The 121,742-nt window shown below is 37.5% G+C and overlaps 5 protein-coding genes across 12 annotated transcripts; 2 read left to right on the top strand and 3 right to left on the bottom strand.

The window, feature by feature from the left end:
- Nucleotides 1-38,152: 38,152 nt before the first annotated feature.
- LOC128858017 (uncharacterized) lies at nt 38,153-39,229 on the bottom strand. The gene is made up of 2 exons (XM_054093934.1): nt 38,760-39,229; nt 38,153-38,689 (listed from the first exon to the last, which is right to left on the bottom strand). Exons 1-2 carry the CDS (start codon nt 39,097-39,099, stop codon nt 38,436-38,438), a joined length of 594 nt encoding a protein of 197 aa, XP_053949909.1. The 5' UTR covers nt 39,100-39,229; the 3' UTR covers nt 38,153-38,435.
- A 4,146-nt stretch (nt 39,230-43,375) lies between these two features.
- On the top strand, nt 43,376-111,581 carry LOC128871800 (protein unc-79 homolog). Of its 8 annotated transcripts, none has more exons than XM_054113875.1 (33): nt 43,379-43,668; nt 43,947-44,055; nt 60,842-60,957; nt 61,032-61,197; nt 61,294-61,464; nt 64,084-64,170; nt 64,252-64,437; nt 64,515-65,207; nt 65,262-65,350; nt 65,406-65,958; nt 66,050-66,321; nt 66,385-66,486; nt 73,212-73,356; nt 74,414-74,470; nt 79,002-79,081; nt 80,207-80,269; nt 88,457-88,565; nt 91,290-91,507; nt 92,318-92,466; nt 92,624-93,357; nt 93,415-94,293; nt 98,529-98,796; nt 98,877-99,513; nt 99,574-99,669; nt 99,745-101,034; nt 101,105-101,283; nt 103,229-103,383; nt 103,455-104,167; nt 104,671-104,849; nt 104,920-105,463; nt 110,861-110,875; nt 111,218-111,337; nt 111,408-111,581. In XM_054113875.1, the coding sequence occupies exons 2-33, from the start codon at nt 44,001-44,003 to the stop codon at nt 111,579-111,581; spliced, it is 9,294 nt and encodes a 3,097-aa protein (XP_053969850.1). In that variant the 5' UTR covers nt 43,379-43,668; nt 43,947-44,000. The 8 variants fall into 8 exon arrangements, with proteins under 8 accessions (XP_053969855.1, XP_053969850.1, XP_053969858.1 ...); XM_054113876.1 differs by having other exon boundaries at nt 43,398-43,668; nt 93,415-93,492; XM_054113880.1 differs by lacking the exon at nt 110,861-110,875 and having other exon boundaries at nt 43,376-43,668.
- Nucleotides 111,335-113,354, bottom strand: LOC128871801 (uncharacterized). Its single transcript, XM_054113884.1, has 3 exons — nt 113,099-113,354; nt 112,209-113,043; nt 111,335-112,150 (listed from the first exon to the last, which is right to left on the bottom strand). Exons 1-3 carry the CDS (start codon nt 113,245-113,247, stop codon nt 111,914-111,916), a joined length of 1,221 nt encoding a protein of 406 aa, XP_053969859.1. The 5' UTR covers nt 113,248-113,354; the 3' UTR covers nt 111,335-111,913.
- A 1,782-nt stretch (nt 113,355-115,136) lies between these two features.
- On the top strand, nt 115,137-117,869 carry LOC128871798 (probable glutamine--tRNA ligase). Its single transcript, XM_054113873.1, has 2 exons — nt 115,137-116,618; nt 116,682-117,869. Exons 1-2 carry the CDS (start codon nt 115,294-115,296, stop codon nt 117,712-117,714), a joined length of 2,358 nt encoding a protein of 785 aa, XP_053969848.1. The 5' UTR covers nt 115,137-115,293; the 3' UTR covers nt 117,715-117,869.
- LOC128871799 (peptidyl-prolyl cis-trans isomerase NIMA-interacting 4) lies at nt 117,801-118,456 on the bottom strand. The gene is made up of 2 exons (XM_054113874.1): nt 118,244-118,456; nt 117,801-118,186 (listed from the first exon to the last, which is right to left on the bottom strand). The coding sequence occupies exons 1-2, from the start codon at nt 118,332-118,334 to the stop codon at nt 117,876-117,878; spliced, it is 402 nt and encodes a 133-aa protein (XP_053969849.1). The 5' UTR covers nt 118,335-118,456; the 3' UTR covers nt 117,801-117,875.
- Between the last annotated feature and the right edge of the window lie 3,286 nt (nt 118,457-121,742).

Genomic DNA, 121,742 nt, shown 5'->3' with positions numbered 1-121,742 from the left:
ACACGACAGCGAGTCACCCTACCTGAAACCTCGTTTGCTAACAAACGGCTCGTAGAGGTCGTTCCCAATTCTGACAGCGCTGCTGGTGTTGAGCAACGTCATCTTGCTCCCGTATTAGTTTTGTGGAGATACCAAATTCAGACATCGCGGCATACAAGTAACTCCTTTCCGTACTGTCGAATGCATCTTTGAAATCGGTGAAAAGATGGTGTGCGTCGATTCTCCTTTCATGGGTCTTTTCCAAGATTTAGCGTATTGTGAATATTTGGTCGTTGGTAGACTTTCCAGGTCTAAAGCTACACTGATAAGGCCCTATCAGTTGGTTGGTGGGCTTCAGCCTTTAACACAATACGCTCGCTAGAACCTTATATGCGATATTTTGAAGACTAATCCCACGGTAATTGGCACAGATTGCAGGATCGCCCTTCTTATGAATTGGGCAAAGCACACTGATGCGTGCACCTTTTCAGCTTCTCGCCGCCGTGTTTAAATAGTTTAGCCGGCAGTCCGTCGGCGCCCACGGCTTTGTTGTTCTTCACATTCTCTGTGACATGCGTAGCTATCACTGTTTAACAGGTTCGAGAAGTGTTCCCCCCATAGATAAAGATTGCTCTGGAGGTCAGTCACCAGTTCCCCGTCTTGGTTCTGACGGGAGCATGAAGGCCACTGCAGGTTAGATAATAATATTTTCCAATATTTTTAATAAGAAAATAAAATACTATCTTCTCATCTTCGTATATTGTGCAAAAAAATTATTAAGTCAATTTTACAATAATAAGATGACACAAACAATACCTTAAGAACCCGTATTATTATGTTAACCACTGATTTTGCATTTTTGGAACATGGAACTCCCTGAAAATGTCACTTTTCTAATAGTATAAGACATTGAACGATCTTATTTGAGAGCCACGCACACGGCATAAGTAATCCTATTCACTGTATGATAAGTAATAATTATCATTATAAAAATAAGGGTAATAATAATAATAATAATATAGCGCAAAAGATCGATTGGATATGGACTTAAATTTGAATTATTCTAGTCTCTCACTGGGTAGAACCAACCATCCAGCAGTGTGTAAAACGGTTCCTATAAATATAAAAGTCTCGGGCAAGCGTCGGCACAGTCGAGACGACGCGGGAATCAAGAGCCCGACAATGATGATGACAATAGACCGGAAACCCGACAAGTCCTAGATGTTTTGACTGGACAACCAGCAACCACGAAAGCAGGAAAACCCAGACAGTGCACAGCATGGAACAAAGATATGAACAAAACTGTTTTGCATGCCTACTATAAATCAACAAAAATAGAAACAATAAAGACGAGATTTCGCACAGACTTTCTTAAATATACCCACAATTTGAATAAAAAATAACAACGCAAAGATTAGCCGACCAAAAAAGAGCAATAGTTACAACTAATTTTTTAACTAGTATAGAAACTGAAAATATAAAAGAACAAGTTGCAGAAGGAAAGGCATAAACATTGAAATTTTACCACCTCATTCACATAATGTATCAACAATAGAAGACATCCACACTTGCATATACATATGTATATATCTGCAATAACCACAAAAATAATCAATGACCAGCAACACCTACCACAAAGCAAACAATTACACTCTCTGCGCAAACCAAAATGGCAAATCCGGATTGAGAACAAAATAAATAACTTCAGAAAAAATTTGGAGAGGTTGACACAATAAAAGAAAGGTAATAGATCCAGAAATATCATAAAACATTTAGAAATCTTAAAACAAAAACACAAGACACCAATAGAAGAGATTTTCGACACCTAAAAACAGAAAATCAAAGTATATGCTGCTAGTCTTACAAGATACAAAGAGTGAAATCAAAGAAAGATAGACAATAAGCTATTCATATGTAAGGAAAAAATTTTCTATAAGCAGCTAAATAAAACAAATGCAGCTGATATAAGCCACCAACGAGGGAACAAATCACTCTTTATTGGAAGGAAAAGTGGTCAACACCAACTCAGCATGACAACACAGCACATTGGACACATGAGGAAGAAAAGAGACAACAAGATTTACAACAACAAAATGACATAGAAGTATCAACAGAACAACTAACCGAAATAATTAACACACAATAGGAAATGTTCCTGAGTAGAGAATAATCAGAATTTTTGGTATAAAAAGTTACCCACTGCACATCAACACATAGCCAGAGTAATAAACTAAATAATTAAGCAACCTCAAAAACTACCTCCTTTCCTTACTAGAGGAAAAACATACATAAACCAAAAAACGCAGGAACAACCAATCCGTCGAACTACAGACCCATACCCTATACAAAATAATGGCTTCTACAATTATATTAGTAACAAAATAAATACACATCTTTCACGCTATAATATTTTAACGAATTGATAGAAGGTAGAGGACATATAATAAAACAAACCACTACCCAAATGCGGAATCTACATATCTGCCACATAGATTATAAAAAGGCTTTCTGTTCAGTGCGCCATAGCTGGCTTCTGAAGGTGTTACAATTATATAAAATACACGAAAAATGTATACACTTTTTAACAACTACCATGTTTGAATGGAAAACGAGCATAGTCTTAACCACACTATTGAATACAGTAATAACAGAATAAATACCTATACGAAAAGGCATATTTCAGGGAAACTGTTTGAGAACCCTATGGTTATGTCTTAGCCTCAACAGATATAAGAATGCAATGCGGAATAAGTAAAGAACATCACGTGGAGAGAGGAAGATGGGTAGAAGCACAAACAGAAGAAATGGTAATCAAATCATGGACAATTTACAAGAAAACGAAACCTATAAATATTTCGGTTTCCGACAAAGCATCAAACTATACCACACAACTATTAGAATACAACTTGCAACACAATATGAAAAACACCTCTAACAATTCCTTAAAACACATTTGAATTCCAAAAATCTTACCAAAGCCATAAATACATATGCCATACCCATATTATCATACTCTCAACAACATAGAAATATCAACTAGAAAACAGATATATAGAAAGCTACATCCTAAATCATGCATACAACGAATTGCAATCTCAAGAACAGAAAGAGGAAGAGGCGTTATAGACATTCACAAACTGCAAAACAATCAAATAAATAATCTCAAACAATTTTTCCAAAACCAAACCTCTAATCTAATAGATCAATAGCAGACAGAAACTATCTTCAAATTTAGCGCACGAAAAGTCCGTAATCGTTTATCTTAATATTTTCAACAATATTTTCAAGAATAAATGGGTCAATGATGCCACAACTTCAAGTTGCTAATCTTTCTAGATGAGTAGGCCTTCCGACTATTATGTGCGAGTTTTCCGATCCTAATGTAAGGTAATTTTTTCTTTGCTAACATAGCCACCGACCTGAAAATGCGTCTCGTCACAATCTATTTTTAACAACGCACGGTTTCAGTTACCCAAAACTCACTTATGAAGTACGTTTTTTGAAGTTTTAAAACCTTGTTCAAGCGATTAGCAACTCTCACATATGATTCTTCTGAAAGTAAGTATTTTGAGCAGGGAAAATGAAAAATAACATATGATTCGAAAAGTCCCTGTGATTGGACCACCCTGTGTATTTATCGCTATCAGAAAAACAACAAAAAAGCGAGGAAACCTTTGATGCATATTGACAGCGGAAGAAATGTTTTTCGTGTAGTGGCATTTTCTACTCGAATTTTGTTAGAGGAGCAGACCGGGAATGCAGATTCTTGTCTTTATTTTAGTACTTAGAATATGTGGCTGATTTTTTTAGGGAGAACAAAGGATAGAGTCCTTGATATCTGCAACTATATCTCTTATTGGCCTATATAAGTATTACGAGATATTTGGCCAAGATTCCGGCCAAACGGTTTCCGAGCTTCTCCTATCATAGGAGCTTCATACTCGTACACACAACACCACTCGGCTGTAATAGCCTCCAATTTATCTGTTTTGGTGTCAATTTAAGAACTCATTCCGTCAAGCCTATTACGAGATATAAATAACTCTCATTATCTGTGAATTTGCTTCCAATCAGCCCAAATTAAATTGTATGATTCCGACCAGGACGAGGATGTACGGATGCCCTGTTGCACATCGACTACCATGTGGCAAAGTCCTTATCAACCACATCTCTATATTGTCACTAGACTTTGAAAAAGCTTTCGATAGGATAGGAGCACATGTTATTCTAGAGAAACTTCGACAATGGCAGGTTGGACCAAAAATTTTTAAATTCGTCAAATCTTTTCCTACAAACCGAAAAATCCGAGTCAAGGTAAATGGCATTCATTCCAATCTACATCCATTAACGAACGGTATCCCCCAAGGGTCACCACTCTCGGTCTTACTTTTTCGATCGCATTTAACGAAATCAGCAACATAATTCTAAAACATAAACTTGTAGACCACTGTGCTTACGCCGACGACGTTTTCTTACTATGCAAAGCGAAAGATGTTTCCGAATCCAATCAAATCCTTGAAGATGTTTTGAAAGAAATTGAGGACTGGACCATAACTTCAGGGGCAAAAATTTCGCTCGAAAAAACGAAAAGGCTACGCATATGCAAAAAAACCAAATGCGATTATCACACCCACTCAATAAATCTAAACCAACAACCAATCGAAAACGTCCAAGAACTCCGTATATTAGGACTCATATTCACAAAAAACTACTCTTGGAAGAAACATCTCCTAAAACTAAAGAAAGACCTGCAGCCCAGAATCAATTTACTATCTTACCTATCACACAAAGGGTATGTTCACATAAACACACTTATACACATCACTAAAGCAATAATCATAAGCAAAATTGACTACGGTCTTTTCTTATATGGCTCCGCATCCAAAACTACGCTTAATATCATAAAACCCATATACAACAAAGCTATCAGAAGCAGCCTATTTGCCTTCCGCACGACCCCAATAAGAATCCTCCATATTGAATCTGGCTTGCCTACACTTGAAGAACGAATCCAAGAAATCAACTCTAAGCTTATTCCAAAAACACTTTTCCTAAATACATCAATTATAAAAGATGACGTAAAAAACTGCTACCATCCAAAAGAAGTTACAACGTTACGCCTGCACTACTCAAAATCATTAATGTTTCCCGCGGATATAACTTAGAAACAAAACCGCAAACACTCTCCTATTATAATCCTCCTTGGAAATTAAGCACTCACACATGTGATACCACACTTCATACACATAAAAAAGACAACACAACCAATCCAATATATAAGCAGCTTTTTCTCGGAAAAGTCAATACCCACAAAAATAACGGCTGGTCAATAGTCTTTACTGACGGATCTAGAACGGAAGACAATGTTGCATTCAGCGTAACATCCGAAGATGGCATATTTTTAAGTTTAAAAACCATGTTCCCTTACTCTTCTATATTCTCCGCAGAAGCAGCGGCAATACACGAAGCTATGGTGTTATCTATCCAGAAAAAGACGAAAACCATAATATGCTCCGACAGTTTGTCAGTCATTCAAGCGGCTAGTAATCCCACTTGCAACAAATGGGAAACTGTTAATCAAATAAGGGATTTGCTAATGAAAAACAGTAAATTACTAAAACTACTGTGGGTCCCAGGACACACAGGTATCGAGGGAAACACATATGCCGATAATGCAGCGAAATTCGCTTGCAATGCCCCAATTATAACCAGCCCAAAAACAGAAAGACTCGATATAAAACGACATATAAATACATGCATAATACACAAACAGCGGCAATCATTAAAAAACTACAAGCACGAACACTATTCCAATATTAATAAGAATGGAAACCCTCCACTCTACCCAACAAATATACACGGATTTAAATCCCGAATTTTCTCCCGCCTTCGCCATATATTAAAAAAAGAAAACCACCCTATCTGAACAACTTGCAACACAAACCAAACATTGGACCACATCCTCAACAAATGTCCAAATCACGCCAACGCAAGAAAAGAAATACTAAACTCAGAACAAATAAGCGACATCCTCGCCATTCCCAGTCATTCAAATATCGAAAAAATAAGCAAATTCATTAAAACTATCGAAATGACAATATAACAAATAATCCAGACACCCTTGGACGACACAGAGCTGATGGCCTCTGCAGCCAATGCTCAAACATACTTTTAGTACTGGTATTCATACCAGTCACTAAATAATAATAATAATAATAATAAATTGTATGAAAATGTACACAGGTATATAAATTCCGGTTCAAATTACTTAGTTTTTTCTTTCTATACTCTTTTCTATTATCTCCCTCGTTTGCATTAAACTAACTAACTTTTCAATATTCTAAGCTGTCTATTTCGAAACTTTCTCCTTTCGTCTCTGCTAGACCTTATCTACAATTACGTCATAGCACTTCAATCTGCACAATCTTGAATTTAATCAATCTTGCTTGGGGAGAAGGGATTTGTAAACAGGTTGGAAATCAATTATAAGATGAGACCTATTCCGGATATCTGCCTAAGTTGGTATGGATTTTATTGTCAACCAAATGTCAATATTTACACTAAAAAATATCAACGCTTGTCATCATTGGAGATCGCAGATTGCTATCTGATAATATTAGCTGGAAAAACATAAATAGGGTAATTAAGTTCAACAACACTATCGTAGCTGATGACACTTAAGTGCCGCAAGCCAGAAATACCCGACAAAAAGCTAAAGCAAGCTAGCCTAAGAAAAGGAAAGGAGCGGGCAGACGACAAGCAACGATCACTCCAAATGGGCATTGAAAAAGAAAAGGTTGAATAAAAGAAGCTGCAACAATTACTGGCGGCATGCAGATTGCGAGTTGATAAAGACGCAGCCAAGCAAATAAGTTGAAACTGATGCGGCGCAGCGCCAATAAATATGATCGATTTATTTTTGCCGACTGTCAGTTTAAATTGGCTGAAAGAAAATTAATTTAAAAGATGAGCCAACAAAAGGCTACAGCCAAAATTATAAGAAAGCAAAATAAAGTCATAAAAATGAAATGAATTATAAAGAAAAACTGCGTACCACATTGATTTTTGTTGCATCGTAAAATTAATGAAGCAACTCATTAATCATGCAACTTAATGCTTTTACATGCAACATAGTTAAGAGGCTGATTTACCTTTACTTGCGTTTGCCTGTAGTGCTTGGCCGTGGCAATAAGTCAATCTCGATTGTTGGATAGTCGGATAGTTTGCAAAGTGCGTTGCAACGCGTCAGTATTTATTAGCGTTATAAGTTGCATGCCACACGACAACAGCAATAACAACAGCAACTAGCTTATCTACTAGCATGCATGCGTGTATAGCAGCGCATCCAATGTTGCAGAAGGATGGTGCAAGTATGTAGGCACAGCATTGGCTTGGCAGCAGGTTAACTATTTTTGGTTACAATCCTTGCATTTAACTATTAAATTTTTGCTTCTCTTCTTTTCCTTTTTTGGCCACAGCAACATTTTCTAGGAATTTTACTGTGCCTGCTGTTAACCTTTTGACCAACACTTGTAGCTGCCGTTCACTTCTTCCAGTTGTTGCGACAGCGCGTAAATTCCTCAACAACGCTCCCAGTCAAGCAACATAGTGCAGACTTTTACGCAGTTTTCCTTTTTGTTTTAGTCGTTGACATATGAAAAAACATAAGTGACAACACTTTTCACGATCGCAATGCTCGCAAGTCTAAGAATTTCAGTGATGAATCTCAGAGTGTCGAAAAATAAGAGTGGCAACAAAATTGTTTTCCCTGTATTGCAAAGGGAAACGAAAATAAATGAAAGGAATAAAATCATATGAAATAAAGTGAAATGGAGTGACATGAAATGAAATGAACTGAACGAAAATTGAACAAAATGGAACTAAGTGGAATCATATCACCGTAGAATATTTTCGGAACATTCTACGAAATTAATGAAACTAGAAGAGAAGAGTAGCCACCAGAGTCATTAAACTGCGAATACTGAAATTCTATGCACATCAGTTTAGCACCGCTATAGGTTTTTACCTTATGCCTTAAACGGCATTTTAACCACGTCTATTTTTCATCTCTTTTGGAAGTCGGCTAAAATCAATTCGATTCAAAAAATAATGGGGACTTTAGACCCATCGCAATACTACCTTTTTTGTCCAAGGTGCTTGCGTGCATAATTCATGCAAAATAAATTATTATCTGAGTCGAAATATGCTGGTCAATTCGCAATTATCATTCTAAAGCTTTCGACATGTTAATCACGAACTTCTAGCCTTGAAACTTAGCAACTTGTTTAACTTCTCAACGGCAGCATTATATCTAACTATGATACTTACCCGGTGGCATCGTATCTAACTACCTACGCGCAACTAAAGATGTTCCCCAAGACTGATTTCTCGGTCCTATATTGTTTGTGTTATACAGTAGGTGACTTTAATATTCGGTTTCTTGTTTTAAAGACCTAAATTTGAATTATTCTTAAGGGGTCCCGGTGGTCTAGAGCTCGGAAATTTAAGGTATTTTCAAACATTTTACTTAACTTCTTTTACAAACAAAAATTAAAAAAATTTTTAAATTGTAATAATTTTAAAAATGGCACCTTCTAAAAAATTGCACCTGGACGGTGTTGTTCATTTTGGTTCTTCCATTTATCTGAAACACAAAAACCAAAAAGAATTATTAAGCAATATGAATGTAGCTATGTCCCGTATAAGAATAAAAAATATGACAAAATGGCGCAGTTTTGAATTTGACACTCTTAAAATCGGGTTCTGTTTCAGTTTTTTAATAAAAAAAAATACGAAATAATTGAAATAATAATATAATTCTAGTACGGGCGATAGCCATTAGCCATATTAAAATTTCAGACGTTTCGGTTTAATAGTTTTTTTTTTTTTTGACCGCACCAGGCCGAAAAAAGTCGGTTCGAGATAAATGATGTTCAAGTTTGAGGTACAGGAGCGCGGGGACCGCTCTCTACCTAGTTAATGGGGTGTAGATAATATTGGGAATTTCCGCTTGAAAATTTCACAGTACATTCTTAAGATACTATACTTTCAAAATTTTGAAAACAAATAAATAAAATTTGGAAAAAAATTACATTTTCACTGAATAGGAGTTTGACATATTTATTTCAATTCAATATATTCATCATCATAAATTCCTAGAGCTCCAGTGATAAGTATAAGCAGCCACACGCCTGAAAACCTTTAGTAACAAATTTCATTTGTTTCTAAAAATTATTGGCAATTTAATTTATTTCTGTTGGTGCAAGAGAAAGATAAATACCGACAACTTGTTCTTCCTGTGCAATTGTGCTTTATCTGCTCATACTTAGTATGAAAGTCACCAACAAAAGCTTGCAATTATCCACTTCCTCAGTTGCCTTTCTCCGCCTTTAACACCATTATCTTGCCATGCCTAGCTTCCAAAATTTCATCGGTTGAGGCAACAACGCATTATGTGGTATTCGTTGCGTTCTTGGTTAAATAATTATGTATACGTGCGACGCTGCGCTATCATGGTACAAAATCCCCAAGTTCTTTTCCCACAAATCTCTTCTTTTTTTTTTGGTGAATTGCTTCACGCTTATGTACATCTCATAACGCCCAATGCATAACTTCTGGCAAAATTTTGTGATGTACAATACCGTTGTAATCCATAAAAACCATAGGTATCGGTTTCTGTTTTGACTGAAAACGACGTGGTTTTTTTGGTCTTTGTTTATTCGGAGCTCTCCACTCATTCGCCTGATGTCTGGATAGCGTGTCGCATTCATAAACCCACGTCTCGTATCCAGTAATGCGTTTTATGAATGTTGGGCCGCATTTCGTCTTGGAAATTATGTCTTTGGCTATACTCGATATCAACGCGTCCCTGCCAGATCTTCGATAGCTGATTTTCGATTATTAATCAACTTTTCTTTTTCTTTATTGATGTTTCCATCTCGATGTCGACTGCCTGCCACTACATTCGTCATCCTCGATGGACTCAACCTCTCTTTTGAAACGGCTGTTTGGTTTTGAGTATCATTACCGAAGCAGTTTCCTAACATTTCTGTGATTTTCACACCATTAAATCTATTTTTAACACAAAATTTAATACAAACTCGTCGTTCCAAATTCAAATCCATTTTTAAAACTATAAGAAATCGAAAACACAGGCAGTGGTAGATTGACTTAAGACGGTGCAACTTTTACAAATGTCATGCAATGTCGATACAACTTTGGTAAGAATATTAATCATGGGCGTAGCAACCTAACAAAAAAAACACAAATCAGAAAAACAAAGTGCTTCACAGCTATTATCCAGTGAGTTATATCCAAAAGCTTAATTTTTGTTGCATGGTGCTATATATATAAAGGGTTTCTCAATAAGGGCGGGTAGATGTTGAAATGGAATAAAATGGCGTTTGCTGTGTGGCACGTAGCGCCGTCCTGCTGGAACCACATGTCGTCTAGGTCCAAATAGTTCAATATGGGCCATACGAAATTAGAAGGGCCACCATGTCTACCGAAAAATGGGCGCAATGCGCGCAACGTTTGCGTTAATGAACACTAATTTTGATAATAAAGTTTTATCATTTGAACGTGCTGTTCAATCGTGTAACTTGCCATGATGATTTGGCATAAACAACTGAATAATAAACAAAAGATTTGACAGATGTCACCAAAACAAAATGGCTGCCACAGGGCGCCAAAATCGACCCGCGCCAATTGAAATACCCTATATGTATAATATATATATCTTATATATAAACAAGCGATTTACACTAATGTACCTTTGTTTTACTTATTACTAGCAAATTAAATTATCGCTATTAAATATAATAAAGGGTTATCAGATTGGAGCCACTTTTTCCAGACCACACGAATTTCGTTTCCACGTCGTAGTTTTTATTAAAAAAAAACTAAATTCCTTCTAATGTAAGTGTTAGTAAATCATTTTTTTCAGTACTCATTGACATTTCATCACCGAAAGACTTACGCCTCAACAATGATTACAAATCGCACAATTGTATTACGAAAATCGAGACTATGCGAAAAGTGTTCATCGCGCACTCAGGCCAACTTATGATGAGGCCCATTTTTGGGTTAACGGCTACGTCAGTAAGCAAAATTGCAGGCTTTGGGGTAAAGAGCAACCCGAAGCCATTCAAAAACAGCCATTACATCCATTGAAAACAACCGTTTGGTGCGGCCTATGGGCTGGAGAAATCATCGGCGCATATATCTTCAAAGACGAGGCTGGCGCCAATGTAACAGTGAATGGCGAACGCTATCACGCCATAAGGGGTTAGGGGTAGTCAGAATTTTCAAAAAATAGGACTTTTTTTTGTATTTTCATAAAGTAAAAAATAGTTGTTTAATATATTAAAAAAATTTATATATTATATATCCGACATATACTTTTCGAATTATTCAACAATTAACAAAGGGTGCTCCGGAGCGTTCACAAAACTTTAAATGCGTTTTTCTCAAAACTATATTTTTTGAACTGGTTATCAATGTAACTTGAAAACCGCTCGGTATATTTCAATAAAATGTATACTGCTTTGATAAACATAAAAACCTCGTACCTGATCAAAGTATTTTTTTTTTCGAAAACTTCGACTTTTTTAACAATTAATTGTCGGTTTTTTTCTCGAAAATCTGGAAAATATTTCCCGAGACCGCCATATTGTTAATTTTGAAAAAAAAAAAAACTTCGATCAGGCACAAGATTATCTATTAATAAACCCATTTCTCTTGCCCGATTGATTTTAGATGAATATTCAAGGACTTGTGATGATCCCCACAAGGGACTTCTGGAGAAACGGGCTTCCCACAAATAGCGATAACTTTTACAACTTCTTTTTTTTTGGAAATTTTACTAAAGTCAAGTCGAAATATGATGTATTAATGCTATGTTTTTATTTTTATAAAATAAAGCGTCAATTGATTTTGCAACAGCAAACCAAAATTATTGAAAATCAAAATTTTTTCGGGTCTCTGAATACCCCTAACCCCATAATTTACCACTATTTGTTGCCGAAAATTGAATCTCGTGGTCTCCACAACATTTGGTTCCAACGAAACGGTGCTACTTATCATAGAGCCCGTGAAACAATAAATTTACTGCGTCGTCGATTCGGTGAGCAATTTATCTTATCTCGAACTAGTGGATTGACCATCAAGAACGTGAGATATCACACCTTTTATTTATGGGGATATGTAAAGTATAAATGCTTTGTGGATAAAAGCCAGCTAAAACATAGTTACTGTTTTTACAGACCACTTGGATCTAATATGAGCTTAAATTACTGCAGATAATTATAAAATTATTAAAAAAGGAATTTTGGAATTTATAAAATTCATTCTTTGAAACCGAACACCCAAGCGGAATAGAACTCGAGATCTCATTGAAACATCTTAAAGCGCGGACAATAGGAGCATTGCGCGCATAAATCGTGTTAAAAAATTTAAGATGAAATGGGTAAGTATTGTGCAGAGATCTAGTAGGAATATGAAAGTGAATGCTACGTAATAGGGATGGACAATCAATTTCTCCTTTAATTACACTAAAAACAAAGGACAGTGAAAGTATAGACTTTTTACTCTCTAGAGGCTTTAAGTTAATTAAAATCAAACAGGAATTATAGGAAGGGACAGGATTTGAGAATTTTAAACTGAGAGCATATTTAAGGGACATATTCTGTACACGTTCGATTATCTCAACCTGCAACTGGCAAGGCCTCCAGATAAATGTTGCATATTCTAATCTAGAGCTAACAAGGGAAGCAAAAAGTAATTTGTGAGTGTAGAGGTCCGAGATCATCGAGTTATTACGAAGTATAAAACCTAAGATTGAGTAAGAAGTGAAAGCAATAAAGTTAATGTGACTGTTAAATGAAAAATGGGAGTCAAAGATCACCCCTAGATCTTTGAATTCATTATGAGATTGAAGTAAAGTATTATCAATGCTATAAGTTGACTGAAAAACATTTTGAATTTTGGTGAAAGTGACATTAAAACATTTCTTAATATTTAGAAAGATGTCAGTTACTGCACCAGGGAACGAGCGCATTAATTTCCGTTTGCAACCTAGAAACTTCCTCATTTTTTCTAATTGCAGAAAATACTTTCAAATCATCAGGATACAGAAGAAATTTGGCAAATGAAAAGCAGGTACTAATATCATTAATAAATAGAACGAAGAGGAGAGGAGCCTTATGGCACACCTAAAGATGCAATGGAAGGTTCCGAACATTCACACTCAATCATTATCACACATCGTCTATCGGATAAATAAGATTTCAACTATGAAAGAAAACAGAATGAAAACTAAGCGAGGCTAACTTACGTAATAGAATTGTATGAGAAATTATTAATTGTGAGAAATTAGAAAAGTCCGTGTGAACGCAATAGACTTGATATCCTTCAGCAAAAGACCTACCCGAGATAAATCCATGCTGATTGGGCGAGATTAAGCTTTTAGTTACAAAGTATATCTTTTCTTTTACAACTCCTTCGAAAAGTTTAGATACAATACGAGCATAAAGCTTAGAGATCGGCCTATAGTTGCACACATAATTCTTTTTGCCACTTTTGAAAATAGGCGTGATAGTTGTGATCTTCCAATCGTAGATAAAAATTCCAAAAGATAGAGATTTATTAAAAACTAGTTTGTGAGGAATGACAATAGCCGAGCGGTTTTTGAGAAAAATTATGAACAGCCCACTCTTATCAATCTGCGAAGAAGGTTTTAAGCCCAAAATCCTATTCTCAATGTCCAGAGAAACAAGATGTAAATAGCCAAAATTGAAATATGTTGTCCGTATGCGATTTGTAGAGATCATAATTACTATTAGGAAAGTTATTTACGAGATACCGACCGAAGTCCTCCAGCGAGTCATTCAAAATTGGTGTTTATGGATGGCTGAATTTCGCTGCACTTGCGGCCAACATTTGAAAGGGATTATCTTTAAAAAATAAATGTCATGAACAGTTCTGCACAAAAATAATAAAGATTGCCCAATGAATTTGAATTTGTGTCGTCTTATTTCAATTTAAAATTCGATACCTCAATTAGAAGTCTTCTCCATACTCTAAACTGTGCCTGGGAGAAATATAGAAAATGACCTATAAGATAAGATATAGAAAATGACCTATAAGATTTGCAAAAAATTGGAAAAAATCGGCGTGATTCTTTGACGACTTTAAACTTACTCTTCGTTGTAATAAAGTTTTTTATTTAAGATTTTGATAAACAATTTACAATTGTAGGGACATTTTTTGAGAATTTGTTAAATTTTTGCGATTTTTTTTAATAGAAAGTGGTTTAATTGTGTGAGCACAAGTGTATGTCTGCAATTGAGCATTACTAAGAAAATAACGGCACATATCGTCAATCAATTAAAGACAATAAAACAACCAAATTAACAACTCCTAAAAATGTGGTTACACAAAATGGTAGGAAAAAACTATAAACTGAAAAAAAAATTACATGGTACATCACTTTGGTGAGGCCTTTGGAGAAAAATGAAGAATTGCCAGCCATGTTTTCGGTTAATGTACATAGTAAGTGCGAGTACAAGTGAAAAGAAAAATAAGTAAAAAAATTCTACCGACTAATGGATAAAAAACAGATGAAAAAACTAACACTACAACAAAAATGTAAGTAGGAACAGCGAATACTACTATCTAACAACAACACGCATTAAGTATGAACAATAAAAAAAAAACAACAGCATCAACGCCCAAACGTGCTAGCTAACGAGGTGAAGAGACGAAGAGCAGCTTTGGAGTATATATTAAAATAAATGGAAGAAGTAATAAAATTGCAAATAAACGAAATGTTTAACATCAATCTTCCTGCTGGCACAGCACAAGCCATAAAAAATGCGAATGTGATTGTGAATGGAAAAAGCTACAGATATGGCTTTGAATTGTAGAAAAGGGAATGTGCAACAAGTGCTTTCGCGCATGCGTCAAAAGATTCTAAGTAAAGGATACGGCTGGTTAAAACTTAAGATGCATTCTATTGACACAGCAAAAAATGTAAAATATATATTTTATATTTCCTTCTTGAGCACAGTTTAACCTGTTTTTGTGCGATCCTTTGGAACCTCTGTTAAATTTCATCGTTTTTGTAATAGCAAATTTCAATGTCGATTGCTTACCAAATATCTTTATCTAATAAATTATCGGCCTTCAAAGTGTTTAAATATTTTATAGCCTTCGACAAAGTGATATTAATTTTATAGGCAGGTTGAAAATATATTACTTTTTTCTTCTGATATGGTTTTCTTTGATTTTAACTTAATTTTGCGCGTTTTTTTATATTCTAATGTTTTTTATTTAACTTGAACACATCGCTCTTTCGTATTTTATGAGTAGAATTTTCCTGTTGAAATCGTGTTTAAAATAAATAACTAAAATTTTTTAAATTTCAATGTTTTTGCTTAATGCAATTGTATATCTCCTAAGTGAGACTTTTTTATGAAAAACTATCGTCGGCAGCTATGTTTGAAATTTTTGAATTTTTTTTTCGGTCCCTATCTACCGCACAAAAACAGACTTGCACTAAGTTTACAGGGTTCTTCCGGGACTCGTCACATAAACATTTTTGATTTAGTCACAAAAAATTAGTTGTCACTTTTCGTTAAATTTTTTCTTAAAGAATTTCGAGGCCGCTAAACTAAAATATTTCAACATTCTGTTTTTTTTCATGGGGATGTCTGCACGCGTACACCTAAAAACAGTCCTTATAGACGACTAGACGAACGTAATGAAAAAATAAAAGAAAAAAACATTTAATTTATTTATATTATCATCCCGGACACGATCATTCCTAAGAGCCAATTTGCCACCACTTCTTTACACACATTGCCCAGAATGTTGTTTTTCCAAAGGTTTTCTGCCTCGCTTCTAGAGTTAATTCGTACTTGTAAGGCGGGGGCCAATATCTTTACAAATTATTTGAGGCATTGTGGACTGAGAGATTCTGAGTTCCTATGAACTGAGTAAACATTCTTAAACAAATGTTGCTCAATCGAGAACTTTTTCATGTCAAAAATACAAACCTTGGAGCGTAGTTTGACACGAGCAGATCATAGTAACATTTGAGAATCTTCAAAACTAGTAGAGTTACTTCTGTAACGGCAATTTCCTTATATTTTGCTATATGAGTATTAGGCCGGGTCAATTTATGGGGAGGCAAAAAAATCGCCCATTGCTCTGTGAAAATCATATTCTAGGGATCAAAATAAGAAATTTTGCCGAAGGAACCATACCTCTAAAACGAATTCTGATGTCCCACAATTTGGGTCGAACTTTTAGTGTCTTTTGTGGGGAGGCAAAAAAATCGCCCTTTGCTCTATGAAAATCATATTCTAGGGACCAAAATAAGAAACTTTTTAGTTTCTTTTCTCATGTAAAGGCCAAAAATGGTGATATTTTGAAATGATTGTATGGGGAACCCCCCAGGGGAGTTCCAGGGGGTGTGCCACTGGCATGGGTGGATCGGCCGTCCAAAGTTAGTGGGGGTCGGTCATACATTTGGAATCGATTGGAGCACTCTAAATGGGTCAAAGTGGGATTTTTCGTTCGACCCAAATTGGGGGACATCAGAATTCGTTTTAGAGGTATGGTTCCTTCGGCAAAGTTTCTTATTTTGATCCCTAGAATGCGATTTTCACAGAGCAATGAGCGATTTTTAAATCGACCCGCCCTAATGAGTATATACTCGTAGAGGTCTACAATGAATTACTTGTATGTAGATATCTCACCTTGTTCAAACCACTGAAAGCTCAGAAGCTTGTCCTTTACAAACCATATTGAGTAATTTCTTGTTTTGGCCTCATTTTATATCAATGCAGACTTTGCAAAATGCTATCTTGAGCAAAAGTAACAACTGTTTTCGATTAACTCTATAAACTTCGCGTTCAATAAAATGCTTTAGCAAGTCTATCAAGTATTTTCTAAATAGAGCAAAGCTCATCGCGCGTGACTATAAGTAGAAATATTCGAGATAAATCTGCTGGACTTCTAGATATATACAAGAAGAATTAGTGTCCCATAGTACTCATTGTTACCAAAGTGTAAATATCCAGCAATTATTGTCTCGAAAACTTCAGGACAGTTAATAGTCAAACTTATAGTATCCAAGCAACACAATAACTACAAGCCGCCAAGTGTGAGCCTGCCATTAAAAAGTTTCGCTTCAATAAATATGTGCCTTTCAAAAACAACGTAAAACTGAAAGGCTCTCGATTTTGTAAAAACATTTAAGGCGAGTACAGAAAGTAACAGAGAATCTTGACGGTATCAAAGTTGTGTGCCCTAAGACCTATTGGTTCCTACAATCCACCTCTGCTTCGCACTCATGCTCGACGTCATTTGTGTAAAGGTACGCTATACTACCTCTTAAAATAATATTTAATAATAAGATATTTGCAAAAGTGCACTTGATATATCCATTAATGATGCTCCTTGATGTTGACCTACGGATGGGTGGACCCACAGTTTTATGCCGTTTTCGAAAATCAGATGGTTTTCTTCATGGCAAATAAACTCAGAGATATTTCATTCCTGGATAAGAAAAGACAGTTGTTAAAACACGCCGTTTGTTCTTTAATTCACGCAGCTGGCATCCATACCAAGAACCACTGTCAATTTGCCACGAAAGCAACCCTTACCTTTCATTTGAAACCAACTCAACAATCTCTCGTTTTTAGTCTCTTAATGTCGAAAATGCGCTCATTTCTTATAATATTCTTAAAGAGTTAGTAACAAATCAATAACTTGAATTATTTATTAGAGGGAATCCCGCTTGATTAAGAGGTTTATCAAGAGTACAGGTCTAATGTAATGGGAATCAGGAAATACTTCCATATTTCAGAAAGTAAGTCATCGAAAATGTGTATTACCTTTTTATATTTCTTGCTCAAAAAATATTCAGAGAAGGGGAACTTTGAATGAATGAATCGACGAAATGAAAGGATACTCAATTATTATTATTATTGGGACATATGCATGACATCGTGCTCACAATTGGAGGCTTCTAATACTTTGAGCACTACTTCGGGTTTTTAGTTCTATATCACCAATGAAGTCACACAACCTTGACGAGGTGTCTTGCGAGGCCTACACATTCGCAGAGAATGTGCTCCGCTTAATCGTCCAGGCGCTTATTTCTAGCAATCCTAGGTTCCTGAAATGATAACGAAATCTGCAATGTCCAGTATAGTGGGAAATATGAGTTCGTAAGTCTCCTTTATCCAGGTTATGGAGTCTACCTGATACTTTTCTGGTTAACTGGTTAACCTCTCTCTGTCCTGGACTTAATAGAATAGTGATACATCCGTTTTCTACTAAATATTTTTCTTTAGTAGGAGTATGCAAAATCTGGCTTGAGATCGAAATGCAAAATACTGAGCTTAACAATGAAACCAATTTAAATGGAGTGCTCACCAGCGCAACATAACCAAAGCGTACATCTTTATTTGACTAAACCCACCTAATCTTAGTAAACAAACAAAACCGATACGTTGTCATGGAATCAACAAATAACTATTAGGAAACTCAAAAAATAGGTTATTTCAACATCTAATGTTTAGAGTAAATATGTATGATGATTAATGGAATGGACCTAATCCTTAAGTTCATATGACTGAACCAATATTACTGGAATCTGCTATACCGCAAGACACGTTTACACTGCTCCTTTAACTTAAGTATATTTGCTGCATTGAATATTTCTTATACGAATATTTCTATTGCAAATACCAAAATACGGCAATTGCTTAAACATTTTATGCGCATGCTAGAATAATGCATTGTTTATTAAATGTTGACAAACAAACGGAGGGACGTGTGACATAATAAGGCGCCTGAAGGTAATACTCGTACAATAACCACAGCCGCAAACAATCACTTCAAAGTGCCTGGGAACTAAGAACGCAGAGCGGTCCCTGAAAATATGCATCACAGAAGCAACAGAGCAACGTATTCTGTGAGTACACCAACAAGTCGCGAGGGCAGAGCGGAACTGTAATAATGTACATAGCACGTATCTGTACTATGGCGCAGAAGGACAGTTTTTAGCATAAAATCGATGTAACCTTCGGAAAATAACTTTAGTGGGGAAATTAAAAATATTAGAGCACTTCTATAAATTTTTTTCAAAATTAGACTACTGTTCCGATTCTTCCGGAATTGGGAAAAGAAGGCAATGTTGGTAACTTCCAATCACTTGTCCCGATGACATTGTGGGAAGGGAGAAGTCCTTGTTTTCTCCCCTGCGTTGTTGGCTGACTTTATAACGATACACCCCGCGTCGTCGCTCTTGGTGCAGGTGACATCGGAAAAACCTATTTTCCTATATCTTTTGCCAATCCTGCGTCGGGCACAGAAATTTGAAACCCTCATGTACGCGGTTCTGGTGGAAGACTTGTTGGCTCCAGGGTCAGACCCGCCAGCTCGCTGATCGACCATCAGTGTTTCTTCTGGCTGATAAATTTGTGCCTTTATAAAATCGGTCTACTGATGCAAAACCGCCTCGAGGACAACGGATTGGTTAAGCTAGTGCTAGATCAGCAAAATAAATCATCTACGTGGTATGGCTGACTGGAAATAGAGATATAGAGTAGTGATATGTTGTAGCCCAGGAAAGAAACTCCCCAGCAGAAGATCAATGTGTGCATATTGACGCTCGGAGCTTCTTCACTGCGTTGAGTGAAGTAATTGATTTTATTTTTTAAGGTAACGGAGCTAGGTAAACTGAGACCCAGCAGTAGCATTTCAGCGAACCCTTTGGTTATTGAAGTGTTTCCTCCCTGGCCGATACAAATTGTAAACCAAGACCACATTTTCGAAGGCTTTTTAGTGTACTTAATCCGAAGATGAACACTGTATAGGACCATAACATCAGATTGTCGAGATATTCCTTCTTAAAAGGGCAAAAAATATTTTTTTTGAGTGAATTTACCGTCTTAAGCGAACTCGTCGATATACGGAAACTGAGTAGAGAAAGAGAAAAATATAATTTTCTGAGGCCAGATTCAGATTGAACACGTCAAAAACCTTGGGAGAAGCGTAGTCGGGTTTTTTGATCTGAAGGTCTATCAAATTTTGTTGGTCTGTGTTTTTATTTTGCCTATTTCCGCAAAAACCTAAATCTTATTTTTCTGATACAAACAAGAAATATCTCCTTTTGGTCCATAGTACTTTGCAGGTTACTTTGTTATGTTATTGTAAGGTATTGTGCAAAGTTGTTGTGTTCCCTTGTAAATCCTTTCGCAACTTAAAAAGTCAATAGAGCGTTGATAAATACCTTTTCACCAACAGATATTTCAAATAAATCATTGCCACAAAAGAGCCGAAGTATGAGAGAGAAATCGCACAGTGAGTTGAAGGTGAATGAGGGAATGCCGAGAATATGCAAGCATGACGCTTATAGGTATAACCACTACCTACACAAAAGCGAAAGAGGGCGGAGAGCTTTTGAACGAGTCAAATAAATCCGAGATGAGGTAAATCAAGAGGTGAGAAATGTTTGTGACGGCCACAAAATGCATAAACAATACGAGAACAAAATATGAACAAGTGCAAACATGAGACTAGCAGCACACAACAAAAGATTAAAACCACACAAAAATTGTGATAAAGAGAGCGAAAAAAATATGGAAATATTGACAACAAAGACGAAAGTAGCCATACTCCATGGAAGAGCTTGAACGGGGGCGTAAATGGCAGCATTTGTTAGTGGTGTTGTTATTGTTGTTTTACGTATTTTCATTGTACTTTATTACTAGCAGAATTGTGCCACCCAGCCATTCAATGCAAAAGTGTGAATTTAAACGCTTCGCACGCAGCAATTTGCAGCAATTGCCAAGTAATTGTTAACAAACAAACAGCGTCGGTAACAGCAACAACAAAAACAACAATAATAACTAGCAAACCAACAACAAGTGCAACCACAAAGCTGTGGTATGGCAACAACAAAAACAGCAACAGTAAACATGACAATGGCAGTGACAATAACCGGAAGTGCAGCGGGCCAGAGCTGATGGGGTAACGTAGCAGCGGCGTCAAATTGGCAGACGGACGTGCACATTGCCACCGGATTTGAGAGATTTAAATACACAAACATAAATAAGTGTATATGTGAATGTATTTGTTTTCTTATATAGCTGTAGGGAAAAACTTGTTAGAAAATGTTTACTTCAAAGCTAGTGCGGACTAGTCTGGTATTGGCTAGATATTGACTGGTAGAAAAGATGACAGCATGGCAATTCTGACTCTAAGTTACTTGGAGTGTCACATCCCTCATATCTGTAAGGTTGTTACTAGCCACTGTTTAATGGGGACGCATGCCAGTAAATTGTATGGATTTTCCTTCACCAACTTACACCACAATTCCCTCATATCATTGTTTTAGACTGCTTTAGAGTTTGTACTGTGCCTCTCTTTACTCCACTAATTCTTTAATTGTTTGACAAATCTGAGTTCTACGAACATCTATGAACTTCTTAGTACTATCAATAAGGGTAAATGTATTCCTAGACATGGATGATGGCAGCATTTTTAACCTAAGCTTACACAAGGCAAAAAGCAAACTCAAAAGAAGAACGAAACAATTGAATCCATGTGACCATGAGCGAAAGCCAAACAGAAGCAGAGAAAATCATATACAGTGCACTCGCGATAACTCGAACTAATTAAAACAGGCGCTGTTCGATTTATCGAATTTGTTCGACTTATCAATTGAGTGTGCTATGTTAAAAAAACAGTCATCGATATCGATTTTTCGATCGATTGTTGAAAATGGAAGCCAGTAGAAAATTTCTGTAGTATAGTTTCGTTATACGAATTACATTTTGGTCCATTGGCTGGATCAATGGTGTCACATTCGGCGGCATAAACATAGTTAAAATTAAACCATCCTCGGACTTTAATTCGATTTCGTTGGGATGTGATGGGGCATTATCAATTAGAAGAAGAGCCTTCTCAGGTAGTCCCCATCTTTCAAATTTTTTCTTACCTAAATATTAAAGTCATTTAACTTGGTTAAAAAAATTGTTTTAATGAATCTGGATTTTACCTGCGGCACGAACGAATTATGAAACCAGTCTTTGAAAATCGCCGAAGTCATCCAGGCTGATTTGGAATTTTTGTACTCCACCGGACAGTTAAAATTTTTGAAAACACGAGGATTTCTTGCTTTGTCAATAACGAGAAGTTTAAGCTTATGGTTGCCGGTAGCGTTAGTGCAAGCCATAAACTGCCTTATCTTTCTTTTTTATAAGACTTATGGTGGACTTGGCTACCCCATATTCCTTCGCTAGAGAAGTAACACTACGTCCACGTTTAATTTTGTTAAGGACTTCAGCCCTCTCTTTTAATGTTAAACACTTCAACCTTTTACGATCCATTACTCACGTGCACTGATATACTACAAATAACAAATTTAAAGCAATTTGGTCAATGCAAGATGTTGTTCCCAGAAAACTAACGGGATATTAACGCCGAAATATTCATATGGACAATACACTAGTATACATATAATTTATATACATATACTATTACATATGTATCTATGTACAAAATGTACATGTTTGAAAAGAATGTGTGTACAAATAAATTTGTTTTTTTGTTCGAGTTATAGCGCTTTTTTATTGTTCGAGTTACAAAGAAGTCAATAAGGGAAAAAATGTGTTCGAGTTAGCACGTCGTTCGACTTAGCGGCTATTCGAGTTACCGCGAGTGCACTGTATCTTATATATGTGAGGAGAAGCTCGGCCAAAAACCCGAAAAGGATATATATGCATATAATTGCGGGAGGGTCCAGCCGGAACATACAATCCTGGACAGTTTTCAAAAAAATATGAGCGTTTTCTATACTCCTAGTGACTGCAAATTCTTGTGTTGTATCAGCACCATCGTTCTTGAATTAGCAGATATAAAACAGCTATACCTGAAGATCTGTTGTCCACTCCTTTACCTTAAGCACTGCAAAGTCCGCCCACCTAAAAAAAGAACACTAATTATTCCAAATTCATCGGAAATGCAACAGCTTGGAACCAGTAGTTTTCTCTGCAGGGTTGCAACAGCATAGCTGCCGGATTGGTAAATGTTGAAGGGTATTAGCGTAAATTGCTGACAATGTAATGTAACAACAACAACAGTAACTACATACATTACAAACAACCCGGTGCAAGAACAATGGCATAGCAACAAATGTCAGTGAGCAAATGTGTGACATTGGCAACTACTCGTAACAAACACATACCCATTGTTGACGGTATTAGTGTTGCATTGGCCTCTTTGTAGCAAAGCTCTCTTTAGTCGCTTACGCGTTGGCAACCGCAAAATGCCCCTTTGGCAAAGAACTTCAAACGAAGTAGCAACATTGAATTTGTCGACAAAGTCGCATATACAGCAGCAACAGCAGCACCAGACCTTAAATGACTTTAATGTTCCCAATTGTAAGACAACAACAGCGACAAAGCGATGTTAATGGTACTGCTGAGTAACTGGTCACAGCATATTAAGTACGGATAATGTTGCCAATCAGTGGTTTGTGGTGTTGCATAAAAAACCTTTGATGCGGAAAAGACAATACATGTAATAAGGTAAAAGTAAAAATTAGTACATATGTACATTTTTTGAGAAAAGAAATTTTTAATTTAAAGTGGACGATATATTGGGAAACTACATGCCGCGCATTGCCTGCAAGAGTGTCAAATGGAAAAAAAATTAAAAATTGTAGATAAGTATGCAGAAATGACCACAGGCTCTTATTTTATGTATGCGAAAAAAGCATCGCAATGTCAGTTAGTAGTATCTCATTAGATGAATATATTTCCTTACTTTTACTTTGGGAGGCATAAGAAATTTAAAACTTGAGTTTTCGACATTTTGGTTTTTTTAGATTGACATTTTTGGAGCAAATGAGCGAAACGTAGATGTGCATATTTTTCTTCAGAAGCTCGTCTCAAATAAGCATAACTCTTTTACTTCTATGGTTGCTGATTGTAAACCCCCTTTTGGGGGAAACGCAAACTATCGAATAATGACTAGCGAGTTTTTCTATTAATTACATATTTTTCAAAAATCGCTCATGAGTGTTTGCTTCCAATTAAAGATTTTATACGCAACGAATAACTCGTGTATGTATGACTTCATAAGAATTATCAGAAACGAAGTGACAGATACCTTAGCCAGGAAAAGAGCGGTTTCCCCATTAATAGAACCAGAAATATTTGGAGAAAGGGTTACTTCACCCATACTCATTCCCTCATTTTCATTCAAGAAATAGAGGAATGACAAAGTAAATCATAGAGGGACAGTCTACCGGGTTAATCCCAATCAAAGTCAATGATAACGATGCCGATTTAAAGATTGTATTGAAGTAAATGAGAAGAATTTTAGAATTCTAACAATGCATTGTATATAGATTGAATTATCATCTTACAAGGCTGCATGACTACCATTCGGAAGTGCCCGGGATCGAATCCCTGGGCAAGAAACACCGAAAAGAAACACTGTAGGTCCCTCCATATGTGGAACAACATCAAGACCCAATAAAGGGTCAAATACCCAATAAAGTATGAAAGCAGCAATTATATGTATAAGTTTGTAAGTTTGTTTGCGGCCGCCGTAGCCGAATGGGTTGGTCCGTGATTACCATTCGGAATTCACAGAGAGGTCGTTGGTTCGAATCTCGGTGAAAGCAAAATTTATAAAAACATTTTTCTAATAGCGGTCGCCCCTCGGCAGGCAATGGCAATCCTCCGAGTGTATTTCTGCCATGAAAAAGCTTCTCATAAAAATATTTGCCGTTCGGAGTCGGCTTGAAACTGTAGGTCCCTCCATTTGTGGAACAACATCAAGACGCACACCACAAATAGGAGGAGGAGCTCGGCCAAACACCTAACAGAAGTGTACGCGCCAATTATTTATTTATTTTTTTTTTTTTACATAAGTTTGTAAAATAGGTATATGTAACCTGGAAATATAATCCAGTGGATATGTACGGTGGAAAATGAAACCGCCAAACCAGTGCTGTCATCGTTTCCACCACTGATGCATAAGCGGCACAAACACCGGAGCGCCACTTATTTTATTATTGGAGGAAATAAAACTGATACTCCAGTCATTATAGTTAGTTCACCTCGGAATTCGAGATAACCAGCTGTAAGTCTGTAAATACTTGTAAATATATTGACACCCTAATAGTTGCGTGCACCCTACCATATGTAGGTTTTGAGACACCTTTTAGGGTGTCAACATACAAATATTTCAGACTTACAGCTGGGTGTCCCGAATTGCGAGATTTTTACCTAATTTAAGCATAAATGACTGGACTATGTATAAACAAGAACAAAAAGAAATTAGTTATTTTCAATTTCATATATGTATAATATTTTTTTCGGGTAAATGAGAAATTTCATAAAATAGTTTAAAGGCATAAATTTTGGAAAGTCAAGAAGCAGGTTAGGTTAGATTAATTGGCTGCTCAAGCGAGGGCCTACTTGGACAAAGAATCAAATTCGTCTATTGTGATGCCATACAGAGGAAAACAAGACATAGGATAAAAAACAAACCGGGGGAGAAGAGATGAAGACCAAACAGCAACTAATTACATTTCGTTAATCATTTCAAGCTACTGATGAGATTCCCCAGGTTTGTAATGTTAAATCTGTTATATTCGCAGGTGTAGCAAAAAAGTGGGAGATACAAGGGGAAGACCAAAATAAACAAGACTGAGCTAAAATAGAAATGACAGGAGCTTTGTTCTGATAACTTCGAGTTTATTTATTCAAAATAGTCTCCTCTGGCTTCGATACACTGTTTTACGCGATCTGAAAACTTTTCCAAAGAGTGTTCCAGGTCATTGACCGGAATGTCCCTCAGGATGTGGATACAAGGCTTTTGGATGACCTCTACGTACACAAAATGTTTTGCTTTCATGGCCAAATACAATTTTCCGAATAGGTAGAAGTCACAGGGAGCCATATCAGGTGAATACGGTGAGTGATTGATGGTTAAGATGCGATTTCTAGTCAAAAAATCAGTCACAAGAGTAGATCGATGAGAAGGTGAATTATCATGCAATAAGCGCCAGCTTCCTCCTTCGCAGAATACAGGGCGAATTCGATGAATGCGATGCAACAAATGCTGCAAAGCGCCAAGATAGAAAATTTAATTGACGGTTTGGCTCGTTGGCACGAACTGCTTGCGGACAATTCCCTTGGAATCCTAAAAGCAAATGAGCATCGACTTGATTTTTGACTTCTCCAAACGCGATTTTTTGGGTGGTGGCTGTCTGCGGCCTTCAGTTCGGCACTTTGACGCTTAGTTTCAGGTTCATGCTGGAAACACCACGTTTCGTCACCAGTTGTTGTAAAAGAAGTTCTCGTCTTTTCTCGCCCCTTTAACGAGGTCTCTTCAATGTTGAATTCTGAACAAATTTTGGTCCTCAGTTAACTTGTGCGGAAAGAAATGTGCACAGACATTTTGTGAGCCCAAATGATCAGTTAAAATGCGATAAATCGATGTTTTGGAGATATTCAACTCCAATTTCATAAGTTTCAACGATGATTTCGGTTTCATTTTGATAAATATACGAACAATTTCGATGGAGTTTTCGGTGATTACTGATTTTGGGCTGCCCGTATGTTCATTGTCATTTATGTCCTCACAACCATCTTTGAAACGTGTAAACCACTCAAACTCTGACACGAGATAGGCAATAATCGCTATAAGCTTTTTTCATCAATTCAAATGTTTCGGCAAACGTTTTACCGATTTTAAAGCAAAATTTGATATTAGCTCTTTGTTCGAGAGCAGACAACTTATAACAACTTCAGCTGAAAGGGCTTGAATCAATCCTAAGTCTCAGCTCATGGACAATGCCTAGTAAAAACACTCACCAAATTCGAGAGCTCCCGCTTTGTTAGCCTCAGAATTTCCCTCAAGCGCCCCCCATCTACCCGTGGCCAGAAGAGTCTCGCGACACGTTTGCGCACTAATCCAGTGTTCGCTAAGTATACGTGAGGCCCATCTTTCGAAGAGCAGACCACAGGCTCTCAAGGGAACCCCAATCCTCTAATTTCGTCATCTGTCATTCAATACGCATGATTTGAAACATTTGCATTGGACACAAATGTCATAGTTGGATCATTCGAAATCCGTTGCCACGGTTGTGATTGGCACTACTCGTGCTTCAGAGACATAATTATTACGAGCATAAGGGAAGATAATAAAGTCACTTCAGATTTATTATAGTATGACCAAGTAAATAAACAAACAACGAGGCAGGCCACTTTGTCAATAAAGACACAAAATCGTGCGAAATCACCTTGCATGAATTCGCCTTGAATATGGCATACATTTTTTCAGTCATCGATAACTTTTATAAATATAAATTGAAATTATAAATAGAATAATAGATTGAAATTGAAATTATATATTAATTCCAATAAAGAAAAAAATCTTTTCTTGATATTATAAATCTCAGTTCTAACAACAGAGTGCAACAAAATGAAAAATATCATATTTTGGAGATATTAGTGATGTTGCATTGACTGCTGAGGATATGTCGAAAGATATTCAGGAACAGCTAGAAAAAGATGGACTTGATATTTCGTGGTGCCAGGGCTCAAGGTTATGACAATGCAGCATCAATGCCAGGTATTCACGGAGGTGTGCAAAGGAAAATCCGAGAAGTCAATCCAAAAGCGCTATTCAGTCCTTGTTCGAATCATTCTATGAATCTTTGAAGAGAAATTATATTCTTTTTTTTCGGCATCTACGAAGAGATGGGAGTTGCTTAATGAGAAAACAGAAAAAAATTAAAACGTTTATCTGATATCCGCTGGAGCGCACATTACGAGTCAGTAAAAGTAGTCAAAGAAAACGTTGAGGTAATAGTCAATGTTCAAATGGAGGGACCTACTGTTTCAAGCCGACTCCGAACGGCAGATATTTTTATGAGGAGCTTTTTCATTGCAGAAATAGACTCGGAGGTTTGCCATTGACTGCCGAGTGGCGACCGCTATTAGAAAAATGTTTTTCTTAATTTTGGTGTTTCACCGAGATTCGAACCGACGTTCTCTCTGTGAATTCCGAATCGTAGTCACACACCAACCCATTCGGCTACGGCGGCCGCCAAAAATTTTTCAAAAATATTTACAGTCCCCAAAAATTACTCTGGATATGGGACTTATCAAAATAAAAGCCCTGGATATTTAGTGACGGAACGAAGCGCAATTGTAGAAAATTCTGTCATTTTTGGCACTAAAAAATGCAATGATATGTATATTAACATCGAGAGACGAGGAAGAAGGAAGATAAAAAAAACTATGTCGGGTGAACTATCTCGTGATGCTGAATTATCAATTCAAGATGAAATACGGCGGTCAATGTTTAAATGCATAGACCGATTTATACCGGAATTGTCGCAACGATGCAAGGCTATCAAACAAATAAACTATATTTTCGAAATAATTGAAACAAAGTTCGTGATGGAAGCTTCAGATGAGGCTTTGGCTGTAGCACTGGGTAATCTGGTAGAAATTTACAATGAATTTGACAAAGAGCAGGTTTTACAAAAAATAAAGACACCGCAGGCACATCCATGCTACCGATACGAGTACGGACGTTGCATCTAGATGGACAGCCCAAGAAGTCCTATAATTCATAATTACATGGGATTTTACTGAATCCTTGCCCTGCATATCGCTCATACTTCAGTATTTCTTAACCATTTGCATTTCAAATGCATCATGCGAGCGAAGTTTTTCTAAATGTCTGTCTGTGCTTTCAAAAGAAATTGATTTCACTGCAGTTATTGAAGAGTTCAGTAAAATGAATAAACAAAAACATAAAATTTAATATAAGGAACTCAGGTTCATGTTACCTACTTAATATTATATAGACATATGTCTTATGCCTTCATTTTCACTTTTAAACATACTTGCATATCATAAAATATATTGTATGTAAATAAATATATTATTTCTTAATTCTATTGCATGTTTTTTGAAAAATTTTACTTACTTATTTTATTATTCCAACTGTTTATTAAAGTCTAATTCAAACACGAACGTCAATTATACAATAAGATCAGAATTAAATAAACATAATTATGTAAAAATACTTAAGCAGACATATTTGAAATTAATCAAAATCTAGTGCAAAAAGAAAGAAGGACCTCATTCAATTATGCCGCCCTGGGCCTCTGGCTACGTTAGTCCGCCACTGCACTTGCGTAAACCTATCTTTGGTTAAATAAAATAGCTTTCTTCAACCGAAAATTATTTCGTGAAGGTAACCTGAATTTAATTATATTGCCTCCATGCATATAGTTTAGTATAATGGACTATGAATAAGTTCGTGCGGTTTTTTTTCGAAATTTGAAATTTTATTGACGTAAAATGGTTACAAATTTAATATTCAAAATATTGTCCATCGCTTACTACTACTTTTTCCCATCTTTCTGGCAATTCACGGATTCCCTTTGTGAAAAATTCGGTCGGTTTTGCCGCAATCCACGAATCGATCCATTTTTTGACTTCATCGTAATTACGGAAGTGCTGGTCAGCCAGGCCATGTTGCATCGATCGGAAGAGATAGTAATCGGATGGCGCAAGGTCTGGACTATACGGCGGGTGGGGTAGGACATCCCATTTGAGCGTTTCTAAGTATGTTTTGACCACTTGTGCAACATGTGGCCGAGCATTGTCATGTTGCAAAATAACTTTGTCGTGTCTATCGGCGTATTGCGGCCGTTTTTCTCGCAGTGCTCGGCTCAAACGCATCAATTGTCGTCGGTAGACATCCCCCGTAATCGTTTCATTCGGTTTCAGTAGCTCATAATACACAACACCCAGCTGGTCCCACCAGATACACAGCATAACCTTCAGGCCATGAATATTCTGCGCCGACGTCGATGTTGAAGCATGGCCAGGGTATCCATACGTTGCCCGACGTTTTGGATTGTCGTAATGGACCCACTTTTCATCGCCAGTCACAATTCGATGCAAAAAACCCTTTCTTTTGTGCCGTTGAAGCAGTTGTTCGCATGCCATAAAACGGCGTTCAACGTCTCTTGGCTTCAATTCATACGGCACCCAATGGCCTACCTTTCGGATCATTCCCATGGCTTTTAAACGTTTGGAAATGGTTGATTGATCAACTCCCAAAGTTTTTGCAACCTCTTCTTGCGTTTGAGCCGGATCTTGATCGAGCAATTCCTCCAATTCGGTATCCATGAACTTTGGCGGCGCACCCTCGCGTTCTTCGTCTTCCAAGCCAAAATCACCACTTTTAAAGCGTGCAAACCACTTCTGGCACGTTCGCTCAGATAGAGCATGCTCACCATAAACTTCCACCAAGATACGATGACTTTCGGCTGCTTTTTTCTTCATATTAAAATAATGAAGAAGAATTCCCCGCAAAAACACATTATTTGGCACGAAATTCGACATTTTCAAGTGTGGTAAAAATATTGTTGTTTACGCTTCAAATAAAAAACTTATACTGACGTTTGTGCCTTACGACAGTAGCTCTCCAATGAATGTTTGGAAATGTGGATCGATGGAATAATAATCAAGTTACGCCATCTGTTGTAAAACCGCACGAACTTATAAATATACCTATATTTAGAATAGTATTAGTAGAAATTATCTAAAATAGCAAATCGAACTTAATTTACTCTTGGATTATTTTCGAGAGTATAGTGCTAGTATAGTATAGTATGAGGGGTGGAATTACCCCTAATTTTATATACATACATAAATCATATATTGTACTTACTTGTACATACTTACCATCATAAAGTATGCCTTTGGATTTATTTTTAATTCTTTCCAGATTAACGCTTAAATTTCCCATTCATGAAATACTCGATAAAATACAACTTTTGCTAATTGCACTGAGTTCCTTTGTTAAACCGTTTATTCATTAAGTTTCATTGTAAGCTTCACACAATCAATTTGAATTTTCCTTGGAAAGTTTGCTAAAATATCAATTAACCCTTAGCTAACTACATATATGAAAGTTTCTATTTGTACAGTGGTAGAAATGCTTCAACTGACATCAGTTAATTAATAACGAATTACTCTTCCAAAAATTTAAGGCCGATTAAAAAAAAATTCGAACTAACATAAAAAAACGGCGCGATACGGGTCTTCTAATTTCGCCTCTATTTTCACCCGCCACTCTCAGAATGGACCTAATTTTTGCTAACCTGAATTTGTTCCACAGTGTATTTCGAAAAACTATCCAACCGTTCCAAATCACTTTAATTAACTCATTTTATTTATTTTAGCTTTCAAAAAACAATTTTTTGTGTTTCCAAAACGATATCTAATAGGTTTTTATTTATTTTAATTGTTGAAAAAAATTTTAATTTTTTTTAATTTTCGATGATAAAATTTTCAAACATTTTTATGAAGACCTTTTAAACTTAAGCTCTTCTATCATCTGAGGTGATTTTTTGGAAAAAATATTTAAAAAAAAAACTAATTTTATTCATAACCATTGGAGAATATTTCAAGTTGATCCAGCTCACGTAAAACTTAATATTTTTCCGAAATATTTTGGCGGAGGTCTTAAAATATAATAAATTTTATAATTGTAACTCGTAGCCGCAGCGGTCATATGCCGGATATCTTATTCAGAAAATAAAAGCCATGAAATTACCTACCAGATTATAATAAAAAAATCATTCCAACAATATTTCTGTTTTGTATTATCATTTTAAGTTCTCAAGCTATTAGAAGAATACTTTTGAACGTGTAAAAAGTTTCATAGGTCCAATTCTTATAGAAATATTATTTTCAATCTTCTACAGCAGAATTTCGCTAGAATAATTTTTGTGAAACCCATATCCCATCTACTGCGGACATTGAACAGAGGATATTGAAAACCAGGTCGTCTTTCGCCACACTTAAAAGCAAATGGTACTCGAAGCAGTTGACAACTAGAACAAAGCTGAGGATTTTAACTCAAATTTAAAGACTGTGTTATGTAAAACGTGGTCTGTAGCGATCTCAACCGCAAATATTAACTCATTCTTTTATAAATCGCAGCCTTAGATAGGTGATAAGTAGATATCGAATGACAAGCTCCTTGCTCGAAGTGGTCAAAGACCACTTGAAATTGAGGTTTCCGAACGAAAATGGAAATGGATTGATCACACAATTCGTTAACCTGCTACGGACGTCAGCAGAATGTTGTTGGACTGGAATCCCGAAATGGGGAAATAATACAATAATAATATCTCATCTATGATCCAAAAGCCCGTAACCTCTTTTTTAGATAGAGCAAAAGCGCATTTCTAAAATATTTCTCTTACTATTAACCAAAGTCAATTTAGGGTTAAGATAACACGAGAGCAACTCTATTTTTCATAAAAATAAAGCAAATACAAGTTTTTTCTCGCTAACTGTTCCTATGCATTGTTTTAGTAGCCCATTGGTGGGTCACTTGGTTAGTCCGTCTTACCGCCGCCCTCTTGCAAATCCTATTATTATGTTTTGCTTTTATTCGGATTGTTGTCCATTGTTCCACAGTAACTAGAACTTGTTAAATATTTCATTCATTTATTGTATTACTTTTACAAGTGCATAGTGTACTTTTTGCTTGTTGGCTCTAACAATGGCAATAGCCATTACAACAACAAATAGCGAATTGTTTGGCACAACAACTGCTTTCGATTGTGATGATAAATTGGAGCAACCTAAAGTAAGTAGCCACCAAAAGCGGTAGTGGGTCAACCTAAACGGACCCGAAAGCACTGACTTCCTCCCAGTTACCTTGCCGCTGGCTGGATATGCTATTCGCGGAGATTTTGGCATGCATATTGCTAATAATTTCATCCCAGGGTTTTTTCTCCGACATACTAGTTTTTTCATGTCTTTTGGAGAATATTTTTAATACACTTTTGTTTGGATATTTTCACATTTCTTCGCATTTTGTATATAAATATTTTGAAGTCGGTATGTTTCTACCGAAATATATTTGTATCTGTGTCTGACTGCATTTATAAATGTATAAGTAGTTGCAGGATTTAGAGTAGATTGCAGAATTTGTACCTAACCTATTGGTTGGTTTTACAGCTCGTGAGGCCTGTTACCGCTCACCAGTGTGGTGCGGCAACTACTTTTTATCGAAATCCTGAGCCTTCTAGCATGGGGGCTTTTTTTTATGAGCCTTTCACCCAATGGTGGAGCGTAACGCAAACTTGATAAGAATAATGAAAAACAAAACTGCGCAGATTGTAGTAGGAAAAAGAGCGTGACTTTGCCGTGATGTAATTGTATAAGAGGTGTATGAGAAAAATAAGAAGATAGGGGCAAAATAACGAACTTGTGTAATGAAATAAATGAATACATAGATTGGTTAGGTTAATGCAATCATAAAGGAGAAAAAGAGAGGATAGAAAGAAAGAGCTGTTTGTAAAACAAAGCTCTACCAAGCTCAACAGTTGATTCTGTCAAAGTCACTGAGAGCCTAATAGCGCTACCATAATGTGCGCAGCCCACGCTATTCTCTCAACCATGATTTTTACCTATATTACTCACATAAATAACAAAAATGGAAATTGCATCAGGAGAATATACGTTTTGTGTCCAATATTGCGGCCAAAAAGCGAGGATGCATGTGACTGTCCTTTTGATGTTGCCGACGAACAAAACCTCATTCAAACCCTATTCAAGCTTTAGGTTGCACAAAAATGGTGAAAGCATTACAGGGTCTTTAAAGTTAGAGTTTTTCTTTTTTTTCCTTTTGCGACAGCTGCCATAGTTCACGTCGATATTTTAACAGATGTAGAGGAGAAAATCTACAATTTACTAAAAAATTATTTTCGCTGGAGACCGTTACAACACATGAGCTGAAAAGCTCCGGGCCTAACGTAGAAAACACCTTTTTCATTCAAGATCAGTTTTATTCATCAACGTAGTTTCCATCAAGAACAACGCAATCATTCCAGCGCCGTTCTAACATTTCAATACCACTTGCTGGGAGTCAAATCTGGCGAATACGGTGGATGTGGGAGCAATTCGAAGTTCAATTCATGTAGTTTTCGCATTATTTTGCGACGATGCGTTGTATTGATGAAATAAAACAGCGAACAAACGCGACACCAACTTTGAACAGAGCTTTCTCATAGTCAAATGCTCGTGCAATTTTTGTTCTTTTGATATCTTTACGATGTCAGCTAACTCACGCAACTTCACCTCAAAACGAGCTTGCGAATTTTTGATGTTTTATGGTGTTACCGACTCATTTGGACGTCCACTGCGTTGTGCATCATCGGTGTCTCTATGGCCACGTTTGAAGTCTGTTGTTGTTTTTGAAAGAGTCACCATAACACTTTTCAAGCCATTGCTTCACTTTGACGGTATTTTTTCCTATCAAGAAGCAGTACAAAATTAAAACATGAAACTCTTTCTGATCCATTGTTTTCAAAATAGCCAAAGTAACGCCACTCTTAGCAGAATAACTCACGAACTAATGAAAATAATATCATGAAACTTTAACAGATGTCTTTTTAAGGTATGTACTAACTGAAAAAGAGATGCATGCAATAAAACTAATACCATCTATATGTTAGGCCCGGGACTTTTCAGCCCATGTGTTATATGTATAGGTATATATATACATGTATATACATATATAACTGGCGCGCAAACCACTTTTGGCTGCTTGGCCGAGTTGCTGCTCCAATTTGTGGCGTGCGTCTTGATGTTGCTCCACAAATGGAGAGAACTACAGTTTCTTTCTTTTTCTTCATTTTGGCCTTTCACTGAGATTCAAACCTACGTTCTCTCTAAATTCCGAATGGTAGTCATGCTACGGCGGCCGCCGTTAAAGAAGTGGTGGACCTATGAAAACTAGATTTCACAATAGATAGATTTATGGAATAAAAAAGTTAATCCAAAAATGTGACATAAAATCACCAGTGCATATATTACAATAGAAAAACAACTGGGAAAGGGCTTACCGCCAACGAATGTAGATATCGAGATTTGTTAACGTTTTTCTATGCGACATTCAAGAATAACTTCAAAAGGATTTTCGGCAGCCAAATCGCCAGATTTAACGCTTTTAACGCAAAATCGTTTGAATGAGATTACGTTCATTGTTTAAAAGCAAGTTTTACTCTTTTCAATAAAAAAAATGTTTGCCGAATGACAGCCACCTGCTATACAATATGAAAAAACTTCGGCAATTTTGGAATTAGGGTATATATTAGGCCGGGTCGATTTGTGGGAAGGCAAAAAAATCGCCCATTGCTCTGTAAAAATCATATTCTAAGGCTCAAAATAAGAAACTTTGCCGAAGGAACCATACCTCTAAAAGGAATTCTGATGTCCCCCAATTTGGGTCGAACTTTTAGTGTCTTTTGTGGGAGGCAAAAAACTCACACCTATGCTCTGTGAAAATCATATTCTAGGGATTAAAATAAGAAACTTTACCGAAGGAACCATACCTCTAAAACGAATTCTGATGTCCCCCAATTTGGGTCGAACTTTTTAGTTTCTTTTCTCATGTAAAGGCCAAAAATGGTGATATTTTGAAATGATTGTATGGGGAACCCCCAGGGGAGTTCCAGTGGGTGTGCCACTGGCATGGGTGGATCGGCCGTCCAAAGTTAGTGGGGGTCGGTCATACATTTGGACTCGATTGGAGCACTCTAAATGGGTCAAAGTGGGATTTTTCGTTCGACCCAAATTGGGGGGCATTAGAATTCATTTTAGAGGTATGGTTCCTTCGACAAAGTTTCTTATTTTGATCCCTAGAATACGATTTTTACAGAGCAATGGGCGATTTTTTTGCCTCCCCACAAATCGACCCGGCCTAATGTATATCCAACTAAAAATTGTATTGTTATTATTTGCTACCGTGCCGCCTGGGAGCGCAAATTGCCTCAACAAATAAATTCCAGTGGGATCGATTCCTGGCTTTAAGCTTTATTTCCGGTCATGCCTGCGAGTCGTCAGCTATCGTGAATTCAACGTACAGGCCCCGTGTCCAAGATCCTCTGGGTCGACCTCTACGGCCTGAGCCTTGCCTAAGCCCAGTCTAAGGACATTCTGCTGATGCCAGTCGCAAATTTTATCCACTTACGCTCGCGAATTTCTATTTCAACTGACCTTATTCTACCTCGGGTGAGGAGCTCACCCAGTTACTGGGCAACCCTATGCGCAGGAATACTCTAAGGCAGCGATTTATGAAGGTCTAAAGCGTTTTTGTTGTTGCAACAGCCACAGACATGTATCACAGTCATATAGAAGCACTGATTTCAGGCTGGAGTTAAAAATCCTTAGCTCTGTTTGCGTAGTTAGCTGTTTGAAATACCATATACTTTTGAGTGGGGCAAACGATGCTCTGACTTATTCTGCATTCAATGTCAGCTGCAGTGCCACCTTCAGGGGCCATTTGGGTAAATTTGTTGACATTTTCAATGGGCTGTTCGTATAACGTAAATGCGCCAATGCTAGAACCATTAATGGACATTGACTTTGTCTTTCAACCCAATACTTTCTGCATGAGTAGCTACATCCTTGAGCTTGCGTTGCATATGTCCACTTTGTTGCGATATTAAAGCAATATCATCAACATCATCGAGATCATCTAGATGTTCCATGCTAATTTAGTTCCATTGAGTGCGCCGTCGTGCTGAACTCTACATTGAAAATTTGAATATTGGGACTGTGCTATATTTACCAATTTTTCTGGGACTCCCTTCCACCGGAGTTCCAAATACTTTGATGATGCAGTCCATCAAAAGCCTTTGCAAAATCGACGAAAACGAGGTACAGTGTTTTTTGCTTTTCGATTATTTGCTCTGAAATTATCCGGAGGATAGCAATTTGATCCACACATAATCTTTTCGATCTAAATCCAGCTTGCTGCTTGCGTAAAGGGCAATAAATTTCGTCGCTTATTCGATTAAGCATCACTTTGCAGATAATTTTAAGGGGTACGCACAACAACATGATACCCCCAGTTCCCACAGTCAAAATACCCTGCATACATACTATTTATTTCAATTCACTTTTTATAAGCGATTTCACACAGCTCTTAACTAAAAACAATTCTGGAAAAATTCACGTTTAAAAAAAAGTAACTGAAGTACTTTACATTTTGTCCAAATTTGTATAGTCACAACTGCAAGCGTAATGTGTATCACTGACAGAATGAATTGGTTAATACTAAATATAGATAAGATACTTAAAATAAGGGAAAGCGCTTCTTACGAACAGTGGTCGTGTGCTCTGGAGCCGAAAAAAACGAAAATCCAAGAAAAAATTAATGCCTAACTTGAAAATGTATCAAATATTCCTCGCAAATCAATCACAGTAAAACGTATTACTCGTATCATCGACTCAATGCCGCTGAGTGCCCATTTTTTCAAAATATTACTGACGCAAAGTCCCTCACTTTGCAGAACAAAGCCATAAGGATGAGAATATTAGCATTTAATTGGACAATAAAAAACAAAATAAAAATTGCAAAGAATTATTGAAGCATTGCTACGGATTCGTTGCGATTCACTCGAATTTTCAATAGAAAACAAAGAAAGAAAATATGCAAATTTAAGGTAGAATGCAGTAGCAAAATATGCAGTATGCACATTTGTACGAGTATAATACAAGTTTCCAATTTGCTTTCAATGAACAGAGGGTGAACGGGAGGTTGCGAAACGCGTCCCCCGCTTCCAAAATAGCTATTGACCATTTATGCCAAATTCCTGTGAAAATATTACAAACATGCAAGGTATTGGTTACCTTTAACTTTGACCCCTGTTTGTGTGTGAGACAGAGACAACATTGGATTAGCAAATGGTTGGCAGGGATAATCGGACAGCGATAGCCACAAAAGGTGCTGCTAAACGAGTAGCCACCAGAGACACAGGCTATATTGGCGGTTTCCGTTACACACCACACCAACGCAAACTGGGTGCACCTGAGAAGGGTGGATGGGATAGCAGCTGAAAACGACGTCTTTTCCGGCTGGTTTAACTGAACCTTGAACTTTGATTGTTATTTTAGGTGTTTCGATTACAAACCAGTAACACAAAAAAGAACAACTGCACCAAAATACGGGGAAATAATACAAACAGCTTACGTATGAACACATATACGCATACCTCCCTCAAATTCATATTCAACTTTAGTACAATATAAAAATTTTTTTTTCCTTTGAAAGCGTTAACAAAATTTTTAAAGAAAATAAATTTGCTACAAATGGTACAAAAATCGTATGTGTTTGTGTTAGTCTAGGAAAAATTTTAAAATAATGCACACAAGAATTTCAATATATTTCGAGAACTCGCCAACCGCCACTTCTCAAGTTGCTGGGCGATAGTGACGCCTACCTCTCCCACCACCTATTTATTCGGTTTCTTTCAATTTCTTTCCTTCACCTGGTCCCAACAACAGCCTCGCCCTATTCATTCATTCTTATTCGATCGCCTGTATCACTTGTCCGACAGTATCCTCTGAGATCGATAACGTTTGTACCTCTTCCTCCAACTGCCTCTCATTGGCATCCACTTCGACGTCATCTTCCTCATCGCAATTTTGTCCAACTTTCTGCTTCCCAACTCTCTTACTGGCGCGCCTGAAGACGGTATGCCAATAACTGGAAATGGAGTTTTTCAACGACTGTCGGCTTGAGGCGTTAGTCACGAAGTTGCCGGTGTTAGCGGGTTCCACTGTACTCACAAAAGAATATCACAAAATAATTAGTTGTTTATTATCAATACTTGTGCTGTTTTACCGCACCAATTCGACTGGCGGCGCCTAAACGTAAGTGAAATCGCTTCGGATGATCTTTTCTGGGCTTCTCCAGCTCGTCTTCCATTTCCGGCCCTCTTCTACTGGCCTCTTTATCAACTTCGTCTTTTGTCGATTGTCCTCGATCTTCGGGCACTACTTCGCTGGAGCTGGTCGGCTGCTCTTCGGATGCGCTGTGTCTTCTATTTGACAATTTGAAGAAACGCTTTAACGAATTAGCCTTCGAACCGACTGTTTTTTGTACTTCGAACGCGGAGTCGCCATGTTCTTCAGTCCCCGAAAGAGAAATGTCATGCATTGGCGGTGTTGCAGATATGCTTTGCGACATTATTGTCTGTGATTATTTTTTTATTATTGTTATTGATAGCTGAAAGTAAATTTTCAGGAATATAAAAACGAATTATAAGATTTTTCTTTTTTTTGGAAATTTCAAATCGTATACGGAAACTAAAACAGACATTTATTTCTAAGCATAAGAAGGTAAAAGCGTTTAAGTGTTGATAAAAAATATAAAAATATGTATGTATTGTACAGATATGGAACTGGACTGTGCCCATTGCAGGTGCGTTACCCTTTAATCAGTTTACTCTAATCTGACCCAACTTTATTCTTACTGCATAATACACCTTTTATCCTGGAGCAGTAATTGCAGTATACTATAACAATATTTGAAGCCGGACTCATTTTCCAATTTTGGGTTGTACATCTGGATGTTGATGAACGAATTGAGATACTCCGAACGCACATAATCAGTAGTTGTTTCTTGATAAAAATTCCTTCAACAAGAGGTATAACATAGTAATACTACGGGATCTGAATACTCCATTCAATGCTATGCGGAGGGATTTAAGACGCTACAGACGTCAACGTCCGAACTGTCCGACAGTTTACAATCAATTCTTATCAATATAAACAAAATACAGGGGGCATATGGTATTTGATAACTTGGATATAGGTATATGGCTATAACTTCCCGAAACCATTATTTTTGTTTTTGTTTTTTTTTTTAGATAAGAAATGGAGGATTCCAAATTGACCCAATAAATGAAGAGGCGTGCAACTCTCGTCGCGATATGTGCAAATCACACCGATTAGAAAATCTCTAATTTTTTTAAGTGCGCCCATCCATTCGTTCATATGGTGCACCTCAGAATTTGCTGCAAAACGCAAAAAAGAAACGATCTGTCACTGTGCGATCTGCAGAATTTATGCAACAAATGCAATCGATTATTGACGCGGACCCTTCAGAATTAATTAAGACCCTTGCGAGAGAGCTTAATGTTTCTGAGGGCCTTATCCATCGAGTTGTCCCTGAAGATCTCCGGTATAAATTCTACGTTATGCGCAGAAGACAATTAATGTCGAAGCAAACAAGAGAACAGCGAGAACCGCCTAAGATATAAAAATTTTTTTCATAACACCATTTCTTCTCTGAAGGCTTCAATTAATACCGTTATGGTCAATATGAATAAAGAGCATTTGATTCGGGCATGCATACGTTTCCGGAAGCGGATCAAGAAGGTTATGACAGCTAATGGAAATTCTATTGAATGATTTTATGGATATATAATAAGTCAATATTGTGTAAAATATTAGAGAAGTTTCATTAAATTTTGTTCAAAATCATGATTCACTAATAAAAGTTTGTGTAAAGTTTGATAACTGATTTGGATGCTACTTAATACATTGATGCAATTTGGAAGTGTAGTAAGACAAAATGCGGCTTAAGTTTAGCCTTTTTCAACTCATTCGGCTACGGCGGCCGCCATATAAAATAGTATATTGATAATGCATGTGATTGGCATATATACGATTATGTGCCTAGTTACCGAGTTCTTTGCATACTAGTTATATTGCAAGGTATTTTTGTTTGTAAAGCTTTAATTGAGCAATGCTTCCCAAATTTGCTATAATTTTTTTCAGGTTTTAGAGAGATCAATATGGTAGATCTTAAAAGCTAGTAGTTTGACAAACAATTCTGATAGCCAATACTATACAGAAATAAAATACAACTTATAAGTTTCCCACAAAAAATATATTTTCCCCATTCCCAGAAAGCCTATTTTAATCCATTTACGAGTGTTGCATATTGCCCGTACCATATCGTCCCAAGCCAAATTAAGTGTTTTGGTTGGGCTTTCCAAGTTTTTAATCTGCTCCTTTGAAAGTATTTAACTGACGTAGGATTTGAATATTCCCAGTTCCACAAGCCATTCCTTAAGATGGACCAATTCCAGGTCAAATACACGGCAATCAGTATATGATCTAAATCAGAATTCGTTTAAAATGTTAAATAAAACTACACTTTTTAATTAGAAAAAGATTTAATCTATTTTCGTAGAAGCGTTAACCGATGGATGTTACGTCGCGGGATCATTCCACTAATGCAAAATTTCGATGGGCATCGGAAAATCATCACTAGAAAATTTCACCCTCTTCCGCTCTCGAAATCCGTTGCCGAAAAGTGATACACGCAAACTTTTTCGCCTAGTTTCAATGAGGTACCACACGAATTTAACCCAAACTATCTTTTTGATTTGGTCTTTTGGGACATGAACAAACTTAACGCCCACGTTTTTTGAAACAACAAAAGCAGTATTAGCGGGCAAAAAATTTCATTTCTATGCTTTTGAGTACTTTTTGTTTAGAAATTACTCTGAAATAGATAAAAAGTAGCTTTTCCACGAAAACAACACGGATTTATTAAGTGGCCCAAGATGGCTGACAAAGGGTGAAAATTATACATCTCAAACCACCATTAATTGTTGCTTCATGGATAAAAATAAACGTTCAATAGTTATACTCTCAGCCGACTTCACCGACCTACCTTCTAAAACGTAGATCAGAAACACCAGGGTCAAGGATCGGCTACGTATGGTAGACCTATTCTAAGAGGCATCGCTCATAGAGTGAAACACTTTTAATGAGTTATAATTGTCAAACCTAAAGCACATACAATGTGTATCTACCCACTTATGTAAGTTGTACCCACTCACCAAGTATCAATAATGTGTGGCTTATTATTTTCAAGGTGAATGGTCGAAACTATGTAATCCTAGGAAAACATAGCAAAATCAATTCAAATCGCATTTCTAATGGTTTTTAGACTCTATGCAGTCAAAGGATGAGATCAAATTTTAAGAATTTTTTGTTGTGTAAACCATAGCACATTACGAATATAATCATATTTAAAATATTCAAATTTGTGGACCTAAAATAGGGCAGAAATTTTTAAAAATACTCCTAGAACCTGGAGACTCGTTATGGTGCCCTTTATAAATGCAATGATTTTAATAGCATAAATATTTCGTATTGGTTTATTAATGCGGTCGGTGCTTGCTTTGATCATAAAATTATTACAACTTTTCGGAATGTACTCACCTTGGCGTAAAAGCCACATTGATAATAGCCCTGCAAAATAGCTGAGTCTGAAATAAGTGTTTACACTATATTATCATAATGATTCATTAGAGGAATGAATAGCAAACAGCCAATGTTTGTTCTAGCCTCGAAAAAAAAACTGAGCTTTCCTCTAATGATATCTCTTTTCGTCTTTGCTCCAGAAAAGCAAACCAACAAATCATTTTTATACCATCAATAGCTGCTTTCGATTCCCCAATACAAATAAAACAAAAAAAAATCCATTGAATCCCGGTGTTTGCGCTTAAACACGCTAGCATCAACAAACCCAAAAGTTAGCTGCGGTGAAAACGTTCTATTAAGCCCATTGCTTGTTAGCTAAGTGACTATAGACAAGGTCGCTTGATTGTTACTAAACTCTTGTTGCTTTCACATACATGCATACAAATATTTCAATTAGCGAGCAGCGGAAATCTCTAGCGAACCGATAAGTTATGAATCGAAAGCGGCAAATTTAGTGGCTGCTGACTAAAAGGCTGTCCAGTGTTGTCGTCACAAACAGCTGTGTCTAAAATGCACAGCAGCTTCTTGCAAGGAACACATTCACTTTTACTCACAAAGGCCTTTGCAGATTTACTATTCTCAGCAGCTCAAAAAAACCGGCAAGAATGAAACCTTCAGTGCGCAAGAACAAAAATCCCGCAATGCCGCTACAACTTGTTGAGTGCCCACACAACCCATTCACACATCACCACCCACTCTCTCTGTCTCAACACGCACACTTTTAAAACTACATAATTTCATAAAGGGCAAACAGCTGAGTAATGTTTGTAAACAAAGTGGTGAGCCGGCGCAATAAACCGGCAACTATTTCACTGATAAGACTCCCACAACCAACAATGCAAATATTTACAGCAACAAACACTTGTAGCTACACATGTTTGTACACTTATGTATGTATACACGCAATATGATTGTAAACAAACGAGCGATCAGGCCAAGGCGCATGCCTGTCACAAGCAGCTGTGCTCGAAAAGGTGAAGAAGCGTGATGCTAGAGGTGAACTGTGGAGTAACTTGAACAGGAGCGATGACATTTATTGATTTTACGCAATCAGTAAAAAATTCTTATCAATGAAGTGAATATCGGGTTTAAACGTCAAGGAACGAGCGAAGCATTTTGTGGTCATGGAATTTGTTTAATGTTTAAGTGCGAAAAGCAACTGAAAGATTGTGAAAAAACACATTTTCAGTTAAAAATAAACTGCGTAACTTCATAACTTTGATCTAAGAATAAAGGAAAACTTTCAATTTTTTTACACACAAAATTTTGTTCACACTGGTCAACCCTCAACCCCGCAATCATAGCTTTCACTAGATATTATATGTAGATATACATAACTGCTGTTGGTGGATACATACACGCGAAAATTTTCACTCGCAAACACTTCAGGTGGAGATTTTAATAGCTGCAGTGCGTGTGTTCGAATACCTTTTGAAAAATTGCAAATTTATTAAAAAAATTCACAAGTTTCGAGGTAAATTCAATAAAATTTAGAGTTGAATGATTCAGTTTTTCTGGTCATTAAAAATGTGTGATAGTTTTCTGAGATTTTTGTGAAAATTTAGCCTGTGTTGCCACAGCATCCAGCAAAAGTGTAGCAAAAGTGCAATGTTATATAACACAGAAAAATTGTGAAAATTTTAAAATAAACCTATAAAAATAGAAAACTAAATACACAATAGGTGGAAAGCTAAGAACGGCATAATTTTTTTGTAATAATTACAATTTTTTTTCTATTTTACTTTTTTACAGAATGCCAACTGCTTTGGGAGCGGATTTGGCGATGGGAAGGATTTGCCTGATATAATGTCTGATACCTTCAAAAATCAACTTGTCAACATGGGCACTCGCGCGGCTGCTTGTAAGTTATAGAAAAATCTTTATAGTATACAAAATTACACATATATATATATGTCTATATATATCAGGAAGACTGATATATAAATATCAGGAAGACTGAGCTTACAAAACAATGCTTAAATTACATTGTCGCACCTCTTAAATCATACTCATTTAGTCAGCTATGAAAGACAGAAAAATCAGAAACTTTGGGCTCGATCTTTATTACCCAGTTAATTATCCCAGTTTGTGAAGAATAATGCATTATAGAGTGCATAAATAGGAGCTTAGGCAGATTCCCGAAGTGAACACATCCGAAATCTATTTACGCATCAGCAATGGTGTCGCAACCCCATTGTGTTAGTGATAATTTATTGGGGAAAACAACTTCTTTTACATATTTTTCATTTTGAAAAAAGAGTGTACTATTTATTTATTTATTAAGTATATTAGTAAATACGTTCAGTATAACGTTTTGTTAAACTCAACTTACAGAATATGATGTAACGCTTAAGATATGGTAATGTAATCAGAAATAATATTCCTAAACTAAGAGGAAAAAAATTACTATAAAAACCCCTTATGTGAAAAAAAGGAAAAAAATAGAAGTTGTGCACATGTACAGTACAGCATTATGATTTTTGGGGACTTAAGTATGTTGAAGTAGATCTAATCTTAATTGATTATAGAATAACTGCATTTTATGCCAAACTTATCATTTAAGTTTTTGATTCGCGAGAATATATTTCTACTTTGTTTTCGACGTGTAACCGCCTTAAAGAATGATCCCAGGGTAAATTAAGCATCATTCTCAGGAGCTTTTTTTGTCATATTTGTAAAGTCCTTATACATACTATATATCTTTCTTCACATGCTCCCCACACAGGACATGCATAGAGGATAATTGGTTGGAGAATTATTTTACCGACGGCAAGTGTATTTTCCTGAGTACTGAAAATACACTTGCCATCTGATTTCCTGTTAAAGGATATGGCATTCCAGTTGCGATATTATAAATATATTTATTATTTAATTATATGGTGAAATTGATCACGGAACATTTTCTTTTTGTGTAATACTACGCCCAAATATGATACTTAACGGTGTTAGACCAATTTATATCATGCCTATTAATATTAATGTTTTTGTCGGGCAAATTGCATGTATGGCTTGCTTTTTATCAGCATTAACTTTTATTTCCCATCTGTGAAAATAATTTGTGACATGATTGAGCGCACTTTGCATTTTACTCACTACATCATGAGCAGACTTGTGCGAATAAAAATGCGGATATAATCAGCATACATGGTGTAGGGACAGTTGTCGAACTTTTACGTCAGACACATAAATATTGGCCAAGATAGGACCTATAATTGATTCTTGAGGGACACCAGCTGGAAATTCCTTTAGGTCTGAAAGTTCATTATTTATACACACACAGAAATAATGATTTTTTAGAAAGCTTTGAACAATTTTTATAAGTTGGATAAAATTCGTGGCTTAGCACAATAGTTTTGATTTTATCAAAGAGAGCTGGGCATTGTACATACCTCTTTTTTAAAACTTTGCTTATGTTCCGCATACGCCCAGACAATCTAAATATCTCCAACTGATCTTTCTGTTGCATATAGTGACTCCATTGCCTTCGAAAGTAAAATCTGATTTTAATTAAATTTAATATACCTATACCTATGTGGCACTTTAACAAAATTAATCTTTGTTATTTTCTTAGGCACTGAAATTCTCACTGCATTCATTATTTGACTGCGAAAATTTTATATTTTTGCCAACATTTTCTAGGGAGGGAATCTCCTCTAAAGTAGATGTGTTTTGAAAGGTATTTTTTAAAAACTTCTTATATGGCTACCAGTTAGCATTTGATAAGTCCCAGTTTAAATTAGAAATATTTGGATCATCTATCTTCAGATTAAGTTTGACGGGCAAATGATCAGAATTTAATTCATTAATAGCTATTAGCTGAGATATATAGTATAAGTTGGAATGTTAGTCAATACGATATCTAGATTTGACGGTGAAGATCTTGTCGCAGATGGACTGTGGGTAGGATTAGCTGAATAATAAATGGTAATTGGAAAGCATGTTATGAATTCTTTGAGTATATTTTCCCAAGCATTTGCTCTTGCACAAACCCATTCACGGTGTTTACTATTGAAGTCACCACAGCATACTACACTTTCTTTAACATTAAAAAGTCATCTTAAATATTTTTTATAAAGTTTACGCAGATCATTTGTTCGTGAATTTCCTGAATGCTATACACTAAAGATTGACGACCGCCGTAGCCGAATGGGTTGGTGCGTGATTACCATTCGGAATTCACCAAGATAACGTCGGTTCGAATCTCGGTGAAAACACCAAAATTAAGAAAAACATTTTTGTAATAGCGGTCGCCCCTCGGCAGGCAATGGCAAACCTCCGAGTGTATTTCTGCCATGAAAAAGCTCCTCATAAAATATCTGCCGTTCGGAGTCGGCTTGAAACTGTAGGTCCCTCCATTTGTGGAACAACATCAAGACGCACACCACAAATAGGAGGAGGAGGTCGGTCAAACACCCAAAAAGGGTGTACGCGCCAATTATATATTGTATATATATATACACTAAAGATCTTAATTTTGTTATTATTTTTACCAATCAATTTCCTACGTTTTCAGAATCCTTTTGTACTTTACGGAACTTTGCTAATGAGCTTAAAGCACAGTTTAAGGTTTTTTTAATTAAAATAAAGTCGAATAACGTACATTCCATATAGCGAGAAATAACGAACATTTTTTCCCCATTGAACACTATATGTATATAGCGCACACTGAAAACTTGGTTATAACGAACGAAAACGTGAATAACAAAGACAAAAACAAGACGTGGAAAGCTAAGCAAAACGATGTAGCCAAACAAAATACTACATTTATACGCAAGAAAACTAACTGTGAACACTAGTTGAAGTTGTATAAGTGTACCAAAAACTCAGATTTTAAAAGAAATATGGAATAGTGTGATGTAATCACCAGCCCAGAAATCGCTCACTCAAAGCAAAAAACAAAGTAATATCACTGATTACTTTTGCTTCTTGTTTCTTTATACAGATGTTGTACAAGTATAATTTGTTAAGTTTAATAAAAGTTTCACTAATAATACATCTCTTTACACTAATTAGTTCGATGTATCCTGGCTCCACTGTATTCAGAAACAGCACTGAGTTTTAGTAATGTTGACGCGCATTGTCACCATAGAGACTATCATTACATATTTTAAAGAGTATCCCTTTAACTTTTGATTCGTTCCTATGCTTATGCGGCGTAGAAAATAAAATAATGTTATCAAAATTTCTAGTGCCGGATCAAATCTAGGGCAGATCAGTAGTGTAATCAAATTAAATATAGTTAAATTTACTATATTTCAAACATTATTAATTTTTCATAAAATTTTTTTTTTTTTTTCAAAAATGGGAAGATTTGCAATATTTTTGTAAAAAATAGTGCCAAAAATGATTTTAGAAATTTTGTACAACTTTTCTATTTTTGCCGTTCTTTATTAAACTCCAATCTCAACTTTCGACCGTTCTTTATTAAACTCCAATCTCAACTTTCGACCGTTCTTTATTAAACTCCAATCTCAACTAAAAACTATATTCTTACAATCTACCCTAAATCCCTACTTGCGGTGTAGCTATTGAGTTTGTGTTGGTGTAGTTGCGCCGGCAGCTTTGTTTGTATGTTGGTACGAATGCATTCTCAGCTGCATTCCTCAAGCTGCCAAAAGTCACGTACGTAAATTGATGATCAGCTTGACCGCTGTAAGATTTGTTTATTTGCAAAATCCAAAAGACGGGCAGGCGTAGGAGTAAGCTGTGCGATCTAATTACGAACAGCCAGTAGCGTGGGAGTGATTCAAGGGAATCATCAAATCTCTGTTTTAGCTTTGCAAGTGTGCAATGCGCTAACTTCTCCCCCTCTTAAGACGAGCCGTCCTCGACTCGTGCCAAAATTTCCTCTACTGCCCTCTGAGTTTTTACTTTATTACTTGCTAATTTGTTTCTGCGGTGGATGAAAAAAATTGATATTGCGATCAATAATAATGGAGGAAAAGAAAAAATCGTCCAGAACAAATTACGATGAACAGATATACCCTCCTTCAATTCGTGAATGCGAGAGATGTTGTCGATATAAATTTGGTGCAAATATGGTAGGGACAAACTCGTATGGTGTTCCAAGTAATTAATGGATACGGTTTTTGGAGGATGTGGTTGGATATAAGTCGGTTCTCTTTTTACCACGTAAGTTGTATCATTTATGGTGATAGAGTCACGAAAAAGAAGCAGATACGTTCCCCTTATTTCCAATTTTCGTTGATCAAATATTGTCGTTGGTTGCACGTTGTTAAGAATAATGATGCCCTCTTCTATTTTTTGAACTGATGGTATGTGATATGCCGATTCTGATGAACAATTAGCTGTGTTATTATTTAGCATCTGACCCAAGCAATCTGAGTGAGCCGGTTTGCACACTTTAGCTACCAGAGTGTCATTGCAGTTCTCGAGTGGTTGAAACGTATCGCTACATTTTGCCGCAAGCGTGGTCTCTAGCTTTACGATACTATTATTACGGACTACAGGATAGATTTTTAGGAATTGACAGAAATTTGTAACCTTAGGAACCTTAAGAATATAGCAAATAACATCAGAACTTTGCAAAATTTTTACCTTAGATACTAAAAGTAAATTACTTAAACTAAAGGGTAATTGTTCGGAATTGAACGCTTGATCCATCTCTTCGTCATCCAAAATAAGTGGATTTATGATATTACTTTTTGCCAACACAATGGAGAGTGCTAGTCTGTTTAGTTGGCTGATTATATGGTTATTTCTTCTTACCAAATTTTCACAGAGCAATGTTTCCTCGTCTTTTAATATCCAATCCGTTTGATTTCCGCGAAGTGTATTGATTAGGTTGGTAATTTCGTTAATTCTATTTTGTAAATCGGAGTTAATTCTAATCTGCCTATTGTTGTTTTCTATTAGTATGCTTTCCTTTGTCAAGAGCAGTTCAAAATCTTCGTGGTCCGGGGTACCGGCTATAAATTTCAGGGCGGACCCCAGAAAATCTATTGACCTTGCAATTCTCTTAGGTATTTCCAAAGTGCGAATTATGTGTAGTATTTCCTCACCTTGCTGCTTCAAAATATTTTCGTTCACTACCTGATTTTTTGATTTTGATGTGAACCATCGGCTTTCGTAAGCTATCTGGCGATAATCTGTTAGGTTGGTGGCGTGCACGAGGTAAATGAATTCATTATAAATAGCCACATTTCCCCGAGGGATGGTGATAACTTGTGAGGAGGTGTAGTCAATTAAATTGGCTCTAGTGACGAAGACTAGGGCAAGCGGCAATCTGAAATTGATTTTATCGTAAATTACTTTTATGAATTTTCCTGCCTTCTATCTGTACTGTTGTACCTAAATCTCTTTCTACTATTTTTTCCACGAACACCTTCTCAAATTTATTTCCCAATCGCTTATTTCGTCGAAGAAACACCCTTTCACCAGGCTGATATGTTTTGGTTATTCTTTTCTCATTCAATCTATTCAATACTAAATTCTGGGCTCTTATTAATTTATCTCTAATTTCCCCAAATTTCTCCGCTGGGCAGTTCTGCAAAATTTCGATTGGTTTCGAATCTACAACCGAGTGAATTGTTCTGTTGTACTTGTAAGCAGCAAGCAAAATCAGATCTTTAACCTCGCTTATCTGCTGCTGTGCCTTCACGCATCTGGCTATTTCCAAAAGGGTTGAATGAAACTTTTCGACCTGTCCGTTGCTTTCGCTATGTAAGGTGGGTACGAAAAACTGTTCTATGGAGAAATGATCGCGTAGCATGTTTCTAATTAAATTTGAAGTAAACGCTCTTTCGTTATCTGTGACAATTGTTTTAGTGTTTTGGAACATACCTAATACCTCTAATAAAGCTTCTTTTATATCAATGGTACATCTTGAAATAACAGGTTTAACAATTGCAAACTTTGAAAACCTATCAACAGCAGTTAAGAATAGCTGCTTTCCAGTAATTAAAATGTCTAAGTGGAGAATTTCTCCTGGGCGCTCTGGGATTGGAGTTCTCCCAATTTCCGGATTTGGTGGTTTTCTTTGGTAATAATTTTCCAGACAGATCTTACAATTTGATACAGTTGACCTGAGCAATTTTCTCATGTCGGGAAAGTAGTATTCTGTTAGAATTTGCTTAAAACGCTCGGACAGAGATCGATGGGCACGGGCTGCTCCGTTGCTATTGCTTCCTGATGATCGTTCGGATTAGTTAGATCGATTACAAATTTTTCTGTATGAATAAATTTAACCCCCGGGAATGCTTCGACAAGAGGTCCCTGGATCTCTGATAGTGTCGGAAGATCGCAACAAAGAGCGTTTGTAACGCTAGGGTTTACGAGTTTCTTAAGATTATGCAACAAATTTACTATTGTGTCGTAATTTATAGTATAACGAATTTTTTTCTGAAAAATTATTTTTGTACTTTGGTGATAATGATCCCCCTTCGTCAAAATGAATTGTCTTTTGAATTGGTTTACTGGATACTGGATAGTTTTAATTGTGTTTGAGAGCGATGACTCGCTATGTGCTGTAGCATCTGTATCAGTCATATTATTCAAAAACTGACGGGACAGAGCGTCTGCTACGACGTTGTCTCTGCCGGGTTTATAAACAAATTTAGGCGAAAATTCTTCTATGAACGCACGCCATCGCTTCATTTTTGTATTAGGATTTTTGTTCGAAATAGCGAAAGTTAAAGGCTGGTGGTCTGTGAATATTACGATGTCTTTAATACCGTATAAGTAATGTCGAAGGTTTTTAAGGGCCCACACTATAGCCAAGAGCTCACGCTCGTTGGTTGCATAATTCTCCTCTGTTTTTGATAATGTTCTTGAAATCATTGTAATGGGCCGACCATTCTGGGAGAGGACCGCGCCTAAAGCGCTAGAGGAAGCGTCTGTTGTTAGTTCGAATGTTTTGTCATAATCCGGATAAAACAGCAAAACATCTTCCGATGCCAAAATGCTTTTTACCCTTTTAAATGCTTGAATGGCCTCGTCATCAAGGACTATTTTAGTGTGTTTGGACTTGTGGGATGACACATGGCCGTTCTCCCCCCGAAGATACTTTGTTAATGGTTTGACGATAGACGCATAATCCCTTATAAACCTTCTATAATAACCTGACAGACCCAAGAAAGAGCGTAATGCTCGAAGTGTTTCCGGCTTCCTATAGTCGATTATGTCCTTGACCTTATTTGGACATGTTTTTATCCCCCTTCGAGAGACAATAAAGCCAAGAAACTCAACCTTATCTTTAAAGAATTTAGTCTTTTCTGCTGAAACTCGCATACCGGCCCTTTCCAACTTCCCCAGTACCTTATCGACATGTTGAATATGAGACTTTTCGTCCCTTGAAAAGATGATTATATCATCCATATAAACTTGGCAACTTTGGCCAATGTCGTCTCTCAAGACGTCATCAATAGCCCGTTGAAAGATACTGGGCGCATTTTTTAACCCGAATGGCAATCTATTAAATTCGTATTTGCCATTGTTAATGCTGAAGGCTGTTTTTTCGCGGTCCTTCTCCTCAAGGATTATCTGGTGGAATCCAGACTTTAGATCTAAAGTAGTAAAAAATCTGGAACTGCCCAGGTTTGCCAATATGGTAGAAATATCTGGTATAGGATATTTATCCGCAATCGTTTTTTCGTTTAATTTTCGAAAGTCGATTACCATGCGGAGCTTTTGTTTACCATATTCATCCAGGCCTTTTTTATTCACTACATGGACCGGAGAGTTATACGCCGAATTAGATTTTCGGATAATTCCTTCTTTCAACAGTATTTCTATTTCCTTATTAATGAATCCTGCCGCCGAAACCGGGTATGGATAAGATCGGGTGTAAATTGGTTCCGAGGAAGTGGTACGAATTTTAGCTTTGACCTTAGTATTAAATGGCAAAGCGCGGTTAGGTTCGGCAAAGGCCTTAAAATTCTTTTTAATCATAGAGTCAAACTCGTTTTTCACAAGAGCTGGGACCGAGTCCTTGTCCAAATATATGGAGTTAACTTGCTCACATTTGACGTTATTTAATTTTTCCTTACCACCCTCGTAATATAAGTATCCGGATGTCGTATCAATTTTAGATTCTATCTCCTTAAGGAAATCGTATCCCACTATACCATCGAAGCCCTTTATATTAGGAAGGATGAAGAAAGTTGAGACTTTCCCCAAAACGAAAACCTTACATTTTTTTTCTATGAGATTACATCCGTTTATAGTTTTGACCGTAAACTGTCTCTCCACAGGGATAATTCCCTTTAGGAAGCTCAAATTTTTGATATAGTTTTTTGAAGTTCCTGTATCAATCAGTAACCTAAGCTCCTGCCCCTCCGACGCCTTCTTGGTAATGTAAGGTAGGAGCGACCTTATACTAAAAAATTAACCTCGTCTTCCATCGCGAAATTGGAAGCGATCTCGACATCCGAATCACTGTCACGGTCCACAGTAATTTTCTTTTGTGGATCCACCTCTGGGGTTGTCTCCAAATGGTTGGTCCGTTGCACTTTCGGCTTCCGTGAATTTACTGAATCTCCCCTTCTGTGCTCCCGTTTATTCACGTATTGATTAGCATCCCTTTTGGGGTGCCCTCCCACTGCATTTCCCTTTCTATAACTCTGGTTGGACTGTTTTGTACGTCGGAATGCGGAGGATCCGCGGTCTACATCCATTGGAGTAGGGGTGTCCTTGAGCATTTGGGGATTGCCAGGATAGTTATTGTGGTATTTTGGGCTAGTGGTAGTTGCTACGTTGTTAACCGCAAATGTTCTGGCGAAATCATAACGCATGCGGTTGTTCGCTAACTCCTGGGCAGTAGCCAGTGCAGAAGGCAAATCTTTAGGATTGGCAGAAAATAGAATGTCGCATAACGGCCGCTTTAGGCCAGAAATAAAAACTCTTAATGCGTTTTCTCTAGCTCTATCATTGAGCGCGGCGGCAAGCTGCGTATTGTTTGAATGAGTCATTATATTTTTATTTGTTATGAGTGTTAATTGCTTGTCTACCGTATCGTAATATTGGCAGATTGACAAACTTCCCTGCCTCAGAACGCTGAGCTCTGTTTCCAAAACATGTAGCGGTCTTTTGTCCGCGTATGCGTTGTCTAATCTAGCTATTATAGCTTTAAAATTTAAAACAGTTGAGAAGGAAGCGAGCGTTGCATTTGCGGGGCCTACTATCTTGTTTCTAAAAATCCCCATGGCAACATAATATTGCTCTGAACCCTCTTTGTAGTAGCCAATGGCGAATTCTGCTGCGGAACGCCAGGCCGGATAAGAAGCAGTATCCCCCTTAAATTCTTGTATAGATTTTATTAAATCCATATTTGTGTTGCCCCCGACCACAGTTGGATTTATTTCCACGGGAATGTAACTCTCCGCGGATGGCGGCTCTAAGCGCCGAAGAGTTTGCATCACTTCATCCAACTGGGCTTTTAATTCTTTTTTATTTTGCTCATTTTGTTGTCTTAAAATTTCTATTACCTGTTCCCTAGTTACACTCATGTTAATTTTGTTTTGCTTTTTTTTTTTTTTAAAAAAGGGTAAGAAAGAGCCGAAGGTATTTCGCTTTACAAAAACTTTATATAACTTTTCTTTAATTGCACTGGATCAAAACCGAACAATTACTTACAGTATTATTATTTCACGTATTGCAATCATTTCTGCCGTGCAGGTTTCCTTCGTTTCCACAAATAGTTGATTGTATCCTTCGTTGTTAGATTCAGTTGTTCTGCCAGTTGGGTTCAGTTGTCCTGCTAGTTGGGCTCGGTTATTCTGCCAGTTGGGTTCAGTTGTCCTGCTAGTTGGGCTCGGTTGTTCTGCTAGTTGGGTTCAGTTATTCTGCTAGTTGGGTTCAGTTGTCCTGCTAGTTGGGCGCCACTTTTCTATTTTTGCCGTTCTTTATTAAACTCCAATCTCAACTTTCGACCGTTCTTTATTAAACTCCAATCTCAACTTTCGACCGTTCTTTATTAAACTCCAATCTCAACTAAAAACTATATTCTTACAATCTACCCTAAATCCCTACTTGCGGTGTAGCTATTGAGTTTGTGTTGGTGTAGTTGCGCCGGCAGCTTTGTTTGTATGTTGGTACGAATGCATTCTCAGCTGCATTCCTCAAGCTGCCAAAAGTCACGTACGTAAATTGATGATCAGCTTGACCGCTGTAAGATTTGTTTATTTGCAAAATCCAAAAGACGGGCAGGCGTAGGAGTAAGCTGTGCGATCTAATTACGAACAGCCAGTAGCGTGGGAGTGATTCAAGGGAATCATCAAATCTCTGTTTTAGCTTTGCAAGTGTGCAATGCGCTAACTTACATAACTGATTTATCAAAACTAACATATTTAACAATAATAATATTGGATATGGGAATAAGTTTTCGCCCTCGTAAAAGAGGTGTCATTGCTAATACTATTTTTGTGTTCGCTCTTGTAATAAACTGGTGATTTGAAGGTATGTCAAAAAAGTCTATCGGTATTTTTATTGAATTTTCAATTGTTCATAAAATTGGTTATAATAATGCGATTTAAGTCAAATATGCGCCGTTTTGTTCGATGACGAGTTCCCTACGAGATGCCAACTTCATAATGCCCCTCTTATAGAAGCTCGCTTCCCTATTGTCAAAAAACTCGGAGAGCCAATTTTCACAGGACCCTCCTGTTGACAACTTCCGACTACCAAGCTCGTTCGCCATGGATAGAAATAGGTGGTAATCACTTGGTGCGAGATCCGGACTATACGGTGGATGCAAAAGAACCTCCCATCCGAGCTCCCGGAGCTTCTGGCGCGTCACCAAAGATGTGTGTGGTCTGGCGTTGTCCTGATGGAAGACAATTCGGCCTCTGTTGATCAAAGATGGCCTCTTCTGCATGAGTGCTGCATTCAAGCGGTCCAGTTATTGGCAGTACAGGTCCGAATTGAGCGTGTGGCCATAGGGGAGCAGCTCATAGTGGATGATTCCCTGCCAATCCTACCAAACACACAGAAGAACCTTCCTGGCCATCAATCCAGGCTTGGCCACCGTCTGGGCAGCTTCACCGCTTTTCGAACGGGTCGATTTTGTTGCGATTCAGAAGCGATTCGCATGCATCTATACGGGCAAAAATGTGTTTTTGCGTCAAGTCGTGTGGCACCCATACATCGAGCTTCTTTTTAAATCCAAGCTTCTTCAAATGGTTTATAACGGTTTGATGACTCATGCCCAGCTCTTGGCCGATGCTACGGCTGCTACTATGCCGGTCTCTTTCGATCAATTCAGCGATTTTATCGCAATTTTCGACGACAGGCCTTCCGGACCGTGGCGCATCTTCGATCACCTCTGCACCAGAACGAAAACGCTGAAACCATCGTTGTGCGGTGGAAATGGAAACTGTATCGGGTCCATAAACTGCACAAATTTTATTGGCATTTTTGCCCTTATCGTAGTAATACTGTAAAATATGCCGTATTTTCTCTTTATTTTGCTCCATGTTTGCGACGCTATAACTCACGAACGACTAAAAGCAAACAACAATTAATCAAACACGTGTTAGCACGTGAAAAGAGCTTTCAAAAAAGCTCTAGTGTGAACCGATGCGACGAATACAATTAGAACTACGCGCTTGCAAAGACAAGCTTGCGGAAATACCGCAAGACTTTTTTGACAACCTTAACCCATATGAGGTCTCGATCGCAGTAGTTGACATTCGTTTGAAGCGTAAAGATCCTTTTTCATCTAACGTCAAAAATGTCTACGTTCGTCCCGAAAACCAACATTTGCGGGAAGTCATGCTTCATTATTATCTTTTGAAGAAAAGTACAGCTGAAACGTATTCGACACGTGATCAATATTTACGGTAATCACGCTCCGTCAAATATAATAAAACTTGTATAGAATGGTTTCGACGCTTCCAAAGTGGCAATTTCGACATGAGTGATAAAGTTCGCGTTTGGTGACGTATACGATGCTTCTTGGACGGCAGAAAATAAAAGGTTTTCTGCATTGCATCGTCACTGGCGATGAAAAATGGATGTAAAGGGTGTTTTTTTAGAGGTTAGGTTTTCAAGATGAAATAAAATGTATATAATTTAATGTTATGGCCAAGAATTTAGCTTTATTATAAAGATAAGGGTTTGCCATTATGTTTTAAAAATGATTTCGGGCAAGTGGCCGCCGCGGCTGGCTCGAATAAATTCCAGCCGAGAGGCCCAATTTTCGACCACTTTTTGCAGCAATTGGGGCCGTATGTCAGCAATAACGCGCCGAATATTCTCTTCCAAGACGTCAATCGTCTCGGGCTTATCTGAGTAGACAAGCGACTTCACATAGCCCCACAAGAAATAGTCCAGCGGTGTTATATCGCACGATCTTGGGGCCACGCCACAGGTCCACGGCGCGAGATAATGCGCTCACCAAAAGTTTCCTTCAATAAATCGATTGTTGCGTTGGTTGTATGGCATGTAGCGTTGTCTTGTTGGAACCAAAGGTCGTCCACATCAACATCGTCCAATTCAGGCACGAAAAAGTCATTAATCATGGCTCTATAGCGCTCTCCATTGACTGTAACATTATGGCCGGCTTCATTTTTAAAGAAATATGGACCAATGATTCCCTCTGCCCATGGAGCACACCAAACAGTGACTTTTTGAGGATGTAACGGCGTCTCAGCAATGGCTTGTGGATTATGTTCACTCCAAATGTGACAATTTTGCTTATTGACATACCCATTCAACCAAAAGTGAGCTTCATCGCTGAACAAAATTTTCTTGTGAAAATCGGGATCGGTGGCCATCTCGTTTTGGGCCCATTCAGCGAACGTGCGACGCGCTTGATGGTCGTTCGGCTTCAATTCTTGCACGAGTTGGATTTTGTAAGCCCGCAAACCAAGATCCTTCCGCAAAATCTTTCATAAAGTGGATGGGCACATCTCCAATTGCTGCGCGCGATGGCGGATGGACTCATTCGGGTCTTCTTCGAAACTCTGCTCCACAGCAGCAATAGCGTCTTCGGTGCGCACTGTACGACGTCTCTGAGGATGTGTATTAGCCACTAGAGCAAACGTGGTGCGAAACCGATCCATGGTTAATCGAATTAGTGACTCTGATGGACGATTATGTCGACCGAATATTGGACGCAGCGCGCGATGCGTCGCGCGAACCGAACCATTATTTTCGTAATAAATTTGCACGATTTGCAAACGTTGTTCAGGTGTAAGTCTATTCGTTATGAAATGGCAAACCAAACTGAGCATAAATCAAGTGACAGCTGTCAAAAAGACCATTTACGAAAAAAGTAGTGCCAACTTGAAAACCTAACCTCTAAAAAAACACCCTTTATTACGATAACCCTAAGCGTCGAAGAAGATGTTGTGCATCTGGAGGGATCAGAGGGGTGTCATCTATTATGAACTCCTTAAACCATCTGAAACCATAACTGGATATCGTTACCGACTGCAGCTAATACGTTTGAATCGAGCTCTGAAAGAAAAGCGGCCGGAATGGGACGATAGACATGACAAACTGATTTTGCTGATTGACAACGCCAGGCCACACTTTGCTAAATCGGTCCAGAAATATTTAGAGAGACTGAATTGGGAAATCTTTCCCCACCCGCCATATTCCCCAGACATTGCACCTTCGGATTACCATCTGCTCCGGTCAATGCAGTCAGCTCTTATTGGAGAGCGGTTCACTTCTTGCGAGAGCATCGCAAACAAGCGCAATGAATAGATCAAGGTAACCGAACTCGAATTTTCCCTCAGAGGTATCCGTATGATGCCTGAAAGATGGAGTAAAGTTGTAGCTTCCAATAGCGCATATTTCACATACTGTCATGTATTATTTAATTGTTTGAATAATTCGTAACTTTGGCTAAGAAAGGACGGAAGTTTATTCCCATACCCAATATATTATTTATATTATATAAATAAAAAAATTGGAATTGGTCATTCAGCTCTCCGCATGTGAATAAATATGTTTATATTTAAGTAAAAATACCCAATTTGCATTGATCATTAATTGGTTATGCACTTTGCCTATTGTGCGCTTGTGTGAGGAGCCGGTGGAAGCGAAAACAAAAACATAAAGAGTTTTAGGCTCAACCACACTAAGAAAATACTGCACGTCGCATCTAACACAGATTTATTACGTCAGTACTGGCTTACGTAAACTGCCGAATAAAACGGAAAGTCTTAGACCTCCTGTGTTTGTAGTTCCATATTTTTGTCAATTTACGTATCGATTTAATACTCGCACCTGTCGATAACTTTCTGCAGTTTATGGTACCTAGTTACTTTTATGACAGCCGTCGTAGCCAAATGGGTTGGGACGTGACTACCATTCGGTAGCGCAAGGGATCGAAATCTCGGCTATTAAACACCACATGATAGAAAATGTTTTTCTAATACCGGTCACTCCTCGACAGGCAATGACACTCCTTCTAGTGTATTTCTACCATTAAAAGCTTCTCATAAAAAGACATCTGCGGTTCGGAGGCTGTTTAAAACTACAGATCTCTCCTTTTGTGAAAAACCATCAGAACACACACCAATAATAGAAGCAGGAGCTCGACCAAACACCCAAAAAGATGTATTTATAAGGAGATGTGCTCAGAAAAACTCAGTCGAATTGAAAGTGTTCAAAAGCTTTTCCTGAAGCTTTCACTACGCACCCTAAATTTTCCGGAACCTCTGCAATCATAAGAGCACGGTTACTTTTAATAAATCTGAAACCACTAGAAGCTGTCTTTTACTTTTATTTAATTAAAGGTTTTATAGATTGTTCTGCTGTAATGTATCATTTCATTGTGCTTTTTCGATAGATAGACTAAATAAATAAATTAATGAAGGTAAAGATAATATAGTATTAATCCATTAATATTTATTTATTTATTTTATTTTATAAAAAGTGTTAATTATTCAATGTTGTAAAGTATTAATAATTAATAACATAATTTAATCTAAATGTGTCCAAAAACATGAACAAAGCTTTAGTTAAAATTATTGGTGTATGTCGTTACCATGTATGTGGTGATTCCACCCAAAACATCCCTCCCCTTCTCTTGGTAGAGCTGCAAGTCGACTCCTCTTCGCCTATCATCATTTCCATGATTATTTCTTCAGGTGTACATATACTCGCAGCATACACCCAATAGTTCATTGCAGAACTGTTCTCTCTGTGTTCCACCTCTCGCAATTGAAGAAGATGTGCTCCGCATGCGCAAGTGTTAAATACTTCAAGTACAGGGTGGCAGATGAATTTTGCTACATTAAGAAACTCAAATAACTTTTTTTTTAGTGTATGGAATTCATTTATTTATTTTTTTTCAAGTTGAAGGTCATTAAATTTTATTAAATGTAGCTTAACTAGTTTTAAAAATAATGGAATTTAAATGCCCCCCATGCTCGTTGACACAAGTGCGGCATCTTAGTAAAAAGTTGTTCATTGCTGCTTTGAGAGTTGCGACAGGAATAGCCGCAATTGTTGTCCGAATGGATTGTTTTAGTTCATCCAAATTTGTTGGCTTTGTTTTATAAACTTCTTGTTTACACAAACCCCACAAGAAAAAGTCAGGTGCAGTAAGGTCAGGCGACCTGGGGGGCCAACGAAATTCGGAGTTTCTTGAAATCAGTTTATTGGGAAATTTTCGTCGCAACTCTGTCATAACAGTCTGGGCTATGTGAGACGTTGCCCCATCTTGTTGAAACCACACAGAGTTGAAAGGAATTCTCTTTCGGCGTAGTTCTGGATAGAAAAATTCTTTCAGCATTTTCAAATAACGGTCTCCAGTAACCGTAACGGTGTGACCATTTTCTTCAAAAAAATAAGGCCCGACAATACAGCGTGAAGAAACCGCACACCACACTGTCACGCGAAGAGGATGCAATTCCGTCTCGTGGAGTATCTGTGGGTTAGAAGTACTCCATATTCGACAATTTTGTTTGTTCACATTGCCGTTTAAATCGAAATGGGCCTCATCAGACATGAAGAGGCAGTTTAACATGTTTTGGTCTTCTTCCACCATTTGCAGGATCTTCTGGCAAAATTCCAAGCGAATCGGCAAGTCAGCTGCATTCAGTTTGTTAACCATTTGAATTTTGTAGGGAAATAAGTCTAAATCTTTGTGCATTATTGTTTGGAAAGACTGTCTGCTGACACCAAGTTGAGCAGATAAGCTTCTTGTTGAAACCCTTGGATTGCTTTGTATAGCTGCAGCTTCAGCAGCGATCGTTTCCTCAGTCCGAACTGGTGGGTTTCGATGATAAGGCCTTCTTGCGACTGTTCCTTGCTCAGCAAAATTATTCACCAGTCTCATTATGGTCCATCTGCTCGGGGGATCGCCGCCAAACATCCGCCTGTACTCTCTCTGTACCAAAACTACGGACTCCAGTGCGTGATACCGGCGGACTATCCAAATTCTTGTTTGCGTGTCCCAGTTATCCATTTTAATAAATTTTAAAGATCAATCTGCAAATTAAAACAAAAATGGAACAGATAACTTAAAAAGAAAAAAAGTTATTCAATTTTTTTTTGGTAGCGGCTTTCATCAGCCACCCTGTATTTCATTTTATATGCAAGCGAAGCCGCGAGCACCAGATAATATGCTTATAACAATTATAAATTACTTGTTGCACAATATACGTATACTTATGTACTTATTACTTATTACTTATAACTTACTTACTAACAAACTCTCCGTTTTCTTTCAGTCCAAGCAAGATTGCGTTGCCTTCATGACTCACATGTACGCCTCCTACAAAATACCCAACCCGCGCCCTCTGGCGACGATATTGCTAACAATATCAAATACTTTGTCCAAACCCTACTAGGCAAGTTTTCGAAGCAAGCGTAACTTAGTAAAAGTAATTATGTGAAGTGACGTCTTTTTCATCTCTTCACATAGCTGTCCTCAAAGATGTACGTACCTCACCACATGACCTTATACGCGACCCCTCTGAGGATCCCACACGCATGTCAGCCTATCCAAATCTCGAATATGGTAACCTCTATAATGCCCTAACAATGCTTATTGACGTGGCGCCGTGCGTACAATGTGGACAAATTGGTGAGTAAGACAATAACTAACTAAGTTTTTGAAATTAAGTGAGATATCAAAACTATTGTATTTGTAAGTACTACATGAGTCTCTCTTTTACCGTAGCATTTGGAAAGTATCTGTTGCAGGGTCTTTGCTGCTTACTCCCCTTTCTCGATAAGGATTTAATTGATAATTTGCCCTATCTGGTCAGCTCTACTATGTCTGTACTACCAACAGCTCTACATCAGGATATCATCAATGCACTCTGCTATTATATTCTACCGTTTACTATAAGTGAGTATGGTTTTTAATTAAATTTGAAAGAGGTTACTTATTTTATAAAAAGGCTTACGAATGCTCACAGCTGCTTTAGTGATCTTCAACCGTATTTTCGCTTCTACAAAAAACATATTACACTTTAACGATGTACTGTGAAAAGTCATGCGTTTTGCTTACTCAGAAAAGAGCAAACAACATTGTTAGTGTCTAACACACGCATTTCTAATTATGAAAGAGGATGACTCCAAGGCCCAACTTTACCGAAGACATTACTAATCCAGGGGGCCTGAGTTTTTTAAGGAGAGTTAAAGTTTATGCAATATTTAAAGTAGGGGTATTAGTTCTGCACTGGAAAATGAGGGCAACGAAACAAAACCAATATCTATATTTCCAAATGTTATTCATAGTTATTCACTTAATTGTCACTGGTTATGACACTGTCACTTGGCACTGGCACTAGATGAATGTCCAGAGTAATCTTTGCTTAAATAGTTTTTTGGTTGACATTTTTAAGACAGTCGAAAAAACTACTCTCTTAAAACCATCTACTAAAGGGTGATTTTTTAAGACCTATAGGAAAGTTTTTCAAAAAAACACACGTAAAATTCAAAAAAATGCATGAAATTTTTATTTAAATCGATAGTACAGTCCATATAATTTAATGTTTGAAGATTATTTCATGCAAATGTTGACCGCGACTGCGCTTCAAATTGTGTATCCGCTTAGTCCAATTTTGGCATACTCTTTCCAATGTTTCGGCCCTTATCTCACATATAACTGCTTTAATGTTATCTTCCAATGCGTTAATTGAAGCAGGCTTGTCTGAATAGATATGAGCTTTAACATAGCCCCACAAAAAATAATCTAAAGGCGTTATATCGCACGATCTGGGTGGCCAATTGACAGGTCCCGAACGTGAAATAAAATGATCACCGAACTCGCCTCTCAACAAGTCCATTGTTACGCGTGCTTTGGGCATGTGGCACCGTCTTGCTGAAACCACAGGTCATGCAAATCAAGCTTTTGCATTTTGGGCAAAAAAAAGTTGGATATCATTTCACGGTAGCGCTCACCATTCACAGTTACGTTACGATTCGCAGCATCTTTGAAGAAGTACGATTCAATGATACCTCCAGCCCATAAACCGCACCAAACTGTGACCTTTTCTGGATACATTGGTAGCTCTTCCAATTCTTCTGGCTGATCTTCACTCCAAAATCGACAATTCTGCTTATTTACGTAGCCATTGATCCAAAAATGAGCTTCGTCGCTGAACAAAATTTTTCGATAAAAAAGTGGATCTTAAATTTTCTTAACAGAACACGCATTTTTATAATAAAATTCAATGATTTGCAAGCGTTGTTCGTTTGTAAGACGATTCACGGTTAAATTATAGACCAAACTGAAGATGTTTGACAGTGAAACAAAACACGAAACGTGCGTCAGCTGTTTAAACCAACTGTTTAAAAAGATAATAGCTAAAAAATCATCCGTTATGTGCTAACCTTCCGAAAAAATTACTTAATTTTTATTTGAACCTGTGGGAAACAAAAAAATTATTTCCATACAAATCAGTGCGCTCGATAATTGGAGACATTAGCTTGAACAAAGCTTTCTGGCGCACTCATCTTAACCCGTGCGAGTATTTCCCAAAATTGTCTTCGTTATTAGTCTTGTAGCGGCAGAAAAAAATCCACATAAATGTTTGGAGAATACTGCTATAGTGACAGTAGTTGGATATAAATTCACGTCTTTTCGGTAACGTAAAACCGACTCTCATGGTAAAATTGTCTTTTTAATCAATTTTCACTTTGCATGTTTTCAGAAAGGGTCAAAATGGATAATGATAGAGAATTAAAATGTATGTACTACAAAAACAAGTTGATCCTGAAGATATCCTCTTTCATATCTATTAGCACTTTTTTGTGTTAGCCGGCGTTATTATTTATTCCTTTATTATTCCAACATATTCCAACAAAACATGTATATATTTTTCGATTAACAGCTGTTCTCTTTAAAGCATTCCACGCATGGTTAACTGCTTCTAAATCATGAAGGTTAGAACGCCTCCAGGTATTTGTTGGACGACCGGGTCGTATGTGTCCTTGAGAGTTGCATTCCAACGCTGTTCTGCAGATGTTTCCCTTCTGAGAGTGTGCCCGATCCATTGCCATTTACGACCTCTTATCACCTTTTGCTTTGGTTCTTGCTCGGTGATCTGCCACAAATTAGGCCAAACAACTTTTAATATCATACATACATTCCGAATTGCAATTTCTGCGCAATGCTTCACTCCCATATAAGAGTGTGGATTTAATACATGCGTTAAATATTCTTATTTTAGTTTTCTGTGAAATGTTTCTACTTTCCCAAATTGGCTGTAACCGTCCAAAAGCTGACCTAGGTTTACGCAGACGATTTTCTGCGTCTTCTTCAGCTCCTCCGTTACTCGATACTATGCTATCAAGATAGCAGAAACTTTCAGGTGCAGCATGTCACCACTTCCCCCTCGATTACAATATTGTTGGGATTTGTATAAGTATTATTGAGTCGCATTGCTACCGTTTTCTTGCCAACGTTTCATGCATTATTATTGAATTTTAATCGTTTTTCTAAATATTTTCTCTTCTCCAGCCCGACGCACCGCAGATGAAGAATGTCAGGCATGTCAGGCAGTATCTTCAGTTATTATGATGGTTCTTCAATATTCTCATAATCCCGGTATGTAGCCAGGATTTCAATATCTCTCTTCCTATTGCACTTAAAACCTGTCCAATGTTATTACCTGAAATTTCATTGCAGCACATCACTGTCAGCTTCTGGAATGCCTTATGACTCTCAAACACAACGTTGTCAAGGATATACTTTGTGTCATCGCCTACGGCACCTCTGTATCACGCTCCTCGGCGGCTAAGCTACTCTTTTACTATTGGCCCGCTTTCGATCCTAATCTTTTTGATCGTAAAGTGTTGCTGTCGAAGTTAACAAGTGCGTATGCGATTATTGAATGGGTATCGAAAAATCAGCATATAACTATTTTCCCTTCCCACTCTTACGTTCTGCAGACGACATGGTGCCCTTTGTGTGTCAGTGTGACCAATGTCCCAACACTGGCAACGCCGAGGCGGCCAAAGTTTGCTTCGATCACGGCATCAGCACCAGTTATGCCGCTGAGCGCGCGCCCCCACTTTATCTCTGCATCGAATGTGCCAATGAGATCCATCGCAAACATGCCAACCTCGAGTTCGGCGACATTCTCCACCCCATGCAGCAAGTATCCATGGTGTGTGAGAATAAAAATTGCCGCTCCACCGACAAAGCAGCCTTCTCGATCTGTTTCTCTACCGAATGTGCCAGCTATAATGGATACCACCCGATACGTTACTGCGCGCAGTGCCATAGCAATCGCCACAACTCGCGACGCGGTGGCGACCATGTGGTGCATCGTAGCCTGCAAATCATCTGGCAGATGGATCCCGAAATACAGATGCATATGGTGGAGTCCGTGATTAGTTTGTTACGCGAAGCTAAGCCTCTCAATTTTGAGCCCGGTAAAGATGGTACGGATCCGAAGAAGAATGGTGACAATGGCACGCCCGACACCATATCGCTGGAAGAGCGCCAAATGTTGGGTCGCTATGGCATTTGGTTGTTGGTGGGCCGTTGCACGCCAACGCCCGAAATGCCAGTCGAGGTGTTGGGACGCATTCTGAGTATGTTGTTCCACTGGTTTCATGTGACAGCGTGCTCGTATGATGGTAAGAAAGAAAATTGGTTTATTTGAAATTATTAATGAAAAATGTTTCCCATAGTGGGTAGTCAAATTGAGAGCACCATCGAGAAACTTAAGGTAGAGCATGTCTGCAATTGGCTAAAGGAGATTTGTCGTCTACATTACAATGTAAGTTTGTCTGCTCGCAACCAAGCCAACAAAATTACCTACTCCACTTTTGCAGGTTTTTATTTCTTGTTTGCTTCCACATCCACCGGAGTACGCACGTGTGGGCGGGCATTGGGAGACGTTGGCTTCGCGTACCAGTCATCTTAAAGAAGGTTTGCAACGTCTCATCTGTCTGGTGCCGTATGAGGTTATTACCTCCGAAATTTGGGATTATGTCATGCCGCATTGGATGGAAGCCATTACTAACGATGTGGGTGAAAAGGAACTGATTGAGCTAAAAATTGTACTCAGCAAAATACTAGATCCAGAAATGTCTCCACTCGGCTTTGATGCGAAAACGATGTATAACTTTGTGGCCATGCGCTTCGAGAAAACTACAGCGAAAGTCCAACAGCAAGCATTGCATTGGTTACAGATACTCACAAAGCTTGGCATTCTTATACCACTGGTGCAGTTATTCGCCATGTTCGGTGATGGCGTACGCATCATGAAATATGGTGTACAACATGAGCTAATGCGGGAGAAGGAGGGGCAGACTAAGAGTCCAAAAACATCATCGAAAGAGCAGAAAAATGAGTTGGGTAATCCACCACGTCGCAGCTCCATTTGTAAGTTATGTTCTTCAGGTTGAAGTTAGAATGATAATTTATTAGCCAACATTTTCTAATTTCAATTTCATAATGTGCCAATTTTTTTTAGCCCCAGTCGTTGAAGACGATTCCGGCAACACGTCCGCTATTTCAGACGATGAAGCACCAACCAATCGCCACATGGAATTTTCTACAGATGCCGAGCATAATTTAACTTGTTGCATTCTCATGCTGGATATATTGTTGAAGCAAATGGAGCTGCAGGATGTGGAACAGCACATGGGCATACATACTAGCGTCTGTGAGAATGTGTCACGATTGATTAAGTGCATGGTCACGGCGGCCCGTGTGGGTTTAAGCAGCCACGTGTGCTCACTGAAGGTAACTAGCGAGCTGTAGTTTGAAAGGTCTTACTAACTCATAGCATTTTTGCAACATTTCTAGGTAGCTGAATGTGCTTACTGTGAAGCGTCCATCATGTGGCATCAGCTCTCTACCAAATTGGTACAGTTTATGGCCCCGCTTAATCCAGTACGAGCACCAGATGTAAGTCACACAAAGCCTTTTCTATTTAAATACCAAAACACAATATTTCTGTAGGCGAAAGTTTTTTTAGAAAAATTAGAAGTAAAGTGAAAAGTTATGAGAATTTTTTTTTAATTTTGAAATTTATTCAATCATGAAAATTTTGGAATGAAGTTTTTAAAGTCAAATATCTTCGGATCTTTTTAAAATTTTGATAAGTTCTTATTTTTTATGTTTTAGTATAAAATGTACTTTTTAAACGACTGTTTTTTGGGAAAAAAATGTGTTTGCAATTTTATAAACACCCTTTCATTTCATCAATTGTCTTCTCATTTTTCTCATTAATAGCTGAACTATGCTCAGCAATCCCTGAAAGGTTCTTAGTGCGATTAAATTCGCTTTTCCAGTTATATTTAAAATATTCAGTGAAACTGCTCAAGCGAAGCGCTGCATTGGTTACATTGGCGACGGAAAGGCTCTGCGGGACCCATTTTCCCAGCTTTGAAACCTTTCACTGTGAACTGTTCCATGCGATGAATTTAACCTCTGAGCTATCATATCGACTGTCAAATTTGGCTCAGCTTCCACAAGTTCAAGCAAGGCGTCAGAGTTAAAGACTTCAGGACGCCCAGCGCGCGGGGCATCCTCCACGTCGCAGTTACCACTTCGGAATTTTGAAAACCACTTTTGCGCAGTCCTTACACTCACGGTACCCTCTCCGTGAACAGTGTTTATTTCTGCAGCAGCAGTTGTTGCATTTTTACCAATTTTATAAAAAAAATATAAAATATGCCTCTTATACGCGTTCGAAGATTCCATTTTATTTTTTAACAACACGTGCTTCTATCCGCGATTAAAATCACTTGTTGAATGCACAATATATCAAAAAAATATAAATAGTTCCGTTATATTCCGCGAATAATTTTTTGTATGCAAAAATCGTACAAAAGTGAAATTATGGGTAAAATACGCACGAACTTATGGACTGACCGATACTATAGCGACGGTATTATTTCATGCAAGCGATGGTAAGGCCTGAGCAACATTCAAAGCTTTGCGGATGCCCGCTCAAAATGTTTATTTATTCTTCTAAACTTATTTCATCACCTTCAAAGTGATTCACCTTTCCTGATAGAAGGAATTCATGCCAACGATTTTTGCAGTCCTTGAAACCATTGGACACATTGACTTCCGCAATGGTCTTCAAAGAGAGCAGCGATTTAGCTTTCTCTACCTTCTTTGGTTTACATATATCACTAGTAAATTTTTTTCTTTTTATTAAACTGGTCACCGAAGGCCTTCTTCAACATCTTCAACTTGTCTGTAGCAAAGAATTCACTGCACAAAATTTAAAGCAAATTCTTTGTTCAACCAAAGAAGATAATTTTAGGAACTATTATTTTATTCACGCAATGTTTGTAAAATCGTTACAGATATCATTACAAAACCTGATGTTATTCTCTGCCTAAGGCAAATATTCGTAATGAACATGGGATTACAGTGTCCATGCCCACCTTACTTGTAGTTAAAGGTACTTTTCAAGCCTACAAAAAATGTGACCCTTCAGTAACTGAGAATTAGTGATGATGTTAACAAGTACTTATATTACATCATGAAAAAATATAAAATTTAAAAATGGTTTGGAAAATAGGTGTGGCATCGACTTTAAATGCTCTTTCGCTTTTAGTTGTCTGACACAAAAATTGCTTTCCAATTAGTTGTGATTTTTTTCTAATGGCCCGATTTTTCGTTCCATGAATAAATTAATAAAGCTCTTAAACCTAAATCTTAGATCCGCGAAAGCAGGGCAGCTAAGGAGAAGGTGCTGAGATGATACCACTTCATCCTCCATACAGGTGACGCAAAAAGGACTCCAAGTAATGCCGAGTCTCATAGCACCACGAAAATAGAGAGCTGAGGTTTTGTCCTCAGAAGACAAAAAATTGTTGCAAGCATGAAAAATATAATATTTTGGTATTTGGTAAGCCAATTCGAATCATTTCTGAGTGCAGTCCGCCATGTTGAATCCATCATTTTGAATTTCATTATGAATTCATATTTCGTAATTATACGAAACTACCTTCGTAATGGATGTACAAAAACCCCAATTAATTTCGAAAATTGTTTCTCCATTTTTATCTGCTATAGCCGTGCAATCTCTCCTTGGTGACGTTTGCTTCTTGCGTATCCCAAAGTTATTCTGACCAAAAATTTGTAATTTAGGAAAAAAGTTTGTTTGTTACAAATTTAGATTTGTTCCTTACCATAAAGTTGGTGACGTTTTCTTCTTGCGTATCCTAAAATTATTACGACCAAAAATTTGTAATTTAGGGAAAAAGTTTGTTTGTTACAAATTTAGATTTGTTCCTTAACATAAAGATGCAGAACAAGTTAAAAAAGAATTTTTGTTTTCATTTCGATATAATCACCATCAGTTTTTAACAGCAAAAAATAGACTTCTTCAATTTTTTTTTAATTTCCGAATGAAACAAAATAGCTAGCCGCTCGGATTGCTAGAACTTCGTAAAATTATTGGGGTTATATTTATTAAGCTCAGCCCCACTCAAAATTATCGTTTTATCAGTATTTGTGATTTAGCGCTTCATTATCTCGTTTTTTCTAACTTATGGCAAGAATGGGAAAACATTTTTGTTTCGAAAAAACGACTGCCCTTGAAGAAAATTTATTAAATAAATTTAAACCACTCTTTGATTGACGAGATATCGATGATCAAAGGCAAAGCGATCATTTTCGGTATCTCATCGACAAGTGATCGTATCAAAGTCTACCAAAAATGAAGTGAAGCTGAATAAACAAGTTGCCCGGCCCATGTAATGTTATAGTCGGAAAAAATTGTTCAAGTCCATGGATCTAAAATAGAAACCGAAAACAAATTTTAATTTTTTCACGCTACTTCTTAGGATTGCATTTCACTCGTTGCGTTTTCATTAAAACACCCGTACAATCATTTTTACGTGAGATAAAAAAACGTTGGAACCTTTTTGATCTCTTAATTTTTTCACTACCGTAAATATATTTAATAGATTTTTTAAATCTGAATATAGATTCGCACTCGGCAAGTCCGAAAGCCCCAATATTTATCTTTTTTCAATCCTACGCCATGAATTTGTCAACATTTTATCATCTTTGCGGCATTTGTTTGAGCCATTAAAGGGTTAATATACTTAGTCTTACCAAAAATTATGTGACAATTACGGGAAGAAAAAATTCGCAGGAAAAAGTTCAGTTATTTTTGCTTTTGTTGTCGGGATAAGAGAACAAAAACAAATTTTAATCAACGAAAATCTCTTTATTGTTTTCCAAAATATTCTCCATGAACATCTATACACTTTTGCATGCGTTTGAAATAATTGTCGAAGCACTTTTGCCACTCTGAATGAGGTACCTCCAAAACATGCATTCTGAATGCCGCAACCGCTTCTTGAGGTGTCGAAAAACGTTGACCTCTCAGTTTGTTTTTTACGTACGGGAATAAAAAGAAGTCATTCGGTGCCAAGTCAGGACTATACGGCGGATGACCCATTAATTCGATGTTTTGGGTGCTCAAAAATGCAGTTGTTTGAGCCGATGTGTGAGAGCTCGCATTGCCCTAGTGAAGAGTAATCCGTCTTTGGCGATTGGTTTTCCTAATTTCTTGGAAGGCAACTGGCAAACAAATGGTTGTGTACCACTCAGAATTTACTGTTCTGCGTTGTTCTAGTGAGACGGTTGCGACATGTCCAGTTTTTCCGAAAAAACAGGCGACCATTTGCTTGGAAGTGCTTCGTGCGCGAACAACTTTTGTTGGATTTGGCTCATCTTGAAACACCCAACCAGTCGACTGCTGTTTACTTTCGGGCTCATACGCGTAAATCCATGATTCATCACCTGTCACGATGTCATAGACGTGTTTCGAAGCCCCGCGATCGTATTTTTTGAGCATTTCCTTCGACCAATCGACACGAGTTTTTTTTTAGCGATTGTCAAATTGTGTGGGATCCAACGCGAACAAATTTTTTTGACAGTCAAATGTTTATGCAATATTGAATGTATGCTGGTCCCACTAATGCCTAAGATTGTCTCAATCTCACGATAGGTCACATGACGATCTTGCAGTATCAGTTCGCGCACAGCATCAATGGTTTTCGGAACAACAACTGATTTTAGACGACCATCACGAAATTCGTGTTGGAGTGAACTACGACCACTATTGAATTCACCAAAGCATCGATAAACACTGGTCCTTGATGGAGCTTCATCGCCAAAAAATTAATTAAGTTCATCCATGCAATGTTGCTGAGTTAATCCACGTCGAAAGTTGTAAAAAATAATCGCACGAAAATGCTCACGATTTAATTCCGTTTTTGGACCGAGATGAATCTTTAAGTTACTGTAAACAACACAAATAGCGCTGGTATTTCAAAACGTTCTGAGTACGTAAAAGCCAAAAAATGTCAAACTTTGCGATACAACTGTCAGTTGCTAGATTGCAACACCAGGGCTGCCAAATCCCGATATATAAAAGGCACCCCTCGTAAAAGTACAAGTGAGATTTACGAGTTGCTGAAAAAACTTTATATTTCTGAAGTGACAGACTAAAAAAATAAGTGGCCGTCCTCGCGTGGTTCGAGCCAGTGTATCCATAAAAGCCGTTAAGGAAATAATTCGCAAAAATCCCCTTAGAAAGCAGAAAATCATGTCCAGAGAAATGAATTATCGACCAGATCCATGTCAAGACTAATTAGAGATGATCTCCACATGAAAGCCTTCCGTCGCTCAACTGGTCATCTTTTAACAACACGCTTAAAGAAATTAGGCTCGACAGATGCAAGAAGGTGCATGAAATCTGGATACTTAAAGTTAGTGATATAAATCAGCTATTGCAATTTGAAAGAACCTTAATGAGAAAAATCCTATCCTATTCGGCTTGCAAACGGCACGTATCGAATCCGTTACAACAACGAAATTGAAAACCTTATTGGTGGTGAAAATGTAATACGTTTTATTAAGGGCCTCTTATCAGTCGACTTAAAAAAATCGATTTTTTTACTGCAATCGATAGATATATTATAGGAGAATATGCCCTCAAAATTTTATAGCGAAATTCAAAGTGATTTCGGAGTTACAGGCCTGTGTACCGTCCCTCGTGTGAGTATACTGTCTACCTTCTGAATACTTTTAAATATGTTTTCTTAAAACCATGTTTTTGAAAATGGCGTGTAAGATTAAAAAAAACGACGAAAGTTATCGTTTCAAACTGATAATCTATATAAAGGTAGTTAAAATGCGCAACTAATTAACTAACAAAATGCAAAAAAAATAATTTTTTAATGATATTTAACACCTTTTTTGAAAGAAAAAAGCACTTTTTTCAATCATTAATTGTGTGCTCATTTTTTCATATTTTTATACAAGTGTAGTCTATTATATGCGGGAAAGCCTTCTGAATAAGACAATATTTTTATTTTGTGTTTCATGTGAAAGCTACGACCGCAATCTTACACGCCGTTTTATTAGCGCGCAACGAGAAGCTGTTCGAGATCCCTCATATGTCCGCCATTTTGCTTTTTTATTTATGTTAAAAAATTGTTTATTACTCTTCAATCATGCCTTCAAATAAATGCAAAAGATTATTCCTGTGTATCGCTTTTTTCGCCTCGAAAAAAAATTGAGAAAAAACACCTTTTTTTGAAGCCACTGATAAGAGGCCCCCCTTAAAGCGCAGCGGATTCGGTGGATTGACCACATCATAAGAATGCCCAATGAAAGAATCCAAAAAAGGGTGTTTACTTTGCGTCCAATGGGAGGAAGAAAGAGAGGCCGGCCAAGAAAGAGAAGGATTGATGACGTAGAAGCAGACTTAAAAGTGATGAACTTTCGTAATTGGAGAAACCAGGCAAGAGAGAGACTGAATTGGAGGAGGATTGTGATGAAGCTATGGTCTACCACAGACTGTGAAGCTAAGAGAGCGAAAGAGAGAGATGCAAGAAGCTTCTTTGATGGCACGCGGTCAACGGCCATGAAACTATTACTCTCACAGATGAGAAAATTTTCACTGTGGAGAAGTTTTTAATACGCAAAAGGACAAAATCTATGCTAAAACCTCTAAAGACGCGAAAAATGTTGCTCCAAGGGTTCAGCAAGGCCACCATCCAGCCTCCGTAAGGGTTTGGTGGGGAGTGTCTTGTAAAGGAGTTACTTCTCTTCCTTTCTGCGAAGAAGGGGCTAATACCGGGGCAAAAGTGTACCAGAAGGATGTCTTAAAGGGTGTGGTGAAGCAGTTGAGCAGTATTACCTTCAATGAAGAGCGTTGGATCTTCCAACATGACTCCGCTCCCAGTAGTGGCTAAATAACGATATTCCTGGGTTCATAACCGCAGAAGATTGGACGTCTGAAAGACCAGATCTGAATCCTTTTGACTGCAGTTTGTGCTAATCGTGGCCTGTCGAAGACCTCACCGAAATTTGCAGAGTCTCAAACAATCTTTGGTTGGAGCAACGACGTAAATATCCATGGAAGCCGTGCATGCTGCAATAGCTGAATGGCCTAATCCTTTGAAGGCTTGTGTAAAAGCAATTGGTGACCATTTCGAATGAAAATTTTAATTTTTTTCTTTAATATGTACTTACATGATTAAATAAAACTAGCTTCATTAAAAAGTATTATAATTTCATATCTATAACGATCTTAACATGTAACAGAACTTGTGGCAGGACTAAGTACATCTATGATATTTTTCTCATAGGTTCCAATTGAAGATATCATCGAAGAGGAAAAATCTTCTCGTAAAAGTCCACCCGAAAGTGATAAGGAAAAGTCACGTGATCGCGATGTATCACTCTCAATGGCGCCACTACCAATACCTTTGGGCCCTCTGGGCGGTTTTGCAGGTGCTTCAACTTAAATAAATATTTTGCATATATATAGACACATTTACACACGCACACTCCCCTTTAACCCTACCTATATGCGTAAGGCATTAATGAAATGGAATTTTCGCCTTCTAGATGAACCTACAATGGGAAAAAGTTCAAAACCTACAAAATTTCATTTTTAAATTGTATTACTTGTAAATGGGCAAACCAAAGTAAATTGAAATAGCCCAATGTAAATTTTAAAGTTTGATAATATTTTATTACTTTCATGCATAGTATGTAAAATTAAATCGATAAGCTCACGCCCAAGTAGTATTGTAAATGTGGAATTTCAAATTTACTCAACATTAGAACACTTTTAGTCCAAAAAATTAACAGTAAACCATACATGAGGGTAAAGTGATAAAAATATATCTTAATTAACGATTTTTTAAACAAACAAACATATATTTATGTATATGTATTGCCATATTAATAAATGTATTAAATTTGAAGGAACCCTAGAATTTGCAACTTGAAGGCTCTGAAATATAAATACAAATATCTACTAAATCAATCGTACCATTTCCTCAAAATAGACTCATAAATAACACTTACGAATCCCCAGCAAATGGACTTGTACTTCTTAATGCAAGCTCACTCGTATTAATTTAAATTTTATCTTTAGATTTCACAATTAAATTCACCGATCAATATTTTAAAATAATCACAACGAACGTAAATCAAAGAACTTTTACTCAATATATTTTCTAACAAAATAACTTAAAATTGAAATCGTTTACCTCACTTTGTTATTATGTATCTTGTATATCTATCTCACTATCTCTCTATCTTTCTATCTCTCTCCTTATCAACAAACGCGTACTCTGAACTCTCACTCTTTGTGCTCTCGACTCATTATACCTACGCCCTCCCAACACTGCGTGTCACTTTTTTAACTCTACTACAATAACTACTACTACTACAACCTCTATTACTACTACAATAATCACAACATTTCGTAACAATAAATAAAATTAATAATAATAATAATAAATTTTTAACATAAAATTTGCTTAACTAAATCCTTAAGACATCTTAAAGCTAGATCAATTCTTTTCAGACGATGGGAAAATTATAATTATGGCAGGTGAAGCATCCCAGCATTCAACCAGCATTCACGTATTCCTATACAATTTGTTTTTTTCCTACTCTTCTCTACTCAACATACTTACTACTTACTTCCTTACATACTATCTCATTTTGATTGATTGATTTTTGATAAGAAATTTTTGAAGAAGAAAAGCTCGTTTCTTTGAATTTATTTAATGATGCTGATGCTTAAACAAAATACCTTAAATAGCTTTATAAAAAGCAAACCATATTTACTAACACCGCTAAACTAAACAACAAGAAACACAATTAGTGACTGAACTCTCACGACATAATTAAAAGAATCGTGGCTCAAGCCACCACTGCAACAGACATTTTAAAACACTGCCACTTGCACCCTTCAGAACCACTGCCGCTCACAATTTACTCCACTCACAAAAAAATGTACCTACTTACTACTCACGCATTCTGCAGTCGCTTTTGTTAGCTACGAACACTCAAACGCTATAAGCTTATTTAAAAACTCAAAACCCTACAAATATGTATATGCATGAAAAACCAAGAGGTTTTGTATAAATGAGTTACATTTTTAAGGTTTAAATGAGTAAATTTTCTTTGTTTTTTTAAGAATTGTAATCTAGTTAAAGAAAAATCTTTGAGCTAACAGCGCGGTACCATCTATATTGCTGTCCGTTAATTAATTAAGAGTATCTCTTCATCAACAGTCCATACAGAACAACGCCTCAATCGCGCTAATACTGACACTTTCCTGGTTAGCCCCTTTAATTTTCGTATAAAATGGTTATGTCGAAACGTAATTTCAGATTTAAATTTTTATCAGTCGAAATTCAGAGTCGGCAGTCACAACTTTAATAACCTATTTCCAAGAATTTCAATGCAATTAAAGCCTCTATCAAGTTTAAGAGATGCCAAGCGATTCCACCGGAATGCTATTTGTGTTTAGAGAGCTGTCCGTATATTTATGTAATGAGATTTATTAATTTCGTTTGTTTTTTAGGATTTGTTATCTCCAAATTGTGCGTATTTACCTCTTTTAATACAGCAAATTATATTATATGTATATATAGTGAGTCAAAAAAGGTTTTTACAATATTCCCAATATTTTTCATGTCAATTTTTTTCTTTTATATTATTTTGTATCAAAATATACATAGTTCATACTGCACCAAAAGCAATAAACATCTTTTAAAGTTTCAAATTTTATACAACACTAAAAAAATTCACCAGAATTTCGCACTTTTAACTCTGGGTTTTTAATTGATTTCTGGTATACAGCTTTAGCTTATCCGAGCCCCTCCCCTAACTTGTGGAGTGCGGCTTGATGCTTCCCACAAATGGAAGAATCTACAATTTCGAGCACCTCCACTTTTAGAAAAAACTGTTTTTATCATTTTAATGTTTCATGTCCAATGCTTGGAACCTGTGCTCCTCGGAAAGCACCAACCCATTTGACTACAATTCTGATGAAAATTTCATGATTTTTTTTTAATTTTATGAATATTGTGAAAACTATTATTGTGACAAAAAATTTTAACTGCCCTTATATAATATATGTAAATATTATTTGCTAAAAAAAGTAAAAAGTAACTTTCCGTACAGAAATTGTACTACACAAAACTTAGTAAATAATCGATCTACGTTTTGTAGAGTTACGAGAACAATTCATTGAGAATTCGGACATTTAATAGCGATGTTTAACTTTGGTAATCTCCAGTTAAGTCTTGGTGATAATAACCTATAAGTCGGTCGCAATAATCAATCTACCAGACAGACTACATGTACTTTAATGGATAAATTCTAAGCCCACATACTCATTGCTGAATGTCTCGAATTTTGGGTAAAAATTTTAGCCTACACCTATATAAGAACAAACTACTTCATGAAGTGAAGTCTCTTGATAATTTAAAACACGAGAGCTTCTCAGATTAAGTTCTGCAAAAGTTCTGTATTGAAACTCATTAAATTTGATACATATGGGGAAGACCTGCGCCTTCTCCGGTCGACCCACTTTTGTGAAATTTTTTTTATCACAACATCCCGCACCTCCCTCATAGCACATAAAATGATGTGCAATTGACTTCACAGTACCTTTTTTACGGGTATTAGCATTCCCATAAAAAGTAGTGCAAATTAATTATATTTTTTTTTTAAGTTTATATCATAATACCGGCTAACAAAACGACTTTTGAAAGTGATTCGTTCAGCAAAAGCTGAACCAATGGAGGAATGGTTTCAATTACTGTGCATATTGAATGAACATATTGGGCCGTCCTGCTGGTGGAACTATTCAGCCCTTAAAGGACTGGTATGGACATGGGGAACATGGCTCACCCTGACAGATTGTCCTCACTCCAAATCGGTCTCATTTCTAAAGGTATCTGCAGGTTGAAATTGATTCAATTTCTAGTAGTTGTGGTCCAAAAGTACCAGTTTTTTATTATAGACAGGCAGAGACAAAATTCTTGAGAACGGCGCCGAATCGTCGTTCTTTATAAACGCATTCCACCATCCACAAAAATAAAAAAAATTGAAATTAGATAAGGCTATAGATTATTTTCATACGTACATGGATACTGATATGTGAAGTTGAAGTTTTTCATATTTCCCAAATGGGTTCTAAGACCATCTGCTTATTTGCGCATAGGAAAAACTGAATTTTGAAAATTGCTTACACATTTAGCAGTAATGTTAGTTATTATAATGCTCCTAAACTTGTTTTCGTTGTACAACCATGCTTACTGAATTATATGTAGAATCCATTCCGACCAAGCCAAAACAATGTATTTATGGGCCCATCCATCACAGAACTTGAGTAGAATAAATTCCTTGATTGCTCGTAGTGCTTGTTTGTCATCAGGGAATAATTCCTAGACGGTACCTCTTTCATGCCATCTTTGACATTTGTTAAGGAGGCAGGTGTACAATCTTTCACGATAGAACGATGCGTTAAATTTATTGAAACTTATTATGAAAATCTGGTGCAAAAATTTCAAGGATGAGAACTACCTTTACTGATGACCACCCCTGCAAACGAAATAAGGAATATGATTTGAGGGCATGCACCTGGAATGTCCGGTCCCTTAATGGGGAAGGTGCCTCTGCCCGGCTGGTTCATGTCCTCGTGAGAGTAAAGGCTGACATCACTGCCATCCAAGAGATACGATGGACGGGGCAAGGCAAGAAAACCATAGGACCTTGCGACGTCTACTACAGCTGCCATATAAAGAAGCGCAAATTCGATGTCGGATTTATTGTGGGAGAGAGACTTCATCGCCAAGTACTGTCGTTCACTCCGGTGGACCAGCGTCTCGCAATAATCCGCATCAAAGCGCGAGTAATTTCAAGAAAATCATTACATCTACTAAAATGCACTGTTTGGGGTGGTGGAATAATTGGCCCGTCTTTCTTCTAAGATGAACATCAAAGGAAATGAAATACAACTGATTGCAGATTTTTTGTAGCCTGACATAGACGATCTTTATTTTCAGCAAGATGGAATTACAAGTCACACAACACGGGAGAGCATTACATTATTGGTATTTAAGTTTGACGGTCGATTAATTTCACGTAATGACATAAACTGGCCACCTAGATCACTCGATCTAACTCCACTAGACTACGTTGTGTGTGGTTTTTTACAAAGTCTATGTGAATAAGGCAACAACGATTCCAGAGTTGAAATACTGCATAAGGATCAATATTGCTAAACTCAATGTGATGATGTAGGCGAGTCCTTGAAAATTTGAATTCTCGTTTGATAGCCGGTCGACGTGCTCATGGTGGACATTTATACGATGCCATTTGTCAAATATAATCGTTACGAGCCGTATTTTGAATAAAAATAGTTAAATCTGAAAGAATCTAAATTTTTATATGTTTTTTTTAGTTGCGTCTTTTGAAAGACCTTTAATAAGCATTCAATGGTTAGGGCAGATGTGGAGTTTGGATTTTTTTTTGTTCATTTTGGGCAACTTAAAAGAAAAGAACTGGTATTTTTTTCAGAAATGTTCTATTTCTTTGGCGTGGTGCTGTAAATACAAAACTAAAGCTACTGCAGATAACTTAGAAGTCTCCATAACATATTTTGCACAATTTTACATACCTATACATACATACCTTGCACATTACTACCCACAAAAAATTTCCAATGCATGCATGCTAAATATTTTCTTTTGTAAATTACTAACTTTTTTCGTAATATTTCGCAATGTTTGTTTATGAAAGTAATTCTATAAATATTTTTGTATTAGTTTTTAGCATTAATAAAACAAATAATTTTTAAACATCGTTAGTTGCATGAGCTGTAACCACATTAGCAGCCCTAGTGTTCGTCTTATACTTTTTTACTTACTTTCTTACAAACAACCTCGCCACCCTTTGCAACCCACCCCCTATCCGTGTAACATATGTTCAGCCTTTAGAACTCCCTGTGTATTCAAGTTTCAATTGAAAAAAGTAAACAAAACAATAACTTAAATTTTCTCTAATTCATTTAACTTATATGAAATATTTGTTTTTCGTTTGCTTTCACGCCTGGGTTGCGATAGGACCGGTGCCAGTCGCAGTGCCACAGCCGGAACCACACTCCGTAGGCGGGGTACTCGTACACATGCCACACGTTTGTTCCGTATGTATGCATGAAAACCAAAAACAAAAACAAAAAACGGTGGACGATATAAGTATTTGAAGAAATTTATATACACATACATATATTTATAAACTATTGCATACAAATCCTTTCAAAGAAATGTTGAATACTTTTAATAACGTTTTTTACACTTGAAAGATGCGTTAATGTTAATTTAAAATGTTTAAGCATTCAAGTTAATATTTATGATCAAACAAAGAACAAAAAACATCAATCAGAAACAACTCACATACTGAAGATGTCAATATCACGCGATGCCTTTCAGGTCTCGGAAATTTCGGAATTAGTTTGCATTAAGCGGGATCACGAAAAATTTTAAATATCGAATAGAAAGAAATAAAAACTTGTTACAAAATTCGACTTCACTTTGCAATAAACTTGTTTAATTTACATGTATAATATGGTGGAAATTGATTTTGTTTACAATATAATAAATATTTACATGTAAATCAACTAATTCAGTCGAACTGAGTAAACTTTTGTTGCTTAAAAATTTTTGCAAATCAGTTTTTGAGCCTTTATTAATATTAAAATAGTTATGCCTCAAGGTGAATTCCCAGATCTAACAATCCCAGAATTACTTAAAAAAATTATCTAAATTTTCCGTTGATATTGGCATCCCTAATGCATACATAGTATACGAATTAATAACTACTGTATGTACCAGTTACAATGAATCTTGTGTTTGACGTTTGTTGTTTGTCAGTTCATGTGAAATTGTTTTACATCCGAGTTTTTAAGGCAGAAGCTGAAATTATTGAGTTACAGTATTGTTAAAAAGCTACATATATTTATATCATACATATAAACCGTTATATAAACGGTATCAGAGTTTATTCAAAAACGTAAATATTTATTTGTTAATTTTTATTTTGGTTAGCAGCAGTTAAAATAATACAAATACAAATATGCCTACTTAATCGTTTGAGGTTCACAAGTATAAATAATATATTTTTTTATTTAAATGAGTTTTATTTATTTATTTATTTTTTAATTTCAATGCTAACTCTCCGCTTTAATTAAAAGCTCATCAAAAAATTTAAAAAATTAAATGCATACATACATATATTTTAAACTTATTTTATTTCATATACTTTTTTATAGAATAACGATAATGGGCGTTCAGTTGGTAGTATTGAATTGAGAAAAGTTCACGCCACAGACGAGGTACTTTGTGCATACGAAAATGCGATACAAAAAAATCGATACGATAGTTCAAAAATATATTTGTTTGGCAAATTATCATTACGGATAATTATAATTACTTGATTGTTTATAAATATCGTTTATTCGTTTGAGTACATACATATATTTTTATTCATTTATTTGCTATAAAACATATTTCAGTTTTTGATTTTTCTTTTCTTTTTATTGCTGTTGTTGTAAAGTGATAAAGGATCTTGCCTATCTGAAATCCAATATAAATATTATGAAATAAGTTTGTTTTATTCTATGCTAAATGTATATATAAATCTATGTATGTATGTACATAGTTATATACGCGAATTACTTGAATGAATAGAAATACAATGTATAAATAAATATACAAAAATATTTGTTTTTAAGACTCACACCAAATAGTTTGTCTACAAAATGTCTACTAACTACTTCAGCTAAAAGTCCCTTAAGGCTTTTTTGTTGCGGCTAAAATTAAGTTTGAGTTCACTTTTTAATTTAATTTCTTTATTATTTCTTCTAATATGAAAATAGTCTAGATTTAGATCTTTAATTGTGTGTTTTTCTATATTAAAGCGTAGAACAAAATTGCACAATAATAAATTGAAGCCTGCAAACAACATAGAATGGACATTTGTGAATGTATTTCCTCATTAATAATCAAATACGTACAGTATAACCCCTATAGGCGAGCGCTTAAGGTGCCGGTGCTTTGCCCTGCTGAAAGGATGCGGGATAAGCATTTGTTCCCCCACGCAACAAACAAAAATTCTATATTTGATTTGTTTGAAAAGATACGCGCTCACTAGAGCTGGTCGCAAGGAGAGATTTTACTATATATTGTAGTGCGTTTACATGCAGAATACATTATAAGTGTTAAGACATATTTCACCCCACTGAATCAGTATACGGGAATTGTATAACAAACCAGAATTTGGAGAAAATGGAGGTGAAAATTATGAAAAAATGTTGTTATTATTTACAAAGGCACGTACTGGGCATAACGAATGGGCCATCACCGCTGTAGATATGCTCATCTTGAAATTTCGTAGATATTCGTAGAAAAATGGCAAAATTTCACAAATGGAGGTATGGAAAAGCTTGCGCAAGCCTTGGAGACCCTCTTTCGGAACTCGGAAGTTTCCGTTTGATGTGCATTTGCATGCCAGAAATTTCTTTGATGTTATGAAACCGACTCTACTGTCAAGAATGAGCACTGCACGCAACTGGTCCATGACTTCTTGATTCTCCAAGTCAATACCAATCGTAATATTTGAAATGGAGCAAATAGCCATCCAGCGCGTGGAACTATAACTTTGAAGAAGTAAGCCTCGTTCCAACAATATTCGGATCAACGTTACCGAAAGTGCTTGAATCTATAGATGGTCAAGAACTGCCAACTCAGCAAGGCTTCCAATTACATGCGATTGATAGCATTCGGGTTACACTGCTCGACAAAAATTAACTTTTAATTTGTCAGATGCATTTTTTTGGTATTTTTTACTTTACTTTTACTCCCTAAGATGGAGAGCAGGTGTAGAAAAAATTATCTTCCCTTATTTTTGGGAAATAAGCAATCACATGCATCTTCAACCTTGTAAGATTCTTTACGCATGTCATACACCATATATGAGTTGCCCAGTCCTTATCTTGATGAGCCACAGAGAAACCAAAAACCAATTCAGTGAAATTTCGTCGCTGTCTTTTAAAAGTCATCTCACCACATACGTAACAAAAGTAAAGATGGTTGACACTTCCTTTGTAAAGGGTGTTTTTTTTAGAGGTTAGGTTTGCAAGTTGGCACTACTTTTTTCGTAGATGGTCTTTTTGACAGCTGCCACTTGATTTATGCTCAGTTTGGTTTGCCATTTCATAATGAATAGACTTAAACCTGAACAACGTTTGCAAATCGTGCAAATTTATTACGAAAATAATGGTTCGGTTCGCGCGACGCATCGCGCGCTGCGTCCAATATTCGGTCGACATAATCGTCCATCAGAGTCACTAATTCGATTAACCATGGATCGGTTTCGCACCACGTTTGCTCTAGTGGATAATACGCATCCTCAGAGACGTCGTACAGTGCGCACCGAAAACGCTATTGCTGCTGTGGAGCAGAGTATCGAAGAAGACCCGAATGAGTCCATCCGCCATCGCGCGCAGCAATTGGAGATGTGCCCATCCACTTTATGGAAGATTTTGCGGAAGGATCTTGGTTTGCGGGCTTACAAAATCCAACTCGTGCAAGAATTGAAGCCGAACGACCATCAAGCGCGTCGCACGTTCGGTGAATGGGCCCAAAACGAGATGGCCACCGATCCCGATTTTCACAAGAAAATTTTGTTCCGCGATGAAGCTCACTTTTGGTTGAATGGGTATGTCAATAAGCAAAATTGTCGCATTTGGAGTGAACATAATCCACAAGCCATTGCTGAGACGCCGTTAAATCCTCAAAAAGTCACTGTTTGGTGTGCTCTATGGGCAGAGGGAATCATTGGTCCATATTTCTTTAAAAATTAAGCCGGCCATAATGTTACAGTCAATGGAGAGCGCTATAGAGCCATGATTAATGACTTTTTCGTGCCTGAATTGGACGATGTTGATTGTGACGACCTTTGGTTCCAACAAGACGGCGCTACATGCCATACAGCCAACGCAACAATCGATTTATTGAAGGAAACTTTTGGTGAGCGCATTATCTCGCGCCGTGGACCTGTGGCGTGGCCTCCAAGATCGTGCGATATAACACCGCTGGACTATTTCTTGTGGGGCTATGTGAAGTCGCTTGTCTACGCAGATAAGCCTGAGACGATTGACGTCTTGGAAGAGAATATTCGGCGCGTTATTGCTGACATACGGCCCCAATTGCTGCAAAAAGTGGTCGAAAATTGGGCCTCTCGGCTGGAATTTATTCGAGCCAGCCGCGGCGGCCACTTGCCCGAAATCATTTTTAAAACATAATGGCAAACCCTTATTTTTATAATAAAGCTAAATTCTTGGCCATAACATTAAATTATATACGTTTTATTTCATCTTGAAAACCTAACCTCTAAAAAAAACACCCTTTATGATGCGATACGGCAAATGATACATCACAACAAATTGCAACAATTTGCTGAAGCTGTTTTCCGAATTTCTTACCTCAATCCAACACTTTGAATTGTTTTTTTTTGCCTTTAACAATCGAGTTTTTCTGAGCTTAGTGTGGAAACAGCGAAAAAAGACCTCTGCATTTGGTTTTCGTGACCATTTGTCAAAAAATTTAGGCACGTAGCTCAAAAATCACTGTTTCCTCTATATTTAAATCAGTGCAACTTCTGGTTTTCAGTAGGAGATATTCAACGTGAATCGTTGCGTACATGTCCTTCTATGTCCTTCGAAGGGCGAGTTTAACAGCCCTATTTTTTACAAATATCACTGTTGAATGGAATCTAAATTTTTGGGTTTTTCTTGTGACAATTTTTTGTGATTTCCTTTTTAAAAAGCTCTCTCCAGGAAAAAGCTTATAACTTCACCACCACGGTAAATGTTTCTTCTTCTTGCGCCATATCCAAAATAAATAAAGATGTGAAGAATCGTAGAACAAACGGAATAGAAGGTATCATATTTGGGTGTCAAGCTGTTCCAGTTGCTGAATTAGCTTCTGACAAAGTTGTGGTACAACGAAAATTTTCGACAAACGCACTTTCCATGTCTTTAGAGCCTTCCTCATGCCCCATCCTTCTCTCCTAGACTCACATGTATTTATCATTTCCCTTTATTTGCTTTGTTTTTCAAGATCTTTTTGTGTTTGTGATCTGCTGGTATGGTACCCACAGTTTTTCTCTCAATTAAAATGTATTGAGCTTTAATCTTTAAATATCAAATAAATCTCATATGTGAGCGAGGGAAATTCCATGGCCGGGTAAAAATAAAGAGCGGGCACTGTGGCTAAATGGTTTGGTGCGCGACTACCATTAGTAGGGGAAAGTTTTTTCTAATAGCAGTCGCCCCTCGATAGGCAATGGCAAACCTGCGAGTGTATTTCTGCCACGAAAAAGCTCCTCATAAAAAAATATGAGCCGTTCGGAGGCGACGTAAAACTGAAGATGCCTTCATTTATGATAAAGTAGGATACTAAGACCTACACCGCAAATGGAGCTCAGACAAACACTCAAAAAGAGTGAAAGCGCCAGTTATACATCGGGTGTTTTTTAAGAACTTGAGAACCTTAAATGATAATGCAAAACAGAAATATTGTTGGAGCGAAATTTATTTTTTGTAAAGCTGGTAAATAATTTCATGGCAATATAATATCCGGCATATGTCCGCCGCGGTTACGAGTTACATGGTCCATTCGATCAGTCCAATTTTTTACTCCTTTTTTCTGTTTGAGTACCTAAACTCACCTTAGTTTTTATGACGTAGTTTTGATTTCATTACCATTTTAGGTAGCGGAGCTGCACCTTCTGACCTTTTTACCTTTTCCCAAGAACGTAAATGAAAGATAAGAGACTGCAATTCCCGGGCAGGAAATTTCACAACTCAAAAAAAGAAATTGGTTGTAAATTGATTCTAATTGTTTCTTTTTTCTTGGCAGTGACGCTTTCCTCCCTTCTTGTGTTGGAAAAACTTGCACTTGTTCTTCGGATATACTGAATCGGATATAATAAGCCTTATACTGAATAATATTTGCACATGAAAGAGATTTTAAGAGATCTATCTATCTATTTTATAAAACACATTGAAATTTTTTTGTTGTAGTAATTTTATTTGAGAAAAGCAAATTAAAAAAAAAATTAAGACATACGGAAGTGAAAAGTAAAAATAGTAGCTTTATAATAATGCAAGCGCGCTTTTATTGCAAATATATATATTTTCTTTTTGTAAAAAAATGTACTTGAGAAGATCTGTGACACAATTAGCAATTAATTAACTAGAGATTTAATCATCTCAATGAAGCAGTTTTTGTTCACAACAATATTTTCAAATTTTAACTTAGCTATTCCTATTGATTTTAAGTATTTTCATATAAGTTTTCACCTCAATTTTTATTATTCGCAATTACAATAAATTTTTTTCATTTTCAACCTATTTTTCTGAAGTAAATATTTTCACTGTCTCAAAGTACTTTGTATGTGTGTGAAATTCTGAAATGAAAAAAAAAATAATTAATTGTAAAATATTAAACCATTTTTAAACAAATTTAAAATTATATAAATACCCTTATTATTGCATATACATACTTTTAATTTTCATTTATAGGTACATCTTAATTTTTCTTAAACAATTATTACTCAATATAAATGTTAGCATGTCAAATGGAGAATTTTTCACTGTACAGCACCGCCAACCAATATAATCAAAAATAATAGTTTACGCGCTCAAATCAAACTGATGCACACATTTTTCATTTACGTTGTGTTAAAATACTCGTACATATGTAGTGATGGTCAAAATAATAGCAGTGCGACATATTAAAAAGTTTGTACCTATTTAACCATTTATAGTATTTATTTCTTTATACAAGTATAGCTCATACTTGTATACCCGATCACCCGTTTGGGAGCGAGCTAATGTGAGAAAACAGGATTTCGGGTTGCGCGCTGTGTAAAAAAAACCCCCAACAAAAATAAAAGCAATGCCTCCTCCATGAGGACACCCTGTTTTGATGACGATAGCGGTAAACGATTTACGGACTGTGATTTGAGGGCATGAGACTGGAATGTCTGGTCCCTTAATGCTAAAGTTTACTGTTGTTCTTATTGTTTTTGTAGCAACATAAATGTATCCCATACATAAATATAAGGGTAATGCTACTGAAATAACAGTCCTTGACCGGATGTAAATCCGGGTCTTTCCGGTTACCTAGAACCGACTGTCGTGGGTGAGAAAGTTACCTCTACCCGGCCAGTTGATGTACTCGTAAGAGCAAAGGCTGATATCACTTCCATTTTAAAGGTGCGATGACCTGGGCGAGACGAAGAAACCATTGGACTTTACGACGCGTACTGCAGCTGCTATGTAAAGAAATTCGGTGTCGGTTTTGTGGCGGGAGAAAGCCTTTTGGAGGAAGTGGAAGAACGTCTCGCAGTGATCCGCATCATCACGAGATTCTTCAAAATCTTGCTCATTCGCGCCTACGCTTCGATCGAAGAGACGGATGATACGCTTCTGTGAGCGCCAGAAACGTTTCTTTAAGCATTGCCTAGAGCCATAAAAATGGTACTAGGCAATACCAGGGTGGGCAAGGTAGGAAATTGTGAACCCACAGTCGAAAAAATCAGCCTACACGACGAAACAATCGCTAACGGACTGAAGGTGATTGACTTGGCTAGGGCTTGAAACATGTTAGTCTGTAACACCAGATTACAGCACAAAGGAATTCATCAATCTACGTGACTGTCTTCTAATGGAGAAACCAGATTGACCTTGTTACGATAGACGAAAGGCACGCCTCCAATGTTTTACGACCCGAGAACCGAACAAAGATTCCGGCGGCTTACAGAAGTTTCAAGATCGGGACGTTTTCCTGTAAAAATAAAGGCGGTAATCTGATGGCTAACATCCAGAGCATACTTAAGTTATGGAGAGATCACTTCTCGAACTTGCTAAATGGTATCAGCAGTGGATGTCACAGTGAAGATGAGCATCCCGATTTCTTCATTGGCGACGGGATTGTCGTTTCTCTATCCGACCATGACGAGTTCGAATAGAAATAATACGGCTAAAGAACAACAAAGCCCTGGGAGCCGACGGACTGCTGACTAAGCTATTCAGTGAGGTGTATACAATAGGCCTTATGCAAATTATGGTCGGCTAAATGAATGCTTGTCCATTGAAATTTAAGTTTGCTCTACCCAATCCGGGGAGGTGCGATCCTGAACTCTGTGCCAACTATCACGGAGTTCATTTTCTAAATATCATTAACAAGCACGAAAAGAAGTTGCCCATTTGCCGGGAAGCCTGAATTCGATGATATGAACACCATCGTCCTGGATAAGAAGCGAAGCAAATTACATTGGGAATAAAGACAAAGTACTTCCTCTTATCAAACGACCAATGAGCGCACTCGCGTATTGCCACCCATGTAACTGTTGGCAGTTACAATTTTGAAGTAGTAAGAGGTTTCGTTTATTTAGGAACCAGCATTAACACCGAAAAAACGTCAGCATTCAAATTGAATTGAGAATCTCTCTTGCCAATAAGTGTTTCTTTAGACTACGTAAGTAATTGAGTAGTAAAGTCCTCTTTCGACAAGCAAACCTAACACTTTATAAGATTCTTATCATCTCCTATTGAATTGTCCTTTGAAGTACTCGAGAGAAGGATTCTGCGGAAGATTTTTGGATTTACACGTTGGCAACGGCGTACACGCTGTAAAAACATTAACATGGTGCTGCGAATAAAGATCCATCAGATTCCCTAGCTAGGTCATGCCATCCGAATGGATACAAACGCTCCAGTTCTGAAAGTATTCGATGCGGTACCAGCTGGTGGTAGTAGAGGAAGAGGAAAGTTTCCTTTACGTTGAGAACATCAGGTGGAGAAGGAAGAAAGATTTGGCTTGACTTGGTGCGTCCAACTGGCGCCGATCAACACGAAAAATAAACGACTGGCGCGCTTTGTTAAGCTCTGCCAAGCATAAGCAGAAGAAGATTAGTCATACAAATTGAAACAACCATATAACAAAAAAGTTTCAATGTTTGCAAACATTTTTTAAAAATATTCATCAAAATTTCAAAAAAAACTTAAGGAAATAAATAAATGGTCAAAACTTTGTAATATAATATATCGCGCTTTTATTTTGACCGCCTCTGTAAATATATGTATATTTTACTGCGAATTTATTTAATTGTATCAATAAGATGTCGTCTAAATGTTTAACTGCAAGACATGTCACATTTATTTGTCACTATACTTACATACATATGTACATATATACTTGTACACACAAATGTACGCCTAAGTGCTCCTACTTTTACAGCCAACTGTAGCAAACATTCATAACGCCTCAACTGCACTAGCGTGAAAAAACATGTTCGTTTTGTTAAATTTTTTCTGTGATATATAAATATAAAACATAAAATTAAAATAATTGTAAATATTTTTGCATATGTAAATTCATCAGCCTCTCTTAAATAAGAAAACAAATTACCTTCCAACTGTATTATTTTCTTTTCGAAATTAATAATTTAGATTATGACCGCAACAGTGGAAACGGTTTCCGAACAATTGGACTTAGCTTCCATCTTGCCTGCGGATAGAGCTATAGCACGCTCTATAACGCTCTCCGATGCGGATGTAGGTGAGTTCTTACCTTGAATACGCTCATGCACACTTCCAAACCAATACACAAGCACTAAGCCACACATGAAGAGAGAAGAGAGATAGAAAGAGAGACTTGGGAATTTTCCCAAGAATTTTAAATGTAATAAGTAAATTAGTGGTTGGAGCCTTTCTGCTTGAGAGATGCTAACGATAAGATAAAGAAGCTACTTAAGGCAAATGCGAGGGCCCACGTGTGACTCAAACGAAAATGCAAAAAAGAGAAAAACAGAAGAGTCAAAGTATGGTGAAGTGTTAAAATAGCGAACTTTTGTAAACAGCAATCAAAATTTAAGTTTTATTATAGTAAACATGGGAAGATAAAAATAATTTGTTAGTTAACAAAAACTTTAAACAAACCTCTAAAATAACGGCAACTCAACAAATAGTTCTGTCAAATTCACTGATGACCTAATAGCGGAACTTCGTAATAGTTTCAACGATGGAAAGAAAAATAGAGGTTTTAGCCTACCCAACATATCCGTATAAGCATAGACGATGATCCTTCCAAAGATGCACAACGAAGGCAAAGGGAGCCAAGTTCAGAAGGAACTGTTATGAATAACTTGTGCAAATCCGCATAAAAGTGTGGCAGCTCGAGAAGTTCTTTGGTCTCGGCTTAGCGGCCGTCAACGGCTTTAGAACCCCTTAAGAAGAAGATATCTTAATCGGAAGTTTGCTATAAATTATTAAGATACCTGTAAAAAAAAACTAATTGTTAAAACTGTGCTGAACATGCTGAAGAGACAAAGCTGTCGAAATAACAGAAAGCGTAAAAGACAAAAGAAAAAAACGGGGCAGTTCGAACATGGTGCTAGCAATACTAAGCCAAATGGGTCAAACAAGAATATTAAATACAAATTTAGTTTGAGAAATCAGTAGTAAAGACATTTAGGGCGCTACAGAAGAAATAACGCACCATCTACCGAGAATATAAGAGATTTCTTAAGACTATCTAATAGAAGCGTGACTGCCATGACTATATGATCAATTCGATGCTAAGTGTATTGTACGGGCTTGTAATATTTATTATAACAGTTTTTGCCTAACTACTGCCCAAACATTTTCAATAGCGTTGGAATCAGGCGACTGTGAAGACCTATCTATATTTTAATCTCATTTTGTTGTTATGGCTCTATAAACCTTTCGCTTCGATGCTTGGGGTCGTTAGTTGACTAGTTCTTTCAGACATCTTCGCAGCTGACGGTAATAAAGCTTTTTGGTAAATTTTATTCATCAAAACAAAATTCAAATTAGCGGTAAAGGCAAATAAACGGCCAAATCCTTTTTCGGAGAAGCAAGCCTAAACATTAACCTTAACTGGATGGTTAACAGTTCGTTGAAGTTGTCAATCATCAGCTGTGCACCATAATCGGCGCATGCAACTATTCGCCCAAAAGGAAGATTAATCATTTGAATATTTCGATTGCTCAATTCCGTTTTGAGTTGGCCTTAGCCATGCAAATCTCTTTTGATTGTGTGATAATGAGAGCACCGGTTTTTTTCAAAGTGCTGCTGCAAGTAAACATCCTCGAATCATGTATTCGGGTACATTAACACCAATTTTCCTTAAAATTGCTTCAGCTTCACCCAACGATAATTTCGGGTTTGTCACAAACAAATTTATGATCAATCAATCTTCTTATCTTGCTTTGGAAAGGTATTTTTTTAGGCGTCGTCGGAGAGTCGTCTTTTTAACTTCGGTATACCATTGCACTTGTTTATTTATGAACTTCGCCTTTTTGAAATATTTTGCAGCAGTTGCAATTGACGTTTTTGGACCTGTAGGATGTGTAGATAGAACATTTCTTTAAATCGTTTTTCATACGCGAAACTCATTTTGTAAAAACATCGTACGCTTTCTAAATTTTTGACAAAACCAGCATATTGCACCAGTATTGCGAAGCGGATACGCCTACTTAGCAGCATTTAAATTTTTGTTATAATCTAAGTTTGTTATAATCACGTTTCCATTAGACAGACTGTTTATAACTAGTTGACCTTTATACACTTTTTTGTTGTGCTTATTTGTGTTATGAGTTTGATGTTTTCTCCACAAATGTTCTACAACAGAAGGTTTCTTATGAGGAGCTTTTATATAGCTGAAATACACTCGGAGGTTTGCCAATGCCGATCGAGGGTGACCACTATTTTCTATCATTTGGTGTTTCATTATCAAAAGTATCATTATCTGGAACGAGGCATAGATCTATGAATCCGACTTTCAAATGAACCAATAAGAATGGGGATGCGCTTCTCAGACGAGCGAAAAACCAAACAAACACGGAAATCGGTGCTGCCCCAATGTTTAAACAAAAGTTTTGCCAGGACTGGGCACCATACGACGTGGTGACGAGAACATTGGGTCGAATGGAAAATTTAGTCATCCACTAAATTCCGAATGAGATAGGTATACGAAGTTGAGTTCATCGCTAACTCACCGGGAAATTAGCAGATTATATTTTCAAAGATTAAAATGAATTAAAGAAATTGAATGCAGAGATTTATAACCTGCAGCTGAAAACTAAAAGAACTTTACACATTATCTATTAAGAGCAACAGCTTGGGATTCATACATACACATATACCCGTATATACTAGTTTCAATCCCTGAAACATACACATATCAACGCACACAGCTTTTATAACTCTCGACAAAAGCGTAATTTTAATCATAATTTTCCCTTTTTGACTACCATCGCAGGTAGCGCCAATGTGAGTGTAACCAAGGCATCGGTGATTGGGGAAAATGGCGGAGCAAATGGCAGCACTGTCGGTGGAGCAGGTGAAAATGGCAGCGTATCCGACGATGAGGAAGACGAAGAAGAAGGCGAAGATTTTTGGCACACATCGGTTGGTAAATTCAAGTTTACTTTGGAACAATTGCCGCAAACTCTACAATACATCCATCAACTCTTGACGGTAAGTGGATAAATAAAACTGCACGTGAAAGGAAAAGGTATTCTTCTACAGGGTGGGCCATATAGCGTTTGCTTTTTGAACCACCTATTTTTTTGAGAATGCTAACACAAATGACATGTCAAATGTGTTCATAATCTACTTAAAGGTTTGACATTTACAAAATGGGACGCTATACGTTTGAACAAAATTGGGAAATATTGAAAACCTATTTCCAAAGTGGGGAGTCTTCTTCTTCTTCCACGGTTACAGTAAATAACGAGCGTTACCTTGACATGCTCAACGAGTTTTTTTTCCAAAAATTTGGTTTCAACAGGACGGTGCAACTTGTCACACTGCCAAAGTTACACTCGAACTTTTGGCTACCGTTTTTGAATTCCGGTATCAGTTGGCCGCCTCGGAGCTGTGATTTAAGCCCGTTGGACTATTTTTTGTGGGGAGCCGCTAAGAACAAATGCTATGCGAACCATCCAGAGACGATTGATGCTTTAAAACATGAAATCGAAGTTGCCAATCATGAAATTGGAGCCCAAACAATCGAAAATGTGCTTAAAAATTGGATTGATCGAATGGCCTACTGTGTCAGTCATTTGAGCGATATTATTTTTCATTCATAAATGACAATGTTAAATCTTCAAAATAAAAAAAAAGGTTTGAAAAAATATTGATTAGTTTTTTTTTATAGCCGATTCAAAAATCAAATTTTACATGGCCCACCCTATACTTTCAAGATTATATAGCCAAACGATTTTTTTTTATTTAAAACTTTTAATCAGCAATTTTTAAATTGGATTATTTTTCTGGTTGTTTCAGGAAATCCCTACGATAAAAAAACCCGAAATTCTCTATTACATCCTCCAATGTCTGAATGTAATGGCACTGCATGGCGACGCTCTGGCTAAAGCAGCACGTGAGCATCGTGGTTTTTTCATATGGTGCCAGGAAAATCTGCTGATTCGGAAGTGAGTATTAAATATGCTTATTAGATTTCAAATTAATCCATCCTATTCTGAGATTAGTAGCTCTCTTATTGTTTTTCCATTTACCAATATATTCTATATTTCCCCTTCTTTCCCCCTTCTTCTCCTCCCATCTTGCGTTTTCTGCTATTTTTTTCAGCCTTTGGGAGCTTTGCAATGCCGAGCATTCGCACATCTGTCAGGCTGGCGTACCACTCTTACTCCATTGCATTACCCTCCCATTGGGTTCGGATGTATTTTGGCGTGTCGTGCAGGAGGCCTTTCACGACACCGATTGGCGTGTACGATTCACAGCAGTAGAGCGAGTTACCGTAATTACACGTTTCATGGACTCGACCCCATTGCGCACCGAAGTCGGACTGCAGACGGCGCTCGCTACGGCATTTTGTCATCTGATCGCCAGCATGGACGACATCAATGTGTATGTGGCGCAGCGGGCGACGCTGTATATTGGCACCATACATGACACGGCAATTCGGTCACTCCTCTTCTGCTTGGAATCGCAATTCGATTTATTCATTGTCGATCGTCCCGTAGTTTTGCAATCTGTCTATCAGCTCCACAATTCACTTTCGGATCGAAGAATTCTTACGTGGGAATTCTTTTTGAATCGCTTCGATACGCTCTTTGTGGAGGCGCAAATTAATTTGGAAAAATGTGGCGATATTTCGTATTTGCGGGACTTACGTAACTCCGAGAATGGCAGTGAAGCACTCTCATCTAAGATATTAAAAGCGCGCGAGGCTCTGAGTCAATCAGATACCAGCGGCAGCATGGCCAAGACTCTGAGCGCCTCGTTTGGCACCAAGTGGCCATACAAACGCACAATGTCTGCACCTGCGAGCATGATACCGCGACAGGATTCCAAATTTGGTGAGTCTTAATTTTGTAATTTTGCGAAATCTATAAAGTTGACAAAATTTTTTGTAGTGCCCGAGAAAGAGAAGATCTACAGCCGGCAAATATCAGCGCCCATACTAAAGCGGAAGACGTCACGTTTCGGTTTGGGTCAGTTTTTAGGCTCTAGTGGCAACCATGCCAATGTTACTAGTCATAGTTATGCAAGCTCCAGTCATCCACCCACACAACACACCCGTAGCGGACACAACCACTCTCACCCATATGCTCATCCACACTCCTCACATGCAACAACATCGTCCAAACACTATTCCTCTACTATAGCTTCCACCACGCAGCCATGTCCCGTACATAATCCCTGCACCACCAACACCACCACAACTACCACATCTGTTTCCCACAGCCATTTCTTCTTCTCTTCCAATTCACCTTCCACATCCACCAACACATTTACCACTCATTTTGCGCATTTTACTAGTAGTAATGCACTTCCACCAACATCACAACCACAATCAGTAGCTACAATCTCAACGTTAGCCTCCTCCGCATCTCATAGTCAGAGTCATCAGTATTTAGTGCATTGCGTAGCGCCTACACCTAATCAAACATTCATAGCACACAGTCCAATGCCGACGTTGCGTGAAGCTGAGCCGCCGCAATCGAGCATGCATATGTTGTCAACACAAAAATCGTCGCTACCACCACACCAGTCGCATCACGCCTCCTATCATTCACACTTCCAGAAACACCCCTCCGCACCCAATCTCTTACCACCACCATCGGTTACAGCGATGCCTAGTCCCAGTCCCGCAACTTCAACCAATCCGCTGCTCCATTGCACCTGCGATGGTGGCGGTGCAGGTGGTGCTGGTATTGGTGGTAGTGGCAGCGGCAGCGGCGGCGGGGGCGGTGGTGGTGCCTCCAGTAATGCGCCTGCATCGGCACACCAAGGTAGGTTGTAGTGCATGCCTACATCTCCCTTACCCCAAAAGACGGCCCAAACCAACTGTGTGTCAGTGATATGATTGTTTTTCTCTTTCTAATTGGCATTTTTTCGTTGGACTGAGTTTTCCTGATTTTGATTGAAAATGTATTTTCAGTTTCGTATAATACTAAATATAAATTTATGTATGCATATTGAGTCGTTCATAAGTATATTGATCTAAGAAAATTTAGTTTTTATTTCGCTATGTTGTGCATTACAAGTTAGAAAAAAGCTCACCAAGGGCATACTTTTTTTAAGAAATACGTTTCAATATGTTTCAATAAGTTATGATTTATTAGAAATATCATTATAAATGCAGAATATAACTTCTTGTAAATAATTGTCTCGGCTGCTACAGAGAGCCCACCTTACCAACTAAAATTGTTTTCACTTTCTCGATTGCTTCGGTTCGCTTCACAGCGGTCAAATAATATCTCTAAAATAACAGATTACAAGTTTTTCGAACTTACTGCGCAAAATATCTATTGTTAGACAACATCTGTGGTACAAAGAGCCATCTTGCTGATCCAAAACTCGCCCACATTCAGTTCTTTTGTGTGTTGCACTCTCCACGTTTTCGCCGAAGGAAGCCAAAACTGCCGCCACTTCAAAAATGGCACCAAAACAGTCAAACCCTCACGATGTATTATTCACGACTACGGTTTTACGTTGCCGGAACTATCCGGATTTATAACCGGTCAAGGACTGTCACTCCAGCAACATTTCTGGGAAATTGTTATAATGTTTTTGATATTATAACAATAACGAATACGCATTGGTCCTCCCAAATTCGGTACTTTTTCTTTGCTGGCTGAGACAAAAATACACCACGTCGGGAAAATCAGCTCAAAAAATCGTGCAGAAATGCAAAATTTCATTGTTAATTGAACTCTATAAGCGAAGAAGTCGAAATGTATTTATGGAGAATTTGTACCAGGCTAGTGAGGTTAGTGTAGAGTCGTTGAGATATGCAACGATGCATTATCTTGAGCAAACGTCATACCACTCTAGAAGTAGATATTTACGTTGTTCAAACGTAAAATGATTCTGTTCGCATCACACAATATAATTGGCACGTACACCTTTTTTGAGTGTTTGGCCGAGCTCCTCTTCCTATTTGTGGTGTGCGTCTTGATATTGTTCCACAAATGGAGGAACCTACAGTTTCAGGCCGATTCCGAGGGGCGACCGCTATTAAAAAAAAAACGTTTTCTTCATTTTGATCTTTCACCGAGATCGAACCTACGTTCTCTCTGAATTTCGAATGGTAGACACGCACCTCCCCATTCGGCTACGGCGGTCATGAGTTAGCTATTAGTGGAACTTTCAAGAAGGGGTCCATGGCATAGAAATTTGTGGCAGAGAATGGCGAAGAGGTACTTCTTCGAAGGGCATCTGAATTTTGTTAGGCAGCCTCAATAGTCTTTAAGCACCACTTTGCTGTGCTGGGTACCAGAGCATGAAGGTCACGACGGAAACGAATAGCCTAGCGAAATTAGGCTTCAAAGAACCATTTTGGCTTACCTAAACCCACATAAAGAATGTTATGGGAAGGCACGAAATTCTTACGACACCTGGTGGAAAGTTCAGGGCAGACGCAGCCAAAACAATTTATCCTTCCTTCTAAAAGAACATCAAGTAGGCTCCTAAACCTAGATAGAAAGGGCTTACGAACTCTCACTACATAGATTTTATAAGCGGCATTGTAGTATTATTTTTAATTTAAAGAAACTAGGCCAAGTAAAAACAAAAGCACATCCTCTGCGAATGTACAGCTCTTGCAAGTAGAAGGTGGTGCGACTCTAAATTCATAGGTGGTATGAAACAAAAAGCCTGAGGAATTGCTCAAAGTCAGTGTCGAAACAACATTTGATTTAAAAAGAAAACAGCCGATGGTCCACACTTAAGTTTCTCGAATGCACAAAAATTAATACTATTAATTTAAAAATAATACTATTACTTTTCACTAAAGAAGACATCTTCTAACTAGGTTTTATGAACGACCATGTACAGAACTACATAGTAATATGTATACATGATTTCACACTCACTGATTTGCTATCTCCCTCTGTATTCTGCATTTTCCTTTTTCTCTTCCGTTGTACCTTCTTCTGGCTTGAGAATGACTTTTATTGATGTCTTTGCGCATTTTTGTCATATATTTACATATTTCTGTTATAATTGCATGTTACTTACTTATACTCGTATAGGTGTACGTAGTCCAATTCAAGGCTTAGTGCCCGAATATGTTCTTCGGAAAAAATTAGTTCAGAGAAAAATTTTCGCCAAAATACCATTTTCATATGACCAAGTTCAAGAAATTTACCTTTTTCTTGACAGAAATGCATTCTGAGATTTGTCCATTGCCTGCCGAGGAGGGCCCACTATTAGAAAAGCTTTTTCTATCATTTGGTGTTTCTTGCTCGGAAATTCGAGCCTCGGCACTTCGGAATGATAGTTACGCACCAATCCATACGGCTACGGCGACTGCCATGTCATATTTCATTAACATCAGCTATGTTTACCCAGTTTGGATGAGCCACTTTATAAGTCATTGGATACAAGGTATTAAACTACTCAGTTTATAATTTTGGATAAGAAGTAAAAAAAAAAAACCCCGATTGGGATCAAATATGCGCCAATTGGGAAACAACTTGACCCGCTCATTATCACAAACCTTTAAGGGCAATTTTCATCAACTAAATTTTTCAAATGATTGCTGTGGATGCGTAGTAGAAGTCCGAAGTGAGTGTTCAGTTCGATGAGAGCATTTCCTACTGGATGATTCTCTTCCAATCCTATCAAACACACAGGAGACCACTTTGACCGTTCATCCAGGCTTGCTAGACAGTTGAGCAGGCTCATCGCTAGTTGACGACGATATTTTTGGGTTATTGTTCTCGTATGTGACCCATTTTAGTAACGATTTGCTTGGCCACCTCCTCGAACTTCTCACCTTGACCGTAGTGATACTTGCCTTCATTTTGGAACGCAATAAGACAACAGTCGACGCACTCGCATATCGGCACCCACGTCACAGTTGACAGTTATAATTTCGAGTTATAAATTCTGCGTAAGATTTTTAGACTTTTGCACGTTGGCAACGGCGAATATCGCAGGCGATGGAACGGTGAGCTGTATAAGCTTTACGACGACATAGACATAGCGCAGTGAATAAAGATGCAGCGGCTACGTTGGCTGGGTCATGTCGTCCGAATGGATACAAACACTCCGGCTCTGAAAGTATTCGATACGGTACCAACTGGTGGTAGGAGAGGAAGAGAAAGGCCTCCCTAGAATAGCAGAAATTGTCTAGTGACAATGTCCACATCTTAGGTTCTTTATTTCTTACTGCACTGGAGACACAATAGTACAAATATAACTTGATAAACCTATCAATGGGTCTTATTTCTAAAATTTTAACTGGATGCTGCCATGACTGTCGTAAATGAATGCTCCTGAACACTACTTACTAAATTATTAGTCCAGGGATATTCGCTACTACTTCTTTCCAATTTCAGGCCTTTATTCCCTTTTAGTATTGGTATTGTTATATAGTGCTAATCTTCGTATCCATAAGCGACAGCATTCGTTACCCCCTTCATAGTTTTGTTTTCAAATATTATATACATATATATCATATATGTTTATGTGTACGTATTTAATTCGTTTGAGCAATCATCAAGCACTGAGCATTAAATGCATGTCGAATGTCTTGGTGTTCCAAAATGTATTAGTCAGTGTTTCATTTCATGTTCATCTCACACTTAGAAGCATTTTGTATAAAAAAAATGTTTCCGTATCATATTCATATTCATTCACAACTAAGTAATAAAGTAATGAGCTTTCCCAACTCAAAACGTTTCTTGATTGAATTGTTCGGTGTTTTGAGTTGGGAACGTATGACTATCCGCCAGATTTCCTATTCCCAAAAGCGCCAAATCTGTGTATACTTCTGTACTGGTATGTATGTCTTTAAGCTTGCCTATACTAGAATTTTTTATCCGACCAAAATGGATATCTGTAAACACATATAACTCAAACATAGATGTTTAAATGTATTACTAAAAAGTGTTGTAAATATGTACATTTCTCCAAAAATGAAGCTCAAAAGGACACATTAACTCGTCTAGAGCTTCATCCTTTGTAAAAGCCTTTAAAAGGAGTGACATTTTCAAATCTGAAATTCATTACCACACAGATGGCCACATTCACTCATTAGGCGGCATCAATGACGACAACCTTATCGGTCTGCTGAGTCGCATTACCGAGCTGGAGGAGTCCGATCGTGAAACAATACATCTGCTCGTTTTTCTGCTGATGCAATTCATGTCACGCACCGATCAGGCATTTCCCTCTGAAGACAAACCTATATCCAAAACACAAAATATTGTGCTCAAACATTTGTTTTTGCTTTTGGGTCACAATCAAATCGATAAGACCTTCCACACAGCGCCAGAGAACCTGCGGTAGGACTAGTTAAACAAAGCAATACTAGCTTAAACCCTAATTTACTTTTTCCTCCATTCCACTCTCATCATCCTTTCAGCGCTTCGGCAGTCTTCAACGCTTTTCTCGCAAATCTCCCGCAGGTGTTAGATCAAAACCATTTGATTGGCGGTCTCATTCTCCCTTCTATCATGCAGATCATATTGTATGCGCCTAACCCCAGTAATACCGCAGCCGATTGCTATCAGAATTTGGTCTTTAACTATTCACTTTGGTATTTGGAACAATATCCACGCCGTAATTGGATGTTAACTATTCTAGTGGTACTCTACAAGTATTCGTATACTCAACCTCCGCACAGCGCTTATGTCATTTCTGCAATGCGCATGGTTATGAACAGCCTGCGCAACCATTTCCATCAATGTCGTCGCATACCGACCACTACAATATTAGATATACAAGGTGCATCGCGTTCGCGCGACGTTAGTCAACCTTCATTGGGCACAGATCCTGATGAGAAAGATCCCAGTCCACCAGCTAGTCCAATGTTTCCTTCGGAAGGTACGAGTGCTGCTTCGAAGAGCAAAGGTCAAAATGTGGCTTTCACGCCAAAACTACAACATGCATTCCGCAAATATAATGACTCTAGTTTGGAAGCAGACGAAACAGAATCGGAATTGGTTGCGATACCGGAAAGTGATTTATCGGACAGCACCTTGCATGGAAGTAGTGCTCCGGTAAGTGAAACGGTGCGTGTTGAGAAGTTAAAGATGGAATCTAACTGGTTTAGTCAACAGGGTTCGTTTGATGATACTGTGCACTACGACGAAACTCCACTTTCAAAAGGAGATATACAGCGGTCACGAGCAATGCGCGCCATAGAATACGAAGAGGTAAGTAGACGTATGTCTGATTAGTTCGAATGATAAAAGTCATCCCTTTTTTATTTATTGTATTTATTTGAATAGAAAACCACCAAACCACACCATAAGTCCATGATTACCACCAAAACTGGCGACACCTACACCACAAAAATTCGAACTTCTGGAGCACAGGAAGCTGTGAGCACTACTGTTGTTACTACGCATGCGCGTCATAGTCTGCAAGAGGGCGTGCGCATGATCGTTACTCCACTTGTAGGCACCGATACTGCTGTCGAGACAGCCATTGTCAGTCCACCCGTTGATGTGCATCGCGCCATCACAGTACGTAATAAATCGCTTGAGAATGCCGCCGCCTCTACATCAAAAATGTTCGCCGCGATTGCCACAAATCATTTGAAAGCTTTGGGTGCACTCCAAGATATACAGACGAAGTCCAGCGATAGTAACTCAAAGTCTCTGACATCCAGCAATGGTAATCGCTCAACCAATAGCAGCACTGAGAGCTCGGACAAGCGGCAGCAGCAACAACAGCAGCCGTGTACTTCTCAGCAAACACAACAGCAGCATCAAGCCGCTATTTCCAAGAAACCCATTGGTCGACACAAAACCATCGTCGAATGCAGCGCTGGCACTTCGTCCTCCTCTACCGGTACCGATGACTCGCGCCTTAGTGCTAATCACAAAAAACCCACAGGAAAATCACTGAAGCGCTCGGATAAAGCTTATGGCTCACCTGATTCCCCACTCTCCAAAATGAGTGTCATGCCCAATCCAGTTGATGAAATGGATGCCACCAAGCTGCCTGCGCCAAAGAGTATAGCCGCACTTGAAATACCAACACCAGAACGCTTACTACCAATTGGTACACACGAATCCGTTGGCGGCTTAGTTGAACGCATGCGTGAAGGTCTCAATTTACCGGATATCAGTCATCTGAAGCAGGACAGTCTCGATGTGTCGGAGAGCACAAAAGACGATGTAACACCCAGCAGTCGCACCACATCACCTCGTCGCCTTATCAAACAGGTGGCACTTGAATCGCCACCAAATGCTGGCATCGCTGGACAACAGGATCTACATTCTTCCATTTTGAAAAGCGTCACGCAAGAGGCGAGGTCTGCTACCAGCGCAGCAGCAACTACAAGCATAAGTGGTACGCACATTACGACCAAACCAGAAGCTCCAAAACGTCCACGACAAAAATTAGCACCCTTCAATGTCGACGCCAGCGCTATACCTGATGTGCGCTCACGTTTTGCTGGCGCGTGGCCACCGCCGCCGTATCAGCCACCGGAAGAGGTCGATGACGATGGGGAGGAGAGTAATGAAAACGGAAATGGACATAGCAGTGCTGCAGCCCAGCCGAATCGTGTGGTGAGTCGATTTGAGACGATTTTGCAGAGGTTTTTCCGAATGTGTGAATTTCGAATATTTTCTTTGGCAGAGCTCGCGCCGAGTTGGCGATTATACAGTATGTGACCGTTGCACCGATTGTGGTGCACTCATCGAAGAATACACCGATGAAGACATTGGCATATTAATTGTCATACTCGGAACATTTATACATCGCGAGCCAGCTATGGCAGCACCATTTCTACCAGAGATACTCACGCTTACATCAAGGTAAATATATTTGAATTTATTTGGATTAGGAGTCTTGTGGGTTCAACCCAAGAAATTTTGAAATAAGTTAGTAGAAGAGATAGCGACGCATAACTAAAGCCCCTATCAAAAATCGTGTAAGGCGCAATAGCAGACTCAGTTGAAGTACCCTTCGTACCGTATTGTTATTCTGGGGAACATCTCTGGTTTAGAAACGTGCGGACATTCTGACTCGATAACTAAATAAATATAAGACAAGATGGGCAAAATTAACGTGCCAAGGGCCTGGTACTAAACTCTCTATCTCTTCCTTGCGAAAGGTTTAAAGTGCATATTTATTGCATTTTCAGTTTCTGAGAAGAAAATATGGAGTAATGATGACTGAGACGAACTTGTCTCGAGGGCGAAGATAAGTATCAGTAGCGCAAACAGGATTTCTTTTTACGGAGCGAATGTTCTAAAAACATAATAATAAAGCAAAGAAACATTTGTTTAATGAAAAATTAAATCCAAATCGAAAAAAATAAAGTAACATGCAAATAAAAGCATACAATTTGTTCTCGTATTGACTGCTGCTTTCAACCCATTTTTCTAAAATTCTTTTCACAATGTAAGTCTGTATAGATATAAAGATATGATGCCCCATTCGACCAGTTGGGCTGTCGTACTCTTTAAATGCACTCACCCTCGGTCGGACACCTTTTTTAAAACCTTCGGCTGGGTCGCAAGGATCCTTTTTAAAAGGTTATATCGATAAATCTATAGAAAATTTAACTTTAAGAAGTTACCTGGAAGCTCAAGCCGTTAGCTATAATAGAAATATGTTAAATTCACATCCAATGTCGGAAAAGCCAGTCCGTCCAAACCCGGGTGCCCAACTGCAGGCTAAGACGAAATGATTTTCAAGGGTTTTTGTATCGAAATTTCCTTTCAAAGTTGTTAAAAAAGTTTGTTTAGCCATAAATTAATTATGTTCTAAGAAACGTGAATGTAAAAAAATTCCTCTTCTCACGCTGGTAGTCAAAAATTAAAACAAGTGATAATTTTTGATATACTGATTACAGGCACAGAGGGAAATGTTAAAATTAAATGACGTTTTGATTATAAGCTATTGCTTGTTTGATTTAATAATGTGTATGACCCGCATTCTTTATGATTACTTAAATTAAATTTGGATATAGTGTCAAAAAATGTTTTAAGTTAGTTTAAAGAGATCGCTTGAATTGAGAAAATTTTATCATCAAATTCTTTTATACTCGCAAATACCTTTCCTTTCATTCTTACAAACTTTTTTGGGAGAATTTTCTAGAAAAGTTACTAAACTATATACTTATGTTCTTATATTATCGGCAATGTATCTTTTCGGCATAGTTTAATGGCTTTGAAATTTGTTTTTGGAATATCCAAAGGCTTAATTCACTCTTAACTTCCTCAAAACTACTTCTAAGTCATAACTATAAGATATGCAATATGAATTGAATTGAATGAATTTTAATTTGGTATAGCATTATCGTCAAGACTCGAAGCGTTATTGGGAAAAAGTGTTTATGTTTTAAAAATTTGAAAAATATAACCTCAAAACACCCCGACATGTCATCGAACAAAAACCGTATTCACCTGATATATAGTAACACCAGCTGACTTTTGTCAAATTACCCGATTTCAGTCGATGAAAGACATATTTACAAGAAGTTTCGCGCCAAAAACTGGATTCAATTCCAGACAATGCGTTTGAAAAATAGTTTGATGTTTGGATTAATAGTTTAAAAGGTGTTTATTTTAGGGGAATCCAATAAATTAAAAAAATAATAAATATTTTATGTTTTATTGACAAATAATCGGTACTTGTTTGACAGAATTTATATACCTGTAGGGCTCAGGTAGTTAAGGCGAAAAAATAAGAAAATATGTTAATTCTTCTATTTAATGCATTACTAAGTACTTATTAATTTTCTTTCTATTTCAGAATTTGTTTAACTTCAACACACTCTTGGCAAGGGGAGAATGGGCCAGCATTAGTTTGCAGCGCTCAGGCTGTAGCACTACAATTCATCCGCTGTGTGCTGCACCAATTGGCGCCCAATGGTATATTCCTACAAATCTTCCAAACGCAAGTCAAGAGTGAGTGTGATAGAAAAATTAACAAACTATATTAATATTTATTTTTACAACTCTCCTCGCTCTCCTCATAGTGAAAGTGCGGCATAACTCTTTCCGTAGTATTGCTCGCGCACTGCAGGACTTCCAGGAGCTCAACGCCACACATCCCATTTATATGGTATGTGAATCGTTGCAATCCAAGAAATCGCTGCCAATTGAGCAGCTGCCAGTGATCTTCCGCAACATGGCCGAGTATTTGCAATGTGTGCCAACGGAATTGACAACTGGCCCGGGCGTGTGGCAGCAGGCAATGCAAGCAATGGAATCGCTACTGCGGCAGGTTATTGTGCTACTACCGAATCTGGACAATCCAGAGCACCTTCTCGGCATAATGGTGGCCACTTTAAAACTGAACATTGTGCCGAAGACGCTACTCGATCCCTACTCAAAAATAATGGGCTTTTGTGTACAAAACACGAATTTAGAGTACAACTCGTTGTACGAACTGTGCACACTGAATATGCGTACGTTTTCGAAGGACCGCGACAAGATGTTACTCTGCCGTCAACTGATTTTCGAATTTGTACAGGCTTTGAAATTTAAAACCAACATTCCTGATAATAATTTGTTGATGATAATTGGATTTGTGTTACACGATGCTGGTGGCGCGCTACCGCCAGGCACTATCGCTGGCTTGCCGGAGACCGCACCACCTCTGACCACCAACGCAGCAGATTGCATGCGACAGTACGTGAATGATGTAATCGACTTTCTGGCCGATTTCCATACGCTGAGTAAAATCAAAGTGAGTTTTAAATTGGTAACATTTTAAAACAAATTTATATTCCTGTTTGGAACAGAAAAGCATGATTACTAATTACTATTGAAAGGACAGCATGAGGAGACTACTTTTGTAGAACTGAATTATAGTTTAACACGTCTAATTTTTTTTTTTAATAATGAGTTATAGAAATCTTTATTTTACGTGTTAAAAGTTTTAAAGTTCCAGTCTTATAGATGAATTTCACGAGAATAATTTTTGTGGAACATTTTAACCCTTAGGTTATTTTTTGTGTGTAAATTTGGCTCGGTTGAAAAAGTCTAAAAATTCCATTTGAATTGAACCAACCAACCAGGTGACTAAATCGACACAGAAAATTTTAGAAAGAGTTAACGAAAACACAAAAGACACCACATAAGCTCTTATTTGTAGTTGACAGAAGTACTGACCAATCAAAATAAAATCACCTCCTACCAAAAAATTTAAGTTTGTTGTAGAGTATAATTACAATATTGCATATCCGCTAGAATTTCAAAAATGGTCACGTTCAAAATGGACTGGGTGAAGATACTCTGGGAGGCGTATTAAAGGGCGCAGTGGCGCAATATCTTGCATTAGAAATGTCGCGCGGCAACACACGCGACAATAAAAGCAGCTCGCGTTATCTGCCCTGGCTCAACAATGCGCCTTCATCGCTGCAGCAGGGGTAAGTTATGCACTACATCTTTATATGTACCTTTATAAGTCGAATGCATGTATACCTTTACAATCTTAAGCCCAAAAGAGTTCACCGAATGTGTTGGCCACATGCGCCTACTCTCTTGGCTATTGCTCGGCTCGCTTACACACCTGGCGCTGACCCAGCGCCGCAACGAGCATCATACTGTGCCCATACCGCTACAACAGGTGCCACCAACTGTGCCGCCAGCCGCAGTGCATTACCAGCATCACCACCAACACCCGAGCGCCACAGCACCAATCGCTATGCCTGTCTCACAAGAGTCATCTTGTCACATTGCCGATCATATACAAGTGATTTTCGCCGGGTTTGCTGAACAATCAAAAACATCGGTACTCCACATGTCATCACTCTTTCATGCCTTCACCTTGTGCCAATTATGGACCGTTTATTTGGAGCACATCGCGCGCACGTCCAGTAATGCGGAGGGCAATACCATGGGTGTACTTTTTGAATTTTGGGCCAAAGTGACACCATGTATATTGCAATTAGTTTCCCATGCGCGCCCACCAAAAGAGAGTGCAGGAGCCAATGTCGGTAGTGGAGGCATTGCTGATTTTACGCAGAACCCAAACGCAAAGGTAATTTGACACAATTTAATAAATTTGTATGAGAAAATTAATACTCTGTATAATGTAATGCAGAAATGCCTGAAACTGGTGGTCAAGTGGGCCGCTGCTTGCGGGCTATCTGTGGAACCTCTCAATATGGGGCTCCTCCTTTTTCGAGGAGATACAGATTTTTAGAGTTGAACATCTCTCAATCGAAACTATTCCAATAGTATTTCCTGACAAGATTAAGTACCACGACCTGTCAATCCTTGACAAAAAGCTGTCATATTAGATATTGTACCGTTAATGTCTTGCGGCCGCCGTAGCCGAATTGGTTGGTACGTGACTACCATTTGGAATTCACAGAGAGAACGTAGGTTCGAATCTCGGTGAAACACCAAAATTAAGAAAAAACATTTTTCTAATTGCGGTCTCCCCTCGGCAAGCAATGGGAAACCTCCGAGTGTATCTCTGCCATGAAAAAGCTCCTCATAAAAATATCTGCCGTTCGGAGTCGGCTTGAAACTGTAGATCCCTCCATTTGTGGAACAACATCAAGACGCGTAAGTGTACACCCTTTTTGGGTGTATGGCTGAGCTCTTCCTGCTATTTGTGGTGTGCGTCTTGATGTTGTCCCACAAATGGAGGGACCTACAGTTTGAAGCCCTATATATTATATAATTTCTTGTGGGGTACCTTTCCATACCACGCATATATTGGGTTTGTCTGCGCCAATTCTGGATAAGGACTAGGAGCTTAACCTGCTATCGATAACGTAATTGTGCCAGAATAACTCGGGTCTAACGAGGCATTCAAAGCTCTTCAATGGTTGGCGATTGGATTTTAATAATGGTATTTCCCCGATACGAGGGAAATGTCGCTAATAGCCTGTGAGGTCCAGTGGTTGGGTAATGTGTCTAGAAGCCTAGGAGATGGATCAGCGTCTAGGTAGTACCTATTGGTATTGCCCTTTTACATTATTAAGATATTGGTTAGTTGCCATTAGGAGACATCCTGTTGCTGTTTTGAGTCTGTACTTTGGCTTGTCTGTAGTTCGTTTTATACGAACAAAGCTTTTAAAACATAGCGTAAGTGCAAATCTAAGGAGAAAATAAGTCGACTATCTGCAGAGGTTTCTAACATAACCATATAGTTTGGAGTAAAGTGGCGTACCTTCTTAATAAAGTACAACTGGAGCTTATCAACTTTCTGAAAATATGACGAACCCTATACTTGCGTCCAGTGTGCTTGTAAATGCTAAATAGCTTCATTTTGACTTCGGGCTTATAAGCTTTTTAGCTTTACATAAACTAAGATGTTGAAGACAAATTTCTTTTTTTTCCACATTTTTTTAATTTTTTGCTAGATAACAAAATTCTGAACTAATTTTTTATGTTTTGCTCTATCTGGAACCAGTTTTCCTCCTTGGCCACTTTACCTCTCTGAATGTCATAATTTCAATTTCGCCTACTCACTTCCACACTCCAAAGATTGCAGAAGTCTTCCAATGTGGTATATCATCAGCGTACATCAGCGGAGAAACATTTTAATCTTAGAATGCTTCACCTCCACCCAAAGCGTTAATAAAACAAGGCAAAAAGAAGTGGAGTATCACGTTTCCACGACAATCAGTTCTACGTTACCGAATCGACCCGGATTTATATCCGGCCAAGGACTGTCACTCCAGCAGCATTCTCCGTATGTACAACAACAACAAGTGGAGATATCAAACATCTTTGTGTACTTCCTGAAATAGTTTCAAAATCTTCGGAAATTTATTTTGCAGTCTATACTGCCGACGTGGTTTTGCGATAAATGATTTCTAGATATGGTTAGGTTAGGTTATAATGGTTGCCCAGAGAGTAGGGCCCACTTGGACGAAATAGTTTGGTTCGTCCTTGGTGATACCATTTAAGGACAGAGAAGGGGGAGGAAGGGAAGGGATGGTGGAGTGGTGAGTGTTTGTGGACTACGAACGGTGACTATTCCGCGGTTGTGTTAACCTCATTATGCTGCTGATGTAGTTCATCAGATTTGTGTTATCAACGCCTGCTATATCTGTAGGCGCAGAAAATAAGTGAGAACCAAGATACTTGAATCTTAGTCCCGCGAAGGCTGGGCAGCTTAGGAGCAGGTGCTGAGATGATTCCACCTCATCCTCCATGCAGCTGACGCAAAAAGGACTCGAAGTAATTCCGAGTCTCACGGCATGTGTACCTCGCGCACAGTGCCCCGTGATGATGCCCACGAAATTTGAGAGATGACATTTTGTCATTCCCAGGATATCCCTCGAACGCCTCCTATCCAAACATGGCCAGAAAGACTTCGCGACCCTACACGTTTGTGTACTTGCCCAGCGTTCGCTGAGTTGGTGCATAGCCCATCCTTCCAGGAGTAGAGCGCTGGTTGTCAAGGGGATCCCGATTCTCTCCTTTCGCGGGCACATTGCCTCACAGGTACCCTGTCTGGCCAGCTCGTCGGCTTCGCAGTTTCCTGCAATGTCACTGTGACCAGGTACCCAAACTATCTTTATGTCGAAGAATTCTGATGCAATCGAGAGTGAGACCAGACATTCCCTGACCAGCTTCGAATGCACCATAATAGAGCCTAGGGCCCTAATGGCCGCTTGGCTATCGGAGTAAATATTTACCTTCTAACAGTTATTGCGCAAGTAAGTAGCCAATCAGCTGCTTCTTTAATTGCGGCCACCTCTGCTTCGAACACACTGCAGTGATCCGGTAGCCTGAATTTGAGTTTGATGGGGAGCTCTTTGCAGAATACTCCTCCTCCAACCCTACCGTCCAACTTCGAGCCATCCGTGAACAGGTTAACGAGGCCCTGTCCCCAGGTGTTGGAGAAAGAACAGAATATAACAGAATTGGCTTTATTATGGTATTGTAGAGCCAGAATACAACTCTGGGCGAGAGGCCCCACCTTTTGCCAATTGCGCCTTTGCACCCATACAAGGCGATTGTTGCCTTCCTTACTCTCTCCTCAATGTTGGGCTTCCACGTCAGCTGACTGTAAAGGATTAGACCTAGGTACTTCACCTTGTCAGAAAGCACCAGCGGAGCGCCCCCCATCGAGGGGAGTTGAGCTCTTGGTATTTTATATTTCCTCGACGACCTCCGTCTTAAGAGGATTCACCGATAAGCCGCAATCTGCTGCCCATCGAACAACTACGTTCAGATATCCCTGCATTAAATCATACAGGGTATCTATAAACTTTCCTCTAACAATTAATGCCACATCATCCGCGTAGGCAATCACCCTACAGCCCCTCCTCACTAGCTCCTCCAGCAAGTCATTGATAACAATGATCCAGAGGAATGGAGAGAGAACCCCGCCTTGCGGCATGCCTCTGCTCACCTGCCGGCGGAGAGAGACGCCGCCCCACTCTGCCACGACCGTTCTGTCGCTGAGCATTCTGTAGATAAATCTGAAAAGGTCGGCTCCGACCCCCAGCCTACCCAGAGCTTTCGTGATTGCCTCCGGGAGAACGTTATTAAAAGCCCCCTCAATGTCGAGGAAGGCGCCAACTGCGAGTTCTTTCTGATACAGAGATTCCTCAATATCTTTAACAATTGTGTGCAGAGCAGATTCCACTGATCTGCCTTTACAGTAGGCGTGTTGGGTATGCGACAAACGCCCCCGAGGAATTTCGCTTCTTATGTGATATGAATTTAACAAATTTATAAAAGCCTCTAGATTTGACAGTTTGTAAATCAATGCATTGCGTGGAGCTTTGTCAAAAGCTACCTTAAAATCCACAAATAAAGCATACGTTTTCTTGTTTCTATGAAAATTTAAATATACAATTGCCGCCAAATTGTAGATATTGTCTGCTGTTTTCTGAAGCCAGCTTGATACTCATTTATAATCTCATTATTTTCCTCCCTATCGTATAATCGATCAGTTTGCACGCCCATCACGATTTGCATACGCAATTGATGAAAAATATACCTCAATAATTATTCTGCACTGAACTATCTCCTATTTTTGGGAATGGGGGTATATAGAACTTTTAGAAAAGAAATTATCTATTTTCCCATCTTTATAAAAGTTATCAAATACATCCGCCAATTTTGCGATAAAATCAACTGGAGCGTATTTATAAAACTCACTTGGAATTCTATTCTCACCAGGTGCTTTCTTTATTTTCACCCTAACTGTAATGCATTTGTCTAAATCCTCGTATTTAATAAGCGCTGGCGTATACTGCATATCAAGGGTATTTTGCTACAGATTCAGTAGTTTACTGAGGTATATGTGAAAAGCGTTTGCCGAGACTTGTACCTATATATATATACATATAATTGGCGCGTACACCCTTTTTTGGGGGTTTGGCCGAGCTCCTCCTCCTATTTGTGGTGTGCGTTTTGATGTTGTTCTACAAATGGAGGGACCTACGGTTTCAAGCCGACTCCGAACGGCAAATATTTTTATGAGAAGCTTTTTCATGGCAGAAATACACTCGGAGGTTTGCCAGTGGCTGCCGAGAGGCGACAGCTATTAGAAAAATGTTTTTCTTAATTTTTGGTGTTTCACCGAGATTCAAACCGACGTTCTCTCTGTGAATTCCGAATGATAGTCACGCACCAACCCATTCATTGGCAATACTCCTTAGCAAAATTTATTATTTTATCTGAATTTTCAAAATAGCTGGCCTTTTCTTTACTTCAGATATCTCTGTATGTTTGAAAATTTTATTCGCTCTTAAATATCTCTTCTTCTTCATAAGAGTATCACTAAACCTAATTTAAAAGTGGATTAATTAAGGAGCTGAGTGTTTTGTTTTTTTCAATTTTCAGCCATTCAAAAGATTGTTTACCCATATCGCTTATGTATATACTTCAATACTGTCATAATCCAGGAAACCGTAATTTTGAGAAAAACGGCTTCAAAATTTTCAATACTATGTCTTCCTCAGTAAAGAATTATATGAAAATGTATCTTTTCTTTCATGTAATGAGAAACATAAAAAAGCGTATGGTTATTTCTACATATTTATCTAAATGTATCCGATTGGGTTGGTGCGTGACTACCATTCGGAATTCAGAAAGAACGTAGCTTCGAATCTCGGTGAAACATTAAAATTAAGAAAAACATTTATCTAAGAGCGGTCACCTCTCGACAGGCAATGGCAAGCCGCCGAGTGTATTTCTGCCATGAAAAAGCCCCTATCTGCCGTTCAGAGTCGGCTTGAAACTGTAGGTCCATTTGTCGAACCAACATCAAGACACACGCCACAAGTAGGAGGAGCTAAATATTTTAGCTTTTTATATGTAAATATTAAATCTAAATATATTAATTTTTTTTCTTTACAATTTAATATATTTTGTATCCACTAATAACATATTTTTATAATCATCTAAATCATATACATATGTTTGTACTTTTGTATTAATTTCTTTGTTTACTATACAGACCCCAAATGCAAAGGTGAGTTAACCCACTTAACTGTTTCTTTTGTTTCTTTCAAATTATACTCAGGTATATTTTAGTTTAACATTCCATTTCCTTATTTATTGTCTTTTTTTGTCTATAATTTATTTAACACTAATAAAATAGTATTACTTTCAATAAATATTTATATAATTATTACATAAAAAAAATGTTTTTAATTCGTACTCTTAATTTTACCTGTACTTTTTTATTTTATTTTATTTGATCTGAATTTTTTATATTTTATTATACTTCATTTTATTTTACATTTTTATTTTAAATTTTCTTTCCATGCTTACTTTCAATTCATGTGTGTTAAATTAAACAATTTTCTTTCAGCTATCCGAAATGGTGAATCTTCACTTTCTTAGCCTACTCGAAGCACTGAAGGAGACAAACTCCACCATATTAGGAAAACTGTTGCCACTCTGGAGTCCTGTATTGTCATCGCAAACACAGGTATAAAAATCGGTTTCACCTCAGATATGCTTTTCTTATTACAAACATTAATTATACTATCTATCAACAGCTATCCGACACTCTGCATGTGCGTTTGCAAAACGTACGTGACTATGCACCCGACTACGTGGAGCAACAGACGCATCCATCGGATGCATTACTAAAATGGTTGCAGCGGCTGCAATTCAAAATGGGTCAAATAGAACTGCAAGCATCCACAGCAACACAATTCTATTCAATTTAAAATATATATGCATTGCGTTGTTATATTAGAAATTCTACAAATTTGTGTACTTTATTGAGAGACGAAAGCATAGTTTTCAACATTATAGCCACCTATAAGTGGCTGCTTAAAAGGGAAGCTTTAAATTTTGAACGATGACTTAATCGAATTCAAGTACTTACATTTTACACGTCTTATATGCTGAGGGTCGCTATACATACATACATAGTTTTATGTTTAGCCAGCATAAATATGTATATATAATATGTTGTTGACAAAAGATCGCCTAATAAATGAACTTTCAAATAATAAAATTGCAATTATTTCATATAGGGACATGATAATTAAAGAAATTAATTGTAGACGGTATACGTAACACCCCCGCCAGTTTTTTCTTCGTCTAGTGGATCATACACCTCATCATCCTCATTGAACTTCTGTTCGCCTTCGATATGCACTGCTGTTGTACGGTATGCAGTGAAGGCAGCTTTTGTTTTCAGCTCTTCCTCTGTAGGCAGTTTCAAGTTGCGTTGCTCCAGTCGCACTATTCGTGCCGCCAAACGCTCCTCTGCTTGTTTTTCTTGCAATTCCTAAAAATATTTACATATGTTATTTTTAGATTCTGCATCTCAAGGAAATCGCATTTACTTTCATTTTGGCCAAATAAGTGGCTTGCAAGTCTACTGAATCAATTAATGTCAACATTTTGGTGCCACAATGCTGTATAAGAGGTGGCGTTGCAGCAGTAACTTCCCAATGTTTACCCTTTTTGCGCGATCGTTCTTTTACCGGATTGTGTACATCAGACACTGTTGTTTTGTAGGGCTTGAATTTCTCACGTTGTGGTGCCACTTGCAACTCTGTTTTAGTAACTAGGTATCGTACATGTTGTTCCACTTCTTGTAGGGCGGGTGTGCTACAACGAATGTCCCCACTCACTGAGCTTGTTTTCGATGAGGGTGAATTTTCGGTAATATGCTGTAATTTGGGCTTCAGACTCAGGAGCTTTTCACCGACATTAATTTCTACAATTTGCGCATCTATTACCTCACTTGAATCACCAGCGGTAGATTTTTCTTTTATTTCTATAGATTCAGATAGTTCAGTATCATTTACTTGAGACTTTATTTTAAAAGTTTCAATCTCAGCTAAATCAGCTTCTGTTATTAGCTTCGGTTCAGGTGGTAGAACTGTGGTACGTCGCTCATGCATTGTGCGCTGTGCTATCACACGCAAGGGGTCTAATTCTGCCTCATCATCACTATCTAGCACATCTTCTGTTGGATCTTCCCCGTTGTCACTATTCAAACGGCCGTTCCATTCCAGACGATTAAGCACCTCTTGGCCCCTAGAAGCTATATTCAACTCGGAAAACAATTGGGCTGCTTCATCGATATTCGTTCGTCGATCTAGCTCAGCGATCACTCTATCGTAGAAATGTTGTATACGTTTCCCTTTATCCGGCAGTCGCTTTAAGTTTTCCCTATATAAATTCAGAGTCAAGATAAATTTCCAATTAGTTATTTTAGTCAACTTACTTATTAGCCAGAAGCTTATTCTGACGTTCTTTAAGGTCCAACAACTCCAAGCGGGAAAGTTTTGTTAAATCTTTCACTGCATTATCTTGTTTGATAGTTGGCGCAACTGCTGGTATTCTATTCAAAGGTGGACGAGGAAGTGAAGTCATTGTAAATAAATAATGGTTTATTTTTTTTTATATTTGAGATAAAAACTAAGACTTAATTAATTCAGTAAATGATGAAACTTCAGATGTTTTTGTTTTTTGTTCTTGTGTTTTGTTTTCTATATAAACATATGTTTATGTGAAGTAGAAAAGGATGATGCCCAATCGATTTGTGATTACTTTGATGGGTTTTTAATTCTCAATGAAAGCAATAATACTCCGTGATGTACACAAACTAAAGGCGGCGTCTTCTGAAAACCGCTCTTTACACGCGATTTTGACGTCATGAACTATAATAATACAAAAAAACATAAACAAAACACACAAAAGGAGGATAAAATATTTGTTAATAAATATTTTGAAGTTCTTGCTAATGTTGTAATTTGAAGCTTTAAACAAACTGATGAAAATGAAGTACAGCGTGTTAAATTGTGAAAGCACAAATGAATATAAACCCCCGAAATGGAGTATTTTGAGTTTTTATGCAGATGACTACTATATACTGTATACTATATTCACGAGATATGACGCCACAGCGAATTCGGAAGACTCGATTTTGTATTCAATCATTCTTGATAATATTCGACATGAAATAATTTAAGAAACAAAAGTCAAATATACCTATATTTAAGTAATGGCAAGATATGTATTTGTTAACAAATTACTTTGTAAAATTAAAAACGTAATAAACATATACGTTCACATATAAGGAGATGATCTACTTTTTTGTGCTTAATAATCCGTTCACATATGCATTAATCACCTATAAATCCACAAAATTTATCTACCCGTTCACACATGGCAGATTATCTGCAAAATTGATCATCAGCTATCAATACTGCTTTGAGAGGTCTTTCTTCAGAAAAATTATTTTGGTGGAATATTTCGGTGTTTTTGGTTTCTTTAATTATTATTAACGATATGAAGACAATACAAGAAGAAAGAATAGCTAATACTTATATGTGAACGTATTATAACTCCCAATCCGTAATTAAAAAACGAGATTATCCGTACAAATTTTCTCTCCAGAAATCTGAGATTATAAAATAATAATACGTTTCGCGCTTAACTCAAAATCCGTATTTAAAAAGCGGGTTTTCCCAAACAACATTTCTCTCCCAAAATATGAGATTATAATAATAACGATACTTATTGACATACAACCCTGTGTTTTCTGTGTTAACGATAATTATTATTACGAATGTAAGGAGAAACATCAAAATAAAAATTAAATGAAATGGATGCCGGCAAATAAAACAGGTCTGTAAACATAACTGTAATAAAATTTTTATTAAATATTATTAATTATGAATTCATTTCACAGAAATAAGCGTGTGCCCATAATCGTTTTGTCCTCTTATTACTTACTATAAAATGTAATATCGAATTTCGAATGCGTATTACTGCCATTATTTTTTGCAACCTCAGTAAACGTCGCATACGGACTTCCTCTAACTGTTTATTATTAGCAGCCAATTGCGCAATTAAATTAGCTATTCCTTCTCCTTGTATTTTCTTCATATCATTAATAATAATTAAAGAAAACCGAATATTCCGCCTAAGCAACGTCGTTTCCGGATTTCCTCCAACTGTTTATTATTAGCAGCCAATTGCGCAATTAAATTGACTACTCCTTTTCCTTGTGTTTTCTTCATTTCGTTAATAACAATTAAACAACCCAAATATTCCACCAAAGCAATTTCTATGTAGAAAAATTGATTGTCATTTGTATGATTGTCATTTTGTAGGTACGGGTAGATTAACTTTGTGGATTTATTGGGGGTTACTGCATATGTGAACGTACTTTTAGCACTCTTAACCAATTTTTTTACAGGCAACCCTACGTTGTATTGCAACAGCTGTTACAGCAATTTTGACGTTTGCCACATTGCCTTTTCGACTCACCGGATGGCATAGACTCCTAGCGAAGCGAAAGTTTCATCACCTTTTTTTTTAAATACTTAAAGCTTAACAATAAAAAAACCAGTTAATATTATCTGTATCTTAATCAAGTAAATATTCCGTATATTTTACCCTAAGGAGTCGAAAATGACGAATCAGGAACTGCTCTTTCAATTCCAGTCGCTCGGTATGAGCGAACAAAAGGCTAAAGAAACCCTAAAGAACGCAAATGTTACAAAAAATTTACAACTGGCACTGACTGAAGTTAAAGGGGTGCCACTTCACGAAGGTGTGGGTATGCTGGTTTATCATATGGCCAGTAAAATCAAACCACAAATAGCCCAACATCTACCACTACTCACCCGCTATATAGCGGAACGCAAATTAGACACCACGTTGCGAGTGGATACGGCTATCGAGTATTTGTTGAAAAATGTTCAAAAGATAGGAGTAGAAATTAACATACAGGAATTCGAAGAAGCATGTGGGGTCGGTGTCGTCGTCACTCCAGAAGAGATCGAACGTACTGTGCAAGAGCAAGTGCAGTTGCATAAAGCTGCGCTGCTGGAACAGCGCTATCATTTCAATTCATTCAAAATTATGCAAGACGTGCGTGCGCAACTCAAATGGGCAGACGCTAAGTCGGTAAAATCAGCGATAGATGTAGAAATATTCGATTTGCTCGGTCCAAAGACTGACGAGGATTTAAAACCACCACCGAAGGCAGAAAAAAAGAAAGAAAAACCAAAGGTGAATGCATCCGAAAAATTTAGTACGATCAACAGTAATGGGAATGAATCAAATACAGCTACGGATAATAACGATGGCGCAAGCACCATAGCGGAGCTCATGAAAACGAAAGTGCACTTCCATACCCCTGGTGAGAATTACAAAACTGATGGTTATGTGGTAACGGAACATACGGAAAGGCTACTCAAGGAACATCTAAAACAAACGGGCGGTAGAGTGCAAACACGTTTCCCACCTGAACCAAACGGCATTCTACATATTGGTCACGCAAAAGCAATTAACATAAACTTTGGTTATGCTGCTTCAAAGGGCGGAGTTTGCTATCTCCGTTATGACGATACAAACCCTGAGAAAGAAGAAGAGAAATTCTTTGTCGGCATACGCGACATGGTCGAATGGTTGGGCTATAAGCCATACAAAGTGACTCACTCCTCGGACAATTTCCAGCAATTATACGAGTGGGCGGTAGTGTTGATACGCAAAGGCTTGGCATACGTTTGCCACCAGAGTGCAGATGAAATGAAGGGATTCAACCCAAAACCGAGCCCCTGGCGCGAGCGTCCAATCGAAGAGTCTTTACAACTCTTTGACGATATGAAAAATGGTAAAATTGATGAAGGTGCAGCAACGCTTCGTTTAAAGCTAACATTAGAAGAGGGAAAAGTAGATCCAGTTGCTTATCGCATTAAATTTATACCGCATCATCGCACCGGAAGCAACTGGTGAGTTTAAACTCTTACTGGCATTTATAAACTTAAACTAAGCATACTATTTTTGTTCCATAGGTGCATTTATCCTACGTACGATTATACTCACTGTCTCTGTGACTCTATCGAAAATATTACTCATTCACTTTGTACCAAAGAGTTTCAGTCACGACGTTCTTCCTATTATTGGCTCTGTAATGCTCTGGAAATCTACTGTCCCGTCCAATGGGAATACGGTCGTCTAAACATGAACTATGCACTTGTCTCTAAACGTAAAATTAATAAACTTATAACTGAGCGCATTGTCTCCGACTGGGATGATCCACGCCTGTTCACATTAACCGCGTTACGTCGCCGAGGTTTTCCTGCGGAAGCCATAAATAACTTTTGCGCACAAATGGGCGTCACAGGTGCTCAGATTTCGGTTGATCCTAGTATGCTCGAGGCAGCAGTACGCGATGTTCTTAACGTAAGCGCACCACGGCGGCTGGTAGTTCTGGAACCACTTAAAATAACACTCAACAACTTCCCACATGACAAACCCATCGTAATAGAAGTGCCTAACTTCCCACAAAATCCGGATTTAGGCAGTCACCAGATTGTATTGGATCGTATAATTTACATCGAAAAAAGTGATTTTAAGTTAGAACCTGAAAAAGGTTACCGACGCCTCGCTTTAGACCAAACTGTTGGTTTGCGGCACGCTGGCTTGGTCATATCTGTGAAAGAGGTGAAACGAAATCCACAAACTGGTGAGGTATTTGAACTTATCTGTGAATGTACACCCGCAGAACAAGCAGAAAAACCGAAAGCCTTTATACAATGGGTTTCCCAGCCCATCAAACTGGAAGTAAGACTTTACGAACGATTATTCAAGCACAAAAACCCAGAAGATACCAATGAAGTTCCCCGTGGTTTCCTCTCTGACATCAATGAAGATTCTTTGGTGGTATTAAAGGCGTGTGCTGATCACGTACTGTCCAATGTTAAGGTGTATGAAAAATTCCAGTTCGAAAGAATTGGCTTCTTCTCAGTCGATCCGGACACGACTGCAGATCATATTGTCTTCAATCGTACGGTAGGATTGAAAGAAGATGCTGGCAAGAAGTGAAAAGTATATTTACCTCAAGCTTCTATTAAAAGACGGAAGGTCAACACAAGCACTGTTAACATTTTTATCTAAAATCATAATCTGGCTTAAAGCATATTTATAAAATCTTGTAAATTTATTAAATTGAAGCTTTTTTTAATTCTACAACAGAAAATGCATATCTATTTCTTCCCTTCCACCATTATAATGTGATAGCCAAACTTAGTCTTTATGGGTGGATCTGTGTACACTGGATTGGTTACATTCGAAACAGGCAAAGCGAAGGCGGCATCTTGGAAGGGTCCTACCATAGCACCACGAATTTGCCAACCTAAGTCACCACCCTGACGGGCCTTATCTTCACTGTACGCGGCTGCCACCTCGGGGAATTTTTGGCCTGCTTTCAACTTCTCCAAAGCCTCTAGTATCTTGCCTTGCTTTTCGCAAAGTATATGTCTTACTTTTACAGCATTTCCACCTTTCTTTTCCTTACCTGCCGAAAGAAGAAAATTTAATTGAACTCAGCGATAATCTGGAAATAATTTTCTACCTTTTTCTTCACTTGCTGCACCACCTCCTTTTTTACTACCCACTGCTTTGTTATCTCTGCTACCGCCTTTTGTATCCTTCTTTGGAGGCATTTTGAAAATTGTTTGTTATACACAGACTATTTACTGCATGAAAATAAATTTACTAATTTTAGGTTATACTTCATTTCCGACAGCTGGCTTCAAGGGATACCAAGTTTAGCCAAACGCCTGATTTGATGAGTATACAATATGTCCTACGATTACTCGCTTGTAACAAATAATTATAACTCTATGTAGGAAGATACTAGTTGTCATAGCAAGGAGCACAGATCATCTTTTTGTTGACTATGATACGTTCACATAAGCGTTAATCATCTATAAACCCACCAAATTAATCTACCCGTTCACATATGGCAGATTAGCTGCAAAATTGACAATCAGCTGTCAATACTGCCTTTTTTGGTGTAATATTTCGGTATTTCTGATTTCTTTAATTATTATTAACGATATGAAGAAAATACAAGGAGAAGGAATAGCTAATTTAATTGCGCAATTGACTGCTAATAATAAACAGTTGGAGGAAATCCGTATGCGACGTTTACTGAGATTGCAAACAATTATGGCAGCAATGCGCATGGGGTATTCTATATTACATTTTGTAGTTAGTAATAAGAGGGCAAAACGTATATGGACACACGCTTTTTTCTGTAAAATGAGTCCATAATTAATAATATTTTACAAAAATTGTATTACAATTATGTTTACAGACCTGTTTTCTTTGCCGGCATCCATTTTATTTAATTTTTATTTTGATGTTTCTCTTCACGTTCGTAATAATAATTATCGATAACACAGGCTTGTATGTCAAAAAGTATCGTTATTATCTGGGACTATTTTATAATCTCAGATTTTGGGAGAGAAATGTTGTATGGGAAATCGCGCTTTTTAATTACGGATTTTGATTTTGAAAAAGTAGATCATGTACTTATATATGAACGTACTATTAGATTACTATATGGAAATCATTCATAAACATTTCGAATAACAAAAATTATTTAAATTTTCGGTCTCTATTTTATGGTCTCGCTAATGCTTTTTAAGTCATTGTGATTGTAATTCATTACTTTTCCAATTTTTAAATAACAAAAAAAAAAAAAAATATTTTATGGTCTGTATGTGCTAAAGGAAATATATTGTCATGTTATACATAAATAAATGGGGGTGTGAATCGAGACTGCTATTATTAGTGAATTAGTAGATTAGTAAACAGCTCATTTGTTTATTTGATTGTTTAGTCAGAAAAAGGTTGACCGCAGGCAAGAAATACGCGTATTAGCTGTCATGATATTAAAAAAAAATACTTATTTAAAAAAATATCTTAAATTGCTATTTCAAATATTAAAGCCTTTAATGTAATTTCACCCGTGTTAATGCAAAGCATTGTATCCATATTATTATTTGCATTCATATATTTTAAGTCTCTTTTGTCTTCTCTTTAAAAGTTTCACTATTTTCCACTCACAATAGATATTATTCGCTAAAATTATCAGCAATATGTCTAGTTGTCAATCTGCATAACTTGCACTTAATTCCTGAGATAATTCCGAATTAAGTCATTAATTCCGATTAACGCCACCGTCGGTCTAGTATATTAGCTACTTTATATGAATTAGATACAATGAGCTAGGCATATTGTTTCTACGGATATAACCGTTTTTATACGCTGAACTATAGAAGAATTAAAGTTCCTCAGAGAGTAGTACCGGAAAAATTAACTCCTGCGAATACGGAATCCGCGTTGCTGAGTTTTCCCACACATGAAACTCTCATAGCATAGCTCGTATTCAAGAATGATAGAGTACAAGACAGGGACATGCCAAGGTCCGTGACAAGAGTACAGAAAATAAACAAAGAAAAAAAGAGGAAGAATAATAATATAGAGGAAGAATAATAATATATCACACATATCTGCATGTGCATACATTTTCGCACAATGGTTTGATTACTTTCTGTACTAACGAATCTTCATTGTCAAAATCGCCAAAAAAATTGGGGGTTTTCGGAAGGTGCGACCTTCTATATTCTCCATATTGGGGCACATTCTACTGGTTTGAGTTCATGGAGATGTTCAAACAGGCTTCTAATTGGTAATTAAGAACATATGTAACCCACTTTATATATATAATGGTGCCTATACCAAACATTTTCTTACCTATATGATTTTTTCTATAATTTAGATTTGACTCATCGCAATAAAGCAGCCAATATGGCCCGGTCACTGTTACAATAACTCATTTATGATTATGAGTTAGAAAATTCTACTAGTGTACGTAAATATATAGTAAACAAGCTGCTAAGTCTCAACGCTTTTATACCGCAATTATTAAAATTTGGTCTGCCAGTAAATACATTAGATCTATTGTTGCATGGCTTGAAATTGAAAGCTAATTCAGATATCGAGTAATAAGCAGGTATGCATAATAATTCGAATAATAGGCATAAATAATAATTTGTTTTTTATATCATAGGAGTTCACAGATTTAGATGACGTCATACAGACCTATATCGATACCGCATAGCGCACAGCAGAAAATAAAATCCAAATGAATTAAATAAAATTAATATAAATTTAAATGAAATTAAATAATTTATTTTTCAATCAATTTTTCAAAGTTTAAGAACTTATGTTCTAAATACAGAATATAAAAAACAAGTTTTTCTTATATCTTAAAAAAAAAACAAAAATTAATAATTTTCATTCATCCTCGATCTCAAAAAGTGTAAAAAAATATATTTTTTTCTTTTATATATATTTAATAAGTAATAATAAAGTTTATTTATATAAAATGATTTCACAAGCATGTTAGAAATTTGTTATCCAGAATTTTTAAGTCTACAGTTTTCGATGTAAACCGTAGCGATCGATTTTCCATAACCTGAAGCAAACATTTTTTATGCAATATGGTATGCGCATCTCAACAGTATTTACATGAAGTCATCATAGTCATTAGTAGCCAAGGTGGATTTCTGATAGCCATCAATATCCTATGAGGATAGAGAATTATACATGTAAAAATTGCAAATTAAAAATGTGTTATAACATAAATACAATTGAGCTCAATATTACATACATTACTTTCTGTACGCAGTGAGACTTTAATGTTGCCCTTGTTTCGAAGTTTTTTTTTTGCGTTGAGTTTCTGTATTTTAAACTTTTCCGTATCCAAACTTCATTCTCTACATTCATTTTCACCTTATTAATGCAGATTCTGAAATATGTATTAATAACACAGTCCTGCGAGGTACAGTTTCTAAAATGGCTATGGGTGTTTTCTGAAGGTTTTTTTATGCTGAAAACGAATATGACCTTGAAAATGCTCCAGCACATCAGAATTTTTGGCAATTTGAGGTTAAATAGTCAAAAAATGCAGATTTTGGCAATTTTTAAAATTGTTTTCTGAGCAAGGTAAAGTTTTTTTTAATTTTCCACAACGGCATCGCAAAGTACTACTCTTTAGC

This window comes from Anastrepha ludens, chromosome 2 (genome assembly GCF_028408465.1).
Source record: "Anastrepha ludens isolate Willacy chromosome 2, idAnaLude1.1, whole genome shotgun sequence".
In the NCBI taxonomy this organism is placed as follows: Eukaryota; Metazoa; Arthropoda; class Insecta; order Diptera; family Tephritidae; genus Anastrepha; species Anastrepha ludens.
The sequence above is the reverse complement of the archived record's forward strand: the minus strand, read 5'-3'. Positions and strand labels throughout refer to the sequence as shown.

Coding starts and splice junctions, on each gene's coding strand:
- LOC128858017 (XM_054093934.1), bottom strand. CDS start 39,099: ATGTCGCAAAGCATATCTGCAACACCGCCAATGCATGACATTTCTCTT. Junction 38,690..38,759: donor AGGCGCCGCCAGTCGAATTG/GTGCGGTAAAAC, acceptor TTGTGAGTACAG/TGGAACCCGCTAACACCGGC.
- LOC128871800 (XM_054113875.1), top strand. CDS start 44,001: ATGTCTGATACCTTCAAAAATCAACTTGTCAACATGGGCACTCGCGCG. Junction 61,465..64,083: donor TATTCTACCGTTTACTATAA/GTGAGTATGGTT, acceptor TCTCTTCTCCAG/CCCGACGCACCGCAGATGAA. Junction 64,438..64,514: donor GTTGCTGTCGAAGTTAACAA/GTGCGTATGCGA, acceptor TACGTTCTGCAG/ACGACATGGTGCCCTTTGTG.
- LOC128871801 (XM_054113884.1), bottom strand. CDS start 113,247: ATGACTTCACTTCCTCGTCCACCTTTGAATAGAATACCAGCAGTTGCG. Junction 113,044..113,098: donor AATAAGCTTCTGGCTAATAA/GTAAGTTGACTA, acceptor GAATTTATATAG/GGAAAACTTAAAGCGACTGC. Junction 112,151..112,208: donor CTTATTTGGCCAAAATGAAA/GTAAATGCGATT, acceptor AAATATTTTTAG/GAATTGCAAGAAAAACAAGC.
- LOC128871798 (XM_054113873.1), top strand. CDS start 115,294: ATGACGAATCAGGAACTGCTCTTTCAATTCCAGTCGCTCGGTATGAGC. Junction 116,619..116,681: donor CATCGCACCGGAAGCAACTG/GTGAGTTTAAAC, acceptor TTTGTTCCATAG/GTGCATTTATCCTACGTACG.
- LOC128871799 (XM_054113874.1), bottom strand. CDS start 118,334: ATGCCTCCAAAGAAGGATACAAAAGGCGGTAGCAGAGATAACAAAGCA. Junction 118,187..118,243: donor TGCAGCAAGTGAAGAAAAAG/GTAGAAAATTAT, acceptor TTCTTTCGGCAG/GTAAGGAAAAGAAAGGTGGA.